This window comes from Oryza glaberrima, chromosome 5 (assembly GCF_000147395.1).
Source record: "Oryza glaberrima chromosome 5, OglaRS2, whole genome shotgun sequence".
Lineage (NCBI taxonomy): Eukaryota > Viridiplantae > Streptophyta > Magnoliopsida > Poales > Poaceae > Oryza > Oryza glaberrima.
Window position 1 is genome coordinate 21299462 of NC_068330.1, and position 108556 is coordinate 21408017.

Here is a 108556-nt window from a genome sequence, read left to right on the forward strand (position 1 = left end):
CTGTTCTCACGTGGGCTTGGTGGCGCACGAGAGGAGGTTGTGCAGTGGAGTTGCAAGCTACATCAAGCAGGGCACGGAGATCAAAACAACTAAACGGACTTGATCAGGAAAATTGATGGATCAATGCGGTGGACGAGATGGCAGGAGTCAACTTGTTGCGTACGGCATGGACAGATCAAATTGACCTGGAGTTTGGGACTTGGTGATTGGTGCAAGGCTGTGATTCAGCGGAGCGGTTCATGGGCACAAGACAACAAACATGGTGTAGATATATGGTGATCAAGGCAATCCAATGAGTATACTTATCGAGACAAGGTGCGTAAGATGTGCATGTATGACGGTTAAATTGGGCTGGCAGGGTGGTCAGACCGATGGATTGGTTAGACTGCGAAGCTTGGACGGTTAGATCGAGTACAACGGATAGTGATTCGTTGTAGAAACTTGTGAATGGATTCAGAAGAAGGGCAAGAAGGTTCTACGGTCTGGATAGTTTGCAAGTGCAAAAGGCGAGTAGACTAGTGGCAACAGGCTAGTCAGGTCGCATATCGAATTATCTGGCGGGAACATGATATATCTGGGATTCGACGAGGAGTTGAGATATATGGAGTTAAGCCAGAACTGAAGAAAAGGACCCGGGCAACAGCAGGTCAAATATCGTTGATGGGATCAACGATACTATTTGGCAGTACAGGATATATCCAGGATATGCGGGTCGGTATGATGGGGATATATGGAAATCTGCGTCACTGAAAAGGAAGAGCGAAGGCTATCATGGTAATTCTTCGGGTGATTCAAAGCAACGGTGATTTTCTCAAATTATCAGGAATTCAGTCTACGGATGCGGGAAAGCGTGAATGATGGATTTATTAGCTCGGTTCATAAGACGACAAGGAAGAAAGGGTTCAGTTCTTCATGTCTGGTGAATTTGGTTTATCTATTTGGTGATGACAAGGGTTATTTGTCCATGGATTAGATCAAATCAAATTTAAGACGAAGATGGAAGTGAACAGCTAAGAAGGAATTCAATTTCGCTTGGCAAGACGACTGAGATGATAGGTGAGAAGGTGAAGCACTGTTGCAGGTGGATTCAAGAGGAAGAAATTACAGGGATATCGGAGTCTCTTGAAGAAGGTGGGTCTGGCGTAGACTTGTCGGGCGGCTTTGCGGTGAAGCTGCAAAGAAGACAACCCAAGTCTGGAGGACAGGTGGATCGGCATGGTGATTCTACTACTTCTAGGTGGCGTATATTCGTCAAGGTGGAGTTTGTTAGAATAGGTGTCGAATATACTAGTCCTATTTGGTTACAGTTGGACTTGGAATTGTAATAGGTGTTAGGGGGTGGAGTTAGAGTCGAACTCTGTAAACCGGCATCTCTCTTAAATAGAGAGGGGGGGCACCACAATGTAACCATGGCGACTACAATGTAGCGTAGACACGCAGGGAGAGGATGGCGGCGTGGCCATGGACAGCTAGGGGCTATATTGGTTGGGGAGGAGCACCCATAATCAGAGCCCCGGGGATATAGGCTTCGGCTGAACCTCGTTAACAAATATCGTGTGTTCCTGTGTTGTCATCTGGCATGTCTTGGGTAATCAATGATTGAAGCGATCGGGAAGGTTAGTCGTCGTTCCGCTATATCGACTAATTTTTATAACAACATCTTTTCAAGACATTGCATGACACCTTTGATTTTTGCAATCGTCATCGACCAAGACATCTCAATGAAACTTTATGGTTTAAGATTCTCCAACAATATTAGCATATGAATCTATTCAATACCTACCCAAAGACCGAAGTCCTTCTAAACATGCTAGTGCTTCAGCTTGAGCAGTGAAACCACAAAGGTGCAGGGTTTTATGCGCAGCCAACAGCACCGGTCCCCTGCAATCTTTGATTCTACTAAATTCACTACATAAATTATTAACGTTCGCCTTAATTTGACAATATGCCCTAAATTCTAAAACACTGTCGCTTCTCTATTTTTCTATATTATTTTCTTATTGTAAATAATTTGCTATTGAGATGTCAATGTGTCATCGGTGTATTGTACATTGCGCCTATAGATTCATGTTATGTGACTATCCCCTCAAATGGAGGTCCAGTTCAGCCTCATATACCTTTGAAGTAATATCTATATGGTAAAAATCTGCCGAAAGATTATGTACCTTTCGAGTATACCCATATTCATGGTAAAAAAAATCCACCGAAAGGCCGTTGCCTTCAAAGGATCGATGGTGAAGGTTGCGTGCATTGAGATTTGAGAATACCTGAATCTCTCTGGTGAATGTCCACGAGGCACCGGTTATAATGGGACACATAAGTATACTTTCTTACCTGTAATATAAAAAAAGAACTAGCATATCATGAGCATCTTTTTGAAGTCTTTTTGAAGACAATGAAACAATGTTTACAGTTTTGCTCTCTACTCTACAAATAGTGAGCATCTTTTCTCCCCATTTCCCTTTGCTTCAGGACCAATATGATAAATCCAACCATCACGGAATATGTGCTCATGTAACAAACCGCAAGATCGATCGCAGAGACCTGATTGACGTGCTGGAGCGATTTCCGACCATGCACTGCACGATTAAACAAAACGTAATTAGGCCTGAAAAGTGGCAATTAACTCGCCTGTCAACGCATCATTCTCCATTTCTCCCCACCAAAAACCGGAACCAGAGAGTGAGAGAGCCAGTCACTCGCCACTGCCGTTTGTGCGCTCCCATCTGCATCCGGATGCCACTGCTCGCTGGTCTGTCTGTCCATAAATATAAATATTTTAACGGTTTAATTTTGTTTAGAAACACAGTGCAAATGTATGCACATTCACCCCTATGAATGTATGCACACGTCCTACCTTATGAGCACCTCTGAAACATTGGATCGGTATATCTATGAGCATCTCCGAAAGATTGGGTTGGTATATTTTGAGATTGACGAAGTCAGCTGTCAATGAGTATGTCGCCTACCACTGAAAAAAATAATTAGCTATAAATACGAGTACACGATCAAATATAGAATTTAAACCGAGTGAACTGGTTCCACCATAATGAACCTAACCAGTTAAGCTGCGCTCACTTAGCTAAACAGTTTAAAATTTGTTTACAAATATAAGTGCTTAGAGAGTGTTATGTATCTCGTCGATTGTCTCCTATTTAAAGTTTTTTATACTCCCTCCAGGCTGATAATACTTATCATTTTAGATAAGGCTAAGGTCAAAGTTTAGAATATTTGATTATGAATCATTTTTAAATATTTGTCTTTCAAATATGGTGAGTACATGTATAGATTAGTCTTAAAAGTACTTTAATTAAATCATATATTTGTTACCACTTTTATACATATTATAATAGAAAATAATGGTCAAAATTGTTTATTTTTGAGACCGTGCTCTTTTTCAAAACGACAAATATTATCAACCTGGAGAGAGGATTTTACTTCCAATCACCTCCTACCCTAACCATTCTTCTTTTTTGTAATGAGCGTCGACATCAGAGTTTTTCTAATTACTTGTTAAAAGATTTAAAATATTTATATTTATGAACTGAAAGAGTCGACGAGTAGTCTAGTCTGATCACTATGTTACCTCCTCCTTTAGACATTTTACCCCATTCTTCAGGTAGTTAAATCGAAAGGTCCGATTTTCTCTTGATTCGACTAACGTAGACCAGCATGGAAATGCCTGTTCTGAAAGGAATCTCTCCTCCCTTTTGCGTCACCTGATGATCTGCGCTTGCGTGCATTCATGATGCATGTCAACCAGTGATTTGCTGCTAGTGCTACTTTGCTCATTATACTTCCTCCGTCCCAGTAAACGTGTCGTTCCACGGTTCCAGTAAAGTCCCAGAAAACTTGCGTGCATTCAGAAATACTCCCTCCGTCCTAAAATAAGTGTAGTTTTGCACTATTCACGTTCAACGTTTGACCGTTCGTCTTATTTAAATTTTTTTTATGATTAGTATTTTTATTGCTATTAGATGATAAAACATGAGTAATACTTTATGTGTGACTAAATATTTTTAAATTTTTCATAAATTTTTCAAATAAGACGGACGGTCAAACGTTGGGCACGGATATTTACAGCTATACTTATTTTGGGACGGAGGTAGTATTCGCTGTCCAACGTGTTGTTATTTGTGACATGACATGACATGACATGATCAACCCTCTTGTGGTGGTGAATCTGTCAGTATTACTTATCCTACCTGAATGCTATCAGAGAGAAGCTAATTGCCCTAAGCTTTGTTTGCTGATACTTGTTCTGTTTCTGACGAACAATAGAGAACATTCACTTTTTGAACTTTGATAATTCATCTTCTTTTATATATACTGAATCTAGAAACACTAAATAACATTATGTTATTAAAAATTATTGTGCTCTAAATATAAGCATCAAACTATTTTCACGTTAGTCTAATAATTTAAAAACGATTGGGATCAAAGTGGTCGCTATTTAGAAATGGATGGAGTAGTAATTAAGTTTGAAAAAAATGCTGTACTATCATGTACTACTACACTAGTAGGATTTTGCAGGTTATTTGCTCCTTGGCTAGCTACTGTTTGTATGTCGTGGTGTTTGTACTATGAGCTTAAGAGTGCTAAAAAATAAAATAAACTCTTTTTTTTGAAACCTAAAAATAAAAAAACTTCAGTTACCAAGTGATACTGACATACTGTAAGCATGGATGAGGACAAGTACAGCTTCAGTTCAGGCTATGTCCAGATTACAGAAGATACGAACGACGTGAGTGCGTGGATGACACAGACAGCAAAAGCCAAAAAGAGATGCTTAACTCCATACCAATTATGTCGTATTTATTAATAGAAGCACCTTTCACATGATTTGTATAAGAGTATTTACTCCTATATGAGGTGATCATTTATTCCGTTTCAAGAACTAGTTGAATGTTTATGTTCTGATACAAATAAATAAAATGTGCTTACAACTAATTAATGTGATTGTGTCAAAGATTAGCATATACAAATATAGGTGCACCAACTTTAACATTCCTTAATGCGTACACCCAATTTTTGGGCTTTTCAGGAGAAAATAAGCTTCTAAAACAGTCAAGTGCACTAAAAAGAAGTAACAAAATATCTTTTGTTTGTTTGAGTTAAGAAGCTGAATTGGGCTTTGGTTTGAATATATATGCATAGAACTATCAGATCATCCATATGTTCTCTGTCTAGTCTCATCGAAGGAGTGAATAATCCGTTTGAACTTTGGGGTAGTATAGCTTTCCGCCATGGACTCCACACAAAAGAAATTCCTTTCTTCTGCTGTGTTTGGAGATGTAGCTGTCCGAAGCCGCTGAAGAATATTGCATTATTCTTTTGGAAAGTGATGTAGTGACCACTTGCTGGTTCTCATCTCAAAGAAACAATACTTGCATAAAACAGAGGAGACCATGACTCAAAAGTTTGCCTCATATATTGGCTTGTCTAGTCTAGGCCATGAACACCATGCCTGCCTAACAATTCAACTTTGTTGTTTAAATAGCAGTTATATTGGGACAAAAAAAACACATGTTATAACACGCGAGAGGAGGGATATATTAGCTCACCACCATATAAATAACCTATAAGTGGTTTGCAAGTCATCATAAAACTTTGAACTTTAGAGCTTGCTTATTTAAGACACGGTTATACAATTTTAAATTTTAGAGAATAATTTTAGCATTAATATAAGGTTTTTTTGTCCTTTTTAATTGTCATTTGGCATTGGCTTTAGACCGCCAAAAAAGGCACAAAAGTTTTACACTAAAATTGCTTCATCCGTCAACCGAGAGAGATGTGAGAGTTGAAGGGATAGCAGGGAGAACACACCAATGACTACGACAATGACTTCCTATGTGAGCCTCTAGATGTCGTTGGCATATGAACTCTGGCAAAGCATATATCACCAGGTTAGGTTTTCAGGGTTGGTCGATAGAGGGGCAGCAAGGGTGGCTTTTGAGTAAACTCTGAGGTGGCTGAGGACCAACGTTAGATGGTGGAGATACGAGGACGAGCGATGGCACTGAAATTGTAGAGATGGAAGAGAGCAGTGAATGAAGTTGCAAGGAGGGGCAAAGAATGCAATGTGGTTAGGAGGAATGCGGCAATAGTTGCTAAGCAGCGAGGAGAGAATCGAAGGGTTGCGATGGATGGTTACAGAGAGTGAGAAGAGTTGACTAGTGTTAGGGTTATATGGGATGTATGAATAGAGTAAATCTTGGCATTTAAAAAAGTGACTTGCAACTAAAATATCTTTAGGGTAAGTGATCAATGTTTTTCTTTACCGCAGCTTGTTTTTAGTTGGCTTAATCATGTATCTTTGATTTATAAACTGCACCCAAAAAATACCTTCCAAAACAACTTTTATGGTGTGTTTGAAACTAATATATGTTATCAACTTCTACTCACTTGTTTTTCACGCGTACACTTTAGGAATTGTTTAACAGTGTGTTTTTTAAAAGAAATTCATAGGATAGTTGATTTAAAAAATAGCTAATATTTAATTAATATGTTAATGAGCTAATCCGTTTTCGGGACCGAGCGCACCCTAATCTCCACAGAGTGACAGAGGTGCACCGCAACCAGTAAGTATGAGAGCATCAGCATGCAATTTCAAGCTCCAGCAAAGCTGCCGTCACGGCGTGATTCTCCGTGTCTGCTGCTCTGCTCCACGTATTAACGCATTGCAAGGCACAGAGAACCCTCTGCCTCATTTAAAAATCTGAATTGTGCTTCTCCTTTTCCCCTATTTTTTTTTTTTTAGAAAAAGATAGGTCCGGATTTCTACTCGGAATCCACTAAAATGGCCATTGAGCAGGAGCGCAAACATTTTCGGAATATACGAATCCAGCGTTGCACTGGCCCACCCAAAGTGGGGCCCACCTTACTCACACAAATTTCTTTCACAGAGAATCACCGAAATGCCCCTGCCCATAAACCCTATAAATTGACTGATAAGCAACGGCCATTTCAGCTCAGATCAGCTCAATTCAGAGTGTGTGCCTCTCGATCTAGATCTCTGAGTTCTTGCCATCTTTAATTTGAAACCGAAATCATCAGCTGCAATCTTCGAGATTAATTAGGAAGCTAAGATCGCCATGGCTTCCTGCTGCGGCGGTTTCATGGAGAAGGCCAAGCCCTACTTCGCCATGATCTGCCTTCAGTTCGGCTACGCCGGCATGAACGTGATCACCAAGGTCTCACTCAACCATGGCATGAGCCACTACGTGCTCGTCGTGTACCGCCACGCCTTCGCCACCATCTCCATTGCTCCCTTCGCGCTGATCCTCGAGAGGTATGCAATCCGTTGTTTTAACGTGTACTCGTATGTACCCTTATTGTTGGTTTAAGCTTCTGGATGAACTGGTCGGTGCACGAACTTGATTGTTATTGTACATTGATCATATGATGTGTAACGGAAGCTGACGTGTCGCTACAAATTAATGGCATTATGACAGGAAGGTGAGGCCCAAGATGACGTGGTCGATCTTCTTCCAAATCTTCATCCTGGCGCTACTTGGGTTAGTGAGACTTGTCTACTTACAGCATAATTACACTATAATTATACTATAATTATATTTTAAAGATTTTTAATAAAAGAAATCTTATACGCAAACTCCATTGCGTATGATCTTGCAGCGCTTTTAATAAAAAAAAATCAAATGAAGGATTGATTATGTTTAGTGAGACTTAGTCTAGTTACAATATAGTTACACTACAATTTGTAATAAGAAAATCTTGCAGCTTATGTTTTAAAAGATAGTCTCATATGCAAACTCTAATGGAGGATTGATTATGTTTCTGCCAAAGAAAAGGAAATATTTGCCAATGAAAATTTGCAAAGGAAAAAAGGAAGCATAGCTTGTCTCTGGAATGACACATTGGATTCACCTGTTCTTGGTTTGTTGGTGCAGACCGGTGATCGACCAGAACTTCTATTACGCCGGCCTGAAGTTCACCGGCCCGACCTTCGCCTGCGCCATGAGCAACATCCTGCCGGCCATGACCTTCGTCATGGCTGTCATCTTCAGGTTCGTTCTCCACCACGTACGATCTCTCTCAATGCATCCATGGCGATCGAGAGCTAGATGTGAGCTGGTTTGACGTTAATGCATGGTGTTCGACAGGATGGAGAAGCTGGAGCTGAAGAAGGTGAGGTGCCAGGCCAAGATCGCCGGGACGCTGGTGACGGTGGCCGGCGCGATGCTGATGACGCTGTACAAGGGCCCGCTCATGGAGATGGCGTGGAGCCGGCACGCCGGCGCCGGCGCGGCGGAGGCCCCCGCCGCCGCCGCCGCCGCCATCTCCGGCAGGGACTGGTTCCTCGGCTCGATGTTCGTCATCGTCGCGACGCTCGCGTGGGCGTCCCTCTTCATCCTCCAGACGCACACCATCAAGCAGTACTCGGCGCAGCTGTCGCTCACCACCCTCATCTGCCTCGTCGGCACGCTCCAGGCCGTCGTCGTCACCTTCGCCATGGAGCGGCGCCGCCCCTCCGTCTGGGCCATCGGCTTCGACATGAACCTCCTCGCCGCCGCCTACGCCGTCAGTACCATCCTCTCCCATCTCCGGCGCCGGCGATCGCTAGCACGCACTCTGACGTTCTTGGTTTCTTGGACACATGCAGGGCATCGTGACGTCGAGCATCGCGTACTACGTGCAGGGCTTGGTGATCCAGAGGACGGGGCCGGTGTTCGCGTCGGCGTTCAGCCCGCTGATGATGATCATCGTCGCCGTCATGGGCTCCTTCATCCTCTCCGAGCAGATCTACCTCGGCGGCGTCGTCGGCGCCGCGCTCATCGTCGTCGGCCTCTACTCCGTGCTCTGGGGCAAGCACAAGGAGACCCAGGAGAAGCAGGCTGACACCAAGCTATCACTGCCCACTTCCAAAGGCGCCGCCGCCGCTGCGGAGGCGGAGGAGATCACCGGCGCCGGAGAAGACGACGGCGACGGCGACGATGACGCGGAGCGCAGCAAGAACCACCGCTCGAGTGGTGGCGTGAGGTCATCATCGGACTCCAATGGACATGGAGCTAGTGCGGTTTGATGGACACCTAACTCCCCAATAATTTGGTTGCGGCCGTCGACGCGTCGACGCGACGGCGACCGTCGCCATCGCCATGCGTGCGTCGACGTCGATCTCTCCGCTTTAAGATATCCGAACTGTTCGTCTACGGCGCGTGCACTACGACGACGATGGCACTAAGGGCTCGTTAAATTTGGAAATGGAGGTTTTTGTTTGGTAGGAAATTTTTGATGAACTTTTACTGTGTTAATTTCCCTGCAAAATGTAAGCGTTTGTCACCTCGTCAGATGTTCAGAATGGTGGCATGCATATATCTGCTTTTTTTTTTTATCATGTTTGATCAAAGCTGCTACGCTATTTTGTACTGGTTTCATCCTCTGTCCATCAGAGAGAGTGTATTGTGTTTTGTAAATTTTAAACTCTTCTTTTCTCGTTACTCCACGTTTACAAATAGTACATATCGTTTTGAACATCAACACAGTCATACTAACTTCAACTTTTTACCAATGTTTAACAATTTGTCTTATTCAAATTTTTTTGCAAATACAAAAGTATTTATTTCATACTTAAAGAATATTTGATGATAAATCAAATCATAATAAAATAAATGATAATTATATTAAATTTTTAATAAGACGAATGGTTAAACACATCTAAAAAGTCAATGTGTCATATATTGAAAAACCAAGGGAGTATTTAACTTTGGTGCTATAGCTCCAACTATTGTGTCTACATCAGTTTGGTGGTTTTGCTGTAGACAACTGGATAAGACTGAATTCCTAAATGCTAATCATTATCAAACAAAATAAGGCAGAGTTGAGTACATCAGTTAAATATATAAGTGCACTGCAAAGCATCCATACTTGCCAGTTGCCACAAAAGATTCACCAATTGAAAGATCCTTTGAGCATCTCCACATCACTGTTAATTACCATACTGTTTGCAAAATTGCATGTGTGGCGTCAGCCAGGAATATGTCTGATGGACTTAGATTCAGATTCCACTGAGAATTATAGTGCCAAATTTGTTGCTTTCTGGTAACTGGAGCGATCACTTTACAGCTTGAATGCTAGAGCAATTAACCAGAGAACCATGACAGTACTAGTTGTGAGGTGAGATGAAGGGTAGTAAAAAGGACAGAACATGCTTACCACAATTCTTGATTATCTTATTGTCAGATAATTTGACAGATATATAGCATGAATTTGATATTATCTAAAAAGATGTAGCATGAATTGACTTGTCCATCAATGGACTAGAACAAACTGATTGAGTGATTGAAGTGAACTACTCCCTCCGTTTCACAATGTAAAACTTTCTAGCATTATATGTCTAGATTCATTAACATCTAAATGAATGTGGACAATGCTAGAAAGTCTTACATTGTGAAACGGAGAAAGTACTGAAGAAAGACCATATATATAATGTTGTTCATGGATAACTCATAACTTGACTATTTGCCTCTAAAAGTCTCAAAGCTAAGCATGTATAAAAATGTGGTTTAGAATATTGGCCTTATCTTGAAGCAAGAAGAAAGTACATATAACTTCATTCCGTTATCCTATTGCTAACAACACTAGTGTGTATATATAATGTTTTTAGCTACAGATGCATTATTAGTTCTCTTTCTGGTGAGCCATGCCACATTGCCACTAGCTCTTTGCTGCTGACATCCTGATATGAATGTATAATAAAGTGATACGGTGCACTAAATTTACAGGCCTTCCGCCCTTCCGTATTGGATGACACTGAGCAAATAGCAAAACCTTGTACTAGTCATACTACTTTCAGTGCAAAACCAAGAATGGATATCAAACTCTATCATGAGAGGGAGTTGCATAGCAACTCTTATCATGAGAAGGAGATCATAACTCATAAGCACTATTAGGAATTGCATTTTTTTTTCTTCCAAATTTCAGGTCTCTGACGGTGGGTATGGCCGAAATTTTTTAATATGTTTCAAGTTAGCAAAAGATTGTTCAGATTCAGTGAAAATCACTTTAAAACTCGCAATTTTTTTCATTTTAAATTTCCTAATTTTTTATCCTTCTTTTTTCAATTCCAAAATGTAGACCCCTGCTTGCCACATGACCGATCAAAGCACCTGCAGGGAAACCACTAACCAACTTTTCAGAATCATGAGTTTTTTTTTTTCATACGCAATTAGTGGTTTCCTTGCAGGCGCACATAGCAAAGCTACGCAATATGCACTACTAGTTTGTCAATGACGAAAGCTTCTTTGCACCAAAGTCCTGAGAAAAATTCCTTTTGCACGATGGATCTACACGGTTACATCTGCTACAACCTGCTGCAGCAACAGGTAGACGCATTCCTTCACAGATTATCACTGCATTGAGCTGCAAGCTTATCAGAAAACGATGAGAAGAACATCGCTTTCGCAACGAGGCACGCATGCGTGTGACATCTGAATAACAATGATCTCTCCCATTATAGAATTATACCAATCAAATGAAAATCTTTTTCTTGAAAAGAATTAGCCTGAAAATTCTTTATGCAGTGTATCACAATTTGGTGAGAATTGCTAGCTCAACGACGGCAAGTTGCTGCTTATTCAGGTATCCCTACTCAGATAGCACCGAGACAATGCACATTTAGCTTGGCACAAGTACTCCCAGCTTTGCCTCTCTTTTTTTCTGCCTAAAAAATATAAAAATGGTGACTGTGAGAGTTGGGGTTTGCAACTTTAAATTGGCAATTGACGTCTTGCAGATTCAGTTGAAATGGGAGAGAAAACTTAGGCCAATGGCAGTGAGAGTTCATGCAGGTGAGTTAGATCCATGGATGGAGCATAACAGTTAGCACGGAATCTTCAAAGGGGTTGTGATGTCACTCAGGGGTTTGATTTGGGTTTGGCAGATAAGATGAGGTGTCGATTCTGGGATGTAGTAAAAGCCAGAGTTCGATCTGTTTATTGTTCTGCATGAGATGAGCATCTCTAAACTCTGGGAGGAAGAACAAGTGTTAGGTATTGTGATACATATTTTTGGTTTCCGTTAGCACATTTTTCAAACTACTAAATGGTGTGGTTTGTGTAAAAGCTTTCTATATGAAAGTTATTTTAAAATAGCAAATAAATTTATTTTTTAAGTTTATAATAATAAAAAATTAATTAATTATTCTCTAATGGTTTTTTCATTTCATGTGTGTTAACTTAATATTCATTTTTGTCAACTTCAAACGGGATAACCGTTGTGGAACTGGATTGGTTCTCTTTACATAACAAAATATCGTTTCTTCCGTTTCCATATATCCCACTTCGAATCAGGATTAATTTTTTCTCCATTGCTGGGCCGACATGGGCCTACTTCGTTTGAGAGATGGGCCGTGCGACGATAGAAGCAAAGGACCTCTCGTCCTCTCCGAGCCGTGTGGAATAAGTTCATCTCAAGTCCCTTAATTTTACACTGAGTCCGATTTTCGTTCTTGAGCCCCAAAACCAGATACAATCGGTCCCCGAACTGTCAAAATCGGTGCAAACAAGGCCCCTGGCGGTTTTGAAGACGGTTTTGGCTGATGTGGCGTCTACGTGGCTGGTTTGACTAGGTCTCCGTCCCATGTGGTATTGACGTGGCGATGACGTAGCAATTATATCTCGGAAAAATAATAAAAATCATGGGCCCACATGTTAGCCACACAAAAAAAATAATCTAAAAATAGTGGGGCCCACATGTCATCTGGTTGTCGCCGTCGAGCTTGTCGATGTCCTCGACGACTTCTTTTGGCTTCTCAGTAATGCCACACGCGTGCTGCCATTAATAACATCAAATTCAGATTCAGCTACAATGCGATTATGCTGAAATAAGCAGGCAAGCATAGGTGTTCGATCGATCACTCACCTTGGAACGAGCAGTAAGCCCAGATGTAAGCGTGTTCACGACCTTCTTCCTGGAGTACTTGTGGGCTGAACCGCCGCCGCTGCCGCTGCTGCCGGTGCCCTCCGACTTCGAAGGCTTCTTGTTCTCGTTGACGCCGGCGCCGGTGCTGGCCTTGGCGGTATTATCGGGACGAGGTACGACCTGGCCGACTTCGGAGCTGGTTCCTTCCTGACCGGGTTCTGCACGACAATCTGCGAGCAAAATCAAAATTGGGGATCAAACCAAACGCTCTGAATTCGCAAGAAGAATGAGGAACAGAAGGGGTGTCTCACCCGTACCTTGTTCACCCCAACGGCGTTCTCCTGAGCTTTCTTTAGAAGCTGGGCGCCGAAGCTCCTGGTGATGGGGCGATTGATCCCCTCCGGCAGCTACATCTTGCTGTTGCAAGAAGAATACGAGGTTTCAGAGAGGGAAACGGGAGGAAGAACGAATCGGGAAAGGTTGGCGATGATGATGTCATCTACTATATGATTGTGTGCGTGAGATCATCGTCTTCTACTCCGGATCAGCGAATAGGTCACTAGTTATTCAATACGTTATCAGCACGAGATTGCTCGTACGCTAATCCGGGTAAGTGTTCTAGTAGATCAATTGATTTCAGTACTAATCAGATTCATATGTTATCTGTGTACTGCTCGTCGCCGGCCAACACGACTGCCCGCCCGTGCGCACCTGCACGCCGCGCTCGACGCGTGGCTGATGGTCGCCGGTTACGACGCCGCACTGGAGCATGCACGGCAGCAGGACGCATCGAGCCGCGCGTGCCCGAGGCAACCAGCCGGGCAGCTCTACCACACGCAGTACGCAACCCTGCGGCTAGGATCCAGGAGCAAAGGATCAAGCAGACAAGCATACATACACATGAATGTACAGATTGGTTTATGAACCAATCTAGTACGTGCACGTATTGATCTTCACCAAGCCTATAACAACATGGGTGTGCAACAACGTGTCGACAGTGCTGGGCTATACACGGCTACACCAGCATGCAACTCGTCGACGCCGCGTCACCGATACGCTATGCGGACGTGCATAAGCGGATCGGCTACCTTTACATCGGATAAACGAGATAAGTATCGGTTTCATCTATTCTAATACTTTGCAGTAGCGAGAGTAATATGCTAGATCATGCCTCTAGTCGTTTTATTTTCTCGCATGAATAGATGTATTTGTCCGGCCTTAGCGGCGACTCTACTCTTGTTATATCGCCGACCACGAAGTTCGGCACCACGCGCCCGAACGCGCTTACCGTGCACACAAGAAGGTGCACATACATAATCCGTTGAATTGAATGACGGAGTGCTGTCCCGAACGACGACACCTCACACTCGGTAACACACGACACCACCTAGAAGTTGTCGTCTATCTGGCTAACATAGTCGTCGATCTATGAATATATTAACACACTCGTCATCACCGATCTTATGGATCGGCGCGCTTGGGACACTGTTGGTTGTGACTTGTATGTTAATAATCCGTTATATTGCTATCTGTATGAAGTAGATGGTAACAAATCCGAGTCATCAGCACCTGCATGCGCCACCGCCTGCACGTAGCGACACCCAGACGCCACCACATGACGTCTTCCCCTTTGTCAATGGTTGCCGAATCAATCCAGAGACCTTCCCTCATCGATCCGCCATCTGAAACACCGACTCGACGGCCTTTCGAGGCCATCCGCAACGCAATTGACGGCCATCGCCCGTAGCGATGCCGAGGAGCTTACGCCCGCCTCCCCTCGCCGCCGGTACGCACGGCATGCCTCCCACGCTACCGCACGCGGCCGGGACGAGGGTCGAAGCCGCCGTGAGCGCCCGCCGCCGATAGCCGTCCGTCATGCCGGCCTGTATGCCGAGCCGAGTTTCGTCGACACATAACATGGAGCTATGATTGTCGGACGCTGGTCACGGCCTGATGCCAACGAATGCCGGTGTCGGTGCTACTAGATGTTGCACGCCGTTCCGCCTCTGACCATGGCAACTTGCCATAGTCGTCCATCTCTACCGAGGGCTCACTAGCACATTTGCAATTGGTTCCATCCGTCGTCTCCATTGAAGAATATCAATTGGATCATACCTCACCCACTTCTTGTGGGAAAAGGTCGTAATAGCCCATTGGGCAACATATGAGATGGGCTGGCCAGGTTTTCAAGCTAGCCAGTATAAGGAGGTGGGCCAAGTAGAAATTGGCCTATTAAAAGGAGTCGGGCACGAACCGTGATTTTGGTCCGAAAACGGCATTTTATTTCAAAAGTCCTTGGTTTCCAAGGCATTATGCGGAACTCGGAAATTATGCGGAAAAGTCCTATGGGACATTAGAAACTACGGGGAATATACATTCGCCATTTATACTTTGAACCTTCATGAATTGGGTTTACGCCAAATAGAGAAGAACTAAGGATTTATATCTTAGTCCCGTATTTCTAAGTATTTGCTTTAACTATTTAGTTAGTTTCTTGAATAACCATAATCAATCCTAGAAACATTATTTTTAGGCAAAAGAGCTTCCATGAACTTGTGAAACCCTTGTTTTAGCACCCATTTTGGAAGCATCATATTTTATGGTTTATTTCCTGGCAATTGTTTGTTTGGGGTAATTGATTGTTCTGTGGGTTAGTAGTTCTGTAAATTACACATACCTTTGAATAGCAGAAAATCATGTTAATTGCTAGGATTGTAATAAAAGGTGTGTATAGAAAACCATTCTTTACTATTTTGTACTCGTTTTGTGTACTTTATTTACTAGAAGTAAACCGGTAGAAAGTTGCATAAAAGGACATCATGTAAGTAGTTGCATGTAGCAAATACATTTATTGGGCAAATGAGTAATAGAATTATTCATATATCTTCTCTTTGTCTAATTGTCGCCACATTTGTAGAAGGCACAATTATATATTCTCCGTATAGAATAAATGTATACACTCATCATGAAGAAAGTATATTATTGACTTAGAGATATTTCTTAGTGCATGACTATCATAGAAGATAAGCTACAACTAATTTATATTAATTGTGTCCAAGTAGATACAATGTCATCGAATTTGCGAATATATAGACGAGAAGTCTATATGCCAATATGCCCTACACAAAATTATCTATCAAAAGACTATGTACCTATGCAGTGTCTATAGTTAATTTGATTGATAATGTTATGTCCATCTTCCGCGTATAAATGAATTTACAAATGAAGTATTGTTTTTATGAATGTATGCACATCAATTTTGGCCTATATGCAACATGTTTAGTTGTTAGAATTGATACACAAGAAGTTGTATTACTATCAACATGTGCATTTGCACGCACATATATGACTTATACTATTAATATATTCATGAAGAACATGCATACTCAAAATTTGTGGAAGGAAAGGAATTTGGTGTATTTGAATTTGATGTTCAACTCAGGGGGAGACGAATAGTAATGACAGTAATCTTGCATTCATTCTTTTGAGATCGTATTTTACAATACATGAGTTACATTATAGATTAGATTAAGTTCAATATGAAGAATATGGTTAAGCTCATGTAGAGCTTCTTTATCTTTTGCTTTAGGCATAGAAACTTCTGCATTAGATTACTGAATATTTTTTTATATAGGTCATCTCACCTTACCTATATTGCCTTTTTTTTACCTGTAGTAATTCTTTAACCTTTTGTGGAATAAAATTGTGAATTATATGTCTAACATCAAATGTAAATATTTGTCTTGCCTATTATTTGAAGTATTTTTGGCGAATGTATTCTTATTATCCACTAAGCCTCAATCAACCATGTAGGTTGGTAGTTCTAAGTGCATTGACGCCATATTGGCATACATGTAAAGTTGTTCACTTATGCACATGAACAATTAGAATATTTATGTTTAAGCATTGAAGCTTAAATATATCCACCTGCAACCACATTATTTCTTTTAGAAAAGTTGTACCATGAAGTCACAACAAATATGTGGGTTTCACGACAACTTTTTAGTAAATTTTCTTATGATTGGCGTGAAAAGGGGGAGGAATATGTGTATTTTGCAAATTAATTTCAGAATATTTACAATAAAGAAGCATAAGAAATTGTAGATATGTGGCAGGCAAATTGGTGTGTTATAGGTCAAATACTAGAAGCAAAAGATAGCCCAAACTATTAGCGAATCGTATTTGGGATAATTATGAATTATTGTCACACAACGAAGTGTGTTATTTATTGGCCATTGAAAATTGCATATTCATCAAGGAAGTATGAAATTGCATATAGCTATTTAAAAGCTATTTGTTTACTTGTAGTAAACAATATCCTAAATAATTAATGACCTTTTAGATTCGAATGATTCTAAATGATTAAATGACACCACATTTACTTTGGCGTAATGAATAAAAGTTAGACATGTCACCCAATTTATTTATTGGCATATTCAAGAAGAATAAATATTCTCGTAGAATAATGTTTGGGTGATTTGAAAAGTTCCATGATGGTTAAACTATGTTCATAGATTAATGTTTTAGTGTTATAGTTATGTTCTTGAAGACATCATGAAGTTATATAATACTAACACATCCATCTTATGATCATATCTATGTTGCATAAATATAAACATGAAGTTTATTGATCCAACTTAATTCAAGAATTGAATATAGTATGAGTAATTGGATCAAGTCTTGGGCAAATAAAAAAAAGCTAGAAAATAGAATAATTTTGTCGACTAGTGGATATTTGTTTGGGATTCATTGTCGCAGAATAATAACCCTCTATGAATTGGGATAACCTACAGTATTAGGGATGTGCAATTTTTTATGCCATTGCATTAATTTTTATGTTAGCTCACTGCATATAATATCTTTACCCCCCTTTATTTTGTATAAGTGCGTGTTCAATGAATGAACATTTTCCTCATATATCACCACCATAGCATACATATATGGGCCTCCACATGAAGTTGGGGATACAAATGGACCGAATTCCATTAATCCAGTGCCTATGATAGGGGATTTTTGTGATATGCTATTAGATAAAGATCGAATATCGGCATCAGGGGGAGAAAAGCCCATGTGTTAAAGATGCCTTATATTTTCAAGAAGAAAAAGATCTTTATAAGTAAGAATAACGCACAAGCCAAACTAAACTAGAAGGTTTAGTTTATTCTCCTGTAAGCCAGAAGCGGGAGCTTGCCAGATAATTATGAATTAAAGGAGTAATCAGAAGTTATGTTTACTTGTAGTAAACTTTCTGCTAACAGCGGTATACCCCAGGTTTTGAATAGTATATCCATAAATGCAGAGTGACATGTTAGTCAATGTTCTAAAATCTACGGGGACGCCTGCGAATTCTAAGATCTAATGACTATTGTCAATGTACCCATTAATAACTCCTTACAACTATTGTAGAGTAATCACCATGAAGGTGAATTGCCTCATGAAGAGGTTCATCATGAAGATGAAAACCCAGAATTAAAGTGCGCACATCTATCTAATTCTGGGATGCAGAACAACCATATATCTTATGTTTGGGAAATGACTAAGATATGGTTTATAATGAATTAACCTCACGGAATGAGTATGTGGAGAAAAGAATAGTTATCGACAACATCGCCTCTATGATCCGGAACCAAAGTCCATGGCAGAGTTGCATAGTGGCACTCATATTGGTTCTATCGAAGAAAGCAATGAGGTTGAACCATAGTCGCTAAATAAGTCTATGTGAACATGGAAGTTCAGACTTAATAGGAAATGAAGTGGTGAAAAGCGACGGTTCATATGGTCATGGAAAAGACTGATATTCTCCTACTATGAATGTATTAAATTCCGCTATATATATCGCTGGCAAAAGGCATGAATGAATAAATGATATGCAGTTTATGGGTTATGAAAATCCATATGAAGTTTTCACTAGAAAGAAAACAATTTCGCAACATATATGTAAATCTCATACTAATTAGTGTCATGAAGCACACTATATTCTCAAGAAGAGAATTGCAAGACTTGTAGAAGAGTTTATGATGACTCATGAAGAGTTTTTCTCCTAGAAGTGAGAATATTTCTCATAGCAGAGAAAATGACTTCCGGAAGAATAAGTTGATCTCTGTAGGACTACGCTAATGTATGAATTACCGGTTAATCTCCATATAACACCAATAACTCGTACTCCCATGAAGTGGATAGACCCGTTTAAACGAATGAATTGGTCCACTAGCATACAAGTGGATCGATAGTTTTCTACATACTATGAAGGTGTAAGAATTTATATATCATGAAGATATACTTTTTGATGGTATTTGGCAATCTTATTAATTCCCCTAATGCCAAAATATAGACCAGTTTATGTCACTCTAAGTGGTTTAAGCTAATTGTTGAAGATTAGTGAAACAATCAAACTGGTAATGATTGATAAATCCACTAAGAGAAAGTTGCATAATATTTAACCTCTTGTATTGAGCTAATTATTTTATGCATACCGCATATGTGTAACGTTGCAACTTATTTTCCTATAGTCCTCCGTAAAGATAAAACTTTGTTTGTATTGCACATTTGACTAAGTGGTTATACATATTGCTCCTATACGTTGATTTATTTCTCATGTTCATAGTAAAACTTATGAAATAAGTAAACGAAAGATTAAACATTATGGTAATTTTATTATCATTGTTTTACACATTAATAAAAATATGGTTATGACATTGGAACATAGAAGTTTCAACGGATGTCTTATTGAGGGGGAGCATATATACTAAACATTTATTATCATACTTAAGACTTGGAAGTCTTATATTTGATTTACCAAGAATTAATCAAATTAATCATTGTTTTGATAATTTACCTTGAAGGTTACTACCGCTATATTGTTGTGTTAATCCAAGTTGATTAATACAATAAAGCATATAGATCATTGGCTATTTATGAAGAATAGTATATCTTAAAGATTATGCGATCAAGAAGATCGTGTGTTGTACTCTTTTTCCCTTAGTGAGTTTTTACTTGAATATTTCTCACGCAAGGTTTTTAACGAGGCAACAAGTGCGATATAACTAGCGTGTACGATGTACTCTTTTCTCCTATCCTTTTCTCCCACTGGGTTTTTGGATGGAGTTTTTAATGAGACATGTGTATAGCGCGGTATTCGCCCAAAGGGGAGTGTTATAAAACTATTATCTCCTGCTAGAGATAAATATGGGCTCATACCAAATATATGGAAACGTATCCTAATAGGACTCTTCCTATTATGGGTATATATATTGAGAGAGATGGCTTGAGAGGTTGGTTGATGTATCCACATATGAGAAAGCAATAAAGTTGTGATGCCTCTCCCTATATCCGTGTTCATTATTCATCTACTATATGATTGTGTGCATGAGATCGTTGTCTTCTACTCCGGATCAGCGAATAGGCCACTAGTTATTCAATAATTTGCAACCCTCCAGATAAGGCACAGAGCGGAGTTCAGACAGTGTGGCAACGACTAACCGTACATTCCATCTATTTTTCTAGAACATTCATCTTATAATTACTAGAAAAAATACCTGTACGTTGCAACGGATGAAGTTATTTTAAATTTTTTATTGTTATTGTTTGGTTAAGATGAAATTCACTGTGTTAAATTCACTTGGATATATATTTTGTTAGAAAATCATGAGTTGTAATTGGGAGTCCAATAAAATTAACATGTGAGTTTTTAAAGATATTTCTTTACGATCCTTCTGTATTTGTAAAAGCGAACGAACTTAAAAATCGATTTAAATATGAATTTGTATTTCCAAAAACCAACGAACTTAAAAAATAACTCATATACGGATGACATATCAAAGTATTGGTAAAAACATCTTCAATTTTTATAATAAGTAAAGATACAGATATAGATATAAGGTATAAGCTATCCTTAGAACACCTTTATAATAATAAAATTAAATCAAAAAAAAATAATTACATTTTTTTTCTGAATAAGCCACGGAGCATTTCGAACTTTCAGTACAGACTTGACACCATGCGCCGAGCCACCACCTACCGTAGCGTGTACAGTGTATATACAAAACCCAGGCCGTAGATCCGGTCGTCCCATAGAAATCAGGCCCACAGGAACCCAGAACGCATCTCTCGCCAAACACACTATTCCAATGAAAAGTTTGAGTATGATTCACTCGTGCCAGATTTGTGCAGAATCTGCAGCATGTTCCAACTGCAGAGCTGAAATTAGTTTGTTTGTACTACTCTGAATGGTTTTTTTTTCTTTTTTTCTCTAGACATTGTTTCTTTGCACGGTGATTGCAAACGCAGTCCTGTAGCCAGTCATCTGTCCTCCTTGGGATCTTCTGTGAGTGTTAGCAATGGCCCATGATTAGACCACTTAAGTAGGCCCGTAGTATTTTCAGACAAAGAAGCAGGCCCGTAATTAAGGTACCACAGCCCGCATTTGATTTGAAAGCAGAGTCCTAGTTTCAAATTTGGAATTCTGAAAGTTTCAATGGATCTACCGTAAAATTCAGGTAGGATTCCAGCGATTTTCAATGTTTTTCGCAAACGCGCAAGAGATTTTCAATGTATCTTCTGGAATTCCTTTCTTCGTCGTAAATTCGATCAGCTCACCTTCTCTTGTTCTGTGTAGTGCGCACACAGAGTGTTTGTCGCTCTCGTACGAGTCAAATGAGACGCAGGTGTCGTTGCAATGCAACCCTCCAGATAAGCCACGGAGCGGAGTTCAGATAATGTGCCAACGACTAACCGTGCATTCTATCTGTTTTTTTATATCATTCTCCTTATTTCAAATATAAACATATATGAATAAAAAAGTGTAAGCTATGAACACCTTTAATGGCAAAATTAAATCACAATAAAGTAAGTGTTAATTAAGTCATTTTTCTGAATAAGCCACGGAGCATTTCGGAAATAGGACTTTCCAGTTCAAGCATGGCTTAGTTTTCAACTTTTTCTCAAACTTTTAACTTTTCCATCACATCAAAATTTTCCTACGCACATAAACTTTTAACTTTTTCATCACATCGTTCCAATTTCAATTAAATTTTTAATTTTAGCATGAACCAAACACACCCTCAGACTTCACACCTCACTAACACAATGCCCCGAGCCACTACCTACCGTAGCGTGTACAGTGTATATACGAAACACAGGCCGTAGATCCCGTCGTCCCACAGGAATCAGGCCCACAGAAACCGAGCACGATCCATCTCTCGCCAAACATAAAAAACCAACACACTATGAAGTTTGAGTATGATTCACTCGTGCCAGATTTGTGCAGAATCTGCAGCATGTTCCAACTGCAGAGCTGAAATTAGTTTGTTAGGAGTAGTACTTTGTTTCATGTAAACCACTAACTCATAGTAGTACAAAACGTTCTCAAGGACCCCTGAACTCGAAATTTTCGTCTATCGTATTTCACAACTTTTTTTTTTGAACGAGTCGTATTTCACAATTTGCGCTTCTTGAATTTTGCTGGTTTGGAACTTTTTTGAGAGAAAGTAGGAGTAGTAGTTTCGGTCAACAGTGATTGTGATCCAAGTCCACTGCAAGCTTTGAAACCAGCAGCAGCACCTGGTATCATCGGTGGTTGGTGAAACTCGGTCTTCTTAGAACTAAGCAAGAACAGCTCACTGGAACAAGCTCGCCCACTTCAACCAAGCACTTAGCAGTTAGCACTAGTAAGTCACTAACACACGACCAGCCCATGTTTTATCACAAAAAAAACATAATTAACATTAAATTAACCTCAAACACACTGTTTGCTCTGACACCACTAATAGTCCACCAAATTTATAATCCTCAAGAACCAAGAGGAAAGAAAAATAGCAAAATGAGCTTATGTCAAATGGTTAGTTTTCCTGTGCTGAAACTAGTTCACATTTTAGACTTGACATATGTACGGTTAATTATTTTCTTAGTGGTAAGCGACGTATTCGTAAATATCGACAGCAAGACATCTGTGTTCACTTCATCATATCCTGACTCAATCTTTCGGGGTGCCCATAAGAATAGGGTTTATGCTTGTATTCATAGGAATTGGTGTGCGCTTATTGTGAGCATCTGCTTTAGAGCAGGTATAATAGCAGACTATAAGTAAAACTATAAACACATATAGAGAAGATAAATGAGAAGAGAAATGAGCCTGCAGCACATACTACAAGATGTAATATGCGTATGACATGTAAGACCAGATATTACTAGTGTACTATTCCCTCCGAATTGATAATACTTCGTTTTGGACAAGGACATAATCTCCAAAAACAACTTTGACCATTATTTTCCATTACAATATATATTAATATATATTAAAGTGTTAACAAATATATGATTTTATTAAAATACTTTGTAAAACTAATCTATACATGTATTCTAAAGTTTGATATCACCCTTGTCTAAAACGACAAGTGTTATTAGTCCGGAGGTAATATAGGTTTATAGGTAATTATTGTATAAATTGGCTATTGAGTTGATTATAGATAATTTGAAATGGGTAATTGGCTTTACTATTAAATTTGTTCTTATATGTTTATATATAATAAAACAAGAAAAAAAATGTAGTGGAAACAAGAGGGGAAAGAGGGGGAAAAAATCAGTGTGGTGTGGCCCGCTCACCTACCGCCAACCTCCCCCCAAATCCGTAGCTTTCCGGCGAGTATAAATTGGCCGAGCTCGCCACCGCCGCTTCCACCAACCACCCCCCCCCCCCCCCCCCCCCAACAAACCAAACGGAGGCGAGCTCGCCGCCGTTCACCGCCGCCGCCGCTGCCATGGACGTCGCGTCGCTGCTCCCGTTCGCGCTGGCGCTGGTGGCGATCCCGATCTCGCTGGCGCTGCTGGACCGGCTGCGGCTGGGGCGGATCCCGCCGGGGCCGCGGCCGTGGCCGATGGTGGGGAACCTGTGGCAGATCAAGCCGGTGCGGTGCCGCGGCTTCCTGGAGTGGGCGGAGAGGTACGGCCCGATCGTGTCGGTGTGGTTCGGCTCGTCGCTGAACGTGGTGGTGTCGACGTCGGAGCTCGCCAAGGAGGTGCTCAAGGAGAACGACCAGCTGCTCGCCGACCGGCCGCGCAACCGCTCCACGCAGCGCTTCAGCCGCAACGGGATGGACCTGATCTGGGCGGACTACGGCCCGCACTACATCAAGGTGCGCAAGCTCTGCAACCTCGAGCTCTTCACCCCCAAGCGCCTCGAGGCCCTCCGCCCCATCCGCGAGGACGAGGTCACCGCCATGGTCGAGTCCGTCCACCGCGCCGTCACCCAGCCAGGTAAAGCTTCAGGAATTTTAGTGTTCTTTGTGTAATTTTGAGCAAGGAGAGGGTGCTTGGTGCAAACGTGGTTGGTATGAGTTTGGTGGTTGTGGCGTCCTTGTGTTTGGTGACGAATTGCTATGTCGTGTTGACTCTCATGTGTCAGCTAAATTGTGCTGCCTTAGATCAGCGATTGCCGATTGGTACTACTAGTTGTTTTGCAGGCTTATTGGTGCTCAATTTGCATCGCTCCTTGAGGGAAATGGCCAAGGCGTGGTCTGCCATTTCGTAGGCTTCGCTACGATATGCTGTGCGGATTTGGTAGTGGATCCTAGAGGAAATGCTAGCTATTGGTTTGATCTGGTGGGATAATAAACTAATAAGAGGAGTTGAACTGCCTCGAGTGAGTGGGTGCATTTCTCTGAGATGGATCACATGGTGAGCACGTTGTTAGAGAGCCAAGCTAAGATTTTACTTGCTGAATTGAAAATGTAGGTACCATGAAACTAGGTAGTGATCATACTCTGCCCAGCTGTACTGCTGTAGTGTGCTGACTGCTGAGAGACCTTGGCCCTGGGGATTATTGGTTATGAGCTATGGTTCATGTTAAGCAGATATCGTAATTGGTATAGTTATAGTAAAGTGGGCTTCGTATGACTTCCAGTATACACGGGGTTGGTAATGACATGCTATTTTAAGCTTAAGTGAAGACAGTTTGGTGCTTTCTGCATTATTGTTCATTAAGGCACTTCACACCTCTCTAGTGGACAAGAATTACGCTATTCCCTTTTTGGTATATAAGTTTGCTCTGTTGTTGGCATGCTATTTTAGCCCCTCACATGATAAGTACTCTACTTGCTGTAATGTGACACCTTGCTAGTTGAAACAATACTATGCTGTTTAAGCTTCTTACTGGTATGCCAAGCATTCTCTTGTGATGTTATGTTGTACCAGTTTGACAGTCAAAAAAAACATGTTTGGCAACAACCTTGTTTGAACTGGTTGGAAGTCTTTTTTTTTTTCTTCTGAGATGTTTGTACATTTTGATAGCATTGGAGTTTTTACAGACTAAAATTAATGAACTGCTATTATGTACTTTGCCCATCTGTCTCAACTGTGCTGACAGTTGACACAGCTTATCAGCGACTCTTTTCAACTTATTTCTGACTTTGCAACCAATTTTATGTTCCATTTGTGTTGCTGTTTCAATGTAGTCCTCAACATTGACCTAGCCTTCTCTCTATTTTCCAATTTAGTTTACAAGAATTAAGCCAGGCTGTTTAGAAAAATGAATGAATTTAGCTTTATTTATACTCTGTTGGAAAAAAAATTTGGCCTACAAATGCATCCTATGAATACCTGGTGTCAAACTGTCAATTGCAAATCGATCCACTAGCTGATTTGTTTACATGTGTACATAAGTTAGCAAAGCTTTTTTTTTTGTTGGCCTAAAGCCATGATGGGTTACCTCAAGAAAAAAGAAAAAGAAGTATATTGTGCACGACATACAATAATGGAACAATTACCTAGCACGGTAAGAGTCTATTTGCATTGGAATGAAGTTTTTAACTAACAGTCATTTTATCGATGTGCTGTTTTCAGGTAGTGAACATAAACCAATCGTAGTGAGGAATCACCTTGCTATGGTGGCCTTCAACAATATAACAAGGCTAGCTTTCGGCAAGAGGTTCATGAATGCAAATGGTGACATTGATGAACAAGGGCGTGAGTTTAAGACTATTGTCAACAATGGAATCAAGATCGGTGCATCTCTTTCTGTTGCTGAGTACATTTGGTATTTGAGGTGGTTGTGTCCACTTAACGAGGAGCTTTACAAGACCCACAACGAGAGAAGGGATCGGCTGACCAAGAAGATCATAGATGAGCATGCGAAGGCCCTCAAGGAGAGTGGTGCCAAGCAGCACTTTGTGGATGCTCTGTTCACTCTCAGAGAACAGTATGACCTTAGTGACGACACAGTTATTGGGCTTCTATGGGTATGTTGGATGTTCCTTTCATACTTATCAGTATCTATCCTTTTTGTCATCCAATTTCAGATATGATACCCTACTGGACTATTAATATCAATGCTCTCCCAATTACTTTTACATTATTTGCACACATGTTAAATATCATCTCTCAAAGTCATGGAGAATTTTTTCCACTCTAGTCAGATTTGGTACATAGTTTGTGTGGCATGTCACTATCTTAGGGTTGGTGAAGTATGGTGGTATTTGGAAAAGTTTCTGTTTACTTTCTAGTTGGAAGTTAGGTTGTGTTTTATGGTTTCAATCATCCACCTACTAAAAATGCGAGAAAGTTGGAAAGGTTAGACCACTTAGCTAGTGGCAACTACCAAAAGCTTTCAATGGATGCCTCTGCATGCATTTCCCTATCTTGCATCGCACATGGATAATTTGCATATCAAGTTTGTTCAGACTAGGAAATGAATACCATAATAATGGAAGATAAAAAACAAAATCCCGATAATTGTCATGTGCCTGAATTTTCTGTCCTGCTAACTCCATTACATTTGTGAGTTCTTACTATCCCTGTTATGTTCCTTGTGTTCAGGACATGATCACTGCTGGAATGGACACCACAGTGATATCAGTCGAGTGGGCAATGGCAGAGCTGGTCAGGAACCCCAGGGTGCAGAAGAAGCTGCAGGAGGAGCTGGACCGCGTCGTCGGCCGCGACCGCGTCATGTCGGAGACCGACTTCCAGAGCCTCCCTTACCTGAACGCCGTCGTCAAGGAGTCGCTCCGGCTGCACCCGCCGACACCGCTGATGCTCCCGCACAAGGCCAGCACGAACGTCAAGATCGGCGGGTACAACATCCCCAAGGGCGCCAACGTGATGGTGAACGTGTGGGCGATCGCCAGGGACCCCAAGGTGTGGAGCAACCCGCTGGAGTACAGGCCGGAGCGGTTCATCGAGGAGAACATCGACATCAAGGGCAGCGACTTCAGGGTGCTCCCCTTCGGCGCCGGCCGCCGCGTGTGCCCCGGCGCCCAGCTCGGCATCAACCTCGTCGCCTCCATGATCGGGCACCTCCTCCACCAGTTCGAGTGGTCTCTCCCCGAGGGCACCAGGCCGGAGGACGTCAACATGATGGAGTCCAACGGCGTCGTCACGTTCATGAGCACGTCGCTGCAGGTCATCGCCAAGCCCAGGCTCGACAACCCGGACCTGTACAAGAGGTTCCCTGTCGATATGTGATCGAACGGTTTGCTTTGCTGCCTGCTGCTGCTGGTTATACAGACAGACTGGAGTTCTGCTTTCAAAGTTTCAGCTATTGCTCATGATGTTGTTGTTGTAAAATTTGAGGTGTTAATTGCCTTGTGAATGAACGAATCAATCAATCTCGTAAAGTTATCGAGAGCAGATCGACTTTTGTAATTTGTACAATATGACTATGTACTTAAGGTGTTTTGTTCAGATAGAATTTTGTAATATGATTAACACGACAAGCGATGTATTTTGAGGTGTCATTAATGAATAATAATAATGTAATGTAATCTGCAATTTTTCTTTTTTTTTTCTTTCTGTTCTGTTTCTGTTGAGAAACAAAGAATTAAGATAATTATGATGGTGATAACATGACGTGGGGGCGACCTTATCTTGAGGCACGTCCAAAAACGTCTGCGGTTGTTACACCTAAACCCAGATAAAGCAAAGAAGCCCAAAACGAGCGAAGGACACGAGACGCGCTCCCAGCCGTCGGATCCATCCGGAGCCCCCGAAAACGGACGGTGGATGGAGACGCCAGCCCCCTCACGTCACGCCACACCCCCCCCCCCCCCCCCAACCAAACTAACGTGGGGCCCACACCATCTCCGCTTCGGGGGTGTGATGGTGTGGATGGATAGAACCAACGGCTGACGTGTACCCGAACGCGCAACGCGGGGGAGTCCAAGCTAACGTGGGCCCCACACCCCCCTTTCCCCTCCTCTCTCTTCAGATCCGCGCGCTGAGGTCACTGTAGAACACGGCGGTGGACCCGGTCCACGGGATTAAGCCGGTGTAGTGTAGACCCGTCTGAGTGGGGCCCACAACATTGGTGGATCGGTTTATGCACCGGGTCCACGGAACGGGTCTCGTGTAGAGGCTCTCTCTCTCTCTCTCTCTGGGTGGGGGTTGGGTTTGCTTCGCTCGCCTCGCTTTGCCCGATTCGGCCGGGGTCAGGGTCACTGGCCGAGCAAATTAGGGTGGAAAATTATTTATTTATTTATTTCCGCAAAGAAAAAAAAGTTAAATATCCAGTAACGGAAACCCTAATCCCCAAATCACAAATCGATTCGATTCGCTATTTAATGTGGTGTGGTTTTCTTCTCCGATTCGATGTCCTCCTCCGCTCCGGCCCCCTCATCGATCGAGCTCGCAGCCGCCGTGTTCCCCGCCGGGGAAGGTCGTCCTTGCCGTTGGGTGGTGTTCCCGGCGCTGGATTGACGCCATGAGGAAGAAGCTGGACACCCGCTTCCCCGCGGTATGGTTCATATATGCGCGGATTTTTTTTTTTCAGATTAGAAATTGTTGTTCAGGTGTAGATCCTGCATGCGTGTATATAGATTCTGCGATCGTGATTGGTATGTTTATTTTTTTCCCTTTGCCTGAGATGTGTTTGTTGCATGCACGCTTGTTTTCGGTGGTTAGGTTTTGCTAACAATTTGATGCAATGAAATTATGGTGCATGTCTTGCATTTTATCTCCCTTGTTAGGCTTCGCCCATCCACATATTAGGAATTTTTTTTTGTTGTATTTGCCGGTTATTTTCTATGTTTGTTTGCGAGCATGATATATATTTTCATTTTGTTTTAACGGTATCTTTAGTGAGATAAGTAATGAAATTGCGGTTTTGTGTGGGTGTGATTCTGTATGAAACTGGCTTATTCGATACACATATCCAGAATTCTGGAGCCTGATTGGTAATTATGATGTGAGGTAGCCAGTGAGTATTTGAGGATTCCTAGATCCAGTACTCGTACGTTTGTCATGTATGAGGATGCCTGATGTGAGAAATTTTGGTTTAATTTGCTGCTTATTTGCATAATTTGTAATAATAGACTCTGTTCCATGTGGTCCCACCTCCAACTGTGATCATTAAATAAGGTTATGCTCCTGAGCTTCATGGGAAAAATTAGTCGCCCATATGCATTAACATTTTACTAAATAATACATTATCATGATTTGTTCAATAATACGTCAGTCTAATCATCACTATTAATAGTAAAGAAACGTCAATGTGTGTTTTACAGTTCTAATGCTAGTACGGACCACCAATCATGTACCTCTTGATCCGAATTAGATGCTTAGATCCATATATTTGATGTAATGTGCATTTTTCCTTGCATGGATGTTCCCTCATTTTGTTAAAGACACATGGAGTCCTTAAATAGAATAAAAGTGCACTATTTATCCTTTTGGCCTCTGCACTGTAGCAAAATGGTATCATGTAGAATTCTACTACTTGCTGCGGGTCTGCTGTACAACAAGTTGTAGCTAAATCCTTATATGCTTAAAGCCATGCATTCTGAGGAGATGCTTTCTTAATTAACCTTTGCTCTTACAAGGACATGCAGAATCATTTCTTTATATATCTTAGGGCTAATGCTTATAATCTCATTTAACATGCCCTTAAGGTTGACATGGTCGGAGCTCTTTAGTATATGTTAGTTGTAATTATAAAAATTGCATGAATCAGATTCTTTTATTGTTACCAGTGCTCTTTCAGACAATATTCTTATTTTGTTTGATGTCTGTCATGTGTTGCAGCCTCGGATTAAGAAAATCATGCAAGCAGATGAAGATGTTGGCAAGATTGCTTTAGCTGTACCTGTTCTAGTGTGTGAGTTTTCCACTCTGTTTAATCTTCCTTTTATTTTATTATATAGCTATTTAACTCTCAGTAACTTATCAGTATTCGGTTTAGAGGCTCATAATTATTTTCGCTACAAACTGCACTCCTTTCTGCCACTAAGAGTTAAGTAGCTTATATTTTAGAGGCCAAAACATACGAGCCTTGGAGTCTATGTAACAGGAAATCATGTTCTGAATGAAAATCGATCTTTTCGGTTTCTAAATTACAAATCATACTGCCTGCAAAGCATTATTGATTGTATTAGGGAAGACATAGATCAAAGCTGGCAATTATTGTTGATTAAGGGGGAGGGGGGCAGGCTTACTACCAAAGTATGTTAGGTCTTACTTTGGGCTGTTGTAATATTGAAATCAAGTGCATTTGTACATGTACTGTAGACTTACTCCCTGTGTCATTCACACCATCCTTAATCATGTAAGCCCATTCTCCTTCAAATTTCACATTGCATGTCAGGTGCACTATCACCACCACATCTTTATTTTGGATTCATCTCTAGCGACCTAGTCTACATCTCTGCCATATTAGAATCAACCAATCCTGTATGAGCCTGCATGGCCATGTTTTCTTTATTCCCCTGATATCCACCTCGCTTTTTTTTTTTTGCGTGAGTCATGGTGGCAGAAGTTGGGGAGCAATGGGGTTGGCATTTTTGGTTGGATAGGAAGAGCAGTCAGATATGATGGGGGTTGAATTTGGTGAGGGTGAGGGGAACTAGAGAAGGGAGATTTTGGAGAAGAGTGTAGGAGCGGGAGAACCGGTGTCCACATGGTGCAGCATTAAAGAACATTGAATCAAGTGGATATATTACAGACAATTTGGCTTTATGGCACGGTATGGATTAAGTAAAAACATTTGGATGTGAGCCCATATTTAGCTTTCCTGGAGGAAGATAAAAAGGTAAATGAGTGAATGTAAAAAAGGATAAAATAGCTCCATGCAAAATAATATCATTGCAAGGTATAGATTTAATTTATTTGTTTGCACTTGGGTGCTTTCTTTTCTCTTCTGCTAGCATGCTTCTTTGTTTTCTTCGATTGATATATCTCTAACGTTGGCATAAGATTGGCACCATCCATAGCTAAGCATATTCTGCACTTTGACACGTTGGCAAGCATATTTTCCGTTTCCATCTTATTTGATTTAACTTATTATGATTTGTTTTATTAATGTATGATGTGATCTTTCAGTCTTTCACTTTACATATATTTCATTATTGTCCATCGTTGCAGCAAAAGCATTGGAATTATTTCTGCAAGACTTGTGTAATAGGACATATGACATTACAGTGCAAAGAGGGGTCAAGACTGTGAGTTCTTCCCATTTGTAAGTTTTGTTGACCTTTCCTTTTTTTTTTTCTGAGTCAATGGAGCTATAGGTGGAATCTAACGGCTCTTTATTAGGATGCCTGAGAACCTTTTTTCCTTGTCATTAGGTTTTTGTTAATCATAGGTTGTTCTTTCAAGCTATCTACTCGTCATGCTCTTTTGCAAGTTTCTGAGTTGTGTGTTGTTGTCATAATCTGTTCCTGTACCTTGATCCTAGAATGCATTTTTAAGCATGTGTTGTTGTCAGATCATGAAATCCAGTATTTTGCCTCCTTTTTTTCAGGAAACAGTGCATACATAGTTATAATGTTTACGATTTCTTGAGGGATGTCGTCAGTAAAGTTCCAGACATGGGTACATCTGATGCTGGTGTTGATGATAAACTTGGCAAAAGGAGGTAAAAACCTTTTCATTTAATAGTGTCTGATGTTCAAATCAATTTTTATTCAGCAAGCTTTAATGAGTGCTGAAATTCATCAGGAAAACTGCTGAAGATGACAGTGAAGAGGAATCAAAGCGGACAAGAAATGTTAGTTTCTCCATTATCTTTACCTTTATGTGGATGTTGCACATTTCACAATTTCTGTCCCTTTTGCATTCTTAGTATTAGTATTTGTATCAGCACTTGAAAGAATTCTTTACTCCAGTCATTCCGTTCATACATAATTAAAACGTTCACCTTTGACTTTCATCTCATTTGCTAATAAGGTTGTATGCATGCAGGAGGCAGCAAGCCAGACAAGCACTGGTAGAGGGCGTGGGAGGGGTCGGGGAAGAGGCCGACGTGGTGGGCGTGTGTCTGAGAGGGAGATTATTTTCTCTTACGAAAAATTTGAGAACCATGAGTTTCCTCCAGGTCAATTTATCAAGCCTTCTCAGCTGAAGGTAGATGTTTCAGTTGATGGTACAGATGCAATTGAAACAAAGGAGGCTACCCCATTAAGCAACGCAAGAGCTTCTCTAAGGAACATTGACTTAAACATAGAGCTTACTGACTATGATGATGAGGGTTCAGCTCCACTGGAGGTCCAGCCTCCAGCTCCGGCAGCAGGTGTGGTTACAATCTCTTCAGGACCACTTGTTTCGGAGGTGAACGAAGAGGCGAAGACCAAAGACTTTCTAGGATGGCAATTGCCTGAGCTGACCAAGATGGCCATGGACCCTGTTCAGTTTGCCTTGTCTTCAAACCATAGGTTAGAGGAGGATGAGGATTATGACAACGAAGAATGATAACTTGCCCCTTTTAGGTTAAGAAGCTGATAGATAGACATGACTTTTGTCTATTGTACATCCTTGTAGCCCAGCTTAACTCTGTAGCTGATCTTGTATAATATGTGTACCTGCTGAAGCTGCAGTAGTTTAGGATGTTACAGAGGTTTATCGATCGATAGCTAGCAACTATGTTGACAGACAGATTCATCAGTTGTACATCCTATCTGATCTCCAGTTTATGATAGTTTGCAATGTTCCTGTCTGTTTGTCCATTGCTGTATTCCCTGTGCCTACTTTCTCAGGGTGCTGAATTTTACTGAAACAGTGAGCTGCAGGGCTGTTGCAGCCAAGACTGTTTCCTTCTCCCAAAGGAGAGTGATACAGGTATGATGAAATTGTGAAAAGTGAAAGTGAAAACTTATTACAATTTACAAGCAAAGCTTGGCCATGGCCAAGAACACAAGGAGACTGCGAAAATGTTGTGTATTGCACTAGGAAATACAGAAGTGATATGTCTATTATGACCCGGCAAAGCAGCAGGTTTTATTCATCATATTACACCTTCCAGCAAGACCAGTAACATGTTCTAGTAGCAGATAATTGGATCACTGGATGGCTCTGCTTTAAGCCGACGATTCAGCAGCCGGACGATGATCTATGTACCTGAAATTATCAGCACCTAAATTATCAGCCTCCTGCCAATGATGACGAACCATTTGCAATTCGCAAAGCACAAAGCGCGGCGATTCATTCAAGAAACGATCAACGAAAGAGAGGTTTGATTTTGATGTTTTACGTTTAGGCGGTGGCGTCGTCGAGGGGCTTGAAATCCTGGAGCTGCTTGAAGTTCTCCCACGCCCTCTCCCACACCTTGGCCTCGTACAGCTTATTGGCGCCGCCGGGTTCCTTCACCTCGACGGTGAGGTAGTGCATGAACCCGCCCACCACCTGCTGCCTCACCTTCACCACCCTCTCCAACTCCAGCATCGCGTTCTGCAATTAGCTTAGGGGGTGCTTAGGTTAGGGGTGTAAAGTTTTAGCATGTCACATGGGGGGGTTTTATGTAGGGTGTCGCATGAGGTGTTCGGCCACTAAAAAAACTAATTATAAAATACGTCAGTAAACTGGAATTTATTAAGCCTAATTAATCAGTCATTAGTAGATATTTACGGTCACATGGACGAATCATGAAGCAATTAGACTTAAAAGATTCGTCTCATAAATTAATCGCAATCTATATAATTAATTATTCTTTTAGCCTATATTTAATACTTTATGTAGATGTTCAAACGTTAGATGTGACATGTTGTAAAATTTTTAAGTGGAAACTAAACATGCCCTTACTGTATTTTATATTTTTCCCACAATCCACACGGCGATCCACGCAATTAACAAGGGAAAAAAGAAAGGGGGGCGGGTGTTCTTAAATCTTACGGCCTTGCTGTTGTGCTCGGCGACGGCGAACCGGGCGAGCTCGACGGTGGTGAGGTCGTTCTCGCGCCCGGCCGGCGCGTCGTGGATGCCGCCCACCTTCACGCCGCGTGGCTGCTGCGCCTCCTCGGCCATCGCCGGCGAGCCGCGACCGGTGGAGAAGAAGAGGGGAACGGGAACGGCGGCGAGACGAGGACAACGACGACGACCAGCAGCAGCAGGTGTAGTGAACACCGATTCCGCGAAGAGAGATGATGCCCGCATAGATTGAAGCGGACGACGGGGGAGGCGGGCAATTTTTATAGCGAAGCGGGAGGATTTCTTTTCTTTTCTTCTTCGCGTTGATTTGCTCGTGTCGTTTCGGCGACGATGCGATTGCGATCAGCGATCGCGACAGCCACGGGAGGCAAGTGTGATGCGTTTCTATGCTTAGCATGGAAGGCAGCGGTGAAGACGAAGTAATGACTCCGGGCGCTTTCGGTACGTGGAAGACGGGAAGGAGAGTCCCGCTTCCTCTATGGGCCTGCGGCCCTGCGCCAATACGCCCATGAACCATTATTGCTAAAAAAAAGTCTACTTGCCTCCCTCAAATCTGATTCATATCCTTTGATCACAAATGGGTATAACAACCCATCCAACGGTTAAAATGGGTATAAAATGACGACTAGGCAAAGGTGATATTGGCTGACATGGCAGTCCAGTCATCACATTTTTCCTCCTCCCTCCCCCCCTCCTCTCTCCTCCATATTTCCTCTCGGTAATGACATCTCAGTAGGGCAGTGGCAGGGAAGCAGCAGGGTGACGACTGGACAGCGAGCTTCGGCGGTGAACATGGCCAAGTTAGCATGTCAAAATGCATTCCGAGAGGAGGGGAACTTGTTGATAGAGGTAGAGTAGGAGTGGCTGGTAGCGTTGGCCATGACGGCTAATCATAGCGGCGTGGAGGAAGAACAAGATGGGGGGAAAACCTTCTGGAGCGTGGCAGTGCATGGCGACAGTTCAAACGACATCAACGGTCGCCCTATCCCCTCCTTCACAAATGTGGGGTGGCCGCCGGCGAGCTGCAGTTCCATCGACCCGTCATCGTCGTCGCTTCTAGATCTCGCCTTTATTAGTTGTGGAGGAGGGATCATGGAGTATACGTGGGTTGGTGTGGTACGCCCCTCTCCTCTATGTGCTCGTACCCCTTGGCCATCGAGCCACTTCCTCACAACAGTGGCGGCCTTGGCGACAGGCACCCCAATGCCTCCATGCCGAGAGCTTGGGGGTGAGGCCCTGCAGGCTGGTTCACATGACAGCGGCGAAGATTCGTCCATCGCCAGCGACCGGAGGGCCTTAAGGAGGCAATAGTAGGGGCGTGTCGCTGCTGCTCTGCCTCAAGGCCACGCTAGTTGCCCACTCGTTGAGCTCTCGGCATCTACCACATGGGCACCACTGATGGAGGCTACTATCCCTTGCCTCCACCGGCGGAGGTCTGCTCGTCGTCATGCGTGCTCATGTGGGGTAAGGAGAGGGGCAAAAATGAAGAGAAGGGTAATAGGATAGAAGAAGGAAGAGAGCATGCTGACATGTGGGTTCTACGTGCTGATTCAACTGGTTGAACTAAGTCAATGAGTCACGTTAGTGAAAACCAACTTTAAAACAAACTAGTGAGTTATTTTGTATCTTTTTTAATAGTTCGGAGGTTAAAGATTTCTCTGGCATTATGGTTGAGGGATATAAATAAGATATACCTATATTTAGGGAGTCAAAGTGGACTTATTCTTTACCGCTATAATCTATATGCGGGACATTCAGCCCACTAAGAATCTATTAGGCCACGCCCTACGGCTTCGAGCCCGCGAGCGAGCGCTTAGGCCAAATTCCAACGCCGATTCGTGGACCCAAACACGGGCCCCAGTGACCACCAACAACAAACCCACAAGAAGCAACGCACGCATGGCGTCATCTCTCGTGCTGCGGTTGGACTTTCACCCATCCATCAAGCGAGTCAAGGAGACAAGTGGATGCCCACGACGACGTCGTCACGTCGGTGTCTCCTCCTCCTCCTCCTCCATCCGGCGCGCGCGACTCTGTCCCTACTTGGCTAGGAGAGTATACAACCCAACACCTCGCCCGGCGGCCACTCACCCCCACTCACCAACCACTCCCGGCGTCGCGTTGAGAGGCGGACGACGACGACTGCGTGCGTACTGCGTAGCCATCGCCCATCGCGCGGGGAAGTCGCGATCACGCGCGCCCGGCCACTGCACCACTACTGCTACTACCGGGTCTCGACCTGGCCATCCCACCGAACCATTGTCTTTTACTAGTATTCAATTCTTTTTTCTCTCTCACGCGGTCACGCGCTCGTGAGCCGTCACAGCTTGCTTGGTCTTGTGCAGGTGCAGCCTCTTCAGCTTTGGGTTGCAGAGTTGGGCACGGTAGTGTACGTGGTGTAGCTGGATGGATGGGAGAAGGGAATCGTTTTGACTCGGTATTATAGCGTGACACGCACTTCCGTGGACTGGACTTTGTTTCCGTTTCACCTTTGGGGGAGAAACTCTCTTCCTTGTAGCCATTGGATTCTGAAGAGCTACGGATTACGGAAGGATAAGATTTGGAAGCTAGGCTGTGTTCTCAAGTACACTTTTCTAACTCCCACAGTCTCTTTTTCCAAGTACGCGTTTTTCAAACTGTTGTGTATTTTTTGCAGAAACAAAGTTGGTTTCAAAAATCATATTAATTTTGTTAAAGATTTTTCATTGTTCATGCAGTGACCAAGCGGTGCTGTAACCCTTAAAACCAGTAAGGTAATCCCTGAACGGTTCCATGTTAGCTCAAAATCATAGGTCACACCATTGGTTCACCACTTTTTATTTTAAAAAAGAAAACTCAACATAACCGGTATGGCAAACCTTGAATGGTTACATTGGGGATAGAAAAACAGAACATTTATGGCATCATGTAATACAAATAACGGACCGACACAAGCCACGCAAAACGAAATAGGCTGTGTTTAGTTCAGCACAAAGTTTGGATTTTTGTTGAAATTGAAGATGATGTGACTGAAAAGTTGTGTGTGCATGACAGGTTGATATGATGAAAAATGACTGAAGTTTGGATCCAAACTTTAGATCTAAACACAGCTATAGAAAGAGAATATCAGCATCATATGAAAGAATCGGAACGATCATCATATAGCTCTTAAAAAAACTCACAGGAGAGGTAGCTAGTCCCTCTCTAGACACTGTAGAAATCTTAACATTTGCTGGATGGGCAGGTGCAGGTGTGGCAATGGCAATACCGCTATGCCCCGGAAACCATCATGTCAGTGTCAAAAGTGTCAGCTAGGCTGGCTCTCCCGGAAACGCGTCAAAGTGCAGCACTTTTGCCCCGGATGGCCCGGGAGAAACCCCACAAAAACCGCCCCGACTTCCAAGCAAGGGATCGATCATCCGCCGAACCGCTACCAAAACGAGTCGGTGCCTGCATCCCCCCCCCCCCCCCCCCCCCCCCCCCCCCCGCCGGGGGGATAATTTGTCTTTTCTCTCGGCGGCTATCTTAGCAATAGCTTGGCAATTATCAACGGGGTTAGTACAAAATTAAGCTGCATTATAGAAGCTAACAATTAATTTTGTTTATCGATCAGAGTGTTGTTGATCATTGATGCAGGTCTCATTTCGGTCGTTCTCCTGACAAAGAAAGAGTTGTCCTTGCTGCTTATACTTGCTTAGTGCTTGATCGCATGAAAGAGAGTTTTATTAGAGAGGTAGATGAAACCAAGCTGTAGACCAGAAAGTTGGTTGGCAGTTCATTGGTTTGACACTTGACAGAGTTAGGCCTAACAGTGCAGTAGAGTACATGGGAATATTTTTCTTTTTTTGCTCCAATTATTGATAGAGCAGTGTGTCAATAACATTGAAGTAATCAAGTGGCCTAATACAACCAAGGCTTTGCGTTTCTGAACCTTTGACATGTTCTACAGTTAATCACAGCAGAATTGACACTTAAATATATAACTATAGATCCACCGACTGACTGACCGATTCGTTGTGCATCGACTGCTGCTTCCTGAGAGTTCTCAAAACTGATGTTATTTTGACTTCGTCACGAATTACTATGCATAAGTAAGTATTTGTAAGATTGACCTTGCAGTTGCAGGTGGTGAAAGAATCGTAGATTCGTAGTGTTGAAATCTTCAGACATGGTAGCAGTACTTGTTCAGTCTTCCTCAACGTCGAACTTTTTGGAACTCTACAACATAAGATTCTCCTGAAAAATACGAATAAAACCATACCAAAAGCGCTTTATTTATCGACCCATAATGGTTTTCACATTACTTGATGTTCATATGAATGTAAAAATATTAGTACTCCTATGCGTTACTCAACTCAGTTTTAGCCCTGCGTAATTAACCTACATGTCTTTTTTTTAAGAACAAACCTAACATGTCAGTTCCTCTTATCTCTCCCGTTACATAGAAATGGAAAAACGATTACTTGCCTACCACTCTACTTTTCTTCCTTAAGACTGTCCCATTTATTTTCGAAGGGCTTCTCCTTTCACAGCATAATGCTATGATATATATAGCTTAACAGAAATTGGCATATGCGGAAAATGCCGTAATGTTAAGAGAGAGGAGTCATTTTTAAGCTGAAGTGATGCTTGCAAACGTTCTTATATTAAGTTCTTAACCAAAACACGAAACTGCGTGGTTTTACAACTAGTGCATGTTTAATTATCAGCATTGACTACATTGGCAAATTAACTGTATCTAATTAATACTACTATCTAATATTATGGTTGAAGCACAAAAATAACAATGTTTTTAACAAACTCAGGGATGAGGCAAAACGAACTGCTTTTTTAAGAAGCATTTTTCTTTGGAAATAGGCATGTGCATATATAACACAGTATGCCATGAAACAAAAATGGTAAGATATATTCAAATTGACTATGTGGTATTTTTCTTGAGGGCTTGACCAACAACCGAATTCTGCTGGTTTAACCAAAGTAGGAAATTATTTTGTACCACTTGGATTGTTGCCAATTTTTCTGATGATCTGTTGGGAACAATTTGGCACCACCAACCCAGCTCTGCATGCTGCGGCCTAAGCATGCTTATTGTTTAGTACTTAGCACATATTTATTTATAACCTATTATGAGCTGTTCATGTGCAACAGTACATGCAAAAGTCATCCTGCATGTACAATGCCAAGTTTACAACGCAGATAAATATTGCTATTCCTGTGAGAATTAAAGTGCTTCATGTAAATTTACTACAACAATCATATACAAAATCCTATTATTAAAACGAAGTTCTTAATTAAGATCCATTCAGCCTTCTCAAAGACTTGCATACAAATCTTTCCCAAAAAAAAAAAAAAACACTACCATATGCAGGCAATACCTTTTACAATTAATGTTTTTTCTTCAAATGATAAGAGCACCCGCAATGGTAAAGTAAGGTGCTATCTATAAAACATGTACATCTCAGCAATAGACTAGATTAATAGTAAATCACTTCAATGGTATGCCTACATGGGTATCTATAGCTCTCTAATTCATTGCCTCGTTTTTCTCTACAGACTATCTCCAGGTTAGTAGATAGCTTTGTTCTCTCTCTTCATTTAATCTCTTCCAAGTAGGAAAATATGCTGACATGGATCTCTCGTAGAGAACTTATAGATAACCATTGCGGGTGCCCTAATATACACGCCATATTGCAAAAAATATAGTATGGCTTTACCCTTTAAAAAAGTATAACTTCTTTACTCCTTACTCCTTTTAACGTTTCTGGTGATGGTGATGATGAGTCTGCCTGATATTTGGACCTCACAAAGTGGATCGATCCCACATAGCTAGTAGAATCAAAATCCTTCATATAAATCACTGCAAATAACAGTTCGTATCTCGATATACTCCTAGATAACAGCTCAATTTGCTAGCACAACAAGAAGTTAAAAGAGATTCATAAAAAAAATACAAAAAAGAAAGAACAAAAGACAAGTCAAAGCGTCCCGTCAAGCCCAAATTAAATAAAATAAAAAAATCCCCAACCAAAACCAGTCGATTTTCCACGTGGCCAACGCGACCAGTCCAAGCTCCCCCTCCTTCACCTAAACCCCCCCACCCCTTCCCCACCTCCTCCCCCCCCCCCCCCCCCCCCCCCCCCCCCCAAAAATCATCAGATCCGCCTCCGCCTCCTCCTCCTCCACCTCCTCCCACCCCCTCGCCGATCCAGATCCATCGCCGGGGAGGCGCCAGCCATGGCCGGCGGCGGGGGCGCCGGCGGCATGTCGGAGTCGGTGCTCCGCAAGGTGCTCCTCTCCTACTGCTACGTCGGCGTCTGGATCTTCCTCTCCTTCGCCGTCATCGTCTACAACAAGTACATCCTCGACCCCAAGATGTACAACTGGCCCTTCCCGATCTCCCTCACCATGGTCCACATGGCCTTCTGCTCCTCCCTCGCCGTCGCCCTCGTCCGCCTCCTCCGCGTCGTCGAGCCGCCCTCGTCGCCCGCCATGACCCCGCAGCTCTACACCTCCTCCGTTGTTCCCATCGGCGCGCTCTACGCCATGTCGCTGTGGTTCTCCAACTCGGCCTACATCTACCTCTCCGTGTCCTTCATCCAGATGCTCAAGGCGCTCATGCCCGTCGCCGTGTACTCCATCGGGGTGCTCTTCAAGAAGGAGACCTTCAGGTCGTCCTCCATGCTCAACATGCTCTCCATCTCGTTCGGCGTCGCCATCGCCGCATACGGCGAGGCGCGCTTCGATGTTCGGGGTGTCGCGCTGCAGCTCGCCGCGGTGGCGTTCGAGGCCACGCGGCTCGTGCTCATCCAGATCCTGCTCACCTCCAAGGGCATCTCGCTCAACCCAATCACCTCTCTGTACTACGTCGCGCCGTGCTGCCTCGGCTTCCTGCTCGTGCCGTGGGTGTTCGTCGAGCTGCCCAGGCTGCGCGCCGTCGGCACGTTCCGCCCGGACTTCTTCGTGTTCGGGACCAACTCGCTCTGCGCCTTCGCGCTGAATCTGGCGGTGTTCTTGCTCGTCGGCAAGACCTCCGCGCTCACCATGAACGTCGCCGGGGTGGTCAAGGACTGGCTGCTGATCGCCTTCTCGTGGTCCGTGATCCGGGACACGGTCACGCCGATCAACCTGTTCGGCTACGGGATCGCCTTCTTGGGGGTGGCATACTACAACCACGTCAAGCTGCAGGCGCTCAAGGCGAAGGAGGCGCAGAAGAAGATCAGCCAGGCTGATGAGGAGGCTGGCTCGCTGTTGCAGGAGCGCGATGGGCACAGTGATCGCAAGAGCGATAACCAGGCATAGAGCCACCACCAGATCTGATCCTGGCACACACAAATTGGTTGGTTCTAAATCCGGCTGTGTTATCTCTTTTGGTTGCACTCTCAATGTGTTTGTTCTTTACCTTGATCCATTGTAGGAGAGCAATAAATTATGGAGTAAAATGTGATCTTTTACATTTAATAGATGGAAAAATGTGCGATCTTTTATAGTTTACACACCTGTATTTTTTTATTTATTACTGAGATGCTACATATGTTTACTGGAGTACTAGAGAAGTGTAAACATATACTATCTGAAATGCTTTGTTGCAACAGCCTTTGTAGTCTATATAATCACTATATCCACTTTGTTGCAACTAAGAAAGCTTGGGCCCTATGTAATGTTGCGTGAGGCATTGCTAAAGTACTCTTGAATGTTGTTCACTTCCTTGGTATGTATCCCTTTGTTCTAATTATGTTGGATGTTGTGCAGGGTATCTGGTGCAAAGTGCAAAAGACTGTAGTTTGGTTGGTCTACGGTTGCTTTCAAGGAGGTGGACACCAGTTTGTTCTTTCACTTATTTAACTTTAGTTGGATCTGGAGGGCAAATCATGGGAATTTATTGGTTTAGGAAAATACTTGCACTTGCACCTACTTTCTGGAGGACTAGAGTAAACTTTCATGTTACCCTGTTATTTATTCAGCTATTTTTGTTCCAGAGAAAGACAGCCTCGTTGCCTCTCTCGCTCATTGCCTAAAATTTATTTGTTCTACTAGTAGCCTAGGTACTAAAAATGTACTTCTACATATTGGTATTTTGGTGGTTATCTTCTATATATAATGAGCTTACTGTAATATTATAATCTACTGCTGTGTATTTCTACCTTTTCAATTTGAATGGTTTATCAACTTGATGCATCCGTCCGTCGACTGTTTCTTGGTCATTTCATAGATGGCACTTTTTGTTAGTAACTTGTATGCCGTTAGTGCTTTCATAGTGCACTGTACTGAGTAGTGAACACACACATAATTCTGTTTTTCACTAGATGATTGGTGGTCTTATTGATTAGTCTTCAGCATCACTTGCGTTGTACTGAAATTCAGAACCATAGCATTGGAAAAATAGGGTTGCATTGGCATATGCCTGTTCAATTGAGCGCTGAATCAGCTGTATAAGCTGTTTTGCTCGTTATATATGAATAATTTCACTGATTAATTGTCATTCAGAACCACCTCAATAGCTTTGGAATAATGATAGTAGTACATTTTTGTACCTTTTAGTAGATTTGATCCACCAACATAGCTAGGTTGGTGGACATATTAAGCTTAGTTGCATTGATTGTGTGCTGTGCAATGGTTTCAATCACTTCTTAGCTATTAATCATAGCAGCAATTAGGTGTGATGATGGGTTCTCTTGTCTTCATAAATGAAGTCGTAGTATGAAATTTCAGTTGTTTGATCTTGTTCGTACTGGAGGGAAGCTCACTGAAGTCGACATATTGATAAATTTTGGTTTGGTTTAGAATAGCAATCAAATGTGTTAAGGCTGAGACTTTCAAGAATGCTGGGATCCTGGCACGTGTTCGTCCTGGACATTGACCTTGATTTGGTGCATCAACTACGCAAGAATGTTTGGGTGTTGTTGCTCACTCAATGCTTGTATATACAGCCATGGGGATCTGTATGTCGTTTACTTGGTTGTTAATTCCTTAGTTTAGGAGTTGTATCTTGTTAAACATGGTTACCTGAGGCAACACGACCATTGATAATTGGGTTGCTTCAGACAGCGAGAAGGAACGGTGAATTGCTAGCCTCTTGTTTGATCCTTGTTTGTAGTTTCCGAAGCACACGAGATTGTTTAGCAGCAAATCTCTTGTATTCTTGTTTGGACGCTACGCAAGTGCCGCGATTTTTGTCATGCTTGTGAACGGGACCATATGGAATGGCATGTGCAGTGAGGCTAGTTTGGGCTAAGTCTATGCTCTATCCCTTCGAACACAAGGCAAATCCTGTGAAGTATAGTACTACTATGTTTTTTTACTGTTAAATTGTTACAGGAGTGAAATCCTTGTTACATGCTGATGAGATGAGCGAGACTTGACCCTAGAGCATTGTTCAGTGTAGTAGTAATGCTAATCATTTACAGTCAAGTAGTCAAACTAATCCCTTCAAACATAAGGCAAACGACCGATGTGTATTCACTCAGTGTCAGTGAACTACTTGTACTGTTGAAATTGCTGTGCGACTCAAATTCTTCTCATGCTAATGAGACCGATGTGTTTATTCACTCAGTGTCAGTGAACTACTTGTACTGTAGAAATTGTTGTGCGACTCAAATTCTTGTCTCATGCTAACGAGTGAGCCAATTCTTGTCTCATGCTAACGAGTAAGATAGCCTTGACCCATCTTTTCTGCATGCCTTGGTGTAGTAGCAGCACATATCATTTCCAGTCAGCCATAATTGGCAGTGGTGTTCGTTGTTAAGAGACATGTTAGATGGTCGGGCGCCTATGCAACCTCTTGTCTGTTGTCTGTACAGCATTGTACTGTACAAATCAACAACTACTTTAGTACTGTATCATCAGCATGTACTACTGCAATGGAGTAGTACTTCTACCTCTGTTACAGGATTCAAGTCGTTTTACCCCTCTGCGACTTACAGGGAGCAGTATCTAACATACAAATGACTCTCCCTGTTTATAACTCCCTAGTAATCCATTACCGTGATCTAACAGACAAATCTCGAGCTAAATTGCTGTGCAGTGCTGACTCGAGCAATGTTAACACAACTGTACACAATACATCAGAGAAAAATACATCTATGCTATGCAGCTGCCAGTCAGAAACCGCTCGATCGAGAAGGATCTCATCCCGAATTGCAAGTATTGTGCAGGCACCTCGTCATCTGAAATGCGCCGTGCCAAACATCACGCGGGAATCAGATCGTCCCGAGCAAAAGCGGAGCGATGCCATATGCTCTCGCACGCCGCGCCCACTACGCGATTAGGGACTAATCAACGTACAACTACATGTGAAGTGAAAGGCACAATTCACAAAAGGCGCAAAGCACAGTGCAATCCTCCTGATCTGCTTCTGATCCGGTAAAAACAGCTGACCTGAGCTTCGTAAACAGTGAAAAAATGGAGGTTAAAAAAAAAAAAAAACTACCGGTAATGCTTCACATGGCGGGCCTGCCTCGGAGGCGCCGGGCTGGCACGCGGCCGGCGGGAGGAAGTGGGAGGCTCACGTCGGCGGCGGCGAATGTCTCGTCGTCGCTGTGGTTGGAGTCGGAGTCGGCGCTGCGCTCGCCGTCGCTGGAGGAGGAGGAGGAGGAGAGGCGGGCGAGCCAGCAGCTGCCGTGGAGGTGGCCGCTGACGCAGACGAAGTACTCGAGGCGGCCCTCGTTGGCGCCGAGCCGGCGGCACGCGCTGCGCGGCGCGAGCCCCGCGGCGGTCATGCTCCACACGCGGGCGCCGCAGTAGGGGCAGCGGACGCGCGGCTCCAGCGGGGCGCGGTGGCCGACGAGGAAGGCGCGCGTCCGCGACCGCATGAACCCGCGGTACACGCCGCGGTACGCGCCCACGACGTCGTCGTCGGACGCGGCGCCGGCGGCGTGCTCGCACGGGTCCGACACGAACAGCAGGTCCCCCGCGCACCGCCGCGACAGGAAGCTCCGGCCCGACGTCTTGGAGAACCGCGACACGGGCGCGAAGTGGCCCGGCACGGCGGCGCCCGCCGCGCCGCAGCAGAAGAAGAGCAGCTTCGCCATCGCCGGCCAGCCTCCCCCGATGCGCCCCGCCGCCGCCGCCACCTCCGCGGTCGGGCCCGACAGCGCCGACACCATCCGCGGCGCCCTCGACACGCAGAGCTCCCGCCACAGCACCCGCTCCGCCACCGCCCGCAGCCGCCGGCTCACCCTCGCCACCACGCACAGCTCCCTCGGGTCCCAGTTCAGCGCCCGGAACACCAGCTCCAGCACCTTCTCGTCCATGATCCCCGCGTTCACCCCCCTCATCCTCCCCGCAATGCCACCACCATCCCACTCTCCGGCCACCGCCGCGCCGCCGCCGGCATTGCCGCTGCCCAACCGCCTCATACTCATACGCGTGCGCCGCCGCCGTGACACGCTCTCTCGCTCTCGTCGGCGACTGCCTCGCCACGACACGGTCGCCTTACTCCTATCCAAAGACGAACCGGTTATATCCTCGTGCGGCGTCAGGTCGGCCCGGACCGGACGCACCCGATCCCGACCGCGCCCTCCACCACGCGACAAATGGACCACTCCTCGTTAACCCCCAATAATTAGCGGCTCGCCGAAGCGACTAAACCCGCGATTACACGCTAAACACCTCGCTAATCACTCGCTTAATCCTGCCTGCCTAGGAGGAATCACACGCTCGCCGCCGCCGCTGTTGCAGAGGCGAGTACACTGGACAAAAATATCTTCTCATTTTTGCGAAGTCCAATCCGTGTTGCGTCACGCCGGGCTTTGCTTGACGCTTCTGTAAAACCGAAACCGCCTTCGACGACGGAGCGGGAGGACACGTGTCCCCCGCGCGGTGCGGTAGCGCGCCACATGGCTCGTTTCTTGGGGACACGTGTCGGGCATCGGGGTGATTTCCGTCGTCTCGGATTTAAATCCGTTCCGGATTTCTTTGATCCCTTCTTCCGGTGGTGGTCCGGTGCCGGCGAGGCCGACACGTGGACGCCGGCGAGAAGCGGTGGGGCCCACCCCGGTGGAAATATCTCGGGGGAACGTGGCGGGGCAAGAGTTTGGTTTGTGGGACACGTGGCGCGCTGAAGAGGTGGAGAGAGATTTGGGGGCCCTGATGGGCCGTGGTGACGGGACATGGGGAGATCCGGGCCGAACACGTGGTGCGGTTGTTAGCATTAGCTTATTGTGCGTTTTGCTTTTCTTTTCAGCTAATCACATCCTGCGCTTTGGAGCAGCCGTCACTTTGATGGGCGTGTTTCAAGAAAAAAAAAGAGTTTCAATGCTTATTTTAAGAAAAATAATTTCTTCGATATTTTGACATAACCATTTCTGAAAAATTGAAGAAAACTTTGGTCAAACGTCATGGTTAGCATTCCTCTGTCCCATAATAAATTTACTTTTAGCTTCTTCTTTATTTAAAAAATAAGTTTGTTTTTAAAGTAATTATTGAATTAGAGTTTTGTATAAGTCATAAGTAATTGTATTAGAATAGATAAAATAAAAAAATTGTATTGAGGTTTGATAAAATAGTTGTATTTTAGTTTTTTTATTGGATATATATGGGAAAAATTATTTTAAGACGGAGGTAACAGCAACCTCTAGCCCGTGCTTGTTCCAGCTGATAATCTGAAACTTTCTTTTTTGTTAATTTCATGTCATAATCCCTTCGTTTTTGGTGAAGGCCGAGAGCTGGGGAGGGGTAATCATTTGCTCGTGGTTTTACTCTCCCGAAGAAGACAAATTTGGCTGTGTTTGGAGGTGAGTGTTGGGAACCCATCTCTCATACACGAAAAACGGAGCGGTTTATTAACACGTGATTAATTAAGTACTAGCTAAAGTTTTTTTAAAAAATAGATCAATATAATTTTTTTAAAACAATTTTTGTATAGAAATATTTTAAAAAAACATATCGTTTAGCAGTTTGAAAAGTGTGCACGTGGAAAACGAGAGGGGGTGTTGGGAACTTGGTCTTGCAAACACACCCTACACGTTGCTTTGGTCGATTGGCAAGTTGGGAAAGGAACCTGAAAGTGTCGCTGGAGTCCGGACAGGCACAACGACGCGCACGCTTCCTGAAATGGTAATGCCATGTGGTGGACTGGTGGTGCCGGAAGCTACAGCGTGCAGGAAGCATCTAGCGGTGCGCTGTACAGGTTGCCGTTGCCGTTGCCGTCAGGTGGTGCACACAGAACTCGGGATTGGGTACCGAGGTAGTAAGGGCATGTTTAGTTCGTGAAAATAAATTCTTTTAGATGTTACATCGAATGTTTGACCGTATGTTGGAAGGGCTTTTCAGACACGGATGAAAGAAAATAATTTCATAACTCGCCTAAAAACCGCGAGACGAATCTTTAGAGACTAATTAATCTGTCATTAGCATACGTGGATTACTGTAACACTTATGGCTAATCATGGATAATTAGACTCAAAAGATTCGTCTCGCGATTACCCCAACCGTGCAATTAGTTTTTTCATTTATCTATATATTAATACTTTATGTATGTGTCCAAAGATTCGATGTGATGTTTTTGGGAAAAAATTTTGATAACTAAACGGGGCTTAAGTGATGCCCGGCATGGTTGCTGGGTGAGTTTAATATGATAATAATATATAAAGTAGATAAATGATATAAGCTTACATACGTTTGATTATTTAGATGTATATACAATAATGATCAAATGTCAAACTAAGGTGATGCGTTTTTGTGAGAAATAAAAGAAATTTGGATAATAATTAATTATTTAAGAGCTATAAACAATTCATTATGGTATGACTTAATGAGAGAAGATAGAAATAACATTATAAAAAGTGATGGAGAGATGTAATTAAATATTATATGAATTATGTAGGATTACAATTTAACATGTTTGCATTTTAAAGCTCGAAATTTTAATAATCTATATAACTATAGATGATATATTATGCTTGCATGATGTTTAAGATATAATAGTCGTTTGTGGATGATGATGTGTCATATTTGCATGCATAGCTGTAGAATTTAGTAGGTTACAACTTTATAGCAAGATAAGATAGAGCTTGTTCAAATTGATATCATTTCAATGGTAATAAAATTAAATATGTTGATGCGTTTAGTTTGTTATTAAACTTTGATAATGCGTAAGGAATTTTGGTAACATCACATTTAGTTTATGTTATCAAAACTTGATAATCCTGCTAAGTTTTCAAAATTTTGGTATTACCAAATTTTGGAAAGATTCATTTTGATAGTAATCCGAACAAGCTCCTAGTTGTTTTGATTTGAAGTCAAATTATGGCATTGTTAATGAACAATTTGGTATTTTTAGGTTCCAGTGAAAGTTTTTGCTTTTTCATTGGTATCGAGTCAAATACATCTTTATCTTGCCATAATTAATGGTGTGAAATTTTATTTTAGATTTTAGCACTATCGATATTTTTCGATATTTTGGTATGGCACTAAACAAAATAGATCGAGAATTTGATGAGATGGTAGAGTTGTGCTGCCACTTTTGCAGGGAAGTGCAGGCGTAGCTTTCAAGCACAAACCAACAGTGGTGGTAGACTGAGTGATCGTCGGCTCGTCGCTTGGTTATGACGTGCACTAGTACTTTTCTTTTTGGTTTTTGCTGTGCTGAATTGGTCTCGTATCTCGCGTGCTTCGCAGTATCGCATATTCGCATAGAATAAAGATGGAAATTTTCAAGTTCTCAAGATGCCACGAACGAAAGTAGTTAAGTAGAACCTGTGATGGATCCAACACCTCAAGGCATACTTGCCGTGCACAGCTTCATTGTTCCGGCCCGGAAGTAGTGACAAACCCCACGGTCCAGTCCATTCTGGCTAAGCCGGTACATCCAAAAGTTGGCCCAAGAATACCCACTAGACCACTAGATTCTGAAGAATTGCACTAAATACGGCCCAGCAAAAGGTGGAGAAAAAACTTGTTCAGCGAGCTTGGTAGGTTAGCTCCGCTCTTAAATAAAGTAAAAATAGTCTTTCGAATGGTAGAGGAAAATATAACATACGATAGAAAATTGATTTCGAAGAAAACTTGATAAAAAATTTTCTAGCCGCCAAACCAATGCGTCAAACTTGGCCGGTGAGGTAACCATCGAATGTTTTTCACAAAATACACCGTTTAGTACATTCTCTATCTTAGAATAAATAAATATGAACCTGCCTCAATCTTTATTAGGTAAATCTGATCTGTCTCTTGCATTTCGTATTAGGTTTATTTATTTTGGAATGGAGCGAGTAGATTGAAAAAACATATTAATAAAGGCTAAGATAAAATATGTATCTTACCTAAAATAAGAGTGGAATTGAATAAGCCCCTGTTTAGATCCCATCTTAAAAATTTTCATCCTGTCACATCGAACGTTAGAACATATGTGTCTGGGTTATGGATACCACATACCCAATAGTAATCAACTAAGCTCAGCAGGGCCCACCACATACCATGTCTTATACGAAAACAAATCTCGTATATATAAGGAGTTCCGGATAAAGAAGAATGAATAGAGTTCTATATGGAAACGACAAGGACTACTCGAATTGTATCCATATTTATCTCCCTAGTTCTACTTAGACAAGGGGTTATCTATGGGTAGAAATACAAGCCCCCTAGGAGGAGAGGGGGGACACCCACCATAGACGCCACAGAGCCACAAGCCAACACACGTTGCCAGATCTTGACATCAGAGATTAGCCTAGCCATACCCCATCCGATGTCTACGGAAGCCGGCAAGAGGGATCTAGTGCCATCTCTGATCTCGACGGGTTCATACTCGAGGAGGAAGGCTACCCTGTCGTCGATTATGAGTTGGTTATTTAGCCGCTAAGTCGACGACGATTAGATAAGTTATCCCAATTGTTGTACTTCGTGGTTTTCTATATCAATCCCATATAAACAGGATGTAGGACTATTATCTGTAAGATAAAGGGCCCAAACCTGTATAAAAATCACTGTCTCCATCTTTTTTACCTCAATCTCACATATACCCTGGTACCAACGATCCCCATACCATCCAAATACCATAGTCGCGATATCAAACGTCGGCAACATGCATGAAGTATTATTAAATATAGGCTTAAAAAATAATTAATTATACATATTGTGACTAATTTGCGAGACAAATCTTTCAAGCCTAATTGCTCCATTATTTAACATCGTGGTGCTACAGTAAATATTTGCTAATGATGGATTAATTAGACTTAATAAATTCATTTTGTGGTTTACTGACGGATTCTGTAATTTGTTTTATTATTAATTTGTTTTATTATTAGACTGCGTTTAATACTTTAAATATGTGTCAGTATATCCGATATGACACGGTAAACACAGACTAAAGTGCTCTTCCGGAAAATATTAACCAGGCTGTGTTTAGATCTAAAGTTTGGATCTAAACTTCAGTCCTTTTCCATCACATCAACCTGTCATATACACATAATTTTTCAGTTATATCATCTTTAATTTTAATCAAAATACAAAACTTTGTTTCCAACTAAACACAGCCGAAGGAGGCAGGGGCAGCAGTGCGCGCGGCACCATCCTTCATTCCTTCTTGCGGCGCGGCCGTGCGGGTGTTGACGGCAACGCGACGCAACCAACACCCCCACCCCGGTAGCGCGCGGCTGCGCACGCACGGCGACTACTACTACTACTCGGCGAGCTCGTGACGTGACGTCGTGAGCCACGACCACGAGGGACGAAGAGGCGGCCATGTGAGCTTGTGTTGTGTGTTGGCCCCCACTAGGAGCAAGCAAAGCGAGGCACAGATCGGAGGGAAGGAGGGGGAAAAAAATCTCCGAGCTCTCTTGGAAGCTATAGCCCCCCCGATCCGCGGGGGAGAGGGCCCGATCGGATCCTTGGGAATGGCGACGGCGGCGGCGGAGGAGGAGGCGGTGCCTGTGGCGGAGGCGCGGGCGCAGGCCGAGAAGCGCGCTGCGGCGGAGGATGGCGAGGGGGCGGAGGCGGAGGAGGAGGGGAACGAGATGCCCGAGCCGAAGCGGCGGCGCGCGTGCGTGGCGGCGCTCGAGGGCGTGCGACGCGCCGCGGCGGACGCGGCCGAAGAGAACGGCGACGGCGGCGGCGGCGGCGCGGGCGGGCCTGCGGCGGACGGGGGGTCGTCGTTCTCGTTCCACGCGCGCAGCTTCTCCGGGGTGGAGACGACGCCCAAATTCGGGTCCTTCAACCCCGCCGACGACCTCCTCGTCGCCTTCCAGCTCAAGCCTCCGCCTCCCCCGATGGATGCGCCGGCGAAGGAGGAGCCCCCCGCCGCCGCCGCCGGCGACGACGACGAGGAGGAGGAGCACGAAGCAACAGCTGAGGAGGGCAATGACGGGATTTCACAACAGCTTGGGGTAGTAGACCAGTGAAGTGCTCAAGTGAGCGACGGTTTTGACTTGGTGCGACTTCGCTTCTCCGTTAGGCACTGTACTCCTACTTTGATAACAGTAGCTTTTGATTTGTGTAGTAATCTTGTACTACTATCTCATCGTGTCAATGCCTAAGTGGTTCTGTGTTGTGTTGTACAATCCGATTCCTAATGATAAGATTAGCGAATAATAAAAATGATTTTTGCTGGTGTAATCAAGGTGTTTAACTGCCGCCAAATGATTCTTATATCTGCTTAACAAGTACTGTACTGTACTAACAACCCTGCTGCCCCACTGTGCAGTTGCTCCATACCATCACCAATTCAGCTCATAGTTTTGAACCAAATGTTCATCTTCTCACTCTCTCACAGTACTCTCTTCTCACGGTACTCCCCCGGAAGGTCTCTTGAAGACAGATTATAACAGGGCTGATATGTTCCTCGAAAAATACTGGATGATGTTGTCCTAAACCAACTAATGTGTGATGGCATCAATCACGTACTAAGAGCATCCGCAATGTCTAAGATGCATAGAGACTACAAGGTGGAAGTAACTGACATTTTTCTAATAGTAAAGTTACAATGGTTATGGTCTCCTCTTGACTTTAAGGTAGGATCCACATGAAAAAAAAAAAACTATTCACCCTTTGATGTACAAGATTTAAAGACCCACATGCATACTACAAAGGTACAAAATGATTTTCTTTTCTTATGGTTTAGTTTTAAGCTTAAGGTGAATCATAGCAACATTATTCATTTTCTCATCTTCTAATGCATAAAGCAACAACACAAATACTACTTTATTTTTTAAGGTCATCTTTACATGCACACTGTTGTTATCCTGGCGCAAGATACTCCCTCCGCAACAACTAAATCGTTTTCTGGCTACAACTTACACATAACCTATGTTTGTGAGCGAATGACAATCATTATCACTAAGTTTATAATCACTAAGTTTCTGACTTTTTTATAATGGTTTTTGTTCTGACCTTTGTTTAAATAAACTAAAATCAATCATAACAACAATTGCAGATCGAAAGACTTAATACATCTCCATTCGTCTCATAATATAGCAATTTAGTACCGGACGAGACACTTCATAGAAGTGTACTGTGAAGTATCCTATCCAGTCATAGGTAGATATATTATGAGACGGATGGAGTATTAGTTGTTTTGCCAATCCATGAAGGGTCGAACTACTAGCTGAAACCGAACGATCGGGACAATAATTAGGCCTTATTTGTTTAGACTTATAAGCTAACTTATAAGCCAAAAAGTCTAATCCTAAACAAACAAGCAGCTTATTTGTTTGGTTTTTTGAAACCATAAGCCACTCTAATACTATTAAGCCAAAAGCTAGGTTGGAGAAACTTTTTTAGCTTATGTGAGGTTGATGTATGACTTCACTACTAAACTTAGGACATTAAATCCACCGGTTTATACATCATATAAGCTAACAAGTTGACTTAAAAGTCTAAGCCAGTAAGCTTAAAGCCTTAACAAAGAGGGCCTTAGAGCAGGTACAATAACATGCTATAAGCCAGCTGCAAACATATTTTAAGGAGATAAATCAGGAGAGAGAAGAGCAGCGGGCTACAGATTTATAGCCAGCTGTAGCACGGACTCCAAGACGCAGTGTGTCTATGACAGGTGGGACTAGGTATTAATAGTGTAGTATGTAACTATTGTATGAATAAGCTATTAGATTGGCTATAAATGAATTGGAGTTAGTAGTTGGCTATACTATTGAACTTGCTCTTAGAAGACAAGAGGAGGAAAAGAGGAATAACTAGTGATTTTTTTTCATGGATGCGTGCTGTACCTTCTTCACGGTTGTGTGAGGAATTACTAGCTGGCGACGGTGTTGTGTTTATTTTTTTATAATATTCATGATTGTAATCCTGTATTTTTCTCTGTCTATTGATATAAAAATTCACACTGTATGGTGCGGTCGTTATGAAAAAAAAACATTTGTTGATTTGTACGATTGAATATTTATCGCAATTCATTTATCTAGTCATCATTCCATTAAATTCTGCAGGCACACTTCACCTGATGTTTGTGCGGTCACAATCAGTGTCTAAACCCTAAAAAAATAAATTACTACTCCCTCCGTCCCATAATATAAGAGATTTTAAGTTTTTGCTTGTAACGTTTGACCACTCGTCTTATTCAAAATTTTTTAAAATTATTATTTATTTTATTGGTGACTTACTTTATTATCTACAATATTTTAAATACAACTTTTCGTTTTTTAAGTACTTTAAGTTCAACTTTATTATCTACAGTGTGATCATCTTTGTTTAGGCCCTCTTTGTTTAGGCTTATAAGCCAATTTATAAGTCAAAAAATCTAAGCCAAAACAAACAAGCAGCTTTTTCATTTGGCTTTTTTTTGAAGCCATAAGCCACTCTAACACTATTAAGCCAAAAGCTAGGTTGAAGAAACTTTTTTGGCTTATATGAGATAGATGTATGACTTCACCACTAAACTTAGGACATTAAATTCACTGGCTTATAAATCATATAAGCCAATAAGCTGACTTAAAAATCTATGCCAATAAGTCTAAGCCTAAACAAAGAGTGCCTTAGGCTTAAACTTACTTGCTTAAGCCCACAGTTAAATGCTCTAATATCATTTTTCTTAGAAATCGGCATACAATTTTCAAAAACTATATATTCCTCCTTGGTGGAACGCGAAATGTTATACTGACCCTTGATTGCATACCATTTAAAAGGGAAACTTCTTCTAACACTAAAATATGCAACAATTGCAGGGGCCTAAACGAAAGAAACCACCAAAATCTCTCCTTACTTAACAAATCCCCTTCCCGTTCCCACTGCACACTCCTCGCCGCCATCCCCAAACCTCCCGACGATCCCACCGCCTCGAACGCGCCGCCGTTCCAGCCTAGGGTTCGCGGGCTCTCCGGCTGCCGGATTCGCCTCCTCGCCGGCGGGTAGAGGCGGCTGAGGGGGAGTGCCGGGGCGCTCCGCATCGCTCCCTCCCTCCCTCCCGTCGTCGTCGCCGGCGGCGTCGGGTCGGGCCCGGCGGTATCGTCCCGCGGAAACCCTAGATTTCGCCGCCGCACGCGTGGCGCAATCGTGCGGCTCCTGGTGTCCCTCTATGGCTATGTAAGGAGGGGATTCCACCTCCCCCCTTGTGAGGCTCTCTCGGCATAACCGCTCTCGCGTTCTAGGGTTTGCGCCGCCTCGACTGCAATGGGTGGTCGCACGGTGCTCTCCGACGAGGAAGGTACGCGGTTTCTTCGCCTGTTTTGTGCGGTTTCGTGCTGATTGGTTATTCCAGCGGAGGGGTTTCGTGCGCGTTTGCTGATGGAGAGATTGTTCGTCTGTTCGAACTCTGTCAGATGAAATCGAGGAGGAAGAGGAGGAGGAGAATCCGCGGCCTTCGCGGAGAGGAAGGGACAATATGGATCGGGACGATGATGATGACGAGGAGGACGAAGAAGGTTAGAGATTTTTTCTACGTTTCTTTTCCAAATTGCGCTAGTTTCCTCCCCCCATCTGTGAACACCACCGATTCGGATGTTTATATCGTGCTGTGCTTAGTTGTTTTTTTTTCTGTCTGATTTGGATAACTCCTTTTCGTCTATTGAATGTTATGACACGTTCTACCAATTTCTTTGAGTTTATAGAAATGGCCCTATTTCAATATATTATTTGTATGCCCGAGTAGTGGGTTATAATTGTTCATGTGCATTCATGTGACAACTGACAAGGCAATTTAGTTTTTTAAAATTCTTTTATATGTTTGAATCCCCTGTGATACTCGAGTTAGCTTTGGTAATGGGATGTAACTGCTTTGGTACAGACGAGGGTCAGGACGAATATGAGAAGGATGGCTTCATAGTAGATGATGCAGATGAGGAAGAGGAGGAGGAGGATGAGAGGGAAAGTGATGATGAGAGGCGGAAGAAGAAGAGGAAAAAGAAGAAGAAAAGGTTGCTTTTGATCCCTCAACGAGATAGAAATATCAAATACCGTATTCTCTTCTTTAGAAGTTACTGAAACACGTATTTGTGCCCAGGGAATCAGAAGGGTTCATGCTGGATGAGGATGACTATGAGTTGCTTCAGGATAATAACATCACTGGCATTCAACGTCCTAAGCCTGTATGCTTAAAGATACTTTGGTGCTGTCATTAACTTTTTTAGCATGTTTTTGAATTATGGCTCTTCTAATTTACTGCAGGGAAACAAATTTAAGCGCTTGAAGAAGGCCGGAAGGGAATCTGAAATGGATGAGCGCTCTGGCTTTTCAGATGATGATGGGTCAGGAAAAAGGCGTACTGCTGAGGAAAGAGTCCAGTACTCCTTATTTGGCGACCATCAAGGTAGCTGCATCCGAAAATACTTCTCTTTAGCTTGTGTGATACAGCAGGAAGTAGTTTATCTAATTTTCTTATTTGCTGCAATGCAATTTCCTCAGATGCGTCTATTGAGGAGGACATTGTTGAGGAGGATCAGCAGGCAGATGAAGATGAGGATGGTGATCCTGAAGATGAAATGGCAGGTTTCATTGTCGATGAAGATGAAATTGATGCAAATGGTCAAGTTGTAAAGTATGGCCTTATTTTTCACATTTGTGCCAACTTCTTTTATACAACTTTACTGGATCTTGTTTGCTAGAGTTACATACAAGTACTGTTTGCAATTGCAGAAGGAAGAAGGGTAAAGTAAGACCACGCCGACCGGCTGCAGGGGTATCATCGTCTGCCTTGCAAGAGGCCCACGATATATTTGGTGATGTTGATGAACTATTAGCACTGAGAAAGCAAGAGCTTGAGAGGGATGCTGCTAATTCTGGTGAGTTGAGAGGAAACAGACTTGAAGATGAGTTTGAGCCATTTATTCTGGCTGAGAAGTATATGACACCGAAAGATGAACAAATAAGAGAGAATGATGTACCTGAGAGGATACAGGTAAAAATTTGACACTCTTCTTAGGCATTTTTGTTTTAGTTATCGTGCATGTCTGATTTGTAGCTCCTTTTGCCAGCTGTCTGAAGAACTAACTGGGTATCCTCCAACGGACACCACAATGATAGAGGAAGAAAGTGTATGGATACATAGCCAACTGACGGGTGATGGGTTTCTGTCATTCTTTAACAATGAGCATGTGAACAAGGACATTGACCAGAAGGACATTGCAAGTGTATTGACCATGTTACATGTCAACAAATTTGAAGTAAGTAAATGCAGACAAGCTCTGTGCATGTTTCTTTTATGCTTATTTTTCTTACATAACTTCTATTACCTGCCAGATTCCCTTCATTGCTATGTATAGGAAGGAGAATTGCCCGAGTCTGTTAAAAGATCTTGATGCCAATGAACAGACCAATGAAGAACATAGTGATGAAGAAGATCAACGCAAGATGATGTGGCACAAGGTGACCTATCACTATGCATATGTTGTTCCTCAGAGCCAATTTATCAATGTTATTCAGTTATTGACTCCATTGATGTCTTCCTTTTAGATGCTTTGGGCTGTTCAGACATTGGACAAAAAGTGGCTGCTTCTTCAGAAGCGCAAGGTTGCTTTGGAGATGTACTATGATAAAAGATTTGATGATGAGAATCGAAGAATAGATGATGTCACACACCAGGCATTAAACCGTCAGCTTTATAGCTCCATTATTGAAGCACTGAAGGATGCAAAATCTGAGAAAGAGGTGGAGGATGTTGATGCAAAGTTCAATCTGCATTTCCCTCCTGGAGAAGTTGAAGAAGAAGGACAATTTAAGCGGCCAAAAAGGAAATCATTGTACAGTATTTGTCACAAGGCAGGGTTATGGCAGGTTGCAAACCAATTTGGTCGGAGTGCTGAGCAGTTAGGTCACCATCTCACATTGACGAAGATACCCGTACGTGCACTAAGCCGACACCTTGTGTTACCTTTCTTTAAACAATATTACTAGGACATTGCAAGCAATCCATTTTCATTTGTATATTTCAGGAAGCAGGAGAACTTGATAGTGGGAAAGATTCTCCTGAAGAGGTTGCTGCAAATTTCACATGTGCAATGTTTGAAACACCACAAGATGTTCTTCGGGGCGCCAGACACATGGTACTACTTAGTATATTTCACAATGCTACTCTACCCCTAATAAATTATCAGGCCTTGTTCGGTTAATCCCCAGGAGGGAGGGATTTGAGGGGATTGAGGGGGTGGAATAAATCCCCTCAATCCCCTTGTGGGAGGGATTAACCGAACAAGGCCTCAGGGTAGAAACCACACTTAGTTAGGTTCATCTCATCTCACTAATATGAACCGTTCTACCTTTATCATCTTACCAGGCGGCAGTTGAGATTGGGTGTGAGCCTATTGTAAGAAAGCATATCCGTAGCATCTTCATGAATAAAGCTGTGGTCTCAACATGCCCTACTGCTGAAGGAAATTTAATCATAGATCCCTATCATCAACTATCAGGTGTTAAGTGGCTGCGTGACAAACCATTAAACAAGTTTGTTGATGCACAATGGCTGCTTATTCAGAAAGCAGAAGAAGAAAAGCTCCTCAAGGTTACTATAAAACTGCCAGAAGATGCAAAGAAAGAGCTCATGTCTGAGGCTCGTGAAAATTACTTAAGTGACTGTGTCAGCAAATCTGCACAACTGTGGGATGAGCAACGGAAGATGATTCTGGATGATGCCTTCTTCAATTTCCTTCTTCCATCAATGGAAAAGGAAGCTCGATCTCTGTTGACAGCGAAAGCCAAAAATTGGCTTAATATGGAATACGGGAAGCAATTGTGGAACAAGGTATCTGTGGCTCCTTGGAAGAAGAAGGATGCAGACAAGAAGGATTCTGATATTGATCTCGATGATGAATCCGAGTTGAGGGTTATGGCCTGTTGCTGGGGACCTGGGAAGCCAGCAACCACTTTTGTAATGCTTGACTCATCTGGAGAATTGGTTGATGTTCTATATGCGGGTTCTATCAGTATTAGATCTCAAGGTGTTGCTGAGCAGCAGCGGAAGAAGAATGACCAGCAGCGAGTTTTGAAGTTTATGACTGACCATCAGCCTCATGTTGTATGTGTAGGAGCATCAAACTATAATTGCAGACAACTCAAGGATGACATTTATGAGGTATTTTTCGATTCTATTCATTTGCAACTTCTTTCTTCACATAAGGTTACATGTTCAGTTGACCTGTACAAAGTTATATCCTCCAGCAGCATGGCTTGTTTAGTTGCTAGTAGTATGTCACCAGAAGCAGCATTCATGAGGGACCATCTGCAGAGAATTTCTTGCAGCCTGTGCTATAATGAACACCAATTAAACTCACCTTGCTGTTGGATGCTTGTGATTGGTTGAGTCTTTTCTTTATGCCTGCTGGTCATTTGTGAAGGCAATTGTACTTTGTTTAAGGCCCGGTTTAGTTGGCAAAAATTTTTATTTTAGGGTGTCGCATCGGATATACGGACACACATTTGAAGTATTAAACGTTGTCTAATAACAAAACAAATTATAGATTCCGCATGGAAACTGCGAGACGAATTTATTAAGCCTAATTAATCCATCATTAGCAAATGTTTACTGTAGCACCACATTGTCAAATCATGGTGCAATTAGGCTTAAAAGATTCGTCTCGCAATTTACACGCAATCTGTGTAATTGGTTTTTTTTGTCTACATTTAATACTTCATGCATGTATCTAAACATTCGATGTGACAGGGTGAAAATTTTTGTTTTGGAAACTAAACAGGGCCTAAGTTGATGATGTAAAGCTATAACTTGATTGCTTTATTTTAAACTAACATCCATCATTGCATAGGTTATTTTTAAAATTGTGGAAGATCATCCAAGAGATGTGAACCCACAAATGGAGAACTTTAGCATTGTTTATGGCGATGAGTCTGTGCCTCGCTTGTATGAGAACTCACGGATATCTTCAGATCAACTGCCTGGCCAGTCAGGTACAGCAGCAATATGTTGATTTACTGTTAGCATTTCCTGGTTAGGTACCTTCTGAATAACTCAACACTCTTGGTTTATATTAAATATGTATAGGTATTGTGAAGCGGGCTGTGGCTCTTGGTCGGTACCTGCAGAATCCATTGGCTATGGCTGCAACACTCTGTGGACCTGGAAAAGAGATACTTTCATGGAAACTGCACCCCCTTGAGCAGTTCCTTACTCCTGATGAGAAACATGAAGTTGTTGAGCAAATTATGGTTGATGCAACAAATCAAATAGGTTTCGACGTTAATCTTGCTGCTAGCCATGAGTGGCATTTTTCAACTCTACAATTCGTTGCTGGTTTGGGGCCACGTAAAGCTTCAGCTCTACAGAAAGAATTGTTACGAGAGGGATCCATTTTTAGTCGCAAAGATCTTGTAAAACCTCTAGGCAGGAAAGTATTCATGAATGCATCTGGCTTTTTACGTGTTCGCCGTAGTGGTGGAGCTGCCGCGAGTGCTCAAATCATTGATTTACTTGAGGATACAAGGATACATCCTGAGTCATATGCATTAGCAAAAACTTTGGCAAAGGATGTATTTGCTGAGGAAGCACCACATGAAGCAAATGAAATGGACGATGATGAGCAAGAGATGGCAATTGAGCATGTCAGAGAAAAGCCACGTTATCTGAAATCGCTCGACATTCGTGAGTACATGAAGAGTATGCCAGAAGAGTTCCATAATAAAGAGCAAACACTGAAAGATATAAAATGGGAACTGTTGTGCGGTTTCCCTGATTGGAGGACCCCCTATGCTGAGCCAACTCCAGATGAGGAATTCTGGATGCTTTCTGGGGAAACTGAGGACACCATATCAGATGGAAGGATTGTTCAAGTTACTGTTCGTAGTATACAAGATAACCGAATCATTTGCACCTTCGATTCTGGTCTGAAAGCCATAGTTATGGCTGATAACTATTCTGATGAGGGCTTTGATCTAGAAACTCTGCAGTTACATGAAGGTGATGTATTAACGGGCAAAATTAAGAATGTGAATAAAAACAGGTTCATGGTTTACTTAACATGCAAGGCAAGTGAATTGAGGAGAAGACCATTGTCCAGAGGTAATCATGATCCGTACAATCATGAACAAGACATGACTTCTCAGAATGAACAAGATAAGCTTCGGAAACAGAAAGAACTGGCAAAGAAACATTTCAAACCCCGGATGATTGTCCATCCTCACTTTCAGAACTTGACAGCTGAAGAAGCTATGCAGGTTAGTCAAGCTCTTATCGATCAGATATTCCCCACTCTGTTTATTTAGTTTCTCCTGTCGTAAAATCTAATATGAACCCTCCTGAAACAGTTCTTATCTGACAAAGAACCTGGTGAGAAGGTCATTCGGCCTAGTTCTAGGGGACCATCATTTCTGACACTTACTCTGAAAATTTTTGATGGTGTCCTTGCACACAAGGAGATAACTGAAGGTGGAAAGGATCATAAAGATATTACAAGCTTGCTTCGCCTTGGAAAAACATTGACAATTGATAATGAAACTTTTGAAGATCTTGATGAGGTTGGTACACATGATCTCTTTTTGTTACCATTGTTACTCTAGTTCAGTATCAGTAAGTGGTGACTCTTTTCTGTGTTTGTTTTGCACGTCAGCATGGTTCTGTGTTTCTTTTTGCTTGCTGTTATCACTTAGCAGTAGATTGTCATTCTGTTATTTTTGGCTAACTACTGGTGCTTTATTTTGGCAAATAGGTTATAGACAGGTACGTGGATCCATTGGTAGGCCACCTGAAGAGCATGCTTTTGTACCGCAAATTCAAGAAAGGATCAAAAAGTGAGGTTGATGAGATGTTAAGGGCTGAGAAATCAGAGAATCCTATGAGAATAGTGTATTGTTTCGGCATATCTCATGAGCATCCAGGCACATTTATTTTATCTTACATTAGGAGTACAAATCCACATCACGAGTATATTGGGTTATACCCAAAGGGCTTTAGATTTCGTAAGAGGGACTTTGACAATATTGATCGCCTAGTGTCCTATTTCCAGAAGCATATTGACAAACCACCACCTGATGCTGGTCCATCAATGCGAAATGTTGCTGCAATGGTGCCTATGAAAAGTTCAGGTTGGGGTAATGGTGGTGGCACTGGTGGTGGAAATGATGGATGGAGAGGAGATGGTAACAACGACAGGGATAGACCTTTCTCTGGAAGATCAGGTTAGTTTTTAACGCACTTGCACAATGTTATCATCCAGTTTATTTGCATGGTATTGGCAGGCCAGCTTTATTATGACTCAAAGATGTTTGCATACTTAATATTTGCATGGAGGACTTTAAATTCTATGGGCCTTTAGTTCTTCAGTTAGCAGAACTATAGATATGCTTGTGTCAGTTTCAGTTGGCTGTAGCATTCTTTAGGGTGATTCACGCTCTGTTTGCAGGCGCCATATCATGAGAACCATTTACTTCAAAAAAAAATTAAAAAATATTGCCCTCTGTATTTGGGATTCCTGATTGTTTATGTGGTTCAGGTCAATTTATTTCATATTTCAATTTTCTACTTCCCATTGCACTTTCTTTATCTTGTGCTTCTCCAATCATTGATATCATCGATGAGGTTCCCACTAAACATGTGAAAAGCTAATCTTGAGGCAACTATAAAACCGGCCAAGCTACTATTTTTGGATAGTAATATGATTTGTTACATTTATTGAATTGTTGATGGATCCTTAAGTAGTCACGAACTCCCTTTTGGTATCTTTTGTCTAAAGCAGGAGGCAGGTTTGATTCAAGGAACAGCTCTGGTGGTCGTGGACGTGGGCGCGGGCGTGGTAGAGGTAACTTTGGCAGTGATGATGGTGGCGGCGGAGGTTGGAGTGGTGGCGGTGGCGGTGGTGGTGGCGGCAACAGTGGGGGATGGACTGACAATATTGGAAGTGGCGGAGGTGGATGGGGCACAGGTGGTGGTTCCTCGTGGGCTGGTGGTGGCGACGGAGGTTCTGGAGGTGGTGATAGTAACCGTGGTGGTGGTGGAGGCTGGGGAACACCCGCTGGTGGTTCTGATGGCGGCGGCGGTGGCTGGGGAGCAGCACCCGGTGGATCCAACGATGCCCCAGGATGGGGCAGCGGCAAAAAGGCGGTCCCAGCACAGGATGGTGGTAGCGGGTGGGGAGCTTCCGCCGGCGGCGGCAGCGGTGGCTGGAACTAGTCAAAGAACTGCTAGATGAAATATTTTTTTTTGTTTTCTGGACCCTCTTCTATATCTGGTAATTGCGCTCCACGGGAGAAAAATTGTCACTGTTCGGGGACCCTAGTAATCTGCTACTGAATGCCGCTGGTTTTATACATTTTGGACGGCCTTATTTTGAATGCATGTACAGCTTAAGCACCACATTTTGTTTTTTAGTTTCCATTGCAAATGCACAAACCCATAGCCCACTCAGATTGGAATTGTCTCAGTGGTTGTAATGCCATCGAATATATCTAACTTGACTAGGATCTTCGTAAACCGTCGTGTCGCTCGAGCCATCCTCACACTCGTGAGTGAGATGTGGAGCTAGTCGGCCCAAACGGCCAGAGGAACGAGCGCGAGCCTCGCCTGACTTGCCTCTCGCCGCCGCTAGCTCCTCCACCGGAAGCAGTGGTCGCCGGCGGCGGCAGCGAGTGGCGGCAGACGGGGCAGGAGTTGTGATGGACCAACCACGGCACGATGCAGTCGGCGTGGTACAGGTGGGCGCACGGCATCTCCCGCGCCTCGGCGCCGAGCTGGAACTCGTCCTGGCAAACCGGGCACCGCGGCTCGGCGCGGAGGTGCCGGCGGCTGATCGTCACCACGGGCATCGCGTCGATCGCCGACGGCGGCGCCGGTGGAGGGCCCTGCCTGCTGCTCCCCAGCTGGTTCTGCAGCTGCTCGAAGAGCGCCTCCAGACCGGCACGGTAGTATCCGCCGCGGCGCTCGACGCCGACACGGGGCCCTCCCCTGAAGAGGACGCCGAGTCTCGCGTGCGCAGGCACGCCATCGCCGCCGCCATGCTCGTCGTGGACGTCGACCTCGCGCTCGTCGCCTCCCACCGTTGCCGCGTGCCGCATGAGGGTGGACATCGCCTCCATCACCGGGGATCGCCGGAGCAGGAACTCGTCGCCGGCGTCTGGCCCGACGAAACCGAGCGTGCTTCTCGCCGTCCTCCGTCCCATCTCGCTCATCTCCTGGACGAAGCCGTCGTCGCAGCTTGGGCAGGTGACGTCTTGGCTGCCGCCGCGGATGCGAACCGGCCGCCGGCACACGTAGCACCAGTGCGTGGCTCTGTTTGACATCTTTTGCTTGATTCCTGTGACAATCTGAGAATTCAGTAGTAGCAGGCAGCAGCACAAATTTCACGATTCACCATCGAACTGTCACGACAAATATTACATGAGCAAACTTGAATTGGACATCCAAGACATGATAACAGCCCCAAAAAAATATTGAAAGAAAGTAAAAAAAAGAGAAATTGATCCGAACCAGAGATAATTCCCACCCAAGAATTCAGTTGACAGGAAGCAGTCAAGCAGTTGTGTGCATATGCCACAACAAATCAAGCTAAACAAACACTAAAAGAAACAGAATTAATCCAAGCATACCTTGGGATAAGCTGATGGTTTGGGAGGAGGAGAATGAATTGGCGGAATGAATTGAATGATGGGGAGCGGACTGATGATAGATAGGCGGTCGCGAGCTGGAAGAGTACTGAAAGCGGCTGCTGTCGGAGTATCTGCTACGATTTGTCCGTTCTTTTTTCTTTTGGAGGTCTTTGTCCGATGAGAGCATTCTAGGCCTCGCGTTGCTGCTTGTGCAGTTAACTTGTCACCGGCGGGCAGCGCTCGCTGTCACTGGCCATGCTTGTTAAAGCGACGTGTTGGCTCCCGGTCCAAAATACACGAGAAATGGAAGTTTGTTAGTTTAACGTCTCAACCTTTGATCGTGAAACTTTACTTGATAATCAAAGTTGATCGAGTATGTATTATCATAATAGCGTTTGTTACGATTTACGACAGTCTTGATTGTAACAGTAGAACAGAATGCGACAAGCTAAGCCACAAGCCCACAACTGTAGCAGTAAGCGGAACATCCGTCTAAAGCCGTGTTCGACTGTCGTCACAGCTTACTTAACTAGCACTATTTATAAACTACTAAACGACAAGCAATGTATTTTGTGCAAAAGTTTTATACGTATAAATTTATTAAGAATCAAATAAATATATATTTTTATTTATAATATTTAATATTTAGTTAATCCTACCTGCACCTTTTTTAAATTTTTTTTGCACCAATAATCTCAGCCAAACAGTTGAATCGAACGCAACGAGGAACCATGGTATGCCCAGTGTTTGGTAACCAACAAAACACGTCTAGCTAAAGAAAACTTAAACAATAGGATAATATAATTTTTGAAATAACCTTTATATAGAAAATTTTGGCGAAAAATATAACGTTTAGCAGCTCGTGAAGCATGCGCATGAGGAATGAGAAAGAAAATTGAAAAGGTGCAGAAAAAAACATGCCTAATTTTACACAAGAATATACCCTTAGAGCATCATTTGGAGTGAAGATTTTGGAGAAACATCTATACTACTGTAAATATTGGCAATGATGATAGTAGTCAATCTGCCACCATAACCCCTTATCACTTACGTGTGGGCCTCTCAACGTTGGTAAAAAAATTATACTTCCTATTTCAAATGCTCCTTATCCCTAATCCCTGAATTGTGCTTTGATTCGATAGTAACATGTGAAAATATGTAGCGTAAACTAAATACAGTGAAAACCTAAAAACTATAATGTAAAAATGGATGTATGAGATTAGTTCACGTCATCTAAAGTACTAAAAGTTTTACTCATAGATTCAATCATGACTAAAATTTTTACTCTTGGCGGCGTGAATAAATCTCAGACATCCATTTTTTATAAAATCAACGGTACTCTAATTTTTATATTTTCAGTATACGTAACTTTCACTACATATTTTTAATTGCAACGCACGACTAGGGTGCAAGCGGGCCAACCCGCAAACCCGCTTATAGGCAAAATGAGTGGATAACCCGCGGTTTGACTCGCGGGTTACCAACTAATTTGATATATAAACGAGTTTTTGAGTTGATCCACTTACTTCTCTATGACACGGAAAGCCGAGCCATGACGCGAAAACCCGTGGATTACCTTCTATTTACATCCCTAGTCCTACAAAAAAAAAAAAATCTCCGCAGCCGACTTTCCATTCAGCCCACCCTGAGGTCTCGGCGACATTGCCTGGGCCGTGGCGCTCTCGGGCTGGGCTTTTTCTCCCCACGGAGAACACGCTCGCGGCCATCACGTTAGCAGCCCACTCGCTCGCTCGGTCGCGGCCGCGTCTCCCGTCGTAGCTCGGAGGAAGGTTCTAGACGAGGAGGAGAAGACGCCGCCGCCATCTTCGCGGCCGCCGGGGAGCAGCCAGCAGCGGGGTGCGGGCGGGCGCGGGCGCGACGCGCGTGGCGCGGGTGGAGCTCGGAAGCAGGCGCAGCCTCCACGGGCGCAGGCGGGGTTGCCGGGACGCGCCTGGGCGGGCGGGCGGGCTCGAGGTTGTGGTGGGGCGTGTGGCGGGATCCTCCTCGCGCCGCCATGGATCAGAGGAAGGCGTTGTTCCGGGCGAAGCTCCGGGAGCGCGAGGCCAAGGAGAAGCAGGAGAGGCGCATCGACCCCTCCCTCGTCAGGTATATATCTCCTCTACTCTCCCTCTTCCCCCATGTATCTGTGTGCCTCTGCTCTTCTTCTCTCGCGGATTCGTATGCTACTAGTAGTTTTGTCTCCGGATCCTACCGATAAGCTCGTGCTGTGGCTGCTCGCGCGTTTGCTTGATGTAACCCTAGGCAATTTTGAATGTTTTGTTACAACCAGGCTGGGATTTTAAGGGCTTGAACCGGTTTGCGTACCCTCCAGTAGATTGGAAGAATATTACAAGTATAACATAGCTAATGGGTTCCAGTTTCCTGTCAATTTGGTGTAATTTGCAGCGAGCCATGAAAAACCTACAACATTGATCACAATTTATATAATACCTTTGCATCTTGTTCAGCCGGAATGGTTGCTGACAGAATTGTTGCTATTTTTTATCCAATTTTGAATATCATGAGCGTTGATGACCAAGGGTAGTATTAGATGGCAACATACTGGATGTGGAATGTTTTTAAGCAATACACCATTCTAACAGATAGGTGCATCATTCCTTCAGGTACAATGAATTTGATCAGCCCATCTGCAGAATCTGCAATGTTACTCTGAAATCTGAAGCACTTTGGCCTGCACATCAAGTTTCACGAAAACATCATGAGGTACACAGAGAAAATGAATCATAGTCATTCTGGATGATCTATGCTTGGATTGACATTCGAAGGATGTACACATAACACATCATTTTACTATCTTATGTGGTATGAATATGTTGATGGAAACACAAATACATATAGAAATTCAACAGTGTAACTGCAAATACATTTCTGCTGAGCATGCTAGTTTATCAATTTGGATAAAATTTTGTATTAGCATCGAAGATGGTTGAAATTTCATGCATGCTGTGGTCTGTGGGTTGTTTTGGCAGTATGGTACCATTCTGGTTATGTTCACTTCCACTAATTATCTTTTTTTTTTGTTAGTATCTAAAAGGAAAAAATATTATGCGGTTCATATTGCTGATAACCATGGTGTTTCTATTCTTTTCCCTTTAGAAGTTAGTTGCTGCCTTAAATAGCATGCATTACATCCCATAGAATTTGTTTGTTCAAATTGCAGAGATGTGAGTCTAGTTTAACTGCTCCAAGGATAATTGATTGTTCTATAACTTCACATACATATATTCAGATCTATGGCTGTTACTAGGATTTGAAGTATATTTGTTATTTAAAGTGCTCATGTACATTACTGACCTATCTTGTCATTTTTATGATACAGGCAAAAGCCGCTGCAGCTGCATCTGCTAAAGCTCCATCAGGTGCAGGGTCTCGTGGCAATAAGGCCAATCATGAACAACCTGCAGAGTCTCAGAAACCAAAATCTTCCACATTGCCTGCCAACTTTTTTGAAAACCAGGGAATGAAGAGGCATAGTGATGGTGAGAGTAACAAACACGCCCTCCCATCTGTCTGCGCTAAATTTAAAGATAGAGTGAGAAAGCAACTGGAACAGCCTTGGTTATACTTTGTAGTCATTTGCTTATATCCTTTTATTTGTGAGATCTCTGTAAATATTGATTTTTCGTTGAGTTCTCAGTTGATAGGCTCTAGAATTGTATTAATCATGCATCTAATTTCACATTTTGGTCCACACCTGGTACAATGCTCATATTCCATGTGTCTGTATAGATCTTCAATGAAATTGATTATTTTATTCTTAAAATAAGCAGGATAGCATTATCATGTAGTGCTTTGATTTTTATAGGCTAATTGTAAACAGATTTAACTTTACCATAAAATCGCCATAAACTACTGAAATTTCAGTCAGCTAAGATTGCATCTTAGACTTTACATTCCTTAGTACATCTGATAATAGCTAAACCTGCGAAATGTTACTATTTGTGTGAGAAATGGTGTTAGGATTTGAAATTTTCTTTGAACATTTTTGTTTGAGACAACATTTTGTATTTTCTGAAGAAGAAAGAAACAAATATCCATGTTATGCTATCCTCTGTAGAGTGATCACCTGCATGTACAGAACATATATTAATTCCTATTTTATCAAGCTTCCTGCTAGTAGTATTATTTATATATGCTATAGAAAGAACTGAAGTGTCCATTTAGCAGTCCAAAAAATATGTTTCATGCTCATGAACCCTAATATAACAACTTATATGACTAGGCGCTGGTTCTGAAGGAAGGTCTGTGCGTCGGGAGGTAGCTGATGTTCAGCAAAAAACCAAAGAAGCAAGCAAAACTAAGCCATCTGTCAATTTTGAGAAAATACCAAAGAAAGAAAGTCAAGCCAATACCAATGTCAAAGGTGTTCTTCCAGGGAACTTTTTTGACTATAATGATGAAGATGAAGATCCAGCTCCTACTGAGGCGAATAGTGCACCTGGAAATCCTCCAATTTCAAATCGCATGCAGGTGAAAGGTGTACCTGATGGCTTCTTTGATGGCAACAAAAACAGCAATGGCATGCAACCCAGTGAACCAAGTCAATCGTCTAAAGCCGTAAAGAGTTCAGAAACTTCTGAAGTAAAAGGATCGCTACCAGAAGGTTTCTTTGATAACAAAGATGCAGATCTCCGTGCTCGTGGTATCCAACCTCCGAAAATCGATATCAAGTTAGGTTTTCATCGACTTACATATGCATTGCATTTATTAAGTATATGCTTGGACCTCTTGCAGCTACACTTGTTATTCTCACATAATATACCCTTGTGGAAGAATGAATATACCTTTTGAAATGGCAAGTTTGAACATCATTCATGATAAAAATTTCAGGCTTTTCCTTTTCATGGAAGATGTCAGCAGAATTTAACAATATAATTAAGGCTGATTATTAACCTTACTACTGTTACTTCCACACCCTTTTGCACTTGTGCACTTGTCAAGTTCATACCTGCATGAGGGTCAGAGGGTTAATAATCGTGTTTATGTTTTTTCTGTGAACTATGACATTTGTTCTCTTCTTTTTAGATCATATTCTTCCTGCAAAAAATGTTGCATATCGTTATGGGTTAAAGAACTGTATTCAGTTTGTATTGATTGATAGTTGAAGTTTTAACATGAAATATATTATTAAAAAATATTTTTCAGTGATGCTTACAAAGAATTTGAGAAGGAAATTCAGGAGGACTTGCAGGAAGTTGATGATCGCCTTGAAGAAGAGGAGGTTAGGCTTCTCTATTACCTAGTTACACGATATAAAGAATACCTTCGCTTGTCTGGTGCAAATGCTAGTTTGAACTGCTATATTAGCTTTTTTTATGTGAACTGTAGATTGATGCTGCTGCTGAGAGAGAAGAGTACTTGACATTAGAGCAAGAGTATGTTCCTTAGCCACAACTTGCTATTTTTGAACCTTCATGCTTAGCGAAGCGAAGGTTTTTTATTTTCATCGTCCATTTATTTTGTACAGGGAGTATAGGCAGCGGGTGGATATGCTGAAGAAACAGCTTACCGAGTCAAAAGCCGCCCGTACCACTAAAGCAAACAGCAAACCTGTTGGTATGGACATGTTGTCAAGCAGCGACTCATCTAGTGACGAGGAAGATGACAGCACGGATTTTGCTGTTGATTGGAGAGCACAACATTTGAAATGATGTGGAGATTTTTGTGATTGGCTACCCACCGACGATGACAACATAGATCTGTTAGCATCCACCATTGTGCATCCGTGACAATCAGATCCCAGCACCTCTAGGTTTCTGCTTGAGGAGAAGATGATCTCTTTTTTTTTTTCTGTTGCATCTTGTCTTTTATCGGAAAAATGTTCGAGCTAATCATGAATTAACACGATGAGAATAGTTTTGGAGAACTGGTGAATGTGTATAATCCTTGCTCCTAAACCTATGCCACAATCTTATCTGAAGGTGTATGCCTATGATGGGCAACATCTTTGTCGGATTGCAACTTCAAGATGAAAGTTGGAAGGGACGCCTTTACCTGTGCAGATTGACTGCCTTTCATCCTGCTTCAACTCCAACGCTTATCTACAGGGTTTCTTACCTTTTTTTCTCCTCTGCTTATCCGGCACCGGCAACTCCGACGGTGTATCTTTCTGTGATGGTGAAGGACGAGGCCGACGTTGCTACGCGCTGGCCTGCCTGGTGCCTAACTTTCCAAAAGTTTGAAACCTCTCATCTTTTGCTTGTTGGCTGACAATGCTTGTTGGTTTATCGGATATAGCCAAAAATTGTATTTTGAAGCTTGATTTTAGAGTTGATTTAGAGCTTCTTCATCGCGGTTTATTTTTTTCTAAGGTTTTTAAAACATTAAGAACAGAAATATAGAAGTTCTATCCATATATTTTTTCCTCGTTCATTTTTTCATGTGTTAATTGAGGCCTGGTCACTGATCTGGACTAGTGTGCCGACGTTCAATGGATCGTCTGGTGCTTTGCCTTACAGAAACTCAAAACTAGAATTGTTCGTAGACATCTTCTGTCTTGTGTGCTGCAGTATCCAACTTTCGCAGCTCTACTGTCTAAAAATGAAATAAACTTGTACCTCTGCCATATTGGATTGTGTGGTACTATTGTAGTGTAAGCAATGTTTTGCATTCGCTAGAAATACTGTGTTTCGATGGTGCCGCTTCCAACCTTGTAGATCAACACTGAAAACAACTAGATGAACAAGAACAATATTAACATAGCTTTCTGTCTCTGCTTTATTGATAATGAGATATGAGAATGATGCGCACAGTTTCACTGCCATAGGTCAACCAGACTCGTAGATCATCACAGTTTTGGTTCAGGCATCTGCCTCTATACCCAACTGTTCGCATTTCACAAGAAGAACACTGTGTAACCCACTCAGCTGAACTCCCAAGCTGAACTCACTCAGCAAAGCGTATGACATGGTGAGCTCTGCAACCACTCATTGTGAGGTTGATCTTTATGATTTCATCTTCCATTATAATGCTGCTCACAGCCACACGCCAGCCAAAATAAACAGTTGGGGATGTCTGGACATGATCTTTTAGAATTTTACTCCCTCGGCCCATAAATTTAAGCATTTCAAGCATTTAGAATTTATCTGCAAATATAAGGATTCCATCAACTACCACTCATTTGATTTTTTTTCATGTTATTTATGGCCACCCTCCCACCCCAACTATCCCTCATTTTGTTGAGGGTTATTTATTTTTTTTCTTTTATCCAATTAAAAAAAATCAGTTGTTCTTATAGAAGGAGAAGGATTTATATGTTATTTAGCAAATATTAAGGTTAAGTCGAAAGATTACTTTTTACTCATTTCAGTTGTCAATTTTTAAATTTTGAATTGATTATATTCTATTTCAAGCATATGGTTGGCTTTGGAATAAATGATGGAAATCACATGAATCTATGCAGGGATGTTATATTATGGTAAAAAAATTAAATATTAGAAATTCTTATATTTTATAATTGATAGATTAACAAACAGTTTAATTACTGTAGGAACAGAGATCCCAATAGGGACCAGGATGACGCTCCTGACGCCTCATGCTCACCTCTAGGCGATAGAAACGTGGCCAAATGGTAAGATGCCAAGCTCATTTCCGAAACATAATCATTGGATTTTCAAGTCAATGACGTAGGTGATGTTCACGTTTCTTGTTAGATTTGGTATATGATTATTTCATTTGAACTCCTGTTAATTGGTCAGTAACTTAGTACATATGCAATCTTGTACGGACACATAGAGATGTTGATTTACCTTTCTTTTTTTCACCTTGAGATAAAATGCATCATTGATTCATTGCATCAAAACTTGCTCAATTGCTGTTGGTTCCCCCTGATCTTGCTTGGAGTAAAGGGACACATTTCAACTTGGATTTTATTTGGACTGTTTATTGGAGACACCTTGCTTGGATATGGTGTAAAGAAACACATCTCAATTTGGAATTTATTTGGACCGTTTATTGGAGACGTGCATTCATGCATAATTACGTCAGGAGATGCCCAATTGCCCGAATAACCCATAGATTTCTTTTCTCAGGTATAAAAAAATAAATCATGATTGGAGCTGAAAATGGTATATGCAATTTTTTCAATCAGCAAAATAATAGTCGCAAGTGAAAATGAAAGGACTTCTTCAATAATAAAATAAAAAATCAAGGGTAAAACCGGAGCACGTTTCTTCTTCTCCTTTTTTTTTTTGGTGTCTCTGTGTACGTGGTCAAGGAGAGTGGGTAACCAACAAATCAACCTACAATTTCTGGAACCGTCAATGACGGAGATGACAATTAACATAATATTTGAGGCAATCACGATACAATGCTAAAACAACTAAACAAGTGTCCAATTCAGACTTTGCTTTCACGGAAACGATTCCTTTATTAAATTGTGTTTTGATGGTGATCTGAAATAAAAATTCATACAACAGAAATACGCTACTGCTGAAAAAAGAATATTTCTGATGTAATGACAACTGACAACAGCAAAACATATAGATGTTTTTTTCTGTTTTTTGAAACGAACATATAGATGTTTTTGCGACGTAAGAGTACTTCATATGAAATAGTAGCATTTACTGAAAGCATATTATGCATATAAGGGAATAATTAGTGTCAATAATTTTAGATGATGAGATCATTATCTTATACTACTAGCAATTGTTGGTATAATCATTATTATCTTGCACTAGCAACTATTGATATAACATCATTCAATAAAGTACTACAGTGCCAATTCTCAGGTCAAATCATTCACTCTTGCTTTTGATATTGGCTTCTGCTAGGGAAAGAATGAAAGATGACCAATCAAAATGCATTCCCTGTCCTAACTTAGAATAGTGCCCCTCCCAGATGATCCATTGCACCACAATTCACAATCAGAATAGCATGTAAAGCTATAAAGCTTCAGATGCTAGCTTCCCAGTCTCTTTCCTGTTTCTAGAAAAAAAGAAGTTTTATTCTTCCAAATTTTAATATCAGAATTGATCTCTTTCCAAAAATTCCTGAACAATATCTACCATTCCTACATGGCATGATTCATCTGTGCTGAATATTACATGAACTACCAATGCAATTAATTTTTGAGTATTTTTTTTACTCGAGAATATATAGAATTTATTTAATTGCCTTGGTTATTCTCTTGAGGGAGCACCTATGCAAATGTTTAAACTAGGTTTGTTGTTGCAAACAACAATCCAGCATTCTAAGTCCAGAATTGCATAGCTAAAAATAACTGTGCATCTTAGACTAGTCAGATTACAGTTTGGAGAGACAGATAGTAGCAGTCTAAGTAAAGTGTTGCAGTATTAGGAACAGTCTAATATGTAAATCTAAAAGCAGATGAGTGCACAGAATATTGAAGCCTTTTGCTCGAGACTGATATCTTATCTGGTTACTTGCAGCAGAATTTTGTTAGATGCGAAATTAAAGTTGACTTCGAAATAAGTATTGAATAAATGAATAGCGAACACTTTGTACAGATGTACAAACCACAACCGTGGCAAATATTCTCACATCATTAGAAGGCTTACACTCAGTCCTAAGTCCTCAGCATTTCAGCACCGTTGGGTGGCATCCTTTATATTCTTCTGCAGGATAAACAGCATGATTAATTATATTTCCATAGTTGTAAAGCAATTGCTGAATAAAGAAAGGTCTTGCAGATGCGAACACTAGTTTAGCCAGAATCATCTCTGCATTGAACTATTGCACTAAACAGCATCTGCAACTAGCTGAGGCAGAACAGTTTATCAGTAATAGAGTCAGCATCTGAGTAGTGCCGATTCCGAATCAGAAGCCAAACACACTTCATTTACATGTGGCGTTACAACTAAATATTAGCTTCTTCAAGTTCTATTATACAAGTATCATGACTACAATGAAAAAAAAAATATAGAAGCAACAGGATAAACGGAGTTGATTCTACAGTAAAATTATTACAGTAACAGTGAGTGAAACTAACAGGAAGCAACACATTGAATACTAACAGATATCAGAACTGAAGTATACTTCATTTACATACTGGCATTACAATTTTCAAAAACATGATTAAGCACATATTCTTGCAGTGCTATATATATATACACACGAGTACTCCGTAGTCTATACACAGTGAACACTTACACGAGGAGTCATTAACTAAAAAAGAAAAACGCACACAAGGAGTATCATTAGAACATAAAAGGCACCAGATCAGTTCCTACTCGTTGTTACCCTTTTATTCCATGAGAGTATAACTGACAAAAATTGTTTACCCCTCAAGTAAGAAGAACCTGGCATGGCATGGATTGAAAATCTGCCAAACAACTGAAACATCCTTTAAAAGCATTCACTCAGATAGAGAAGCAGAAGTCACCAAGCTTCCGACAACATCCATGGAAATGGAATGCACTGGTCCTGGGATATCAATTTCCTGTGACATGCTACCATCTTTGTCGATCATGCGATCTGCACCCACTGGTCTAGAGCACTCCTCCCAGACCCCTCCAATCTCAGAATTGCCATTGAAGCACATACCTGGATCAGTGCATGCCACAGAGCCAACACTGCACGGCTTCTGGTAAGGGAATGTGCCGATCTCCATATCAATCTTGCCCCGGACATCGAGTAGGATGCTCCTTAACCTGATCACCTCAGCCTCGAGCGCAGCATGGCCCTGCAATCGCTTCAGCAGCTGCTGATTGGCGGCGCGGAGCTTCTTGACCTCCTCCTCCAAGAAAGCCGCATGCGCCTTCTTCTTCTCCCGATACTTGCGCACGGCTTCCCTGTTCCCCAGCGGTCTCCGGGTCTTCGTCAGGTCCTCCTTGATGTCATCTTCGCCACTGCCGGAGGCGAAGACCTGGGTGTGCGTGTGCAAGCATGTGTGGGTGTGCATGGTTGCCGACGGACCAGGAGGATTGCAGGTGTGGGTGTGGGTGCAGGTTGTGATGTTGTTCAAGAAATCATCGAAGCTATCAGGCACCTCCGGATGGGAGAAGAGCAATTGACTTGGGACATCGTCCATTGCCGCAGAATGCGCCAAGAACAATCTCCTTTGTATGGGTCAATGGACAATTTGCACAACAAAGTTGCAATTGCAATTGCAACAAAAGGAATCAAGAACCTCTGAACTTGTTTATTCAATGAGGTTTCTAGATTAACTGACCAGGGATTGAGCAGGCAGACTACATGATCTGCCAAAACCCCTGCAAAAACTGGTGAGCTACCAACTAATAATCAAGAAAGGAGTGAGCAACAAACATGGCACAAGTGAGGAAGCCCTGATTGGGGAGCTCTACGACAGAGGGCATCACAAGAGCCAAAAAAAATCGATGAGGTGCTGAAATAGACAGAGAAAAGGCCGGATTCGGGCATCAAAACCTCATCCTGAGGACGGCGAGCGACATGGATGGAATTCGCAGCAACGCCGAGCTGCCTCTTGCAGGGAGAAAAGAAAAACAAAAGAAAATTGAAAGACTCTCTCTCTCTCTCTCTCTCTCTCTCCTTTTGCTCCCCTCGCTTTCCTTCGCTTTCCGCCTTCTCTCGCCACCGATCTTTTTCCTGGCGATGTTCCCCCTTCTTTGCTCTGGCGATTGGGGGTTTGGGGATCGGAGAATCTTGGAAAGGAGCCGCGCCGCGAGAGGAGGAGGGGAGCGACGTTGATTTGATGGATGAGTAGTAGTGGTGGGAGAGATCAAAGTTGGGGGAGGATCCTAGTTCTTGCCACTGTGGGTGGGGATGGTTTTGTTTTGTTTGGGTTTCTTTCTTTTAGAGCTTCCTTTTTGCATATTTAAGTACTGCACTAGTTGTTTGTCCGAACTGCCACTTGGACATTTTTGCCCTTTTTAATACTGTTGCCTAGTTGACCATGACACATACGGATGTGCACTGTTTTAGTAAAATTGCTGCTTATTTTTATGCTGATATATCCCACTACATCCATTCTAAATCCCTATATTTTTTTGTAGATGGGGATAGTATTAACGCGAAGGGCCTTGAACGCAGGATGTAAAAATATACACAGAAATCGAAAGATTATAGGAACACAAGACGAAGTATGGTGTTTCCGTGTTTGGAACACTAAGAATAGAGTAAATCAATGGATTCTTGATATATAAAATATAGTTTCTATTTGCTTGTTGATTGTCTCAATTGTGATCACTCGAAGTCACATGAATTGATTTGTTTTGGTCGTCTCAAAGGCAAATAAAAGTCAAATTCCTATGGACATGGGCAAAGGGAAAATTCTCTTGTACTCCAATGCCCTTCTTCAAATCTCCAATCCAAAGGTGTGAATAGTACTACCCAAATCCCTCAAATCCTTAAGAATTACCCAATTTTCCTCAAATCCCAAAAAACCAAAGGCAGCCGAAACGTTCAGTATACTAATAGCCAATGAAGATATGCTTGACTGAACTAAGCCGAAACTGATTTCAAATTGTAGAGTTGACTAATTTCTCAATTTGACAACGCAATAGGCCAAAACTTTGTATTTTGGATGCTTACAAGTGTACAGAGAGGAAAGAAATGGAGGGATATGTAGCCGCTTTTTACAATTTAGATGACAGAATCAAAGAATCAGAGGGTGCACGGCAACACCCACGATGCAGATATCTGGATTTTAATCTATCTCGTGGCGTACTGGCGTCGTATCACAATATCAATACTATCATATCAGTGCAGTCCCTTCAAAAATACTATCAGTGCACAAGGCCACTATTGTTTCATCCTGCTGCCCACAAACTTTGCTCGTCCCTTGCCGCACAGGATCACCGTTGCCTGCTAGCCGCGCCAACACTGCATCTGAATTCTGAACGAGTAGGAAAATTAGAGTGCAGTCTAGCTGCTCAACAGACAGGAGAGTTTTCCATTGCCAGTGTCTTCAGATTTGTCAGCTGACGCTTTGTCCCTGAAATGTAGTCAATCGTGGAATAACTGAAGGGATGCGAATTTTTTTACCCCCAAAAAAAGGGTTAAAAAAAACATAGTCCCGCGGCAATAATATTGGAGGCCACACTTTTAACTGAAAATACTGGCTTTCTTGTCATAAACCATACCTGTCTTACTCTGCACTGCCGCTGCCAACACTTAGGCCTGGCTCCGGAAACAACAGTGTAACCTGCAAAAAAATGCTCTGATAATGCAACACCATTGCAAGATCGAAATCCCATCACCAACAAAGGGTGATTACTTCTACTTTGATGACAAAAGTCAGTTTGTGGTTTTGCAGTCATTGATTCCACTGCGGTTCCGTCAGAAACTCAAATCCAGAATTTACAACACAAATCATATTAACAAGCTACTTGCAGTTCCCTCCACATTTTTTCATCCGGGCTTGGGACCGGCAAAGGCAGTGTTAAACGGCAAAAAAAAAAAAAAAAGAGAGAGAGAGAGAGAGAGAAAAGAAGAAGAAAGAAAAAAAAGAGAGAGAAAAGACAACACAAAACAGAAGATCAAATTGAAAAACAACGAAAATATCCATCATGAAACGCAGGTTACTCAACAACTTAAAATTATTGTGGTCAGTCTGGAAATGCAGGTTAATAATCACTAATTTCATCAACATAAAGTTTAGACCCAATATGTAACTGATTAGTGCCTTAAAAAAATCCAGGATGTTGAGATATGATGTGAAAACCAGTGATTCAAGACAGCAGAAACAAGAAAATCCCATATCTTAATTTGGCACAGGTAAGTTAAAAATGTGTGAGAACATAAAGTTTTGTGCTCATTTTAGTATCTTCTGCTCCAACTCCAAATCATAGTCAAGTAAATCAACTTTGAACCGTTGTAAGCAACATAAACACCAACTGACTGGATATAATATTGGGAAGAATTGGTCATTAAATTAGTCATCTGAACAAAGAATCCTTATAATCATCAAGGTTATTGAATCAATCCAACATAAACACCAACTTACTGGATAATATTGGTCTATTGGGAAGAATTGGCAAGAATCAAGTGTTGTGCAGTTAGCAACAGATTGTTACACATTCTTTTTCTATAGAACTCATATAATGAAACCTGCACCAACTGTGATATCTATCTGATGTCTGAGATTCAGGAGCTGTTAACACTGATTCAAAATCTTATGGTGTAATGATCAGGAAGCCCATGAAAATGTTACCGGCAACAAGATCTGGAACTGACAAATCCTTTTGAGTGCACAACTGCTGGAAAGTGAAAACCAACCAAACAGCCATTGGTTAAAATTGTGGTCATAGAACAGGTAAAAGATAGTGTCGATTCAAGTAATCGGGAGTCAGAACAGTATATATTTGTCTAAAGTTCAGGAAAAGTGAGCTCTTGCAGCTATGGACTGTCTGGTTCATCTACTTCAAGTCCTGAACGGCCTTGGTATGCTGGATCTCTGCAGATGAAATCCAAATTCAAATTTCAACAGTTTAAAAGATTCTGTTGGTCTTTCTGAATAATGATTTGAGATGACAGAATTAACAAATCTGCAAACAGGTTTCTGCCCCGCAGAATGTCTTGCAAGGTTAACAAAGAAAGGAAGAGGGACCAAACTATGTGTTTATTTTGGCAGAAAGATACACTTAATATCACAAACATGCATTGAAAGATGTCACAATGAGAGAGGAATAAGCCTGGCTTAAAGAATTCAGCAACTGAGCACGCGTCCAAACAAATATTGATTACACTTTGTATCTTCAAATGCCATGTCTGCATTGAATCAACAAGGGACATATATAAAACCAATGTCTGAAAAGCATTAACTAACAAAGACTAACAAGAGAAGTCAGGGAAGGAACTCCAAGCATGGTTCTGAAATTAGCTACTCCACAAGCCATATATATACTTCTAATTGTTGGAGAAGAAGCAGATAAGTATTGTTGGACAGATGAAGTGTGCACATGAAGAAATCCAAACAAAAGGTTAATTTTTTCCAATGCATGATCTTTGGTCCAGTCGAGCTTCAACTCCAAACCTTAACTTGTAGATATTGAATGACAGCAAATCCAATGAGGGAACCACTATTGATAAATAACACGGACTTCCCATGAACTAACCAAACATAGATCCCTTTTCAACTCCAACATCCACCCTTTGGCGTGTCATCTAAAGCACAGAAACACATACGCTAAACAAGATTAGCTTTTAAAATAATTTATACCAAGGGTACGGAACACACCTTATATAAAAGGATAATGTCTGATAGCTGGCCATTAGGTAAAATTCCTCAAAGTGCTGAGACAAAGAACAGCATAGAGACAGACAATCCAAATCAAGATAAATCTATGAAACGACCAGACCTTATCTAATAACTTACTGCCCTTCCTCAATTTCCAGGTACTAGCTTTCTCACAGGGAGCTCATTTCCAACCAACCCTGTAATCAATATGCAAACAAGAAAACACATGCACCGAATCTAGAAACAATCGATCAAACCACAAAATGGTAAACCACAAACCAGGCAATTTAATTTCCTCGAGAAAATTTCCTCGTCACATGGACAAAAGGAGAATCTGCATGCAGAGGAAGGCACAAATGACGCCAAATCAAATATGGGCATAAGAAGCTACATTATCAACCAAAACAGAAATAGAAACATAAGAATGCAAGGAGAACACTAAATCGTATATAGTTGTAGGTTGTACGATCTCCCATGGTCTCATCTAGCTTGAAGCTCCAAAACACACCCTCGAACCCTCCCCATCCCTGATGATCGAAATTAAGAGTATTCAAATTCTGTCCTTGTGGGGCATTTAACTTTTTGATAAGGAGTTGAAGGGAAAATCCTGGTTGTTCAGAAGATTTCAATCGGAATTGGATTTGCCTTGCAAAATGACCAAAAATAGACCTGAAACAGGCAAAAGACTATCTTCTATGAATCCGTATAGGTGGAAGCAGCTTAGACATCAAAAACAAATTGTCATGGTGGAAAGGAGGGATAAGCCTGTTTAGAGAGGTCAGAACATCCAAATCTGTATTGATTTTGCAGCTCCAAATCTGTACTGAATCTGTATGTCTGCATTTGAATTGATGGCAGGCACATAAAAACCATGTCTGAAGAGTAATAACTAAAGAAGTAGAAAGATTGTTAATCACAGAAGAAACCAGTGCCCTGATTAGCTCCAAAATAGCAACTCCAACAAAGCTAGTACTTCCAATTGCTGGAGAAAAAACGAAAATCCACATAAGCATCGCTGAGAAGATGCTAAACCGGATGGTAAGTACTAAAATAATGAGTGGGTGAATTTGGCTTAATGATCTTTTTCCAGTTATATGATAGTTGCTCCAGTCCACCGTAATATCAAAAGATCCATCCTCTACTCTTGGATTTAATCTCCCGATAGCCACCCTTCTGCATCATCTAAAACGAGGACAAACACACAAACCACAAAAAAAAAACTAACTCAGGTCTAAAGTCTAGAATCCACTAAAATTGAGATACTGCAACTGATGGCTGGCCATCAGGGAAGACCCCACACAGAAACGCCAAGCCAAACGATCCATATGCTGAAATAATCCAGGTAACAATAATCTGCGAAATCAATCAGACCTTGTGTGCATTCAGAGCTCCAACCCCCAGACCAACCCAGAGACTATCGGATAAACATAGGTAACAATTGAAGGTGATAAAACACAAACCGAACAAGCCAACAGCCTCCAATCAATAACCTTGTCAACTAAAATTAAGGAATCTGCGACCAACAAAGAAAGACAAAGGCACACCAAAATCTAAGCTACATGTATGAAGCAATTCTGATGACCGAAATAGAAACTAAACAGGAAGTTAAGTATTAGGCAAACTAGGAAAAGTATGTTTTGGTTGTAGGATTCTCCAGTAGTCACATCTATCTTGAAGCTCCAAAATTCCTACGCAATTCCATTTCTGCAGATAAATTCAAGCACTTAAATTCTACCCTTGGTGAGTACTTCTAATGATGAATTGAATAAGGGGGGGATTTAAAGATTTCACTCAGTGAAGGTTGGCCATGCAAAATTATGAACTAGGACCTGCAGTGAGCAAGAGACCACTTATTCGAGAAGAAATTCAACTTTGCAAGCAATTAACTTCTGATGGTAAATTGAAGAGAAAGGGGTGATGATTTAAAGGATTCACTCAGATTGGCCATAGAAATTATGTAGAAACCTGCAGATTGGCCATAGAAATTATGCAGAAACCTGCAGTGAGCAATAGATTGGACTTAAATATATCTTTGTGAGGTATATAACTTCTAATGATGAATTGAAGAGAAGGGTGGTGATTTAAAGATTTCACTCGGTGAAGGTTGGCCTTGCAAAATTCTGAGATAGGCCTGCAGTAAGCAAGAGAACATTTATTTGGGAAGAAATTCAACTTTGTAAATTTTTAACTTCTAATGATGAATTGAAGAGAAAAAGGGTAGTGAGCTTCACTGAGACGAGCCATAACAATTACTCCTATTTAGAGACCTACAGTGAGCAAGAGTATTATTTTGGAGGAAAGCAGCTTAAGCATAGAAAACATGCACTAAAGACTTGAGTGGCATAGGTATAAAGCCTGTCTTGAGCTCGCAGACCGAGGCAGGTTTGGATTGCAAATTCCATCTTAGTTGTGTGCTATCTGCAAGAACTAAGAATTACTGATGAAGAACATGGAAAATTTGATCAAGGGGAAGATTGTCGATCACAGAAAAAGAACTGCCAGCGGCCTGTATGTATGGTGATTCCAATTCATGCAGCAAATAGGACTCGCCGTGAGATGCAACTCCCAATAATTCTGAAGAACAACCAACGGCCCAAATCAGACTTTTCAAGGCATTAATCAAATTATGCTGACAACAACTAAATCAAATCAAGGGGGGTTCAGAATCCAAACGAAGCATTGCTATTCCATCTGACAATCTCCCGTAAATCTATCTCCAAATCACTTAGAAATCTGCACATCTTGAGGATCTGACCAAAGAAATCCAGTGAGGGTTGTCACGACACCACAAACTTTCGTGTCAGAATAATTTCAGAACCACCATGAACTAATCAAAAAGCCATGAACCATAACAATCAAACCTCCACCTCCCCGATTCATCATGAATCTAACTAATAATCAAAGCAACCATGAACCTGGACCATAATAATCAAACCTCCACCAATTCGGTTCATCTCAACAGCCTCCCTCCCTCCTGCATCATCTAGAGCAGCACAAACACATACCACAAGCCATATCAGCGGTTACAAATAACTATCAACCCAGGGTCTCGAATCACCTCGCGTAAGGACAGATAAGAACCCGATGATCATCCATCCATCGATTGAAGGTAATCAACCACTCAAATCTGAAATCAATCACCGAACCCAAGTGACTAAATCAAACGACCGTAGACGGGAAACTGACCTCTTCCTCGAAACCTCGACTTCCCCCTTCGCCACACGACGCCACGGGGACCTCCAAAATCCCGGATCAAATCCGCTCCTGCAACAACCGAACACGCCGAGAGGACGAACACGGGGAACAACACAAAACAGAAATCGAGACCAGAGAAGGGGTCGGATAGGATCGGATCGGATCGAATCGAATCACCGGGGAGGAAAAAAAATCAAACACATCGCAAGCAAACCGAACAATCAATCAATCAAGTCGATCGAATCCAGATAGAGGAGGCTCCCGGGCAGCGTCGCACGGAGATCTGCGGACAGAAAAGGCAAAGAACACGACGACAATCCAAATCAACACGAAGATTATTAAGAGGGGAAAAAACGAAGAAACTCGAATCGAATCGAGAGGCAGAGGGAGGAAGGGATTGGGAACGGGAAGACGCAAACGCGACGACGCGACCACGCCGAAGAGAAGAAGAAAAAATAAAACCGAGGGGGCCGCGAGGTGGGGAGAGACCGTGGCGGGGCGTCGCCTAATATAGGGAGGGGTGGACGAGAGGCGGTGCCAAGCCAACTCGGCTTCGGCTTTCCTTAACGGACACGGCGCCGCCTCGGCCTCGCGTTTGGTTTGGCCCCATGTGGGGCCCATGCGCCAGCGAGACAGGTGGGGTGGACAGGCTGGTGGAAGTGGTATTCCGTGTTCGGGTTGGCTACGGGGGTGCGTGGACGGTTGGCGCGTCGGCAACGGCAACGGCAACGCGGAAGATATTCGGTCGCGTGGACCGAGAAACTTCTCGGGTTCACGGGAGCTTCGCGAGGGGGGGGGGGGGGGGGGGGTGTGGGGCCCGGTCGTCTGTGGCTGTGGTTGATTGCTGACCGTTGGCCACCCGTGTATCATATGGTCCGCACGTATTTTTGGGGTTAAAAAAAGGCTTTTGCAGGATTTGCGGGGGGCATCGTGGACCGGGTCCACCCGGACCGGTTCCGAGGCGGTGGAATCGGGATTCTCAGCGAAATGCCGGACTGGGGCCCATCCGGACGAACGTCCTAGCTCGGCCCAGAATGAAAGAAGTTCACTTTGACTCCCTTAAAAGTGACCCGAATCTAATCCATAACCCTAAACAGCAAAACCGGATATCTCGACCCCCAAACTATTAAAACAGGCGCAATTTGACTCTCTTGGCGGTTTTGCTGACGTAGCTCCTCGTGGTGATAGGGTTTACAAAACCATGCGGTTACCATGCACAGTAACCTTTCCAGTTTTTGAAACCACGATATGTCTCGCGGTTACCACACCTTATCGCGGGGTGCGGGAACCGCGCCAAAAAGGTAAGAGGAACCCTGCGTGGCGGTATTGACGGGGTCTTCTTTACACGTGGCGTTGACGTGGGGCATAAGTGACATTAGAATTAAAAAAAATAATTCATTTATCATTTACACAAAGACATGGGGACCCACTGACATGTGGGTCCTCTCTCTCCTCCCCTTCCTTTTTCCTTCTCCCTCTCTCCCTTCTCTCTCTTTTCTCTCTCCTTCTTCTTCCCCTTCGGCCGATGACGCGTGGCGGCAGGTAAGCCTGTAGCGGCGGTGGTAGAGGAAGTGGCAAAGGACGATGGCGAGCAGGAGCAGGCCGACAGCGACAAGGGAGTTGGGCAGCGAGCGGGGGAGGAGGTGGCGGCGCGACTCACTGCGAGGAGCAGGGCAATGTGGTCGCGGCGGCGGGGGTCTCGGCAAGCCGCGCAAACGAGGGGGAGGAGGCGGTGGCGCAGCTACGCGAGGGGCGGAGGCGGAGCACATGGCCGGCCTGCACGCCATGGCGGCGGTGGCGGGCGTCGATCCAGTTGTAGGAGCGCGCTGGCGGTGAACGTTGTCGGGGAGATCCCCCACCTCACCCTATCCATGGCGGCCACCGCCGGATGCCACCGTCTTCGCTCCCCGCCACGCTTGCGTCTCCGCCACTCGCCGCCGCCGCCGCCATCCCCACTGTCGCTCCGATGGTGAAGAGAAAGGCTAGGGGAGAGAATGAGAGAAGGGAGAGAGAGGAGAGAGGATGACATATGGGACCCACTCATCATTTGTGTGAATTATAAATGAATCATTTTTTTAGTTATAATGCCACATAATCGCCACGTCAACGTCACGTGTAAAGAAGACCCAGTCAATAGCGCCACGTAGGCGCCATGTCAGCAAAACCGCCCTCCAAAACCGTAAGGGAGTCAAATTGCACCGGTTTCAATAGTTCGGGGGTCGAGATATCCGGCTTTGCCATTTAGCGTTATGATTAGATTCGGGTCACTTTAAGGAGTCAAAGTGAATCTATTCCGCGCAGAATATCTCTTCCGGGATGGGCCACTTTTCCTCGGTTTGGTTAATGGGCTACTCGTGGCTCTGTTGCTTTATTGGGCCGATGAGATGTCACGTGATCCTCACCTGCTTGGGCCCACGAGGAGGACTCATTTGCTCTTCTTTTTATTACCACGACTGTCCAAATGCTTAATGCTTTTGTTTTGTTTTGTTTTGGGAGGGTTGCCTCAATTCTACGAAAGCACAGGTTTTGAACTTTGTTTGTGTGTAGGGGGAGTAGTATGTGTTTTTGGTCTTAATATATATGTTGGCTGAAAGAGCATGATATACATGTGCTTTTGAAACAAAACGTTGCCATCATTTCCTTGATAATTCAGGAGAAAACAGTAAGCATATACTCTACGTTTCATCGTAGTAAGTCGTTTAGACTTTATATAGTTAATTTTTTTTATTTTTGCCAAGTTAGTAAAAAATATAGCAATACTTTTAACACAAAATAAACATATTATCAAAATATATTCAATATTACATTTAATAAAACTAATTTGGTATTTTAAATGTTGCTTAAATTTTATATAAACTTGATCAAGTCAAAGCTACTTATTCTATCTTACTACAAAGTTGATGACCAATCAGGATTTGAAATTTCGTTTCGAAATTTTTGAAATTTCGGTAATTTCGCCCCACCGACAAGCTCATATCTCGCCTGAAATTTTTGGTTGCTTTACTTTTTTTTGTGAATTTGGTCAAATTTTATTTAAATTCATTCAAAATCAGTCAAAATTTCAAATATTTTCGGCCAAAAAAATCGAAATTTCCGAAATTTCGGTAATTTCGGTGCCCCCGGCAGAAATAGCAATTTCGAAATTTAAAACCATGTTCCCAATAACTCCTAAAGCTTCACATGCAAGTGTGTCACATCATTACCCGCTAGTAATTATTATCTAGAGTGTTTTAAATCGCATGCAAGTGTAATATATCATTATCCACTAGCAATTATTATCTAGAATATTTTCAATATCATGCAAATATAACATATTATTTACAATTTTGTTGTATTTTTAGAACTTAATATGCAAACAATGTCAAATTATTATCTCCATATTATTTAACATATACATGTATCATTTCTATAGTGTATAACATTTATTCATCCACATATCCCACGGTAAAGCTCGGGGTATCAACTAGTATAATATAAAACTGAGAAAATACTTAAGAAATGCAGCTACTAGCGGGGTGGGACGGGAAGGACTCCCGTGAAAAACATGTTAGGTCCTAATGGTGCAACCAAACAGCCCCTAAAGATGCTAGGATCCATCTGCCATTTAGGAAAATCAAAAGACCAATCTCAGGTTGACTTGCATAGCATCTTAAAACTGCTTCGTGTGTGGTGATGAGTAAGTTTGCTAGATCAAGAGCATCTTAAACTGATCTGGAAAGAACGTGTTTGGTTCTATCTCTGTCCTTTTTAATTACTAGTTTTTATATCAGTACATGTATATGGTTGTCTTTTACTATACTACTAATAACTTAATGTTTTCTTTAAATGAAGTTGACGTCCTGCAGATGAAGATACAGTAGGAAAGATCAGTCGATCAGAAAATTCAATAGAGCGTTAAGCCGTTAACGCCTTAACCACCTCATACTGTACATGCCAGGAGCAAGAGCAACATAAATTTCATAAGAAATACAGCACAAAATGGAAAGAATACCGAATTCCAAACATGTCATCAAGTGTGTTTGGTTGGATGAATAAAATTGGACGGGAGATAGTCGTCTAATTCTTTGATTCAAAAAAAAGATAGTCCTCTAATTCTTTATCGTGTTTGGTTGGAGGGCATGGGCCCATAAAAAAAAAAGAGTAAAGTGTACGGACGGTCCTTAAACTTGTAGCGGTATGTCATCTAAGTCCATAAACTCTCAAAATGCAAATCCAAGTCACAAAACTTGTCATAGTGTGTCATTTAGGTCCCAAATCGCCACAACCCCTTCAGGATCCTACGTGGCGTGTATTTGGCATGCCACATGACATGACATGGTATTATTTTGACTGACAAATGGGACCCATTTAATTTTTTTCCTTTTTCTTTTTTCCCCTTTCTTCTCCTTTCTCTGTGACCCGTGAAGAAAAAAAAAGGAAAAAAAAGGAAGAATGAGAAGAAAACGAAAAAGAAAAAGAAAAGAAGAAAAAAAGAGAGAAAAGGACACGTTACGTCCATGTGGCATTGCCACATCAGCACCACGTAGGATCCTAGAGGGGATGTGCCAATTTGGGACCTAGGTGATACACTTTGACAAGTTCTGAGACCTAGATATGCATTTTGAGAGTTTAGGGACCTACATGACACAACCCTACAACTTTAAGGACCGCCAATGCACTTTACTCAAAAAAGAATATTCTCAATATGTTAGATGAGTGAATCCGTTCAATTTGGCCAGATGAAGCCATTTATGTTTTTTTTTCGGATGAGCTATATATGTGTCGCATGTTTTTTTTGGCTAAAAACAGTCGGATCTCTGGCCGTTGATGGTTTAATGTACGGTGGATAAACGCTCGAGGGATGCAGCTTTCTTTTTTATCGTTATTAATCCTTTGCCTTTTTTTATTAGCATCGGATTTTTCCTGTATGGATGATGACACGTTGGTTACATCATAGTTACATACTATTTATACTATAATTACATATGTAATTTTCGAATTTACATATATAATTTTATGACTTACGTTACACATACACTGAAATTACATATGTAATTTAGGTACTTACAATGTAAATACATGCTGACTATTTTTTGATGAAAAATATGACGCCATAAATATAGCTACTTCCTTTTTTTTTACGTGCCCCATTCACTTGGTCATGATTGGTTCAATTTTCTGTTAGCAAGCTACATGAACATGAACCAAGAACACCCTTGGTGATTAAGGTAAAGCCATCACCGACACAAAAAATAGATACTGTACATGTTTGATGCGTTTAACTAAACGTCTGACACGAATCAAGATCAAGTGCAGTGATCAAGTGCAGTTAGTATAGTGACTGCAAGTTAAGCAGTCATATCCATTTATAGCCGTTGGATCAAGTTTATGAACGGCAGAGAGATATCCACGTCACAACCTGGCTGGCAGAGCTACAGTACATGCTACAGTACGCTACAGGACTTTATGTGCGTGCTACAGTACCCTGGCCGAATCTGAGCTGTTCTTATTTGATCTAACGGTGAGACAACGACTGCTAAAGTTGTAGTCCCTATTACAACTGCAGGGGATCCTGATCCGTCTGACACTGATGTGTATTCCATCATCGAGGGCCTCTATAGCAAAGATTAAGGAGAATGCCAAAACTTGGCTATCTGCAGCAGGCGTAAAGCACATCTTGCTTATGTTGTCGTGGTGTTTTTACTTCTTATTCAGTTTTTTTTATACTTGTACAAATAGCTTTTACTTCTACCCTTTTCGATGAAATTGGTATGTCTGATACTAGTCGTTCGAAAAATAGGGCCTTTTGTGCAAATTCAAACTTAGAACCTGTTTAGTTCGCGAAATGAAAATTGTTAGGTGTCACATTGGACGTTTGACTGGATGCCGGAAAGGGTTTTTGGACATGAATGAAAAAACTAATTTCATGACTCGCCTGGAAACCGCGAAACGAATCTTTTGAGTCTAATTAATCCACCATTAGCACATGTGGGTTACTGTAGCACTTATAGCTAATCATGGACTAATTAGGCTCAAAAATTCATCTCGCGATTTCCCCCGAACTGTGCAATTAGTTTTTCTTTTAATCTATATTTAATGATTTATGTATGTGTTCAAAGATTCGATGTGATGTTCTTGGAAAAAACTTTTTGGGAACTAAACGAGGCCTTATGGGGGGCATTTTGTAATTACGAAAGATTAGGGGGGAACTTTTGTAATTTGCTCGTACTATATATAATCAGCTAAGGCGAAATAACTTTCTGAAATCTCCGATAGCCAGCAAACAAAGCAGGGCGGGAAGCAGGAGGAGAGGGAGAGAGGAAGCGGCGGCCATGGAGGGCGGGAGAAGCTGGAGCATCGAGAGCTACCTCAACGAGTACTTCGACATCCCCGCCAAGAACCCTCCCGGCGAGGCGCGCCGCCGATGGCGCCGCGCCGTCGGCCTCATCGTCCGCAACCGCCGCCGCCGCTTCGGCAGGTTCTCCGACGTCGACGCCATCGACGAAGCCCAGCGCCGCAAGATCCTGGTTCGTACGCAGCCCCCTCTCCCCCTCCCCCGGCGGGATCGCCATTCCCCCCCCCCATCCCCGCCGCCGCGGTTGCCCCGGCGGCCGGCGAGCGTGGTAGACTGCAAGTAGAGTCGTACGGCTCGTACGACTGTTCGTAGCATATCGTGCGGGTCGCTTTCGTTGAAGCGAGGTATTAATTTACCTATTCTTTATCGAATTTTGTAAGTAATTTTTAGGGAGAGGTCAGAACTGTGGCTAACGAAATTGCTGCGAAATTTCCTCGGATTGGTCTCCTTTGTGGATGCGCGCTTCTCCACCCCCCCCCCCCCCCTCCTGATGTGGATGCGCGCGTCTGCATCCCCCACAACTTGTGCCTCTTGTTGCTGGCCATGACATCCACAAGATCTCTCAATCTCACAGCGGATTCCACGCCAAGGTTCTGTCAAATTCTTGAAGTCCATGTCCTATCATTTGAACTGCGCTGTAGCCGGGGGCTGCGATTCAGGAGGCGTTCTTTCCACGTCTCGCCTCGTTGAATTGAGTTCTTGAATTAATTGTTCTCGACCTGTTCTGGTCAAGGTTCTCATGCGCCCGTCCGGATTGAGAAGACCACTTCCAGCGGAAGGCAAATGAAATAATGGATACATGTGTGTTCATACAACATTACAACTGGAAAAAGCTACATTGCATTATCTCAACCATTATCATAATATGGTCAAGTTGTACATTATCATAACATGGTCAAGTTGTACAAAAGTATACAGCAAGATAGGATCTTTTACCCTTTTTAACTTAAAGAAGTCAAGGGGGCCCCTTAATTGTCCAACCATCTCGGATCATCGGGGCATCTGACCTGTAAAAGTATCAACTAGGGTATTATCGTTTATCGGGATCAATGATCCACCTTCAGTAGGAATGTGACAGGAACCTTTCTTGGGAGGGGAAAAATATTTATGGGTGAAATCTTTGCCTTCGGGCCGGCAACGATGCCTGTGGGTGCCGTTTTCCTCTTGGGGCGTTGCTGCATAATCTCATCTCTCCCAGTTACTTTCTTCAGGTGAAAACGATGTCCTGACTCCCTGGGGCAGGCGGTGGTAACGCTTTCGGTGTTGTTCCCTTCTTGGAGGCGTCGCTTCGAAAATCTTTCATTCTTGTTTCCGCTATCGCGGCATGTGTTGTCGTAGACGCGCGGTGTGGTTATTTTTTTTTCTTTCCTTACTATAGTTTTTCAGGACTATAGACTTGTATGTTTCTCATGCTTTATCAATACATGAAACTCACACTGTCTTGTGCGATTCGTTTTAAAAAAATGATCCACCTTAATTGTCTGGCCAACTTGACCATCGATTTATTAATCCATCCATCACATATTTCTCAAGACTAACCATCCAGCCTATTGTCTAACATGGACAAATCATCCTGACAATGCAAATTTTAGTATGCATCTCAATTAAATCATACTTCGATTTATTTTTACTTGAACTCTTATTTTGGGGAAACGGATTGTTTACTTCAACCTGTTATTGGGCTTCAACTGACTAGAATTGAGCTAGACAAGTCTACCGTGAATCATTACTAGATAAAGGAAAAACAAGCCTAACTGACTATTGCTGCTTCTGCTTTTATTACTTTTTTTGGGGGGAATATGCAAGGAGCGTATCTTTGTATTAAGGAGTAATAAAAGTTATTTACAGGGAAAATACAAATGCGGTGAAGGGGACAAGATACAGGAAGGGAAAAAACGAAGGAAAATAAAATCTAATCTCGCAAAAAACTTCTGCTTTTATTACTGAAATTTATTTTTGAAGTCTCGTCAAATTACATCCACGAGTGAAGGCCAAAAAAACAAGGAGTAATTCCTTTTGCCATCAACGGTCCCCTTGAGAACATAAAATTCATGTAGGTTATTTTATTATTTGATAGCACAAGTAGATTGTTTTTGTTCTTTTCTTAGAGATGCTTCTTTTTCTTGTCCAGGGAAAAGTTCAGGTTGTAATTAACGTGCACAAGGCAGCGCTGCAATTTATTGATGGTGTGGTCTCAACTAATTATTTCTGGTTTCTGCTCTTATCATAATCACAATATGTCATTTCACCTTATATCTAATGATGTAGGTGTAAAACAATATCATCTACCTCCTGAACTTATTGAAGAAGGATTCTGTATCAGCCCAGATGAACTAGCAGCAATTGCTAACATGCGTGAAGATTATACAATGCTCAGGATGCATGGTGGAATCAATGGAATATCTAGAAAAATCAAAGCATCATTGGAAGATGGTGCCAAGGAAACAGATATAGCAACCAGACAGAAGCTGTATGGAGCTAACAGGCACGCTGAGAAGCCCCCTAGAAGCTTCTGGATGTTTGTGTGGGATGCATTGCATGACTTGACACTGATTATTCTAGTGGTATGTGCTCTGGTTTCTATAGTGGTCGGCCTTGCCACCAAGGGATGGCCGATGGGTATTTATGATGGTTTTGGCATAATACTCAGCATTTTGTTGGTGGTACTAGTTACTGCAACCAGTGATTACCAACAAGCTCGGAAGTTTATGGAACTGGACCGTGAGAAGCAAAAAATATATATCCGTGTAACTAGAGATAAGAAAACAAAGGAGGTTTTAGTTCATGACTTGGTTGTCGGAGACATCTTGCATCTTTCTATAGGCGATGTGGTTCCTGCAGATGGTCTGTTTATATCTGGTGACTGCCTAATGATAGATGAATCAAGTTTGTCTGGTGAGAGTGAGCCAGTAAATATTTCTGAAGAGAGGCCTTTTCTTCATGCTGGGAGTAAAGTAGTAGATGGGGCAGCTAAGATGCTTGTTACTGCCGTTGGTACGCGTACTGAGTGGGGCAAAATCATGGGTACTCTGAATGGAGATGGTGTGGATGAAACTCCTTTGCAAGTTAAGCTTAATGGTGTGGCTACAATAATTGGCCAGATTGGATTGGTGTTTGCTGTGCTAACATTTTTGGTACTTCTAGCGAGGTTCTTGGCTGACAAGGGGATGCATGTTGGTTTGTTAAATTGGTCTGCAAATGATGCATTGACAATAGTCAACTACTTCGCTATTGCAGTCACAATCATTGTTGTCGCAGTCCCTGAGGGTCTACCATTGGCTGTGACTCTTAGTCTGGCATTTGCTATGAAGAAGTTGATGCATGACAAAGCACTAGTTAGGTATCTCGCCGCATGTGAAACCATGGGTTCAGCAAGTTGCATTTGCACTGATAAGACAGGGACTTTGACCACGAACCACATGATTGTTGATAAGGTTTGGATTGGTGATGTCAAGTTTGTTGGGGACAAAAAAAATTCTGAGCTAAAAAGCACGATTTCAGAAAGAGTTATGGCGATCCTTATACAAGGCATATTTGTGAATACTGCGTCTGAAGTGGTGAAGGGAGACGATGGAAAAAATACCATCTTAGGCTCGGCTACTGAAACGGCATTATTGGAGTTTGGCTTGAGCTTGGAAGAACATTTATATGATGACTACAATAAGTTGACTAGAATAAAAGTAGATCCTTTTAATTCAGTTAAGAAAAAGATGTCTGTGACAATACAATTACCTAATGGAGGCATCAGGACCTTCTGCAAAGGTGCGTCAGAAATTATTCTGGAACAGTGCAATACTATCCACAATACTGCTGGAAATATAGTACCGCTGTCAGAAATGCAGAAGCATAATGTATTAAATATAATCAATTCGTTTGCTTCTGAGGCATTGAGAACACTTTGCATCGCATTTAAGGATATGGATGAATTTCCCAATGATCAACCTATATCAGATGATGGTTACACACTAATAGCAGTTTTTGGTATAAAGGATCCAGTCCGTCCTGGTGTCAAGGATGCAGTAAGGACCTGCATGGCTGCTGGTATTAGAGTAAGAATGGTGACGGGAGACAACATCAACACTGCTAAAGCTATTGCCAAGGAATGTGGAATATTAACGGAGGATGGGATAGCAATAGAAGGACAACAGCTTAACAATAAGAGCTCAGATGAACTGAAGGAACACCTACCAAAAATTCAGGTTTAGTTGTACTCTCTTGTTTTCTTTTCATTAATTAAATGCGAATATAAGCTAAATCTATGTCCCAAGCTCAGGTAATAGCTCGCTCCTTGCCTATGGACAAATACAAATTGGTGACAAGCCTGAAAAGTATGTATCAAGAGGTTGTTGCGGTGACTGGTGATGGAACCAATGATGCCCCAGCACTGCACGAGTCAGATATTGGACTAGCAATGGGTATCACTGGAACTGAGGTATCTATGAATGTTTTTCGGTAATTTATGTTGTTTTATTCCTCTATGACCTTAATATGTTCGGTTTGAGCGTGTCTTGAAGTGAGAACTGGGAAATGCCCTTTAGTCTAAACCAATTTTCTACAAGGGCTTATCTATATCCTGACTTAATAATAATATTAGCTGTATTTTTTAAAGACATATTCCTAGATGTTTAATATTGTCAGTGCTAAAAAAAGGAGCAAACAGTACAAAAATACAATTTAATTATTTTGCATAAGGTCGATTTCCTTGGCTGTAACAGTATTCATCATTGTTTAGTGACATTTGATTTTCCGTGTATGATATATCTGTGGACAAGTTGTGATGCAAGTTTTATCTGTTTGCAGGTTGCAAAAGAGAGCGCTGATGTTATAATAATGGATGACAATTTCGAAACCATTGTAAATGTTGCTAGATGGGGCCGTGCAGTTTACTTAAACATCCAGAAGTTTGTGCAGTTCCAGCTTACAGTTAATATTGTGGCTCTGATTGTGAATTTTGTCTCAGCGTGCATCATAGGTATTAGCACACTTGCTACCACTCTAATATTATTGATCTAATGATGACTGTTTGAAATGAATGTGTATTGTTTTTTAGAATAAATTCGTATGCATTTTATTTGGAATGCATATGCAACTTATGATATAATATTTCCTTTTTGCTACACATTTTAATAATAAAGTCCTATATATTGTTATTATGGCTGGAAATAGAGGATTGATAGGGTAGATCGCCCTCAAGTCGCCGGCTTCTCCGGAAGACCGAGGCTCTGATCTGTTTGACTTGGTGGGCAAAACCCTTAATATCTTTATTGCTCAAGTCCCTAATACAATAGCAGGCCCCCTTTATATACTAGGTGCCAGTCTAATATTTAGGAAATCTAAGACAAACTAGGAATAGGAAACAGAATCCTAAACCAACTAGAATTAGATATATCTACTAATTATTCCTATTCCTATTCCTATGGTATTTGATTCCATAACGCCGGTCTATAATAATTGTCCTCTCTTCTTCTCTTTACTTGAAGGGAGTGCACCACTTACTGCTGTTCAGTTGCTATGGGTGAACATGATTATGGATACGTTGGGAGCCTTGGCCTTAGCCACAGAACCACCAAATGACGAAATGATGAAGAGGCCCCCTGTTAGGCGAGGAGATAATTTTATCACTCGGATTATGTGGAGAAATATTCTTGGCCAAGGTTTGTATCAGCTCCTTGTGCTGGCTACTCTAATGGTTATTGGAAAGAAACTCCTTAATATTGAAGGTCCTCAATCTGATAAAACCATCAATACTCTCATATTCAACTCTTTCGTCTTTTGCCAGGTATGTGAATTACAAGTCCCTTTTACATGCAAATGAGTCAATTTTGTTGTTTTTGTCTATGGATTTTATTTATGTTTGATATTTCAAGTTCTCATATTATAATTGACAGGCTATCATTTACATTATTCTCGGCCATTTCAAATGTCATGTTCACTTTGTAGAGGCTAAGACATTTAATTCTGTGCAAAGCTCATTGACATGTGATATCTGATAATAATTTTCAATATGCCATGGACTCTCTGATGACTTCATCAAACCATAGAAAATAATCATGTAGTAATCAGTATATGTTTTTCCATTTTCGTTAGAAAAACGATCCAGACAAATTTAATAATTTTCAGAACAAAACAAAGCTTTTTCCGTGCGCATTTCACATATCCTGATGCTATGATTCTATAAAATGCAAGTGCAAAGTACATGCAATATTCATTAAACAAGTGATCTATTGTGGAAATTAGGAATCAGTGCTTTATTTTAATGGTAATTTTACCATCCTTGAGAAGGTATCGGGAGGTAACATATTTTCTAGTGTAAAATTTGGTACATTCAGGTACTAAAATACCTTGAGTATAAAAAACTTTTGTGTAAAATTTAGGTACCTTGAGGTACTTTCTCAAGGAAGGTAAAATTTCTCTTATTTTAACAGTAAGTTTCATCTGACATGTTACCATGCTTCCAGGTTTTCAATGAAATAAATTGTAGGGAGATGGAAAAGATCAATGTCCTCCAAGGCATCTTCAGAAACTGGATCTTTGTTGGTATATTGACAGCTACTGTCATATTCCAAGTGATCATAGTAGAATTTCTTGGCACTTTTGCAAACACTGTACCATTGAGCGGGGAGCTGTGGCTGCTCAGCGTCGTCATTGGCTCAATTAGCATGATCATCTCTGTTATCCTCAAGTGCATTCCAGTTGAATTTAGTAAGACAAATACTAAACCCCATGGTTATGAGTTGATTCCTGAAGGCCCAGAGATTCTATAGCAGTTTCACTGGAGGTGCGGAAATTCCGCTCAAACTGCGGTTTCTGCTGTCAGCAACCCAATCAATCATAATGGAAAAGGATGCACTGTAAGGATTTCTCTACTGATGTAATTTTGTTGAATATGATCATGTGTTTCTGAACATGATATACTGAAGAGTTGAAGTAGATGTTATAACCAGCAGATATGTGATGAAGCATACGGAATAGGACCAATCATGCTGCAAGATCAGACAGCCTACGGGATTTATGGTGTTGATTCAAGATTTCAAGTAGATATGGCTGCTACATGAGAATGTCGCAGCAAATGTGGACTGCTTGGAGGCTTCGTTGCAGAGCGTACAGTTTGAGCTGGTTCTGCAGAGTTCAGCTTGAGATTTGAGCGTACAGTTTTGTAAAATTGTAACTCTAGGTACTAACAACTGTCGAAATGGTATCATATTATTACCCTTCGTGCTTTTCTCTTCAGCGGTGAACTGTGTATAACGTGTAATTATTCTTTTTTATGTATAATAAAGCAAATTGTGTGTAACTATTCTTTTTATGTATAATAAAGCAAATTATGCGTAACTATTCTTTATGTATTCTTTGTGCATAAGAATGGATGTCCTACATGTGAATAATGTTGTGTTCTAAGGTGAAGTTGGGAACCTTCCCTTCCCTCCCCGCACGGCAAACGTGGTATCATTAACACGTGATTAATTAAGTATTAGTTAATAAAGCTTAAAAATGAGTTATGAGCTTTTAAAATAATTTTCTTATATGTATATTTTTTAAAACGTATCGTTTAGCAGTTCGAGAAAACATAAGCAAGAAAAAAGAGGGAGAAGTTGGGAATATGGACAATCGAACATAGGGATGAAAACGGACGGAAACCACCTTTATCATTTTCGTTTTCATATTTTTTTTTGGAATCAGAAATCGTAGATATAAAAACGGAATCGAATATTATCGAAACTGAAAACGGAACGAAAATGAACCGGTGCGAATACGGTAACAAAATTTTATCAGAATACAAAACCCCTCAAACTGAGCTTCAAACTTTGTCAAGTTCAATTCTCAAATCTCAATAGTAAACAATTCATCATAAAACACAATCATATCAAGTCCAATTGTTAAGTCTCAACAGTACATCACAAAATACAATCTATGAAATAAATGATCTATGTCTAAGAGAGAAATATTGTCGATAAATCCCAATGCAAGAATTTAGGAATTGGGCCAGGCTATTATTGTGTTGTATGGGCTGTGCTACAGGTATGGAGGGTATGGAAATTCCGAGAAAATTTTTAGAAAGTTTCAACTGATTCCGAGTTCCTACGAAAATTGCCCTAATCATATTTGATTCTGTTTCCGAGAAAATATTTCCCAATTCGTTTCCTTTTTCGAAAAATTCTGACCGATAGATTCTGTTTTTGAAAATAGCTTTGGAATCCGAAAAGTTTCCATACCGTTTTCACTCCTAATCGAATATGGCTAAAGGGTTAGTGACAACAAAAACAAGTGGGAAAAACTCCATAGCACAAAAACTCGCAGGTCATCGACTCACCGTGCTAAGATAAAAACAAAACTACCAAAGAAAATTGCCAAAAATCCATGGCGATGAGAAATCTAAAATAATCTGAAATAGTGAAATGTGATGGGAGTCAACATGGTCTGAACCGGGCATGTCACCTTTGTTGCCATTTGTGAGTGTTAGTACTATCTTGGGCGTCCAGTAGCCACCAAAAAGTGCAGGAGACAAGAAAGCAAGTGTAAACTAAAATCTTGGACCAGAAAATGATCAAATCTACCATGCAACAACACCTGTTTTCCAACCTCTAAGTGCATCCCCAGCAGCTCATCTAAATTTCATCCTCCATACTCTTATTTGGATGACCATCCAAAAAGATTCCCACTCTATATAACTTTTCACTCTAACAGATTATATATATTACATCCTACATATACCAACATCCTATATTTTACTAATATTTTTCAACTACCACACATTTTTACTCCTATTCCTCTCACCTTTCACCACTTAAAAAAAAAATCTAGGGAAGTGGGTAGTTGAGGATGGAGTGAGGAGAGAGAACCTCCATATTTGACTTGGGAAGGGGTAGGTTTAGAGGACCTCCAACAATGGAGTATGTGATGGAGACTCTGCTGGAGCATTGTTTTTCTCCTCTATACTTCAAATATCAAATGGATGACTAGATAGAGAAACTGCTGGAATGCTCTAACAACCCACCACTATCAAGCTTAACCTCGCTTTAGAAAACGCTTTTGGATAAGCATGCTGCCGCTAAACGCAATCACAATCAAAAGCCAACCCTTGCACGCCCGAATTAAATCACCCGGTTGGTCACCTGTGCAGCAGCTGCACCGCCCCGGCTCGGACCAGCCCCACCCACTCCACCGCCCCGCCGGTTCATTCATCCACGCTGACGCTGACGCGGCGAGAAACCACGGCGGAATCCGCGCCGGCTCCACCTGTCAGAAACGTGGCGTCGGTAAGCCCAAGTTTAGTCCCAAAATTTTTCTTGAAACTTTTAATTTTTCCATCACATCAAAACTTTCCCACACACATAAACTTTCAACTTTTTCGTTACATCGTTTTAATTTGAACCAAACTTCTAATTTTGGCGTGAACTAAACACAGCAAAGGGAGAAAACGGACAATATGCGACTTGATTCGCGCGATTTGGATAAAATACCACCCCTGTATTTATACATGATAAAATATCACTTAATATATTGTCTTCCACCTTCCAGTGAAAAGCTTTCGAAGAATTTTAGCCCAAAAACATCCTTGGTTGTGGAGAGAGAAGGAAAGGGGAGGGTCGAGCCGGACGACCGTCGTCTCCGACGGTGGCGCCGCTCGTCCGCTCGCTTCTCACCGTCGATCTCCAGCGCCGCTCGGGCGCTCACGACTTGTCACCCATTGATTAACGCGCGCCACCCGACCACTCGCGGAACGTCGCCTCCAGCCGCCTGTGAGTAGGCCTAGGCCCAGCAATATGGCACGGTCACTGTCCGACCCTCCAGTGCTCCTCTTTTCCCTCTTCCTTTTCACAAAAGAGAACATTTTGATCTAAAATTCTTTAGCGTTATTTTAATCGGGAAAAATGTATTAAGTGACATTTTATATGATGTATTTTATTATCTGTATCTACATTTTATCGAAACCACCCATATTATCCGTTTTCTCTACCCAACAAGGCGGGTTTGCGGGGTCCACCTGTCGGATGCCCTGCATCCGTCAGTCCACCGGTCACCCGCTCGTCAGAGGTAGGTCGCCGTCGCCGCGTCCCCCTCCGCCGCCGGCTCCCGTCGCTCTCCGGTCTCACGCGCCGCGCGGCCGCAACAACAACAAAAACCCAATCCCGTTTTGACCGCGCCTTCCTCCTCCGCCGGCCCGCGCGCTCGCCGCGCGCGGCCGCCACGGGTTTCTCTCTAGAAGCCCCGCACGAATTTTATCCATTTTTTCGCATTCTCCCCGCCTCATCTCCTCCTTGACACCGACCTCTCCTCCTTGGCTCGGGGAATTCAAACGCGCGGCCTCGCCGGGTGGCCTCGCCTCGCCTCGCCGCGTTCCGACAGCGAGTGCCCCGCTGGTGCCACTATTTCTTGCCGCCCCAACCCCTCGCATCGATCCCCCACACCCACATCTCGCCTCCTCTTCCTCGATCCTTTGTCTTCTTGCTTAGCTAGCTCGGCCATGGTGGGGAGCTACGCGGCGGGAGGGGGACGGGGAGCGGCGGTGGCGGAGGGGAAGCTGGACGAGCTGCGGCGGAGGATGGGGAAGGCGGACGGCGACCTGCTGAGGATCGTCGGGGTGGGGGGCGGGGCGTGGGGGAGCGCCTTCTGCGCGCTGCTGCAGGACGCGTACGGGCGGCACCGCGACAAGGCGCAGGTGCGGGTGTGGCGGAGGCCCGGGCGCGCCGTCGACCGCGCCACCGCCGAGCACCTCTTCGAGGTCATCAACTCCCGGGAGGACGTCCTCCGCAGGCTCATCCGCCGCTGCGCTTACCTCAAGTACGTCGAGGCCCGCCTCGGCGACCGCACGCTCTACGCCGACGAGATCCTCCGCGACGGCTTCTGCCTCAACATGGTCGACACGCCGCTCTGCCCGCTCAAGGTCGTCACCAACCTGCAGGAGGCGGTCTGGGACGCCGACATAGTCATCAACGGCTTGCCCTCCACCGAGACCAGGGAGGTGTTCGGGGAGATCGGGAGGTATTGGAAGGAGAGGATCAGACCCCCCGTGATCATCTCGCTGGCCAAGGGGATCGAGGCGTCGATTGACCCCGTGCCCCGGATCATTACCCCGACACAGATGATCAGCAATGCAAGTAAGTTCTTTGCTCTCGAGTGAGTCTGATTATCATATCCATTTTTACTAATTAGTTTCAATTACAGTATCAAATCGATTATTCGGTTGCTATTTTACTACTATTTTCGTTGATCGTTGTACTTGTATCCTTGTGGGAATAATGGACACATAAAGAAAAGGTAGTTGCTGCTGAACTGGGACCAAGATACATACCTCCAGAATATTCTTGATAAAATGTGCAGGCTATTCTTGATATGCACCTAATGTGATGTCCTTCATGTTTATTGCAATTATTATACCCAACACAATGTCTATTGTTGAATGTTATGAGAGCTAGTTAATGCCTTCAGTATGTGCCCATGTGCTATGTTTCTTTGCAATTCCTTTAGGGGTAATGCATCTTATTTTTAGCAGAGTTTATCCAAATTAGTACCCAGTACTGCACGTTCCGTGTCACGTTTCTACCCAGTATTAACTTCTGATATGCTCCTAAGTTTTTGTTTCACTGTATAATTGATTTTACCATCCACTGGTCTTCATCTTTCCTACCATGTTGTAGCCTTTAATGTTTTTTGTTTCTTATGATGGGCCTATTGCAGCTGGAGTTCCATTGGAGAATATTCTATATCTTGGAGGTCCTAACATTGCATCTGAGATATATAACAAAGAATATGCAAATGCTCGCATATGTGGAGCTGACAAGTGGAGAAAACCTCTAGCTAAATTTCTGAGGCAGCCTCATTTTATTGTGTGGGATAATAGTGATCTCATCACTCATGAAGTAATGGGCGGCTTAAAGAACATATATGCCATTGGTGCTGGTAAGTTCCATGGTCTCATATCTGACGTTTTATGTCCATATCACCTTGAAAATTTTTAACTGGGAAAATAAAACCATCATGTGGCTTTTCTTGTTGAAGCTCACACACAATGCTTGGCAAAAGTATGACCAGTTCAAACAACGAAGCCATAAAATTGTTATGTTTGCATAATGCTGAATGCTATCTGTCCTGTAGGAATTGTATTCAGTATAAGTTGAATTGCGATTATCTCTTATGTCAAACGCAATGCTGCTTTGACATTTCATCAAACCTATCATAGATTAGAAAGAGTAAATCAGGTCATCTTGGGTAATGAGGTTCCCCTATGCATACATATTCGTTATAACCTTCTGCATTAATATAGAGGATCTTGATTTAAGTCATGTTGTTAAATACCTTGTTATCTTGTAGGTATGGTGGCTGCACTAACCAATGAGAGTGCAACCAGCAAATCGGTTTACTTTTCACTTTGCACGTCTGAAATGATATACATCACCCATCTCCTAGCCGAAGACCCTGAGAAACTTGCCGGGCCTTTATTAGCCGATACCTATGTAACACTGCTGAAAGGTCGTAATGCATGGTATGGGCAGAAGTTAGCTAAGGGTGAACTGACTCTTGAAATGGGGGACAGTATCAAGGGCAAAGGGACTATCCAGGTTGGTGCTACCTTCTTAATGATGTAAATCTTTCCATACTTCTGGGTGTGTTTTTGGTGCCGAATAGCTATGTGCTAAGATTTGCTGTGATTTTATCTTTAGGGTGTCTCTGCAGTCCATGCATTTTATGAGCTCTTGAGCCAGAGTAGCTTAAGCGTGACACATCCAGAAGTGAAGAAGCTTGTTGCTCCGGTCGAGCTGTGCCCAATACTAAAAACACTTTATAAAATCCTAATCAAGAGGTTGGTCAGATTACCTTTGTTGCTGTTCCTGCTAGTACTAATATATGTGTACAGGCTTAAGTTCTTTGCACATTTCACCTGCAGGGAGCTTGCCACTGACTCCATTCTCCAGGCAATACGAGATGAATCAATGTATGATCCACGGGAGAGGATTGAGATGTCTCAGCGCCAGTGTCTTTACCGACCATCTCTTCTTGGCCTACCTAAAGTAGATATTACCCAGGCTTAGATCTATTCTTTTTTTTTTCTGCAGATTTGTTTTGAGATTTGCAGGATTCTTTGATGTATTCTTTGCATAGTGGTCCTCAAGATCCTTCCTTGTGTGCCAAGTGCATCTCGTGTTCGAACACTGATTCCATTCTCTACTAGAGAATTTGATAATGAGGTGTTTTGGTTTTTTATTGTCAGAGTTCCAAATAGTTTCACGTGCTGATGCCCCCCACATGTGTATATAAAGTACAACCACTGTTGATTCAATTGTATTTGTTGCTCCTTTAGGGCCTGTTCACTTTGATGCCAAAAAAACCTTGTCAAATTTTGGCATTGCCGAAATTTTAGCATAGTTGCCAAACTTGCCAAAATTTTGGCAAGATTTCTTATATAGTCACCAAAATTTAGTAGCAAACTAAATGTAGCTACTTTTTTAGCAACTTTACTAAAATTTGGTAATGTTTAAAATGGCATCAAAGTGAACAGGCCCTTAATATATTTCTTACCATTGCAGGGAACGGGTACCTGCTACACAGAAGATGCATACGTTCCCAGTTCACCTACGCGGTGGTTCATGCCTCTTCCCTGTAATCGAAAGGAAAAAAAAAAGGACTATGTACAAAACCGCTGCAAGTTTTTTAAAGGAAAAATTTTTAAATCTAACTATAATATATAATTGTAATATACTTCTACTATAACTATAATATAAGTATTAAAATAATATATGCAACTTTATGGCATGTTCTGATTGTAGCTAAAATAAACCTTACCAAATTTTGGCAATGCTAAAATTTTAGCAAGTTGGCAATATTAACAAAATTTTGGCAGAATTTATTATGTATTTACTAAAGTTTGGTAACAAACTAAACGTAGACACATTTTTAGCAACTATAAAAAAAATAGTATGGTTGAAAATAGCATCAATCTGAACAGCCTCTATATCTAACTTATATAGAGATTATAATATAGTTACAATATAACTATAGTGTAACTATAGTTGCATTTGATTTTTTTTTTCAAAAAAAAAACTTGTGACAGTTTTTTAGCCATTCTGATAAATAACTACTGTTCATGGTTTCCTTGGCCCATTTACGGACTGTGAAAGCAAAAGGAAATGAGAACATGAGGCCCGTTTATCGGTATATGGCTAGCTAATCCATCCGTAAACAACGTTAGCCGGCTAGCCTAACTAATGGCCCATTGCGCCCCGTCAAAGACAACTTTAAGTGTTTTTTTTCTCTTTTTCATCTACTATCTTTGTGATTAATAAATAACATCATTGACTTTTAAATAACATTTGAGTATTCATTTTACTTAAAAGTTTTACGTAAATATGCTAAAGTGTAAGTTGTACTTAAGTTTTATTTAATGGTAAAACATGTCACAATAAATTAAATGATATTTATATAATTTTTTTAATAGAACGGATGACCATATGTTATGTAAAAAATCAATGACGTTACCTATTAAAACCCAGAGGGAGTATTAGAAGTGAGCATGCATAGTTTCAGCAGTGCAGAAAGTAACAAGGAAAACAAATTAAAACACCATACGACTACTGAAGCCTGATTTCCTAATAACCATCTGATCATCTCCTCAGGCTTTACATCCAGGTGCCATCATATCCCGTCTTAGCAGCTAAAACCTGGGAGGAAAATCCACATGAGGGACATAATTAAAAAGTGCTTACACGTTCGTCCCATATAATTTCTTCACACACAAGCTAAACTAGCTAATTATTAAATGCGCGTGATCATCCTATAATTGCACGACAAAATTATCTATATTATCAGATCGGATGGAAAATGACCGGATGGAAACGGACGTGTCCATGATGATCAGTCCATCAAACTAGCTGTTTCAATTTGCATCGTTTTCACGTACTCACGCTCACGCTCACGGGCCCTCGCCTTTTTCACAGGGAGAAAACTGAAAAGAAGAGCTCCTGGATGTGCTCATGTGACGAACCCTAATTTAATCCGACGCGTTAACCCCAACCAACAAGACAAATGCACGCAGAGTCAATAGCCCGATCGAAAACAGCTTCCCGCCAAGCGCCTGACCGATCTCTGAAGCGAAAGTTGCACCAGCATCTAGCTATAGCTCATTTAATCGTTTCTGCAAGAATTTGACATTTTTGGGGATCGAGCAGATGAACCTTTTTTTTTTCCTGATGTTGTGTGTTCACGTGGGGGAAAAAAACATTTGGTGGGGTTGATGATCATGTAGTGTAGTGTTTGGAGAGCCACAGCTGTCGGATCTAATTCTCTCGTAATGTCGGTCGCTTGTGCCTCGAGATTCATGATACGCCCTCTGTTCCTTTCGTTTGTAACTTGACATAGTTGGCCAGTGTGATCTTTCTTTTTTTTTTGCAAATAAAACTTTTGAATTATGTTGTTTTTATATTTTCACCTTATTAGGCACCAGCTGACCAGCAACATGAGATGATTTGCCTACCAATCTGCCATGTATATGTTGCTAACCTGCCTAGTACTCCATTCGTCCCAAAACAAGTCAACATCGTACGATGTGACACATCCTAATACAAACATAGAGTATATCCAGATTTATTGTACTATAATATATTACAACTTAATACGAGATTTGTTTATTTTGAGACAAATGATGTAGTTGTTACGAAGAGCATTTATCATGTCTGGAATTGAATTCCTGTTGCGATTTTACAACTAGTTAGCACACGCAAAGTTTTATATGTTCTTATGAAAAATCAAATCACTCGCAGCAATCCAAAGCTTTACACTGAAACTACTCCTAAAAATCTATGAATCGATACGCCGCGTCTGAATCCGAACAGCTGCCGTCTTACATATGTCGGGCTGTCGGCTGGATGATCTTTGGATGCAAATATATAAGTTATCTCTGCTGTATCAGAGAGCAAGCCAAGCTATCTATGTTGTCCTTGCGTGATTGTACAATCTAACTAGATTAGATTAACCAAGAGGAAAATTGTCCTTCGACAAGCTAGCTCACCAGCAGCTTAATTAGCTAGCTCCATCTGCATCATGGGCAATGGATGCGTTGCGTGCAGATATTCTCAACGACAGATCAAAACGAATTCGATCGTGTGGTAGCCAAAAAGAAATATCGGTTTTACACTGCCGGAATATCTAGCTATAGGACATTTCTTCTGCAAGTGAAGTTAATCAGGTTGTCCAAAAAAAAAAGGCTATCGTGGTCACGGGAACAGACGCCTGTATCTCGCTGTCTGAATTTTTCTTTTCTGACGAAGAACAAAGAGAGAGAAAAAAAAACGCGAGCAGAGTATGTGGTTTTGTGAATTGAGGCGCCGATTTTCCGTGAACCATCTACTGTTTACTCAAGAAAAAAACGCAAGAAGAACATGTTTACTCTCACTTTCACCTAACGCCATTCCAGAGCAAAAGCGTAATTAAGATATGTTTATGTCCTTAAAATAACAGAGAGTGAGACCAGCCGACAGGCCATCAGTTTTATTCTTGTTTAACCATTCATGCAGTTAGAACCAGCTGGATGAATATTCAGATACATGTTGTTACCGTACCTTGTAAAAAAATTGGGTTTGTGTTACTATTTTTCTTACATCGGGTTGCTTTCAAGAAGTGCTTTTCTGAATTGTGGGCCTCGTATGTAAACGCGTTGGGGGATAGTACGTGGGTGTTCGTTTTCGTCTTCTCAGGGTGAATGGGATATATTACATTTATTTATTTTTGAGATTACATGTTTGTCTTTTCCAATACCATATCATAGAACTTGATAAGCCTAGGATACAATTGGAACCAAGGAATTTTTTTTTCCCGATCGCCTCTCTATACCTCCTCAAAAACCATAAATCGCCATTATAACTCCTTTGATTGGTACCACTCGTCCACTGTGACGTGATACCTACTGCATGTGTATAAGATATCTTCGAGGTATTATATCTGAAGGGCCTAAATAACCTTGTTTTTGCTTTAATCTTAATCTAGCAGATTTTCTTGTGCAACTTTATGTGGAGTTAGATTTCTAAAGTTGAATTGGCTATACAACTCTAATGTCCTATTTCATCATAGATATAATTGTATTTTATATACAACATATTTTAAAAGCATAATTGGATTTATCCTACAACCCCTTCTATTTTTATTGGTACAATTTTGTATTTTATTTACAAACATCAATCAATATCAATGTTATAATTTGAACCCACTATGATCTATAACAATGTAAGGCTGTTGTGGTTGGAAACAAATCCCTCCCGCACGTAAAATGGAGTGATCCATTAGCGCGTGATTAATTAAGTATTAGTTTTTTTTAAAAAAATTGATCAATATGACTTTTTAAAGCAACTTTTCTTTAGAACATTTTTGCAAAAAACACACACAATTTAGCAATTTGAAAAGCATGCGCGTGGAAAACAAGTTGAGTGAGTCAGAAAAACTCAAGTGTTGAACTCAACCTAGATCTTTCTCTTTTTTTCCGATTAAGATACTCCCTTAGTTCCAAAATAAGCGTAGTCATGAGTTTACGTGTTTAACTTTAATCGTCCGTCTTATTTTGAGACGGAGGAAGTAGTAATTTCTAGGTCTCCAAGCCAACATGATGCTCTTTTTTATCTTTCAAGATAATACAAATGTAATATAGTCCATCCGTTAAAAAAAAGAATCTAGAACTGGATGTGACGTATCCTATTACAACGAATCTGGATAGAGACATGTCCAGATTCATTATATTAGGATGTGTCACATCCAGTATTAGGTTGGTTTTTTAGGGACTGAGGGAGTAGTAGTTACTCCCTCCATTCTAAATTGATCTACATATTTCGTAGGTACACCAAGATAAAAAAAAACTAATAACTCTCTCATACTATATTTACTCTAGCAACAAACTCAATGCATGCACCATTCCCATTATTTCTTAGCTAATAGCAAATCAAAATATTGCATGTGGGTAATAAATACTTGTGTGCATGGATGCATGTATCAATGTCCATCTACTCTAATCCACAAATAACGAATTAAGACATACGAGGGTAGCGAGAGTGTCAACTGCTACAATACATGCACGGCGAACAAAAATCAAGGCAATTAGCCACAAAGCGAGAATCGAGAAGCTTTCTCTGCTGCGGCGAGGTTAATTTACCGTGAAGCAAATGGCGATCGATCTGCAGGTTGGTGCGTTGCGTTGCACCTAATCAGATTAGCCCAGGCCAAATAGTAATACGTGGTACGGTTGATGAGGATGGCCTCTAATTAATAGTGTGTGTTGACCTCTTGACTATATTATGTATCGTTGGAACTTGGGAACCGCTGATGTGATCTGTTTTTGCAGTACAGGCACCGGCTTTGGTGACCTAATATTTGTGGTCGACGATTCTTAATTATGTATGGTAGTACATACAGATATCTGCATTAATACTCTTTATTAGTACTGTATCACAAAATTTTTAGATTATATTCAGCACATTCAAGTACCAGCGAATATCAAATATAGTTAGAAAAAGGAAATTTGGAAAAGGAGAACGATAATCTATCTTCACCTTGTGTATAGCAGATTTATTCTTTTGGGGGGGTTGGCCGAAGACAAGGTTGATCAAATTTCATAAAGACAAGACCATGGGAAGAGATTTGAATTAAAAAAACTGCCTGTAAAAAGAAGTACATATGCTACTAGTGCTGAAATTTAGCCATTAGCTTCTTTTTTTTAAGAAAAAAGAAACCTTCTTGCTTCCACATATTTAATTTTAGAGAACTGCAACATGATATAGCATAGACCTCTTTTGAAATGCAGAAAATAAATTACATAACTTTTACAGGAACTAAACAATTTTTCACAAAACAAAGACCTTTGAAAACCTCCAGTGCGAAAAAAAAAATCATAGTATAATTTTCCATGTTTGTTTGCACCGTGTTTTGGAGGGAGCTGAGTGTCCAGTTTGTCCACGGATGTACCACCAAACGTGTAATACTGTGCACCGAAATGAATGTTTGCATACGACACACATGACGTCTGAGATGTACGTGTCAAACAACTCGGTAAATGGACGAATGAAACGTGTGCGCGGTGTGCCAGACAGGTCAACCACATGACTTGACTCGGTGAATACGTGCACGTGTGAGGTCACGTTTTTGTGTGTCCCAAAATCCACAAAAAAGTAAGAACAGAACTACGGTCTGCTAGTAAATGCTGACCTTATATGCATACATGCAAACATGGTAGGAGTACACAGCAACAAGAGACTTGTCAGCAAGGTTAGCCATAAAAGTGATAATGTGTGCCAGCTCGATTATTTTGCGACTACGTGGAAGACGCACAGGCCAGGAAACGCCGATGCTTCTAAAATCGGCCATATCTGATGTTAGGTTTTTGGGCTGGTTTGGTTTGAGGCCTAAATTGGTCTTACCAATATTTGTCAATTTTAATAGTGTTTATTGCCTATTTGGTTTGGAGCCAAATTTTGGCATGCCTAAGAAAATAGGCCACTTCAACATTTAATTTAGGCTATTTTGGCGTCAATCCAAACATAATTTTACCTTTGCCAAAATTAGCCATGTCAAAAGTTGTCAAAATTTGACATTGACAAAAATTGGTAAGGCCAATTTATGCCACAGACCAAACCAGCCCTTTATTCATCTAAATTTTTTTTCCTAGTGCAGCTCACAATACACAAGAAGTTAGAATGAACCTGTTTATAAACTTAAGTTAAATGAGTCTACATTTAGCATATATGGGCGAGTCATATACTATGATCACATTGTATATAAGATTAATTCCAATATAATTATGTGGGCCAATAACTTACAAAGTCGATCATGTAAATAAACCCAACTATTCCACCATGTGCTTGATCGGCGCAAAAAATGCATATACATATAAATATAAATTCTAGTATATCTCAATAACTTACAAAGTCGATCATGTAAATAAACCCAACTATTCCACCATGTGCTTGATCGGCGCAAAAAATGCATATACATATAAATATAAATTCTAGTATATCTCAATTAATTTCTCTATTGTGTTT

The 108556-nt window shown here is 42.0% G+C and overlaps 13 protein-coding genes and 2 long non-coding RNA genes across 23 annotated transcripts; 9 read left to right on the forward strand and 6 right to left on the reverse strand.

Moving 5' to 3' along the window:
- Positions 1 to 6986: 6986 nt before the first annotated feature.
- LOC127774424 (WAT1-related protein At5g07050-like) lies at positions 6987 to 9430 on the forward strand. The gene is made up of 5 exons (XM_052300667.1): positions 6987 to 7291; positions 7455 to 7517; positions 7911 to 8027; positions 8124 to 8541; positions 8624 to 9430. Exons 1-5 carry the CDS (start codon positions 7095 to 7097, stop codon positions 9041 to 9043), a joined length of 1215 nt encoding a protein of 404 aa, XP_052156627.1. The 5' UTR covers positions 6987 to 7094; the 3' UTR covers positions 9044 to 9430.
- A 14131-nt stretch (positions 9431 to 23561) lies between these two features.
- LOC127773835 (cytochrome P450 98A1) lies at positions 23562 to 27639 on the forward strand. Its single transcript, XM_052300025.1, has 3 exons — positions 23562 to 24129; positions 25714 to 26108; positions 26686 to 27639. The coding sequence occupies exons 1-3, from the start codon at positions 23634 to 23636 to the stop codon at positions 27331 to 27333; spliced, it is 1539 nt and encodes a 512-aa protein (XP_052155985.1). The 5' UTR covers positions 23562 to 23633; the 3' UTR covers positions 27334 to 27639.
- Positions 27640 to 28254: 615 nt separating this feature from the next.
- LOC127772637 (uncharacterized) lies at positions 28255 to 32801 on the forward strand. Its single transcript, XM_052298590.1, has 6 exons — positions 28255 to 28600; positions 29887 to 29959; positions 31222 to 31315; positions 31601 to 31714; positions 31798 to 31846; positions 32041 to 32801. The coding sequence occupies exons 1-6, from the start codon at positions 28568 to 28570 to the stop codon at positions 32545 to 32547; spliced, it is 870 nt and encodes a 289-aa protein (XP_052154550.1). The 5' UTR covers positions 28255 to 28567; the 3' UTR covers positions 32548 to 32801.
- A 197-nt stretch (positions 32802 to 32998) lies between these two features.
- Positions 32999 to 34334, reverse strand: LOC127772638 (cysteine proteinase inhibitor 2). Its single transcript, XM_052298591.1, has 3 exons — positions 33964 to 34334; positions 33326 to 33522; positions 32999 to 33192 (listed from the first exon to the last, which is right to left on the reverse strand). Exons 1-2 carry the CDS (start codon positions 34222 to 34224, stop codon positions 33328 to 33330), a joined length of 456 nt encoding a protein of 151 aa, XP_052154551.1. The 5' UTR covers positions 34225 to 34334; the 3' UTR covers positions 32999 to 33192; positions 33326 to 33327.
- Positions 34335 to 40119: 5785 nt separating this feature from the next.
- Positions 40120 to 42102, forward strand: LOC127772635 (probable sugar phosphate/phosphate translocator At4g32390). The gene is made up of 2 exons (XM_052298587.1): positions 40120 to 41314; positions 41728 to 42102. Exon 1 carries the CDS (start codon positions 40213 to 40215, stop codon positions 41275 to 41277), a length of 1065 nt encoding a protein of 354 aa, XP_052154547.1. The 5' UTR covers positions 40120 to 40212; the 3' UTR covers positions 41278 to 41314; positions 41728 to 42102.
- Positions 42103 to 43121: 1019 nt separating this feature from the next.
- On the reverse strand, positions 43122 to 45616 carry LOC127772636 (EID1-like F-box protein 3). The gene is made up of 2 exons (XM_052298589.1): positions 44484 to 45616; positions 43122 to 44352 (listed from the first exon to the last, which is right to left on the reverse strand). Exons 1-2 carry the CDS (start codon positions 45336 to 45338, stop codon positions 44287 to 44289), a joined length of 921 nt encoding a protein of 306 aa, XP_052154549.1. The 5' UTR covers positions 45339 to 45616; the 3' UTR covers positions 43122 to 44286.
- Positions 45617 to 50478: 4862 nt separating this feature from the next.
- On the forward strand, positions 50479 to 51560 carry LOC127773146 (uncharacterized). Its single transcript, XM_052299176.1, has one exon. The coding sequence runs from the start codon at positions 50805 to 50807 to the stop codon at positions 51306 to 51308; it is 504 nt and encodes a 167-aa protein (XP_052155136.1). The 5' UTR covers positions 50479 to 50804; the 3' UTR covers positions 51309 to 51560.
- A 2585-nt stretch (positions 51561 to 54145) lies between these two features.
- On the forward strand, positions 54146 to 62647 carry LOC127775127 (transcription elongation factor SPT6 homolog). Of its 2 annotated transcripts, none has more exons than XM_052301437.1 (17): positions 54146 to 54562; positions 54678 to 54779; positions 55142 to 55271; positions 55358 to 55442; positions 55522 to 55663; positions 55759 to 55891; positions 55990 to 56251; positions 56328 to 56516; positions 56593 to 56718; positions 56806 to 57192; positions 57285 to 57395; positions 57626 to 58420; positions 59109 to 59250; positions 59345 to 60513; positions 60604 to 60813; positions 61005 to 61473; positions 62028 to 62647. In XM_052301437.1, exons 1-17 carry the CDS (start codon positions 54529 to 54531, stop codon positions 62462 to 62464), a joined length of 4923 nt encoding a protein of 1640 aa, XP_052157397.1. In that variant the 5' UTR covers positions 54146 to 54528; the 3' UTR covers positions 62465 to 62647. The 2 variants fall into 2 exon arrangements, with proteins under 2 accessions (XP_052157397.1, XP_052157398.1); XM_052301438.1 differs by having other exon boundaries at positions 62031 to 62647.
- A 135-nt stretch (positions 62648 to 62782) lies between these two features.
- Positions 62783 to 64063, reverse strand: LOC127775128 (probable E3 ubiquitin-protein ligase RHC1A). 3 transcript variants are annotated; one of them, XM_052301439.1, is made up of 2 exons: positions 63877 to 64063; positions 62783 to 63584 (listed from the first exon to the last, which is right to left on the reverse strand). In XM_052301439.1, exons 1-2 carry the CDS (start codon positions 64061 to 64063, stop codon positions 62788 to 62790), a joined length of 984 nt encoding a protein of 327 aa, XP_052157399.1. In that variant the 3' UTR covers positions 62783 to 62787. The 3 variants fall into 3 exon arrangements, with proteins under 3 accessions (XP_052157399.1, XP_052157402.1, XP_052157401.1); XM_052301442.1 differs by having other exon boundaries at positions 62783 to 63594; positions 63877 to 63914; XM_052301441.1 differs by lacking the exon at positions 63877 to 64063 and adding an exon at positions 63758 to 63868.
- Positions 64064 to 65619: 1556 nt separating this feature from the next.
- LOC127772498 (protein ABA AND ROS SENSITIVE 1) lies at positions 65620 to 69761 on the forward strand. Its single transcript, XM_052298425.1, has 7 exons — positions 65620 to 65982; positions 66501 to 66600; positions 67217 to 67376; positions 68120 to 68567; positions 69043 to 69118; positions 69226 to 69272; positions 69365 to 69761. The coding sequence occupies exons 1-7, from the start codon at positions 65891 to 65893 to the stop codon at positions 69546 to 69548; spliced, it is 1107 nt and encodes a 368-aa protein (XP_052154385.1). The 5' UTR covers positions 65620 to 65890; the 3' UTR covers positions 69549 to 69761.
- A 3947-nt stretch (positions 69762 to 73708) lies between these two features.
- Positions 73709 to 75636, reverse strand: LOC127773681 (basic leucine zipper 23-like). Its single transcript, XM_052299816.1, has one exon. The coding sequence runs from the start codon at positions 74885 to 74887 to the stop codon at positions 74213 to 74215; it is 675 nt and encodes a 224-aa protein (XP_052155776.1). The 5' UTR covers positions 74888 to 75636; the 3' UTR covers positions 73709 to 74212.
- A 654-nt stretch (positions 75637 to 76290) lies between these two features.
- LOC127773682 (uncharacterized) lies at positions 76291 to 77206 on the reverse strand. The gene is made up of 2 exons (XR_008017614.1): positions 76920 to 77206; positions 76291 to 76771 (listed from the first exon to the last, which is right to left on the reverse strand). It is a non-coding gene; the product is annotated as an uncharacterized LOC127773682 (long non-coding RNA).
- Positions 77207 to 78454: 1248 nt separating this feature from the next.
- LOC127773683 (uncharacterized) lies at positions 78455 to 79698 on the reverse strand. Its single transcript, XR_008017615.1, has 2 exons — positions 79016 to 79698; positions 78455 to 78942 (listed from the first exon to the last, which is right to left on the reverse strand). It is a non-coding gene; the product is annotated as an uncharacterized LOC127773683 (long non-coding RNA).
- Positions 79699 to 88472: 8774 nt separating this feature from the next.
- On the forward strand, positions 88473 to 95885 carry LOC127773977 (probable calcium-transporting ATPase 6, plasma membrane-type). Of its 6 annotated transcripts, none has more exons than XR_008017692.1 (8): positions 88473 to 88716; positions 90676 to 90730; positions 90813 to 92743; positions 92818 to 92976; positions 93345 to 93516; positions 94025 to 94323; positions 95003 to 95395; positions 95476 to 95885. XR_008017692.1 is itself a non-coding variant. In XM_052300229.1 (8 exons), the coding sequence occupies exons 4-8, from the start codon at positions 90896 to 90898 to the stop codon at positions 95306 to 95308; spliced, it is 2784 nt and encodes a 927-aa protein (XP_052156189.1). In that variant the 5' UTR covers positions 88640 to 88716; positions 90393 to 90597; positions 90676 to 90730; positions 90813 to 90895; the 3' UTR covers positions 95309 to 95885. The 6 variants fall into 6 exon arrangements, 3 of the variants coding, with proteins under 3 accessions (XP_052156187.1, XP_052156188.1, XP_052156189.1); XR_008017690.1 differs by having other exon boundaries at positions 95489 to 95885; XR_008017691.1 differs by having other exon boundaries at positions 95492 to 95885.
- A 2866-nt stretch (positions 95886 to 98751) lies between these two features.
- Positions 98752 to 101747, forward strand: LOC127772575 (probable glycerol-3-phosphate dehydrogenase [NAD(+)] 3, cytosolic). Its single transcript, XM_052298510.1, has 5 exons — positions 98752 to 99643; positions 100224 to 100445; positions 100857 to 101104; positions 101207 to 101346; positions 101431 to 101747. The coding sequence occupies exons 1-5, from the start codon at positions 99010 to 99012 to the stop codon at positions 101573 to 101575; spliced, it is 1389 nt and encodes a 462-aa protein (XP_052154470.1). The 5' UTR covers positions 98752 to 99009; the 3' UTR covers positions 101576 to 101747.
- Positions 101748 to 108556: the final 6809 nt, after the last annotated feature.

Bases quoted from the DNA above. Each gene is read 5' to 3' on its own strand.
- LOC127774424 (XM_052300667.1), top strand. From the start codon at position 7,095: ATGGCTTCCTGCTGCGGCGGTTTCATGGAGAAGGCCAAGCCCTACTTC. The intron at 7,292-7,454 runs GTATGCAATCCG...GCATTATGACAG, and splicing joins TTCGCGCTGATCCTCGAGAG to GAAGGTGAGGCCCAAGATGA. The intron at 7,518-7,910 runs GTTAGTGAGACT...TTGTTGGTGCAG, and splicing joins TTCATCCTGGCGCTACTTGG to ACCGGTGATCGACCAGAACT.
- LOC127773835 (XM_052300025.1), top strand. From the start codon at position 23,634: ATGGACGTCGCGTCGCTGCTCCCGTTCGCGCTGGCGCTGGTGGCGATC. The intron at 24,130-25,713 runs GTAAAGCTTCAG...TGCTGTTTTCAG, and splicing joins CCGCGCCGTCACCCAGCCAG to GTAGTGAACATAAACCAATC. The intron at 26,109-26,685 runs GTATGTTGGATG...CCTTGTGTTCAG, and splicing joins CAGTTATTGGGCTTCTATGG to GACATGATCACTGCTGGAAT.
- LOC127772637 (XM_052298590.1), top strand. From the start codon at position 28,568: ATGAGGAAGAAGCTGGACACCCGCTTCCCCGCG. The intron at 29,960-31,221 runs GTGAGTTTTCCA...CCATCGTTGCAG, and splicing joins AGCTGTACCTGTTCTAGTGT to CAAAAGCATTGGAATTATTT. The intron at 31,316-31,600 runs GTAAGTTTTGTT...CCTTTTTTTCAG, and splicing joins ACTGTGAGTTCTTCCCATTT to GAAACAGTGCATACATAGTT.
- LOC127772638 (XM_052298591.1), bottom strand. From the start codon at position 34,224: ATGCGGGCATCATCTCTCTTCGCGGAATCGGTGTTCACTACACCTGCT. The intron at 33,523-33,963 runs GTAAGATTTAAG...AGCTAATTGCAG, and splicing joins CCGAGCACAACAGCAAGGCC to AACGCGATGCTGGAGTTGGA.
- LOC127772635 (XM_052298587.1), top strand. From the start codon at position 40,213: ATGGCCGGCGGCGGGGGCGCCGGCGGCATGTCGGAGTCGGTGCTCCGC.
- LOC127772636 (XM_052298589.1), bottom strand. From the start codon at position 45,338: ATGAGTATGAGGCGGTTGGGCAGCGGCAATGCCGGCGGCGGCGCGGCG. The intron at 44,353-44,483 runs GTGAGCCTCCCA...TACGAAGCTCAG, and splicing joins AGACATTCGCCGCCGCCGAC to GTCAGCTGTTTTTACCGGAT.
- LOC127773146 (XM_052299176.1), top strand. From the start codon at position 50,805: ATGGCGACGGCGGCGGCGGAGGAGGAGGCGGTGCCTGTGGCGGAGGCG.
- LOC127775127 (XM_052301437.1), top strand. From the start codon at position 54,529: ATGGGTGGTCGCACGGTGCTCTCCGACGAGGAAG. The intron at 55,892-55,989 runs GTATGGCCTTAT...TTGCAATTGCAG, and splicing joins GCAAATGGTCAAGTTGTAAA to AAGGAAGAAGGGTAAAGTAA. The intron at 57,396-57,625 runs GTACTACTTAGT...TCATCTTACCAG, and splicing joins TTCGGGGCGCCAGACACATG to GCGGCAGTTGAGATTGGGTG.
- LOC127775128 (XM_052301439.1), bottom strand. From the start codon at position 64,063: ATGCTCTCATCGGACAAAGACCTCCAAAAGAAAAAAGAACGGACAAAT. The intron at 63,585-63,876 runs GTATGCTTGGAT...AGATTGTCACAG, and splicing joins AACCATCAGCTTATCCCAAG to GAATCAAGCAAAAGATGTCA.
- LOC127772498 (XM_052298425.1), top strand. From the start codon at position 65,891: ATGGATCAGAGGAAGGCGTTGTTCCGGGCGAAGCTCCGGGAGCGCGAG. The intron at 65,983-66,500 runs GTATATATCTCC...TCATTCCTTCAG, and splicing joins ATCGACCCCTCCCTCGTCAG to GTACAATGAATTTGATCAGC. The intron at 68,568-69,042 runs GTTAGGTTTTCA...AATATTTTTCAG, and splicing joins CCTCCGAAAATCGATATCAA to TGATGCTTACAAAGAATTTG.
- LOC127773681 (XM_052299816.1), bottom strand. From the start codon at position 74,887: ATGGACGATGTCCCAAGTCAATTGCTCTTCTCCCATCCGGAGGTGCCT.
- LOC127773977 (XM_052300227.1), top strand. From the start codon at position 88,522: ATGGAGGGCGGGAGAAGCTGGAGCATCGAGAGCTACCTCAACGAGTAC. The intron at 92,744-92,817 runs GTTTAGTTGTAC...TCCCAAGCTCAG, and splicing joins AACACCTACCAAAAATTCAG to GTAATAGCTCGCTCCTTGCC. The intron at 93,517-94,024 runs GTATTAGCACAC...CTTTACTTGAAG, and splicing joins TGTCTCAGCGTGCATCATAG to GGAGTGCACCACTTACTGCT.
- LOC127772575 (XM_052298510.1), top strand. From the start codon at position 99,010: ATGGTGGGGAGCTACGCGGCGGGAGGGGGACGGGGAGCGGCGGTGGCG. The intron at 100,446-100,856 runs GTAAGTTCCATG...GTTATCTTGTAG, and splicing joins CATATATGCCATTGGTGCTG to GTATGGTGGCTGCACTAACC. The intron at 101,105-101,206 runs GTTGGTGCTACC...TTTTATCTTTAG, and splicing joins AGGGCAAAGGGACTATCCAG to GGTGTCTCTGCAGTCCATGC.